This window comes from Acanthopagrus latus, chromosome 5 (genome assembly GCF_904848185.1).
Source record: "Acanthopagrus latus isolate v.2019 chromosome 5, fAcaLat1.1, whole genome shotgun sequence".
Lineage (NCBI taxonomy): Eukaryota > Metazoa > Chordata > Actinopteri > Spariformes > Sparidae > Acanthopagrus > Acanthopagrus latus.
Genome location: NC_051043.1, coordinates 18,220,656 through 18,364,834, shown reverse-complemented (window position 1 = coordinate 18,364,834; position 144,179 = coordinate 18,220,656). Strand labels below are relative to the sequence as shown.

Below are 144,179 nucleotides of genomic sequence, written 5' to 3'. Positions count from 1 at the left end.
GCATCATCTGCCATGTGGCAGTTTGCAACAGTGTTGCACAAAACTCAGAGCAGTAACAGCACATCAAACTAAGTAACTGGAACCAGAAATGGATAATACCTTGCCACAACGTAAATGGGCTGACTTGGGTTATTATCAAAAATCAGCAAGTTGACACATTTTCTAACACAGTTAAACATCAAGGAAGAGCAACAAATCAAAACATACAATTTAGCAAGCCAGCTTATAGAGCAATAGTGAAAGATCCAGCACAGCATCTGCTTTTTGTTTAATCAAGCCTGAACAATTGATTAAAAAACCAGCCTGAAGTTTACTCTTGCCTCTGGCTTGGTATCTTTTACTCTTCTTATACCTTGATTTTTTTTGTTGGTTTTTTAACCTATGAAGCGTGATGCTGTTTTGCTCCCGTCCTCTGTTAGAAGGTAAGATGATAAGAAGGCCAGGGAGTTGACTTGTTTTGTAGTTTGTATGTTTTGAATATGTTTATTGTTCAGATTTCTGTTTATTTTGGCCTTCGGCCTGAAAAACTCCACCTCCCTGTGATCCAAAGCTCCTGTGACAGCGGTGAAAACACCAATCTAACACAAATCTTAAGTAATTGCACTTTAAATGATTAAAAATGCTCAGCCAGTCTCTTGTCAGCTTGATAGAAAAACTAAGTAGTGGAACGTTTCCCTAAACGAGGGTTCGATTAGTGATCAATAGGAAGCCACATTAAAGATTCTAAAGCTTAAAGGTGTGAGATTTACTGTTGAGGATGCAGGAAGTGATCCATCTATTCATGAGGGCGGATGGTGACATTAAGAATCAGACATACGTGGGAGTTCTTGCGAGGCTTTGAATTCAGACATAAAAGAGAAAAGTTGATGTAAGAAATACTGAAGAAGGAGTTGTTTGATCCTGTGATTTATTCACCCTGGTCGTGAATTATTTTGGGAAATTAAAGTGCATTCTTCGTATCAAGGTTCTGTTCCTGGTGAGATATACTCGCATTTTGGGTCTTTAAGTTAAGAAACTGACTCACTCCATGAGACACGTGAGCAGAGTGGATGATGTCGCTCTACACCCACCCCCCCAACCCACCAACTTGGTGGGAATCTTTCCTGGTCCAAGTAAGAAATCCCTCCTCATGTGCACCCACGGATGTATGTTAGATAATCAGTCTGTGCACTCAAAAAAAGTTTCTGTGTATGTGGGTGTTTTCCTGCACGGCCCACTGCAGTTAAACCAGCAATAGACTGCACCCAGAGGAAGGAATTAAGTGCCATGGCTGGTGGCTGCCACTAACACCTTAAATGCGTGCTGTTTTATAAAGGTACAGCGGGTTGGAACGGCGGATGACTCCCATTAAACAGAACTCCTATAAACCGAGCCTCGCGTTTGAATGTTTATGACATCGGGAGATTGAGAAAGGATACGAGGAGCTTGTCGGGCCGTGCCCCCTCGGATGCCCTTAACTGAAACCTCTTTGGCAAATAGTTTTATGGATGAACGCTTATCCATATTCCAGTGAGGTAAGTGATGCGATTTCACTGTTGATTACCTCTGCTGATCGGTGTGATTGGTTTAGTGTTAGGCAAACATAGGAGACTTCTGAATGGAATGATAAATACATAGGGACCTCTGCACCGTATCAAAGGCAAACAATGCATGGATTATGACGGCAAGAATCTCACGGATAGCTAATGAAGAGGCTGACTTTAGTCATCCTGATGAGCCTGCAAACAACTTTTGCGTTAGTTCCCCCGCAAGGTCAGCGGGCGACATTAATTGAAGCAACTCTCAAGGTGGTTCGGGATAAAGTCTGACCTCAGCCGACGGCTCACTCAGAGCATGTAATCTTGCAGGATTAACATGATACCAATCTCCTGCCTTTAATCTCCCAGTAATTCAAACCCAAAATTGATCCACATGCCTAAATGGACACATTTTTAAAAATCTGCAGCGTATCAGATGTATTACCTCAGCGAGGCGGTTCATCAGAAAAGATCAGAGTCAAAGTGACATTTTCGGGCAGCATTGCATTTCTGGGCCAGCCCTTGAAAGCCTCTCTTCCTTCTCAGTGTTTCAGGAGCACTGACAGGGCAACCCTTCTCCGGCAAGGCTAGCGGGCAGGCAGCCTAGGCCGTGATACATAAAGAATCGGATTGCACATGAGCACCAATCCAAACAACTTGTCATAGAGAGATATTTACTCCGCAGTTCAGACATTATTCACACACAACTATGCCCTTGGTGGATAAGGAGCCGTCTAGGGCTGAAAGAAGAGTAGTCCTATTCACCTCATCTGTCCTGTGGAGAAGGAGAGACAGACAAAGGTGGGTAAGAGAGAGAGGCGAGTGAAGAGAGAGTATGGCGATGAAGTGGAGAGAGAGGGAAGATATGCTGAAGGCCTTATGTAGAGGCGGGGATGGGAAAAAAAAAAAAAGTAATTTGCATGACAGTAAAGGCTTTCTATTTCTGAATATAAGGACACACATGGAGGACAACCTGATGAAGACACAATAAAGGGAAATTCTGGTTCATATAACCTGGTTATTTTTGTACTTTTGGGCATATTTTCTTTCTGTTTACATATGATTACACTGTACTCACCAAAATGATACCTGAGACATGTTGAACATACCAATGTTGTCGAAGCCCAGTGAAGCAAACAAAACAAGCAGCCAGACAATCAGAGAGGCTATAATCAAACCATACAAGAGGTGCTTTATTTAAAAGGTACCATGTGGAGTGGTCTGTTTACATTATTACAGTATTTTTTTTATATATATATAAACATATTTTTTGACTGATGCTCCTAGTGGTCAAAGTGTCTCTATAAAGTACTTGTACATCCACACTAAAGGCATTTTTTTGTATTGATTTTATATTTTGTATATATCAGGTTAAGTTTTAGCATCTTTTAGTTCACTGTTTTGGGTCTCTCTCACCAAAACACAACTCATCAGACTTGTGTCTGCAGTAGGCAGCTGTTTCTTGTCAAAAAAAAAAAAGAAAAAGAAAAAATACAATTTAGCAACCAACTAGTTGACGTAATGGGACGTTTAGCTGATTGTGTGAGGACCAAACCAGAGCTAAAAGAAGAGTAAATATTGTACTTTAATTCGTCAGATGAACAGAAACATGAACCCAGAACACTGTTTCTGCTGGATGTGTAAATAGCTGCTAATGTTAATGTTCAAAGCAACATTCTGAAACTTTTTTTTTTACCTTATAATAACAGCTTCAGATAATTTTGATGGCACAGTATCTTGTATAGGGTGAATGGTATCTCTTTGTCAGCCTCTGACAAAAATGCAGCCAGTTATACAGTGAGACTTAGAGTAGGTTATAGCCAACCGATAATGTAGGAGAGACCATCATGTGCTAAAACCCCTTTTAATGCTCAACCAACCACTGAACAGTGGTCAGTTCACTTTCAGACTCTCATCATGGATTCTGGTGAGAGCTTAGGATTCCTGACTGTGCGACTCGGTCTGTGCGTGTGTGTCCACCACCTACTGTATGCCCTCCATCTGTGTGTCTGTGACAGTGGCTCCGCGGTAAGACGTATGTTTCCTCCCAGCTGACTGTCCACTCCTGCTGGCGTAAATCGTCTCACGAATCATGTCACTCACCAGCAATCCTCTATGCAGAGCCTCATTAGACTAACCACACAAGAGCTCCCTCTCCCATGCATCCAGGCATCTCAGCTTTCTGCGGTGCACAAATCCCAGCAGATGCGTCTGGTTTTGCCCCCACATCGACAAATTTACACACTCCGAACTCAGGCACTTAGGCAAGCTGTTTCAGACACATAGTGCTATGTAGAGTAATCCACAAATGTGCCTGTGGGGACGAGAACTAAACTAACATATGAACATAGATGTGAGACCACTGAGGTGCAGCCGCATACCCGACCTCACTTTGGACTTCCGGGTAAGAACCACTGTGAAAAGCTCTCTCAAGCCAAGTCCAATACTGGACGGCCTCACCTAATGCACATGTAATTGGACCCATTAGAGGGCCATAAACACAAGCTGGTATGTGGAAAAAGAGTTCAGTGGAATTACTGTTTGTGGAGCTCAAAGGAAGAGGCATCCTTTATGAGTCAATCAGCTGTCTGGCCCTCCAGATAATGTTATCCAGCTTCAAGTCAAACACCTGCAGTACTGGGCCCTAATCTCAGTGCAAAGGGGTCGTAGGTCTTTTTGTTTTCGTTTCACATACACTCACAGACTTAATGCTGTAAGTGGATGGGGAAAGAGCAGAGCGCTTGCGAGCCTTGGAATCCACCCAGAAAGCTTCAGAGGTCAAATTCCGGCCTTACTTTCTTTCATCAACTAGATAATTGCCAAGGCCAAAGACAACGTTTGGAAGTGATTTGCTGCATGGTTTTGGTCATGAGGCTGAAAATAATATAGCTGAGAGAGCCAAGACAGACCTTCTGCTATGAGACTCATCTCAGGGACTGGTGGGCACAGGAAGGGAAAGGACACCCAAAATACACACAAGAAAAAAGTGTCTTGCCGTGCTTCTTCCACAGCCTCAAGAAATCTGCTCTCAACATGGGCTGCAGATGGAGGTTTGAGTGTAATCTAAGTAAAAATCAACACCTTAATTGAAATTTGGGTGTCATATTTGCAGCTGTGAGGATCACATCTGAGCATCTGTGGGTGTATGTGTCAAAATGTGGCCACATTTGGAATCATTAGCTTGGATTTGTGAGTGTATGCCTGCCTTCCTGCCTGCCTGCCTGCCTGCCTGCCTGCCTGCTTGTGTGTACTTTCCTACATCTGCCTCCAGCCATGCAGCAAAGCTTGGGGAAACTCCCATCTCACCAGCTCTGCTATTCCCCGCAGCCTTCGCTCGGTACAACAGACAATATGAGGAAGAGACGTGACTCATCCCTCCTGTTTTCCCATTCCTTCCTTCCTTCATTCTCTCTCTCTCTCTCTCTCTCTCCCCCTCTCCCTCTGTATACCAGTTATCTGTTTGTGTGCCTGGTTTTCCAGCCCTGACTGGCTGACTTGAGAGTCACAGTGGCACCGTTGCCCCCAGGCCAAAACAAGGCTTGATGAGCAAAGGCGCACTTTTCTCCCCCTTTCCCCTCCCAGATGGGTACCACCTCCCTGTGTGTGGTCATATCCATGCCTACCTATCACTGAAGATACTGATTGTGTGTCCGCAGAGGATTGTTTACACAGGTAAATCATGCAGAGATACCTTTGCAAACTGCCTCAGATTCTTCTCGAGCCTGGGGACACACCTGAGATTTCCCGTCTCATTTGATGGATGCTTGAAGTCTGAGATGCTCTTGCACTGTGAAACAAAAGGCTCAGGGGTTGTAATTTAATTTACACTCCTTGTTATGCACACTTTTCTTCAACCCACTTCATCTATAGTACTTAGTGATTTTTCACCATTTCCCAGGATGCTGTCAAACAGACCCGAGAGATTCTTCATGGTGTCTCCACTACGGACTTGAGACCTTGAGCTTAAATCAGATTTAAGTTGCAGACATGACTTTATTGACTTAGCTTTGACTGCTTTGACTGTTGACTTCCTTGGCGATTGGCTCTGTAAAGACTTACACATTTAATTTGATACATGTCTGGAAATGTCTGGAATACTTAAATAATAATAATAATAAATAAAATACAGATTTTTAACTAGAGAGTCTACAGCCAGAAAATGTCTCTTAAATTTGGCCAGTTACCCATATAAACCACACTGCAACAATAACCGAACATGATATGAGCTTTACCGATAGCAGATACTTCACCTCAGCCCAATTGTCAGTGTAAAATAATGGCATTTTACACTTCTGCAAGCTGCATGTGCCTATCAATACATCATTAAATCAACATTTCCTCCATTGGTGTCATTAGACCAACTGCAAACAGAAAGATTCTGTTCTTAGGATGATCCAGATCCAGTTCTTAGGATGGGTGTTGATGTAGTGTGGTATGTGCATTTTCATTGAAATTAGCTATACTCTCTCTATACAGCACATCAGTGGCATACTGTGTGTTGTATGTGAAACTGCATCAGCCTTATTCAGTGAAATTATTCCTATTATACATATTGAATACATTGTAAATGTCTACATACAACAACTAGATTTAGCATAGAGTAGGGGTTCTACACTAGGTTCACTTCTCCACATGAGAGCTTTGCAGCCTTGAGTTCAATATTAAAATTCAAACAGTCAATTCTGCGGGCACCTGTCAGTATTTTTTGAGTGGAGGAAACACTGCTTCTATTTCTAACCGTGTTCTGCCAGGAGGTAAGAGTAGGGTTTAAGCAAAGGACAAAACAAAAAAAAAAAAAAAAAAAAGAGGAGGAGAATGGAGAATCAGTTGAAACATCTCTGGCAGGGAGAATCACTGATGTAAAAGTCATGCGAAACATGTGTTATGACAAAGCCGCAATTAAACATATGAGGACGTGGCAATGCGAGAGATCTAACATCTACAGCACTTATAGTGTAAAACCTGGAGGAGGGGCTTGAAAGGACAGCCATTACATGCCAATGGACTATGTAATGTCAGGCTAGTTAATTGGCCTTTGAGGACAGAGCATTGACAGTTTAATTGTTTAATGGTCGGTCAATGAGGCCTCGAACACGTTCGTATCTCACAGAGGACAATTCAGTCTATTACGCCACGACATGAGTGGCGAGATTGTTATCACGCCGGAGCTGCTGGTCACATAAAACATTCACCGTCTCCGCGTGCTGCAAAGGGCCTCATGCAGCACGCCGCTCTTCACCGCTAATTCTCTCCATTAAGAGCCTCCAGCACATTGCTGCTCTTTGTACACAAATCCCCTTTAATTATGGGATTTATACACCAGCAGAGTGCGAACATGAATAAATAAACCATAGCGCAGCAGAGGCAAACACAGTCGGTTAATACTTCCGTGGAGCATGAGATTTTCGCAAGGTCACCGCGGATAAGGTGCGCTGTTTATGACATGCATCTCAAGTAGTGCAAAATATTTCCTCCGAAGAGGCAGTTATGAGTGTCGAGAACCCTTCGCTGGGAAAACAGACAGCATAGACTCAAACCTACCTACTGTATGTGGTTCAGTCAAGGCTGAGAGATCTGAGTGGTGGTGCGAAGCGATACAGTATGAAGAACATAATGAATAACATAAATCGGTCTCATTGTTAGGTCCTATAACAGCAGCTTGATGTAATCAGACGATGAAGGACACTGGCTGTACTGTACTGTCTGTGAGCCACATAACTTGCCTCCCTGCCCATTGTGCCACTGGGGGAGACTATTTAAGATTCGAGCAGTGTGTTAGACAGAGAATAGGAAAAGCCTTTTTGTGTCCATGAATACCCAGGCAATCAAGGCATCAATTATTCAAGCCGCATGCAGAGAGAAAACCACTGCATGCTGTCCATCGGCGCTTCGTCCCAAGACTCCTAGTGTTGTTCAGACAGCAGCGGAACAATACAAATGCAACAGAGCTGTTTGAAACAAGGCAGTGCAAGAGGACTGCTGCAAAATTAGAGATAAGACGGCCCAAAACATGTTAATGAGCTAATCAATTATAGCTAGGTTTAATCACGGTGTGTAAACAAGTGGGCATTGAATAGACATGTTGAGGAAATTAATGTTATGTCAAGCTCATATGTAGCGAGCCCGTTACACTATGAGAAGCTACAGTGTTAGATGTGTAAATACGGTAGTTCTATTATATTGCCTCACTTTTCTCAACAAATATTAAAAAAAGACAGTGTCGGGTATGAAATAAACATTTCAAGTATGCGTTTCTTGAACATTATGCTGCTTTCTGATGTGTAGACACAAACTAGAGAGCTACTTTTGGACTTCTGCTTTTGAAAGCTGAAAACCGACGTCTCACTTATGTGATCTTTTCTAACATTAAGTGACAATGTGGCAGCAGATAGTAGAACTGAACATCTTGTTCTTGTCCCTCCCCAGAGGAGAGCGACAATTACTGGTGTGCCAATTTGTTAAGTGAAGCTTTCATACCCCGGTGAGTTTATATCCTGTAAATGCAGGGCCAAGACAGGGAAATCGATACAGTGTCAATATACAAATGAATGCCATTACCTGTACTTTGTTATTAAAGTCAGCAGGAATATAAATCTGCTAGGAGTCCAGCCAGAACACAGAGGTTTATTGTGTTTCCTAAACCCTATTTAATGGGTTTAGGGTGATGTAAATTTTTGTCATCTGTTCGTGTCAGTACAGACCCACTTGGACAAAGTGCAGACATTAATGTAGCACCCAAAATTGATGACAGAAGGGATTTCACATGCAGCCTGCTCAAATCAACAGGTGCAAACCATTGATGTTAATTTTATATATTTAACAGCACATAAAAGAGAACATTAAAAGGTGCTCTACACAACACTTGTGTCAATTAACATGTACTGATTACTTTTTTTACTGGCTGTGAGCTGATTGTAAAGTGACATAAAAATGAGACTGTCTCTCTGTTGCGTATAGAAGCCTGTGGGAGATTTGTTCAACTTGTTTAATTCTGAAAGACTGTTGATTTCTTTGTGAAGGTCAGAGCCAGAGTCCTGTACGGGTTCGGACACTTGATGGGTGACCCACACAATTTGGATGACGGGTGAAAAACAATGTACTGTGTCAGACACGGGTGTGGATCAGGTCTGACGCCAGTAGAGCGTGGGTCAGGTTTTGCAATTGCCATTTTCAAGGTGTTACGTACAAAAAAAAAAAAAGAAAAATCATTATTAATGACACATCTATAAAAATATGCCTGCATTTTAAAATGATAAGCATTTATATTTCATATGAGCTTATTCATGCATGCTCGCGCCCTCCCAGAACTCCCACTCCCCATGCTAGCTTACTTTCATTTAAAAATTGCATGTAGGCTATATAATGTGTCTAATTTTCCTTTGGTTGCGGGTTGGTCGTTGCTATCAATTTGTAGCTCGTCGGCTCAGTTGCAGAATGTATTTTGTGCTACTGATACTGTCGGAAAACAGCTCCAATGCAGTTTTAAGTATAGCGTGTACGGGCGGGTGCGGGTTTGCAAAATTAGACCCATGCAGGACTCTGGTCGGAACTAACAACCAGGGTCCACACAGAAACACATAAGTTCTACAGAGCCTCTTTATGAAAACCCCATGGATAAGAACAGGCCAAAAGCCTGGAGCCTTATTAAACATCTCCCCCAGTTCTGAATAGATCATCTTAACAAAAATAATTCTGATTTTGAAAACAAATATTTTAAAAAAATAAAGTCATCCTAAGCAATGCCACACAAATAAGAAAAAAAGAAGGTTACTATGACAGACCAGTAAATTCCAGAGTTTGAGTAAATGCATCAAAAGACAGGCATTTTCATGTCCGCTGTTTACCTTGCTGCTCTGTCTGTGTGTAGCCCCACCTCAGAGACACAGATCAAGAGCACTAGACTAAACTGAATTAGAATGCTTCGCTGATGTTTTTTAAACATTGTCAGGAACTGACCAGGGAGCTGATTAATCTTAATGGTCCTGCATATTTTAGAGAAAATTGTACCGCATGTCAGTATAATAGTAAATGTACGATTGCACTTGATGCTTTACCAACTGAACTGTGTGATGGTTAATTTCTGAGTGTCATTTTGTCTCGGACAGAGGGTATCGACAAAGTTCAAGAGAACATATTGTTCATCAGGATCAATAATCTACATGCACTCTTTTTCTTTACCTCTATTTCTTCAACTTTATAAAGTATGGTTTTCTTTTACAGTATATGCAGCTGGGGAGTTGAATCGTGAGGGAATTTTCTGATCCTTATGTTTCCTCTTCTGTTCTCTGTCTGGTTGTTCATATTCATCAGCAGTAGGGAAAGTCTGGTGTCGCAGCACACTGCAGAAGAACTGAGCACTGAACACTGAGCAAGAATGGAAATTTTGGATCAGTTCCCAGAGGATGCAAAGTGAATCTAACAAACACACTGGGTGACTGCGTTCTCACGGAAAGGGGCACACAAACAAAAACAGATAGGTGACAGACAGGTGTGGTTTTATGCAAACTACAAGTGAGAGGGGAGTATGAAAACTGCTCACAGACACACACTCGTGTACACACTCGTGCACACACACACACACACACAAACACTCAACCGAACTTTGTGATCTTTCCACTTGTAAAGTGTATCAGAACAGCAGTGGACATTGTGAACACAACGATCCCATCATGCATTCCAGTTTGTTTGGCTCCAGCCACTATAGTTTACTCAGAAACAACTGATAAATGTTTCATTGCCACACACTCACCCCATTGTGTAACCTTCAAACCAGAAGTACCTCTCAGAGCTGCACACGAAGGGTGACCTCCCAGCATGCTGCCCAAATAGTCCCTGTATTCCACTCGGCTGTACAGACTGTACTGTATCTGAACAAGCCAATTATTTATTTACAACGCTGCCTTTCTGTCACACTTTTTGGTGCTGCCTTCAGGAGACAAACAGCATGCTACACAGATCTCCAGGGATACGCACTCAGGCTCTACCCCCACCTCTTTCCGTGTGACATTAGGCTGCAAAAATGTCAACATGATTTCATACCCACGCCTTAAGGTTAATTCTCCTTTAACCGCCTGACGTCACATTTCGAATCCTCGCTGCCATGCGACAACTTTTCATATTTACAGCAAAGCTGAACCATAAAATTGAGCTATAAATGTCTAAAAGATGATTTGAATTGTACAGTCATTTATAGTACTCTGTGTCTCCACCTGGGGCCAAATAACCTGCCAGCTGGGAGTTCATTTGGCAAGCTGGCAAGATGATTAATGCAAACGGAGAACACATTTCTAATACTCCAGATAGTTGCTGTAGATTGTGACATGTGACATAGATTGTGAGTTGCCTTTTCTTGTGAGAAACACTTAAATAACTCCAAAGTTAACAAATCCGATGAGCGCTATTTTGTTATGTAGTACTCAGTGATCCCCATGATAAACAGCTATGTTTCTTTTACAGTGTTCGCGAGTTTAGTATGTTTGTAATGGAATTTCTGTCATCGTGTTTACACATATTCAGTGTTTAGAGTAATGGTTAGTTGTAATTCTTTTTAACAGCTATTCAGCTAGATGGCGCTGTGCAGGTGGCTGGTAGCTCATGGTGCTGAGAAAGGAGAGCAGGGGAGAGGAGAGAGAGCAGGGAATTAGATATGGCAAGGTAAGTTTATTTATATATTATAATTCATACACAGACATAGAAATGCATTAAAATTAGACATTAAAACATTAAGAAATTGTTAAAGTTGCAAAGACATTTTGGTAGAGTTGACTGTGCCGAGCTGGAGCCATGGCAACATTGTAAGTGCCAGAGCTGGAACAAAAGCCAATACATTTATTGTTGATCATGTCAAATCAATATCTATAAAACACTGAAACAAAATGAGTTTACTCAATCACAAAGGCAAAGGAAAAATAAGGTAACAGAACGCACAATAAGAATTGTGGGCATATGAAGAGTTCTAGATAAAACCCTCAAGCGATGTAAAAAGTAGAAAAACAACTGTTATGAAAGCCAATTTATTAGCAGCAATTCAAGATGGATCAAAATCCATGTTATACACAAGGTGCGGTTTGTTAAAAAACTTAATGGGCCACGGTGGGTGCTGTGACCTGTTTGGCTATTTCATAAAGCTATTAAAGTAACAGTTACAGAATAATAATGAACTACATGTTTATTAATTAAACTTTAATAAAATACAATTTAATAACTCCTGACAGCGTTACTGTTGTGCCGCTGATGACAGTAAAGCTCACCCGCGAGTGCACTACTGCTTAATTGTGTATAATCACTAAATGAGTGCATGTTAATAATGTATTTAATGGTTAAACCTCTATATTTAATAAAGACTGTTCAACATTAATGGCATTTTGTTCTGTTTTGAATTGCCCTCGGTTCACTTTTAGAAATACAGGTTTATCTCAACAAATCACTGTCATTTCTTCCACCATTTTATTGAAATATAAAATCTTTACCTCAAATATCCGTACTTTTCTTTCCTCTTCACTATAAATTAGAAAATATAACAACAAATGTACATTTGACTTCTATTTGGAAACTATCGGGGAGAGACTCCTGATTTTTTGAGTGAACATGAAGACGTATTGCCAAGTGTACAAAAGCGAATTGGAAAGTTTCTGGGAGCTAGACTCCATCATGATGAGGTAATTTTTGGGGAGGTGATGAAGCTGTGCAACTCTACAGTGGAGTCTAGACACTTGGGGTGGTGATGGAGCAGGAAAGATCCTGGAGATCTGACGACAAGGGGAGTTGATTCTGGTGAGTAGAACCTATTATTATGGCGGCTGACAGCAGACAGGAGAGCGGTTTGGAGGCAGAATTTGGTTGGTTAAATGGAGAGAAAGTACCTGAAGAAAAGCCGTGAGGTGAATGGAGGGAGCAGGGAGAGAGTAAATGAACAGACAGTCTTCCTGATTGAACTTACACTGAGCCTCTTGCCGTGACTTATAAATTAGCACTGTAATGGCCCTTATAAAGCATGGATGATGTGTCATTGTGACATCTGAAGTGGTACACATGCTGAATGAAAAGTGTTGCCTTTGTTCAGTCAGTGTGTTGCCTGTCTGCATCCTCATCCCTCATATACAGTATGAATGACATTTTTGGCAGTTTGCCCCAGTAAGTAAAAAAAAAAAAAAAAAGGCCCAAGTAATTTTCTCTTTTAAATTTATCTCTGCTGCTGTGATGCAGTAAGCTGAAGCTCTAACCTGATATCTCTGGTCAGCCTGATGTATATCCAACATGCAAACAAACCTGCAGAAATAAACATCCACAGGAGTCCACGACTATTTGAACAGACCGAAGAGAATTTTCAGGTGTGGCCTAAAATCACCTTCACCAACATCCATCACAAAGATGCAGACAAACAATTAGTTGAGCGATTAGTGATTAATAGTTATTATGATTACTATAGGCTTTGAATAGAAATAACATATATATATATTTTTTAATTTTCAATAGATTTCTTCAGGTTTGGATTAAGTCATATATACCTCAGTGACTTCAATAGTGAGTGAGCAGAGATGGAGCAATATCAGCAAGAGCAAACAAGTCAAAATGTCTTTTTCTGGTTATTTCAGTGGTTACGCTCTTAAGAACATGATAACCTTGCCTACAATGCTGCACAACTCACAACTCCAAATATTGTGAATGTCCTGCCTGCTTTGCCTCTTTGTCCTGTGTGTGTGTAGCACTACCTCGCCCTCAGTCAAACGGACACACAGATCGAGAGCAGATGATCAGTCTCACATCCTGCGTGCTGTTATCGCCTGGTGGCTACACATCACCACCCAAAGGGTGATGCCCAGAAATATCCTTAACTAAATACTCGAAAATACAGAAAGAAAATATAAGCCAAGACAGGATCTCTTCAGAAACAGACACCAGCAGTTGGTCATAAATAATGAGTGAGAGTGTTTATTACTTCAGAAGTGTATACATTACCTTTTTAGGAATATTATTATTATTATTATTATTATTTTTAACATTTTACAATATGAAATTAGTTAGTTTAGAGCTATGTTTTAATGGCTACATTTGTATTTTTGCTTGAGGTATGCTTGCTGTGGGTTACTATGAATATACAAATGTCTTTCTTAATATTTTGCTGAATAAAACTCTCCGAGCCTGACATGACTCTATGTTCGTGCCAATGTAATGCCCCTTCATTTAATTTTTTTTTTTGTACTCCATTGCAACAGCTGGACTAAGCTATTACAAGTTTGACGACTCTCAAATTACATTATATATTATATTCTCCTCCATTTCACAGCATTGTGCCGTGATGAACTTTTCCCAGGTGTAATAATCTGTCTTGATTAAAACAGCGGCGCTTTCAAAAGGTGGGGGCTCCGCCACGCATTGCTCTCACTTTGACGTGCTGCACCACTTCACTCTGATGAACAAGATGGAGTCTGGAGAAGCAAATTGGTTTCAAAATCGAATTTTTTTAACTGCCAGACTCTCGGAAAAAAAAAAAAAATAAGAAAAAAAAAAATGCCTGACAAATATCACTGAACCAATTAAAGTACACATCTGTTTCATTAGGGCGCCTCAAATCCATCCATCTTATCTGTCAATCTCATCTCTCAGCACCTCCGCGCACCTCATCAGATGTCTTCATGCGTGTGTGACCGTGGAGATTAATTGAGGCAATTTTGCTTCATTTCTTGGGGAAGAGAAAAACTTCATGCTCTGGATTTCTAATTTAATCTCAGTTTTATTACATCTTAAAGTCACATTTGCTGCACAAATCATATTCAATCATGATCGGGTGGAATAGGAAATAAAACTGGGGTGACAAAGTATACTGTGCAGCTATTTGCATCCACAGTGAAAGAATGACTGAATGGATGAATCAGTGTTATGCTACTCAGATTAAGTCTGAAAAGTCATAATGCTTCATCCATATACTAACACAATGATGCAGGCTATCATGAAAAAGATGTAAAGTAACTACCTTCATAGTGACAAAAACACTATTTGTTCTTTCTAGAGTATAATAAAGACTGATGTACACTGAGGGCAGATTCTAAACATGAACACAAAGTAGTCATTTCTCTCTGCTGACAGGGCTATGAGACTCAAAGCCACCTCATACGTCTATAAACATTTGTTTAAAATTGGATTCTTGAGACCCTCTTGGTCTAGAAGCTTACAAGAACAACATGTAAAGAGATTATTATCTGGGGATTGTTTCCATGTCTTTGTTAAGCCGGCTGACAGAGATGTCTGCAGTTGACTGTGACGGCTGTCAGTCTCAGGGAGCTGGGTTTTTGTTTTCTGGCTGCAGGTGTTTACTCATCCCTGCCTTATTTAATCGGCCCATTAAATCAGCTGTGCTAACAAAAAACAGATTCCCACTCAAAGCAGGTGCCTGCGATATTAATTGCTTGACTCCAAAGAGTAGTGAACAGCTGCACTGAGCCATTTTGTGGTAGTCGGGAAACATTATTCAGTTCCCATAAACAGATTTTTTTTTTTTTGCAGCTGATCAGGGCAATTGCACCATAGTATTTCATGTCTGAAGTTTAGTGTCCTGCCACCAGCGCACAGGAATCCTAAGCATACTGTTTGCACCATAAAATCACTTCTTTTGTCGAATAAAAAAACGACAGGCTATATTTTGCCTGAGCAAAGGTATGAAGTGAGAGCACCTGCTTAAAGTGCATCGAATGGATTTTTGTCGGTTTAAATGTAAGGTGACAGTGTTAGAGAGCTATATACTTTGGTCTCATTTTATCATGACATCATCCTTTCAAGTGTGCTCAGTTTGACAAAGGTCACAGAAGTTGCACTAATTTAGGATTTTCTGAAAAAAGTTTCTGCTGCTCAGAAAAAGTTCAGAGTTTCCCTTTTTTCACTTGAGGCTACTTTCATTGCAGGTTAGCTGATGTATACATCATCCTTTTGGCCAGTGGAGCTGAATAGCACCACTGGTGGCACTGATGGAGTAACATGCATACGCAGCGAAATAGCAGTCAGTGAAAACAGATGGTAGCTTTAGGGTGTTTAAATACAGGATAAAGGTACTTGCATTTTTTATTTCAACTTATTTGAATTGATTTTAGTTTTCTAATTACTCTGTTTAAAAATGTAGTGCTATTGTATTTATTCCTCTTATACAAAGGGCTTTGAATTTTCAAGGCTCTATACAAACAAAGCTGCCTCTGAAAGGTAATTTGCAGATCACAATCATTATTAAGTTTAGATTATTGGTGGCCCATACCGCTTTTGGGGGTCCAGCTTTCAGGGGGGGGGGGGTCAATGAAGGCCAACGGTAATCATGATCATCTTAAAATAAGCCATAACACTGTCATTGTTATTTTGAACCAAAATATTAACCAGTTCTTATAACAACAATGTAAACATTGATGTTACTTAAGTAAAGACTTTGGTAAAACCCCACCTCTTGAAAATTGGTATGAGTCATTCCTCTTTGGAGGCAACATTTAATGTTGAAGTGCACAGCAGGTGACTGTTCACCTGATCTTAGCAGTATACTGATCCAAACTAACAACTAATCAATATTGGACTAAATGTTCTTGCCAGACAAGAACCTGCACATAATCAGGATGCAATAAGAGGGAACTAGCAATAATTATATTATACTATATATATATTATACTATATATTATAATATAATGTTTAACAATTTGAATAAAAGATGTAGCTCTTTTCCTGTTCATGTACAAATCCTGTATAGTCATCCAGGTATCCAGACCACTCTGGCGATAACCCTGATTGATTGACATCAGTCTATCGCTGACAGTTTCATGGGGTGACATATTGTGTATGTGATCGCAGCAAAATGGTGTTCAAACTTGTAGTTTGAGTGGGGTGACTGAAATGAAAATCTACCTTGAACACAGTCACTCTTTTTAAAAATCAATTTCTATGCAAGAGATGTCAGTTTGTAATCGTCCCCTTCCTGCACAACAACCTCCTAATGGAGATGTGGCTGCCTGGATTGCCAATGCTCTTGCACCAACTCAGACACCCTGCTGCCATTTTTGTTTTCAAACAGCGTTTGAAACTGTGGACGTGTAAAAGGAGAAAATAGGTGGTGAAGTAATGGCATTGAGTGCAGTAAAAATACAGAGGGTGAGTGTATCCAAAGTGCCTTTCTCCTCTCTTGCATTTGTTTTGCAAGCAACAGTGAAGTGCTGGCAGATTATAACAACTGGTGTCATCGTCATGATTTTGTTTTATAAAACCTGCCAGTCCTCAGTCTGCTGTGTATTGAGCTTCACGATTCTCTGCAAAAAAAAAAAATATATATTTTAGGTGACTGTCAGCAGAAGTTTACTTTTATGGAGGCAGTTGTATACTGTTCTTTTGTGCTGTTTAACTTCACTTCCCAGTGAAACTCAAGGAGCCATGTAATAATCCTTAACTTCGGAGCAGCCTGTCTTCTGCAGCAAGAATTGTTCAAACTGATTACTAAAGGGAAGACAGAGAGATGACAACACCCTGGTTAGCCACATCTTCTGACATGTCTGTAGTGTATTGATCAGTGTTTGTGAGGACGTCCATGCATCCATTAACACAGCCTCGGTGCACTTTGAGTCATCATTCTTGTCATCATTAGAGAAAAACCATTGATTTGGTTAGATGAAAGGAACTTGCCAAGAAATGGATAGCCACCATCCTCTCTGAGAATCAAAGGCCAAGGACTTAGGAAATGGTCTATAGAGACACGCTGTGCTCTCTCAGTGGCGCATTCATTCATCTGCAATGCGTTGCATGTAGCACCATCACTTGCTCTCAATTATCTGAATTACACTGTATGCTGATACAGCGCTGCTTTGATGGGGGATCTAACAAATGAGCGTTTCTGCGATGTGTGTTTGCACTGCATGACCACAGCTGCGCATACTGCATGGCATGCTCTGCATCATAGGCCCAGTTTCTGCAATGAAATGATGATGACATTTTTTTTTTTTTATTCTGGCAGTGAATTGAAAAGATAAGTGTGCACCATCTTTGACACTGCTGATGTGTAAAAAATGGAGTGTGATGAAAGGCTAATCTGGTAAATATCACAGTTACTGTGAGAGATTTGACACCAGTCTTACTGATAAAACAACATTTTGAAACATTTAAAACATCATTATGTCGGGGGCTTTTTCTTTTTTTTTTTTTTTTTTTTACACTTCCAAACCAATTGATTGCCATGTCGATATGTTCAGACCCAAGAGTATGATGTTTTAAAGGTCCCATATTATGAAAAACACATTTTCTCTGGTCTCTACATATATAAACTGGTCCTCCCTGAGCCTGCCAATACCCAGAATGAGGAAAACGAGCGATTCCTGCATGGTCTCTGCAGCCCACCCACTGGTAAAATGGCGCTCCTACATGCTGTTCAGATTCAGCTCCTTTTGTTACATAAAGAAAGGAGTCATTTGCATAAACAGGCCTCCTCTGTACAGTGATAGGAGATATCCGAGAGGGGGGTGTTCATCCCCAATGTGAAGTTCGGTGTGTCCAGCGGGAAGATAGCAGTGTTTCACAATGTCGTCATTCAGAGCTATAGACACGCAAATTGCTCTGTTGTTGTTGTAAACGTCAACATAAGTGCCTATATTCTGTCTCAGCTACAGAAGAACAGAAGAGACAGTGGTTGCATTTCAATTTTTAACAACAACGTGCTGGCTGCAGTTTGTGTTAACTTGTATGTGTGTGCTAACCGCTTCACGTCGGACTGCTTTAGTAATGAGGGTCAGTACAAAGCTGGCTTTGCCTCGACACTGACGCTCATAAAAGGATCAGTCCCAACCATACGGGACCCAGCAACTGCACCCGAGCCACAGGTAAGTGTCGCCGCGGTTTTATAGTTTTATAGTATTTACAGTTGCCTACGAGTATGGTGAAGTCAGCTGGACATTGACTAACTAGTTAGCTCCGCTTCGGTCCGCTATGCAATGGCATTTGAAACAAGTTTAATGTTAATAATATTGCGATGGAGCTTGGTTGTCACAGTAAAAAGTCTGGAAATGTGCAGACAGAGACAATGCGAACAGTGTCCAAGAGAGACTGTGGAGACAAACACAGCTTTCACTAGCTGTTAGCTGTAACAACACATACGAACAAACTTCAGAATGGTTAGTGTGTCCGAATAATGTTAATGTCCAACTGCAGCTGCAGAGTCTGTACTTCTTCAGGAGCCTCTCCTTCTGGGTCCAATTCTGGGTCAAAATGGTATGGTTGAACAACAGCATTCACAAAAAATTGGCCGCTGGTATAACATGGAAAAGCTAAAAATAGTTACGGTGATTTCATCTCCTTCATGTTTTGATTATTTTATCAGGACATTACTCATGGTACACGTAAACGTACTAACACATCTCTATGTATGGATTTAAAAGAAATGAATGCCATGGAATTTTTTTATTTGTCTTGAACATGGATCAGATCAAGTTTAAGCATGCTGTATGGTTCAAATGAGTTCCACATTTGATTGTGTATCATGTAATGTGGGACTTGCACTGGTCTTGGTCTTGACTCAGTCTTTTCCTGCCCTGGTTTTGGCGTTGACTTGTTCTTAACCCCTCAATGTCATGGTCTTGTCTCAGTCTTGGTACAGTCTGATCTTGGTCATGGCTTGATCTTGACTTAAATGGTCTTGACTACAACACCACCTATCAGATGTGATGGACAGAATACATACCGCACAGCACAGACAACATAAACTTGGTTGTTCTAAGTGAGTGGAGTACACACATAGAATGCTAAATGCTATTTATAGAAGGTGTCTGTCATTTTGTTGTTCCCTGGAATGGAAAAAAAAATAAGACATAAAAAATGACATTTAAATTGACAGGCTGTATTTAAATTCCAGACGCAGCAGTATACTTTGGTATTCAAGAATTACATGAATCATTTCTCTAAAGTCTAAATTTGCTTTTAATGGGTTTGATCCCTTCATTGACCTGAGCTCCAGTTTTAAAGTGTCCAGCAGGATGAGCGAGTCTAATGCAGCTGTGTGACTGTTATTCACATTGAGTCAACCTTGTGCTAAAGGGTAAGACCCTCTTTGGGAAAACCCATTACGGTGCAGTCCAATGGTATCTGTTTCTCCACACTGGGACAGTACTGGTGTCTTCTCTCATTCTATCATTGACGTCTTCTCGAGGAGGTAACCCAAGAATGTTGAATTCAAAGACATCTCACTGGAGTCTTTTTTCAGCAGATAAATTACAGAAAAAAAGTCGCCTAGTGAGTTAAAATTCCTGGATTCCAAATTTAGCTAAGTTATGACTGGAAGGAAGATACATTCGTCTTTTATTATTATGACAATTTCTGGTCATAAAAGAATTCACCAGATAAATCACCTTTTTCAAGTTTTGTCATTTTTTATTGATAAAAAAGCCAAGTGTAACATCACACATTCAAAGAAAATATTGCCTATTGTTCAAAAAAGACTGCACTCAAATACAGACTTTAAACAATACATATACTATTCTCAACAGTCGTGGAAACAAAGTCAAGATTAAACTTTCATATTAAAACAACATTTGAATTAGGGTAAAGGTATTCAACAAACTTTGTTGTGTTTAAAAGCAGCCTGTGCCGGCTACTGTAAATTAATAACTTTTTCTATCTTTAGTGTGTGTCATTAGACTTTTTGCTGTTGTGGATTGACGCTGCATGATGCAAACATGCAAGTCATGAGAATTAACAGTCTGTAATTTGGCAGAACAGAGAAAAAAATAACACAGACTTGGGGGAGCTGGTGACCACATGTGGTATTTACACTGCAGCGCCAATAAATCAAACTAACGCTGAGAAAACAGAGCAAACATTTTCTTGCCGGGCCTCAGCGCTTAGCGGACAGTTACAAAGTGGGCAGTGTGTTTTTAATCGCTTCATGCCACACTCCTCCCTTTGGAGGCGGAGAACAAGCTTGTCGATCTGTTCCAGTGAACATCAGGGGAGAACACCTTGAAGCCCGGAGCCGCTATCTGCCATGGTGCAGTGGTGGTAATGATTAAGTATCAGTCCAGCACCCTCCTCTCATTTCCAAACTATCAGTTTCACCTTCTCCACTACATCACATTTGTGGAGCAGAAGGTAATGATCCAGCTGGGTGACTGCCAAGTCATTTTCTTTGCGTTGCTCCCCTCACTCCTCATTTCACTCTCTCTGTGTCTGCTTCTGTCTCTCACTCTCTCTCCTCCGCCGACTCCCTTCTCATCCTCAGTCTTTAGATTTGGTTTTCGTCTCTCAAGGTTGCCTGTGGAGATAAAACGGCCGTGCCCACTAGGTGAGAGAGTCAGCCCCGTGAACTGTCTCCGGCAGGAGGTCACCGGGACTGGCAGTTATTTTACGGACTCCTTTATGGCTGTCGCGGAGCATCCAAAAGAGGCTGAAAGGTGAGAAAGGTTGTGCATGCTGCGATTATTGGCTCTGCACTTTAGCCCGCTGTTTAACTTTGGGTATCAATCAATTCCACAGGGAGAGGGAAAGGGTCTGCTTGAAGCAGTGGGCTGTAAAACAGATTATATTAAGATGCTGTACCAACAGTAGGTTTGTAAGTGTGATTGATTTACAAATAGGACTGACAGGGACTGTCGAGAGTGACTGAAAGATAAACTCATTTTTTCCCACTTACAGGTGATGTTGCTGTCTGCACATCGAAGCCAGGAGGGGAAACTCGGGTGAAGCGTTGTTTCAGTCTGTTAATCTGTCTGTCATGCATGATATTTCCCAGAGGCAATATCTTATGTAACACTGTTACATGGATGGATGATGCATTTTGGGCCTACTGTATGTTCTGGATTAAAAACAATAACAAAACACATTCAGCAATGTTGAATCTGCACATACAAACCTAATACTTAGCTTTCATGAGAGCGCAGCATTACAAATTGCTGGTAGACGCTGTCCTGGAGGCGAACAGGGCTTAAGATGCCAGCAATGTAGTCGCAACGTTATCCACCATATTTCCTCCTTCATCTCCTGTCAGCTCTCTGCTGTTTCCGATCTGACAAAGGCTGACGTGCCAGCTGCTGCAGACACCGTTGAGAGGATGAAATGCATTAACATTTATTCATCTGGCGAAATAAATTTCAGGAAGTCCAATTCAGTTCGATGAATACCCTTTTTTTCGAGTTTGAGGCAAATACCAAACCACTACAATATATAACATTAATAGATGAGTTTTCATTACTGAGCAAACTTTTCACATTTGTTTTCAGCCCAGTCTTCAGAATGAAATGTTGGCATTTTCTGCAGACCACATATGTTAAAATGTGGACATATCATATGTACCATATTGACATTTCTAAAACTTGAGTCATATCAAATCTCTACATGATCTGCATATGAGATGACTCTCATGGGGTGACTGCCTAGATCGCGTTTCACCATTTGTATGTGTGAAACCACTGAACATCCTTGACAAGACATCTCTGATTTCACCTGTATCATAGGTGGAAGATGACATGTCTGTCCACTCAGTGCCTTGAAAAAAAAAAATGGAAAAATCCAATGCTGATCATACATCAGTATTTATTTCCATGCGCGCTGATATCCCGCTTATTATTCACCAATGCTGACCTCCTTGAGGAAAAGTTCAAGCAATTCCTCTCTGGAAATAAAAAGACCTGTAGGCTTCAAACAGGGTCAAAGGAGCAGACTTATTCGAGTACATCCTGCATCGTCTCCACAGAGACGCCTCTCCGGAGTGGAAATCCTGAGTGAAGCTCCCAGAGTATGTGGTGTGAATTTAAAAATGATCTGATGATCTGATGTGCTTACATGAGCGAAAACCTGCACCGCTGCAGAAACTGGATCTGTGCCCCGAGAGTCACGTATACAAGACGGCGAGGGGGATACTAGCACCCAAGTTAAAGGTCCAGTATGTAACAATTACCAACTTGTCAGATACTGACGCTTTGGGATTGCGGCCAGTCCAGCCCTACGATCCCAGAGCATCAGTATTACACATGGGGAATGAGACTCAAAAATTGTCTTTCTTCAAAAAAGGACCTTTGACTTGTGAGCCTCGAAAATCTTAATGGCACATTCTTAGAATGCACATCAGAAGGGAGGAGCAATCGAGGATATCACATTTTTAAGAAAGGACAACCTGGCAAACCCAGTGCAAGTACAAACCCTTTCCAAGGTCAGCCCATGTGTTCCAATTAAAAATGACGAGATGATTTTACAATCATGAGGAAAATATGCTTTTAAATGACAGGTGTTAAAGTACACTAATTGAAAACTTTTAGTGTCGCTTCAGATAGGCCTCACCTCATCCCTCCCATCTATCTTCTCAGTACTAATAATCCTCTTAATATGGTAATATATGAAACACCTTTCCAGGATGTCTTTGAGTCATCTGTCCTATGTTCCTTGTACTGCGGCTCAGATTCATTTTCCTTTACATAGAAATTGAAGAGAGATTTAAAATAGGATTTGGGATTTCCTTTGATGGCCCTCATCTCGTTGACATTTAGTTGGACAGTGGCGCTGAATTACAGCAGCGCCACGTTTCTCGCAATTATTACACAAGGATTTGTCGACACCCTGGCTATTTTTCCGTGTGCATCATTTGATGCATCCAGGCCCCAAAACACCAGAGAACTGAGGAGAATCATAAACAGGTCGGTTAATGAGACTGAGATTATTATCCTGGAGCTACAGTACAGTATGTAACCCGATCATGCTCCTCTGTGCAATCACTCCATTTAAGGCCCATTAACACCAAACGTCCCCAACATTGCTGTAGTAATTGTTGATTTGATTGCATTCTTTATTAACCAGAGTGTATCCGTGACCTCTTCTAATTACTAAATCAAATAGGGTGCATAATTCCATTATGGGTTAGACAGGAACAGGAGGGTTTGCTGAGGATAATTGTTGCCCATTTCACTTCACTTTGGGCGATTATCCCTGATGTTTTTTTCCAGAGTGCAGTGTCCAGCCTCCTTTGTTTTTTTTTCTTTTTTCTCCCACTGCTTCGGTTTCCACACTCAAATTAACTAATTACACGGCTCTAATAACCTTCCATCGGTGTCTCTTAAGGCTACAAAGACCACCTGTGACTGAATGGGACACCAACAAAGAAGTATTGATGTTTCACGGTTGAGGTTGCGACAATTTCCACCTGTGAAATGCAAATGTGACCAGGGCAGGGTCCAACATGGTCAGCATGCAAATTAGCACATCGAATGGCCACGGGGCGTGTAGCACTTCTGACCCGCTGCTGCTGCCACATCCATAGTGTTGCCGTGCTGCTTTCTTCCCCCGGCTTGTGGGCTCGGGGATGTTCAGCAGTGAGTAGGAGGGGGAATTCAAAGAGAAAGCCTTGAAATCGCCTCTTGTGAAAACAGCTGCATGTTCGGCAGGAGGCAGTTGAATAGTGAGACACCGTTTTCAGCTTTCACATTTCAGGTAACATGAAGGTTAGTGGTGTATTATTATTGTTATTATTATTGTTATTTTACTGCATTACAACAAGAAAATACTGCTTTTACTGCAAAATTGCTCAATATTTTCGTTATATATTTGTAAAAAATGTTGACAAATCATCCTTTTCACTTCGCCAAATAAACATTTCTGTGCAGCTGTCTAACGAAAGCAGTGAAGCAAGGCAGAGTTTAAATATTATTCATTGGTTCGAGAGCCTCTCTGGCCCATAAAGCAAGATTTTAGGCTGTAGAGGGTGGGAGGGGAACCTTACATAGATCAGGGCCATGACAGCTAACCATAAAGCTATTCTGGGAATCAAGCGAGATAGACAATAAATTATATACATGACATTATTTTTACAGTATATTTAGAACACAGTTACTCCTCTTCCTCCTCTTTGTGATCACTCCAACTCCTACTGTATCTGCTTATCTGTCTATAATGGCGGATACTAGGCTTTAATACATGAAAACAATAATGGTCAATACTTGATGTGTAAATTATTATTTTCTTGTTTTAAATTCTCCTAGTTTGGCTTGACCGGTAAACATTTGTCCTGTTACATTATCTGTTAGTATGAGTATCTTGCTTTTTCTCCATCAAAGCACTTTCTAATTGTGTTTTTAAAGGTGCTCTACTAAATAAAGTTTGTATTATCATAATATTTCATATAATGGCCCAATTAACAGTGTGACTCCCCTCATCTTTTGGCCTTACAGGGATGTAACAAGACTTATATAATACTAAATGGCTACTGACGTGATAAAAGACAGTTAAAGCTACACGTCTCAGGCAAAATGTTGGCACCCTCAGCAGTTGATGTTACACTGTTATTTCACCTACCCCAAGGTGGGTCCCACGGTCAATAGTTAACTCTCAGCTGTTTATATTTGAGATGCTATTGGATGAAAAGAGAGTGACAAATCTTCAAGTAAAGACTATTTTACTACTTTTTGGGATTAGTCTATGACTACTAAAATGCAGCAGTCATGAAGGGCTTGTTAAATAGATATTTAACCCATGTCTTATGCTTACAAAGCTTCACAGGCCACCCTTAGTTGTGTGGGCTAGTTAATAATGTCTTTCTGTCCTTTTGAGCTACTTTCTAACTCATCCTTCAGACTTCTTTCATCCACGTCTTTCATGTCATCAGTTATCGTAATTATCTGTTCTCGCAGGATGAATGAAGACGACTCAGCATCAACAATGGCTCCAAATTTCCTCACCTTCCCTTCAAAGCAATTACTATGTCAGAGTAGTTGTGGACATTTTTTGAGTGGTGATTTTCTTCAGGTTGGAATTTAACTTCTTGATTAGCCTCAAGTCGCTTCAGTGCAACATCCAGCTTGATTGACAAAGTGGAAAGAGCCTTGTTTGCTTATCATCGTGTTCACTGAGTTCAACTGAAATATCTGTTTGATTCCAGCTGCCACCTTGACTCTATTTACCATCTTAACAATAATAAGATAATGCTCATCTTACTATCTTATTATTTTATGTATGTGTAATTTTAAATACAGCAGTAACAATCAAATGGCTGTCATAACTTTGCAAAGGTTCTGTTTGCAGTGGTGACTCACAGTAAATCACTGGAGGAAGCGTCAAGAGTCAAATAAACAACACAGTACTAACTTTTCATATTTCTGTCTCAACAGGCTCGCATACCTCTTTTGAAAGTCTTGACAGTATAAATCAGAATACTTCAGAATAGCAAAATTGCCCTCACGACTGCTTCTTACTTTAAACTCTGTGTCAATCCGCTCCATTTCAAAACTAAAGTCCTGACTGAAGCTTCAGAGCGGCAGTGAATTGACGCACGTCGCAGATTGTTTTGATCTGAGCTTCCCCACCATTCGCTGCACTCTGGAGATGGTATCGACCAGTGTGAGCTGTGGCCTCTGATTTCTTTGCTCTTGATGCTGCTGGCTGAACCAAAATGACAATTAGATACAACTGTCTAAAACTGCCCGAACTTCAATATCCACAAATCCTTTAGCGATTAGATGGCAGTCGACTGTATGGTCCACCACACACTTTAGTGTACCGATGTGGCTGATGTGAGGATGCTTGATATCAAAAGGACACTCAAAGATCTTCAAGAAGTGGGAAAACCCTGATGTCTTTTGCGAGCTTCCCTGAATGCTGCGTAAAAGAAAGTTAAGAAAGTTTTGTAACTGCAAGTTTCAATGAGTTGTTTTTTTTTTTCCAAAGGTTTTGGTGGCTAAAGTTAATCCATTGTGTCTAAAAATGGAATTAGGAGGATTCCGCAGCTCCAGGCTTGTTTGCTCGAGGCTAATAAGATGCATGCATTTTTAGACAAAGCGACGCCTTGGGCCAGAGGTCCATTGGCCGCAGCTGTATTGGAAGTAAGAAAACATATTTCCCGAGTGTATGTTTGGTCTCAGAGTGAGGCACTGGAGCACTCAATGAATAGAGATATACAGCGTGTTGAATAATGACAGACGCATCCAGGACCAGGTCAGGGATACATGTGTGGGTTTGCCTACCCTGTCACGGCAGTCTCCTGATAGACTGCAGAAAAAACAAATGCAGATTCTTAAATTCACATAGATTTATGTTGGACCCCTCAAATGAAGTCTCGATGTGGGAATATCTGAAGCCAATGCTGTCTGGTAAATGTGCAGAATATCCAATACACTGTCTGGTGTTGATTTAATCCCCCCCCCCCAAAAAAAAAGGAAAAATCAACATCCAATATATTCTGTCCACATTCCAGGTGCTCTGTTTTGCAAACCGGAGCATGTTTACTGTGATATAGTGCAGCAGTCAGCAACTTCCAGATGTCTGAAAAACAAGAAGAGTGCTTCTGGACTCGGGGTTCAGACAGGTCTCACGCAGTTTTACACATCTCATGTATTATTAATATGTCTGTGCCAGAGAAACTTTTGGATCCATTTTATTAACAGTTACTGAATGCATGTTGCACCTGGTGAGCTCCAGAAATCTAGTTCACAAAATCATTGGAGCTGGCTTAGACGCATAAAAAATTCAGTTAGGTAGCCTTGATCGGGGGCATATTTGGAGGCAGCGGGCACAGTAAGAACCAGGGTCTCAAGCCAAAAATTCTCCACTTTTAAAGTGGCCCACCTCACCAACCTCTGGAAATCTCTTATGACTGCAGGAGTTCGGATTCACAGAAATCTTCTGCTGCCACGCCAGATTTGTTTGCAAGTTGACAGTGGTACATTACCCAGTTTATGGTGCAGGTCATTGCATCCACCAGCCAGTGCCATCGTGGAGCTTTGTCTTATCAAACATTCATGCTCTATTTTCCTAACCAAGCTCCCCGAGCGCATGTGTCTAGACAACACGCTTTGTCTGGAGCACTGCCATGTGATTAATTATTAGCTCGATTTTAAGAGTGCTCTGCTTTGCTTCTGTCACACCGCATTCTTCAACGTTTGTCATTTCTTATCGTTAAAAATGTCTTTGTAATTTATCAGACCCACAAAACTGTTCGTTCATTCCATGCGTGGCTTTACGTTTTATTTGCCCATCCACAAAAATGCTGACACCTCATTTAGTGTATAGGATAGCTCTACCACAGTCAGTCTTTTCCTTTGTGTTGATTGAAAAAAAAACAAAAAAAAAAACTGCCTTTCAATACGTATATAGTCCAATCCAATCAACGTCAGCTACAGGTCTCTCTCAAGGAAGGCGACATTCTATTTTCTTCAAGGGGCGGGAGAGTGCTTCAGTTTGAAAGAAGTTGTTATTTGCCCTCCAACAGTGTGTCGTCCTTGAACCAAAACATCATCCCTCAAAAGCCGTTTACCTACGTGGGCCATTACCTTCTTTCTCATACCTCCCTGTGTTTCATTAACCTTTATAACCACATTCTGCTCGAACAACTACAGGCATCGCTGGAGGTGCTCGGACTGTTTGAATCCAGGTTTGAGAGTTACAGTGTACTGCGTATGCTTCTCAGAAAGAAACCCAAAAATTTGACATCTGGATGAATAAGGGGCATAGCAGGATCACAAACAGGAAGACCTCACTGATGTGTACCAGTACATTTTTTTATTTCTTTTTGTGATTTCCTCACTGTTTGTGCACGACCAGAAAGAAACCAAAAAAAAAACAAGTCAACCGCCAGAGACAGATATATAAATGAATCGACGGACAGACAGACAGACTCTTTCTTGGCCTATTATTAACCTCCTCCTTTTCAACCGCGAACATTTGCAGGTAAATGAGCTAATATCTCTTCAATCACCGAACGTCCCTCTTTCCATCAGTGGGTTTTCACTTCAAGTGGAGCAAATTACTTGAAAAAATGTGAAGATAAAAGTCAACGAGCTTGAAGGACCACCTGAATATAATGATTTGTGTCAAGGGGAACATATTGTCTCACGGCGGTCTTGGAAAACGACTTTGCTCATCAGGTAGGCAGGAGCAAACTGATAAAAGAACAAAAAGTGCTTTGCAGCGGTGCTCATCTGTGAAGAATCTCATTAATACCGTCGGACGCCTCCTGCACTGTGTCTTCCCAGCCTTAGGCACAACTCTTAATCGAAATTCATCAGTAAATATTCATGACAGCATGAGCAAACATAAGGTCTTGATTACCCCAACATGAGAGTGACCTCCATCAAAATGTGAATCATTTAAACGGGTGGCATTCGCAGCGGTGTGGTATCGGGACTTGTGCGACGTTCTGGCCCGCAGACGGGGGCAATCCTGTTTGGCGAGGCCTTGAGTCCCCTCTGTCTCTCTCTCTCTGTCTCCCTCACCACAACAAGCCCTCTCAGCCAGAGTGCCTTGCATTATTTACATGTTTATGATTAGTTAAGCCTCACATGGAGCCGCCATCTGCCGGAAAGTGGCATGCAGAATTGGAGTGCCATTAGGCCTATTTATTTTTTACCGAAGCAACGAGGAAAATAAGCAGAAATAGCCGCGTGGCCTCCAACACACACTCTCACTGACGTCCATTGCCACGCGTACCCTAAAGTCATAAAATGTGGTATTTACGCCCCATTAAGTGTTCTACTGCTCAACATCACTGTTTAAAAATTAACCCCCAAACTAGAATAAACTGTACAGATGGTGCTTAACAACCATTGCACCGTCTGATGAGCACCTACACAGCACTGCTTTGCCTACCTGAAAACATGTGTTTGGATTTGAAATGTATAAATATTTAGCACAGTATGCATGCTTTAAAATGAGCAGGTGTTTAAAGCAACAAGGGACCATATTAGGGGATGCAAATTTTGGCTCCTTGACTACAATTTACTTATACTGTACTTTTTTTAATTAATGCAGATTTGTAGAGAACTTGTTTCCATTTACTAAATGAATGAGTAGAGAGCTAATAGTCTTTTGCTTGCTGTTTTTTTTTTTTCTCATTATTATTAACATTATTATTACAATAGTTTTCGTCATTTGTTGGGTGGTAATGCAGTTTAAAAGCAGACCGACCTGTAAAGTCTCAGAGGGGTTAAAGTGCATTAAAAGTCATGAATTACACAGGCATATTGTTACAAAACGCAAACTCTGAGCAGTTGATGAAGACAGTTCATCACATTCAATTCCCTATTTCTTTTGTTTCTTTTGTATTTCAGTTTATAGCAATATGTCTATAATACCGTACTCCAAAGGACTTCATCGTACTGTGGCAACAACTAGCTGTAGTTGCTGCTAACAGACAAACTCATAAACACATGGATACTTTGCATTTTGCGAAACGTGCTCAGTTTCATTTGAGCAGGAGACCACAGCTGAGGAACAGAGAGCCACGGCTTAAGGCTGCTGTTGATAGTGCTGCTAAACAGCTAGCGTTTAAGCTGCTCAGGTATAGCAGCCAGTCTGCATTGGCAGCGGCCTGCCTGGCTGCCTGGCAGCTACAGCTAAGCTGACAGGAGCTGAAAGGTACTGGTAGCGCCTGTGTCCAGTTGACCACCATTGACAGCTCAAAGCAAATGATTTATGCAGCCTACCTGGATTTCCTTTTTTGACTTTTTTTTTTTTTTGTACTCTCTTGTCCCCCAACAGGGTGCTGTGTGCGTGGCAATGATGGGCTCTAAAACTTTTGAGTGACCCACTTTTTAAAAACAAACGTATTCTTTTACTGAATTCTGATGACTCATGATTTTATGCAGCTTACACCTTCATGTAAATTAATTCTAAAGCTGCACTACTCATTGTAAACTGGGAAGAGACAATAGAGCCTCTTGGCACATTTCATCTCATTGCTTACATTTTAAACCCCTCCTGTTTTGGTTCAGTCTGATTTCCTGGCACAGCAGGCAGTTGGTTTCCATAAAATGATCTGGTAAACCCGACAGACAGCCAAAGTTAGCAGCTAGTCGCTGAACACAGCAGACATTCGGTTGCTAGAAAGCTGGATATTTCCCTCTGGAGCTGGTGAAAACCAATCTGGAGCTAATAAGACTTTAAGTATATGGACAATTTATTGGTAAGAAATATGACCCCAAATTGATAATAATGGCACTGGGTGCTGGGGGATTAATCTGTTTTGTTTTGGTTCTGAGGGTTTATTATGGTGGAGTAATATTTACAATCAGTGCAATTTCTGTAGGTTTGATGTTTCACAATTCCTCTTTGGGCTTAATCAAAGGGAAGGGCTAAGTCGTGCACATGTGGGGCCAGATGTGAAGGGGATCGAGGGCTGTGGCTTCAATTTTTTATTGCAGCTCTTGTTGTTCATAATATAAAAGCCTTTAGAATATGCAACAACACTGATCATGCGAGATTACTGTATTTCACACTGACAGATATGGTACCAATAAATTCTGAGGCACAATCTGTGTCAGACTGTATAGCATCAATCTGAGGCATTTCAGATTGTGGAATCAATGTGTGGTGAATCATAGTACTAAATAGAGAAAAAGGATATGAGAACAGAGCTCAGCTCATCCCTCTTATATTCTGAATATGCAGCCTCAGTTGTTTGAGTTTGTGTGTTTAAAGCACTGACTATTAAATCTGGCTTGAGGTTTCAGGTAGAACATATTAGGCCAGAACTGAAGTGTCTTAAATTTGCATTCTTTCTAATGGCCAGCAGAGGGCCACTTCCCTGGATTCAAAAAGAAGTCAAATTGTATAAGCTTATGAGAAAATGATTCAACTTCTTACTTGATTTACTACCTGAGAAAACAATTTCTCAATGACTTTATGGTCTCAATTGCTTCTTTAAAGTCTTAACACATTCTGATGTTCATAATGTAAATCATGGTCCCATTTAGAGTGAAAATGGACAACGCTTTAGGGCGTGGCTACCTTGTGATTGACAAGTCAGTTCCACAGCGTGTCCTTGGATTCAGCGTTGTCCCCACTTCCAACCTCTTGTCCTGATATGGTCACTTCTGGATGCCAAAAAACCAAAATGCTGATGGCTGTTATGCCGAAGTTGAGGCTCCAGATCTGCATACAAATGTAACCATCTCAATTACTTTGCAGTGCCAAGCACTTGCGTTTAGTTAACACATCACAGTTCCTCTGACTGAAGTCACAGTGGGTGGCCACAGTGGGTTTAAAAGTTTGTTTTTTTCCCTTAACTTCCAAAAAGCACTTTCAAAATGTTGCACCATCCAGTGCATCCTGTGTCATGTCATGTCACTTTCTTACTGCTTGGTTTGTAGACTTGTTTGTCTAGGTCGGTTGGAGCAGCAGTCACACTGTGAGAGCCTGGTCCTATGTCAGGCTGCCATTAGTTGGGAAATCGGCTACACTCTCAGTGTGATCCTGGACCTGTGTTTTGGTCACATTTACTAACTTTTGTCTTTGACAGTGTGAAGGCTCCTAAAGTCATTAGCAGTCACTGCTGATTTTAGGTCAAACACTGAGGCCTGTGTGTCCTGAAAGCAAATATCTTGTCCTTGATTGCACTTCAGGGGGCGGACAGAAACAGTGACAGACACAAAGGCATCCTGACCGCTCCCTGAGTGTTTTTTCTTAGTTGCTGTCAGTCTGCAACATACTCCACTGAAAGCAGTTGTCACGAGATTGTGATGGCGGCGTGCCTCCCGTAAGTGAATCAGATCGGATTGTTCCAGCACTCTGTCTTTTCCTTGCAGGAGGTGGAGCTCCTCCTGTCAGAAACAGGTGCGCTAACAGAATGATGTAATCAGCTGTAGACGCTACGCTTCACTCACCCACTGAGGCAGATAACCCCAATAATACATTTGTTCATTCCTTGTGTTTTTGACAAGAGGGAGTAATACAGCCAAAACGAACGAGTTGACGGGAGCCCAGAGAAGACAGATTGCACATCTACACTATCTCTGAGAAGGATGTGTTCTCTTGTCAAGTGTTGTTCTTCACGCACAGCAGGCAAAAGTGAAAACAGTGGGATAGATGTGTCTGTATCTTATTGTGAACCAAACCCGCAGGAAGTGTTTTTTAAGCAAAATAACATCTGAAGAGTCCATATTTCAGTGCCTTCAAAATTCAATGAGAAGTTTTATTTGTGGTTTTGATTTTAATCCTTTCAGACACAGGCCAAAAATTGCACCACATCCATTTATCTGTTTTCAAAGTCTCTACGTTTTTGTTTTTGTTTTTTTAAATGAAGGAACAATTGAAATAGTTGCCTTGAAGATATCTGATACATAAAAAATACATAGTTTAGGCTTACATGGGAAAATAGTTACAAAATAATGTATCCTACATTATTGGCAGAAACTATGGGCTTGCAACAGTACCATGACCAAAAAATAACAAAGCGTGATAAAGTACCACAACTAGTAGAGAACCAAAGAAGGAAAAAACCACAAACTTTTTACCCCCACTATCCCTGTTTGAATGCTCTCAGGTTGTACCTACTATGGTCACTCACAGCCAATCCATTAAAAGGCAACCATTCACTCAACCTCTCAGGGAAGACCATTTCCTCCAGAAAAGCCCTGTAATGTGACACAACCTCAACACAGCTCCTTTAGGTGTCATCAGGGAGCTGTTCACATTGATTAGTAATTGTCCTTCCTTTTTCTTTCCTGAGAGGCTGTTTGTCCCACAGGGAGGCAGCCATTACACCACAGCTGGCCACAGGGACCATTCAAGGGCAATCACAGCAAAAAAGACTCAGGATAACCACTTAGAGGGGAGTGCATTGGTCTGGATTGGCAACAACGAGTAAAACGCAAGTAAGTCTGGAGACAGAACTCGACTGAGTGGGTTCACTGTGAGAGTGTCACAGTGAGCGGCAGTGGTGCTGCATTGAAGGGCTTTTTAAAAGCTCCCCGGGAGGTCACAGGTTTGGGCTGCCTTTACGTTGGGAGGATCAGAGCACAGTGGCTATGGTGGTTCAAGCCTCTGACCCATCATCCTCTTTGGCTAAAGTGACTTTCAGGGAAGACACCACCAAGTATTGTCTGTATGGCCAAAGTCTGATACATCTTATCTCTCTGTGCCACAGACCTTAGGTGAGCCACACATTGGACAGTGTTGCTCACGAAGCTACCAATGGATCTTTCTGCCATAGTAAAAAAGGCTTTAGGAGGTCAGGTGATATTGTATGAAAAGCAACAAAGTCTGCTTAGACTCAGATGACACTACAGGGTCTTAGTCCTGACTGTCAAGTGGTTGACAGTTTTTAGAGAGTGTGGACAAAAAGAGCCAAAGATCACAGGCAAATCGGTGCTCCCATTTTCAATAGTCGCTATGTGTGAACTGTTGAAGGACTGCATTCTGCATTACAACAGAGAAAGTTGTGGAGTGTGAACAGCACAGTAATCTGTCAATTTTGAAAGTAGTGTAGTCCGACAAAGGCATTAGCGTGCATGTTGTGATGGCTGAGGGGGTCCAACATGGGACTTTGACCCAGGAGACAAGGCTTCTTGTTCCAGTGGAACATTTTGTTATATAGTTGCCTCACCATCCATGTGTGCAGGAATTGACCACTCAGCCTTGGCAGGCCCTGCCCAAAGCCTATAGACAGCTTGGCCCTTCATGGAATAGCAAAACCAATAGGGAAAAGCAATAAGGAAAAAAACAGGGATCAAATTAAGTACATGAAAAGCGGAATATTGAAAAAACTTTTTTATGCAAATAATGCAAAAATATACACAGAAATAAATAAACAGCAGTATGAAAATGAAAGACTATTCTTGTGATTATTCTTTAATTTTGTTATTTGTTTCCTTTTATTTATTTCCCTTTATAGTCCCACATTACGTAATTATTCTTTTAATTATTCAACTTTATTTTCACCTTTGTTTTCGCACTATTTTACAGAATTACTTTTTAATGGCACTTTGAGGACTCCATATTAAAGATTTACGTTTTAAGTAGGAATGAATGAGCTCAGGGCTGACTTCCACAGGCAAGCAGGGGGGAAGCTGGAAAGGTAACAAACACATTTTTTTATTTTGTTAGGGTTACTGTAGATGAACCTGACAGACATTTTCATGCCGTCTTTGTGAGTGAACACGATAAAAGTTGTTGAGCAACATCTTCAGTGGCTATGACTCGTTTGTCTGAAACTCATTTTATGTGCTCTAAAAATGGTTCTCATTCATCAGTCAATTAGCATAGGGTTCAAAGTTGATGGTAATAGTGTTTGGTTGTGCTGAAACACTGTGTTGGTAATGTATTAACAAAGTAATACGACAGTGCCCCAAAAAATATCTTATTTATTCATTTAATTTGTGTTTTTCTGGTTTTCCCATAACATGTGTTGATATTTAACATGTACAGTACTTTGTACAATAACCTACTATTAAAACAATTTATTGTTGATTTGATTGTATTGTATTGGACATGTTGCCACTTTTGGTTACTTTACATAGTGCTAAATGGTTGATTGTGGTCTGCTGAGGTCAATGTGGCTTTATAAGTGAAGCATTGTACTGGCTGGTTCACAGTTTTGTTACACTTGCAGTGCCCACTAAAAAGAGAAGCAACAGTAGGCGAGACAAAGAGAGCTGAGGGAGCAAATTTAAAGAAGAAACTTCTCTGTGAAGCTGTTCGAAGCCACAACGAGCTGACAGCTTAATTATTAAGACTGCAGTATACAAGGGTGTAGGTTTGATGTTGACATTGGTGGGGACATAGTCAGTCACATGTTCTCGCTCCAGACTCAAATACAGCAGCTTTTGTTTGGACCCTTAACCCTTAAGTTCGAGCAATTGCCTTTCGGTCTAACTCTACAATATTTCACCTTGTTATACCTCTTTATAAGACAAACTACAGTTCCATATGTCTGTGATGACAGAGGCCCTTCATAATTCACAACTAATGATCGATGAGTTAAGCTTATGATTTAGGGTGAACCATATCTTTCCACCATGCTCCTGTTTTGAAAAAAAAAAAAAAAAAGAACAATTAAATGCATTGTTAAGAAAGTGATGGATTGTGAACTATCTGGCCTGCATTTTAATAGCTGTAGCATTTCTGGTTGTTGATATATGAGCCCCACAGCACTAGAGTTTTTAATGAATGCCTTTTGTTTCCACCTAGCAAATAGAGGACCTCATGGTACCTAACTCAAATCCTTAGGTGAAACGGCAAAACAAAGCACACGTAATGTATTTTTTGCAAAGTGCCTCAGACACCAATAAGGAAAGCAATATATTAAAAACCTGAAGGCCATTATATGTCCATGGGAAATACATCACATGTCAAAGTCATTTCTACAGCAATCAAGTAAAGTGAATTAATAACATTGGGAGGAAGTTAACAGTAAATAGTATCAGTTTGTCTGTGTATGTCTTATCATCCAACAGTATCATCCAGCAACTGATGGCAGTGGTTGGATGATAATGTTCTGCAGGCCACCTGCTGTAGGTGATCTAATCCCTTTTAGGTGGCAATGACCTGTAAACTTACTAACACAATGAATCAAGTATCACTAACAGTATCATTAACAGGGTTAGGACTAGATGCATACAGGGTTGGGTACCAGACTATTGAGGGTACTGATCAAATAACGTTGTTACTACCAAGCGCCAATCTGGGTGAGAGAGAAGGGTATAGAGAGAGTGAGACTACATCACTCCTGCAGCTTGTTCAAATTGCACTGAGTCATGCAGGGCAATAGTGGTGGCAAGTGTGGTCGCACAGCTGGCAAAGGCAACATGTCATAAAAACATATCTAAAAGCTGAAGCGTGCACAGTGTTTGACTGCTTGACTGCCAACTTTCCTGCACAGCTAACATAAACACGGCTGCAGCCAGAGCTGGAGAAGGTGAACCCTTGATGCATGATAAAACTTTAAGTGATGCATTGACGATGTCACTGACATCCTCAGGTAAATAATTGGCTGCTGGATAAGTTGTTGGAAATGACTGGACTGTCTTAGCCATGTTAGCCAATACTCACCTACTGGCTGTTTACACAAAGTACTGACTTATTTTTTTATAGCTTCGAATACATTTTTATTAAAACAAAAGTACGAAAAAGGTATCATACCAGACTGCAGGAGTTTTAGGAGTTTTTATCCGTCCTAGATTTGTCGCTCCCAACAGTCTGGTCTGGTACCCTCATTCGATCTGTTCATGAGAGGTATGTACAGATCCAGTCATAAACCTGCTGAACTGCATGCAGAATCATCTGGACTTCCTGTCCAGATGTGATATTTACAAAACAGAATCAGGATGACCTTGCCAATACTTTCCAAGCAGCACCACAACAGTCAATGAGAGCGATATCCCGCAGCAGCTGAATGCATTTCCAAGCTACATTTAACATTCTGGCCCTTGAGGCCAGCTAGCATATTACTGTTGATGAGTATTAAAACTGACAGATAAAGTCTCACCTCCAAGTTCTCGCTGAAGAATAGTCATCCCCTGTCGACCGCCTCTCCGGAACTATTCTCTCAGCCAGGTTCATTTAGCATTCTGGTTTGCATTTCCTCACTGCAAAGCATTACTACATCAGTCTCCACTTTGTTTTCACCATCCTCCCCACGAGATCACGTGAGCTAATCCTGATAATATCCTGCGGCGTGTGATGTGCCATTATTTTCGAACCTTGCAGTGCGTGTGCATTTATGAGATTAGAGGGAACATCTGTGAAAATGTCTCCTTATGTGCATGATGCAACCTGATTTCAAGATCTGATGAGATTTTAAAACTTCTGTAGTCTGAGCCCGGCTTTAGTCCTCTCGAAAGACTCTCCATGTGCTTACTTTGGTTCTTTCTTCGCACTTCCCACACATTCACTCACTTATGCCAGTCCTTCCCAGAAATTTTAGTTTGATCAGCATTTCAATTTCCTCAACTCTGTTTCATTGCTATGGACAGCGACGCATCTACACACATACAGACACACACCTTAAATTTAGTTTCTCATTTCTACATTTCACAGCGCTGGTAGGGCTCACACACTGAAACCACCTGCTAGCACTGCTCATGTGACGGGCACAAAACTCACAGCTCCAGGTGTCATTTGCGGAACTGACCCCTCTCTCTCTCTTTCCAGAAAAAACAAAAAATGTTCCTTTAAATGCATCCAAAGTGACAAACAGGCTATTTATGAGTTACTTGAAGGGGGAATAAAAGAAGAAAGTGGAAGTATTAGGTGTGTATTGTTTTACTGGCAAAAGTGAAAAAAAAAAGCCTTTATACTCATTGTTTTCTCAAGTATTTACAGTATATATGTCTTAAAACTATCTATTTGAAATAACCGGTTTGTTTTCTTACCAAGTTGGTTCTTGTCAAGGTCGGAGGGCCTATTTTGAATTGGGTTGCAGTGGTTTGTCATTTTTTTTGCAGTATAATTTATGTTTTTGTAAAGAAGTCACTTAATGAAGCGCCTTTCTGGTGTCTCCCTCTTTATTTCCCACGTCACTGTCCCAATTACTCATTATTACGCTGCCTTCTGAAACCACACTGCAGGCAGCTAATTTCTGCTGCGGAAGGAGAATCTCAGAAGTCTTGTCGTGACTCAGACTGAAAAATGTTGAAAAAACTGCAACAACACTGTAGAGCCGTGGGAAGAGTGAAAGCAGGCCTGCTCGAGCAGTATATTGATCATCTTTTCTGCAAAGTGTTGACACACTGTGTAACTCCGCAGAGCGGGATCACCTGCTCTGCACCAAACCAAATCATCGGAGACTATTCATGTTTACTGCCCCTCGGCAACAAAACAATGAGACAAAAAACACAACAAAACAGCAGCCACGTCGGAGGAGAGACGGGAGATGGTTCATGTGTGGGAACGTTGCGAGGGTTTTATTTTAAATGAAGTACAATGGCTTAATTTCCCTTCACTCGGCGCCTGGAAAACTGACACATCGAGCCCTTAAGATTTTTCGTCTCTGTGCCGTTGCAGATGAAAGCGGGGCAGGAATCGCGCAGCTTCAACATTCTCACTTGCAAATTCAGGGATGACAGGGTTCCTCCGCCAGCTTCAATTATGAATGACAGCCTTTTATCTCCTGCCTGCTAATTAGGTGATACAATGCTATAGGCTCACACCACCATTCTCTCCCACCCTTTCTTTTTTTTTGTTCTCTAGGATACCTGAATCCGGCCTATTCTAGTGAAACACATATCGTGCCGGGGAGAAATGGGTCAGGGAAGAATTATCTTGGAGTTCAAAAGAGTGATGTTTAAAGTCCTCCAGTGGATGAACCTCAAGAAGAAAAACAGTAAGCTCACTGTATATGAAAGAGAGTGAATTATTATTTTTTTTTGTGCCTATGGAAAGTTGGCAGCTGCTGGAACATCCAAAGGGAAGTTGATCGCAGCATTTTAATAATTTGGCCTTGTGGTGAATATATTAATATGAAGCAGTAGTCGGGGTATCCTTGATCCCCTCGCTCACCATCTTTTTTTTGTGGACACTTAGCTGCGGGGACATTCTCATCCAACGTCACAGAGGCTGGTTCGGAAACCGGTGCCCACAACTTTAACAAGTCGTTTTTGTAGTGTAATACGGAAGCGCGGCATTTAAGTACATGTCAAAGGGGCTACTCGGAGGGATTAGGTCACAGTTGAGATGGGGAAAGGATTCTGGGGTCAATCCGACTGGATCCAATTAGTTGCCTCTGACGGGAGGCCGTGACAAGCCTAACACCGCAACGACGTCTTATTCTCTGAGCCGGGGTCCTCTCTCGCGGAGGGGATGGAGGGATAGAGGACTCAGGGAATAATAGAAGAACAAACAAGTCACGACTCCGGGAGAACACCCACCAGATACTCATTAGAAGAGAATCTCTGGCTCTTCCACTCCCCCTTCCTCTGCTCACAGCCCCCTCCCTCCCTCAGCCTTTCCTCTCTCCTCTTCACCACTTTGCAGAATATACAGTGAGCAGTATTGACAGTACTTTTGATAGCATTCAATTAAAGTTTTTTTTCTTTTTTTTTCTTTTTTTTTTTTTTTAAATCTGCCCGAGGTAACAGCATTTCTTTTTTCAAAGGGGAGCTATCAGACTTTTTTTTTGTGCTCTAAATGAATCACTTCCATGGAGTTTTTCTGCTTTTCTCTCTCTCTCTCTCTCTCTCTCTCTCTCTCTTCTTTTTTTTTTTTTTTACTTAAAGTGATGTCAATTATGCACTTTAAAAAATGTCCATTTGATGTGGGTCATTAAAACGGAAAACAGTGTGAATGTTTAATGAGTGGTGTGGGCAAAGAGCTTTGCAGATTACAAAACTTAGTGAGACGCAGAATTCTAAACAGGCTCACCTCCAATACCAGCAAAAGTTTGTGTTATTTTATTGCATCCAGACCTCCCTTTTCACATCATCCTATATTAATAAATAATAAGCAGTTGCTTAATGAAGTGTTGTTTGCCCATAACAGCAAATAGTAATCCACGGACCCCTAAAGACCTAAACAGTTCATTTCCAATGCATGAATTTAAACCTCTGAGAGAAGGAAGGTGATCAAAATGCAATCTATTCAATATGGCATGTTCATTATTGAGCGGGAAAAAAAAGGGAAACCATTTGCAACAGATAAAAGTAATTACTCACACAGAAACAGCGCTCCCAGGGACTAAACTCTTTTTAGTTGTCAAGACAGTAAACAAGTGGTGGAAATGGGGCTGGGGGGGATCAGTGGTCCTTTGAAGTCTTCTCTCCTTGTTTAAAATAAGCACAGTAGCTTGCCTATTCCCTCTCCACGGCCAACGAGAGAATCAGCAGCTCAGACAGGAAGCTCTGTGGCCTTGGCACCCCATTTCAGGGACCCTGGACAGCAGCCTTGATGCAGGAAGCACAGGGTGATGGACTAATCGTATTCAGGTCCCTGAACAAGTGCCTTCTAGGCCGACTACCGCACAGCTGTGTGCGCCTCTGAACCATCACCAGCTGGGCCGAACAGGCCATCCAGCTAAGGTTATACAAAGGGCATGAGAGGAGCAGCAAAGGCTCGGTTGTAGAGTCAAGGTTTGATGAACAATAACCATCAAATTCCCGGTGAAAATCCATGTGTGATCAATGAAGGTTGGCCATATGGCAGTCGCTCTAAACATAAAGCATCCACTTCTTTTATGTTCAAGTCATTCACATGTGCATCGGTTAAGTAGACAAGGTTATACAAAGTCAGACTGCTGCCCCCACATATAACATCCTACATGTACAGAGGTAATATTCTGTACAGACTGCGAGCAACAGGCGGACTTAGTGCGGAGGCGCATCCTTGTTCTTGTGAGTGTTTGCAAGGGCTGTTTGTTTGTGCATTTCTCCGAAGGAAGTTTCCCAGCGAATAAAACTAAAAATGCTATCCTTTTAAATTAAGCAAGTGAAGCACTAAAATGCTCGAGCGCAGTCTGAAAGCTACGCGGCGAAACTGAGCCTTGGTGTGAGAGTAATCAAATAACACACACACACTAAATAAAATGGCAGATTAGCAGCCAAATGCTGTTTTGCTCTGGCTGTTGAGCAACCACTGTTAGCACTGAGGATAGCTGTCTTTATTATCCTCAGATGCTGCTGCTCGAGAATTCATTTCGCCTCACAAGGTCTTCAGCTTCACCAAAACAAATGGTCTCCGATGAAAAGCACTCAGGGTCATAGGGAAGAACTGCAGAAAGCAAAGTTGGCTAATATCTTTTTTTCTTTTTTTTTTAACAACAACACAATGAAATTTATCATCGAGATCCATAACATTTTTTTTTTCTTTTATGGAGATAACTCTACATTTGTATAACCAACCTCATTTGTGATTTCAGTTCCAAGTCATAAATCATATTTAGGATTCAGCTGGCAGCTTTTCGGCCCATTCTGAACTTCTCCCGAAATGTGTGCATCACGTATTTCTGTGCAAACATTTTTTTGCAGCACACCTTTACTTGGAGGAGCCTCAGAATTGAATTAGCAATCAATTCAAATTGTTAACTTAATGAACACTAGTGATCCACTGAATAATCCTGTCTCCTGTGTTCTTCTGTGTATACTTCTAATTTGTTTTCCAAGTTGTGATTGCTTTTTTGCGAGTGAATGAAAAGCCCATGGTGTAAGTCCATGAGCTAAACTTTTTTTTTTTCTTGTTTGCCAAGTCATTTAATTTGTATCATACCAAGCCTAAAATCTTTCTCTGAGTACTTCCTTCGAAATAAGTTTACTGTTCCAATTCTAAACATAATTTTCAGCAGAAACAGTTAAACAGTTGGCACTATCTCAGTCTAATATGTTCAAAACTTACAACTGCCTAATACTTAATTATATCCTGCTTAGGTTATTTAGGTTCCACTTGAAGCAATTCTTCATGGAGAATACACACCCAGTCTATTTTTTAGGACGGAAGACAACATAAATCAACCACATTCTAACTAATGTTGCTGTCTGATGTGATAGCCTACTGCTCTGAATCAATGCAATTATGAAAGGCGTAAACTATCATACAGCATTCAAGTTTCCCATTTTGAGCATGTTGCAGTGGTACTTTTCTATACCATGTTAAGTTTAAGTCAGTAGTACCACTTACACAGACATACAAGCCAAAGGAATCTGTACCTGAAACCATAATTACACACTTAATGAGACAAACTCCAGAATAACAGTCAGAAGCTGTGATACTTACATGAAAAGAATGAGGGGAAAGCGCTGAGAATTTGAAGTGAGTTATAACCCGCTTAGCTACCAGTGACAGCAGAGCTTCTCCCCGTAACAAGGCTGGGGCTTGTTATGCTAATTGCAGTGTATATCCAAGTGAGGAACCGAGAGCTGGAGTCAAAGCCAAGACTGTGTCTGTGTAAAGTAGATTTAAATCTTCATTATACTCTTTGTCACATTTATTGAATTACAATGCTGTTCATCTGAATGGGACACTTTTCAATTCATTTTAAGATGAAGATTATTGCTGGAACTGGGAATACGACCAATTTATGGCTTTACAGGTCTGAAAAATCCAACTTTAATTTGGGGTGATGGCGTTGGTGGGGGAGGGTGGTAGTCACTGCTGATGGACACAATTTTCCGTGTCCACGCCAAGGACTGCCAAGCCTTCAGAGGAGGAGGAGATTGGAACAGTGTTCTCATCATCCCTGAGCTAGTGGGTCATGGTTTAAACACTAATCCTGAAGGATGAGTGAGGTGGAAACATCCACCACAGCATGCTCCAAAGATTGCACCCGGTCTGTCTGATCACATGCTTGTAAAAAAAACCAAAAAAAAAAAAAAACACACACTTATGGTAGGGAAAAGGGCAGCTGCAGCTGTCAGGCACCTCTGCTCTGCCATTCTCAGCGGGGGGCCAAACAGAACAGTTTATCTGACTGCTCTGACAAATATGTGACAGAGGTTGCAGGTGAGTGTTGGTTAAAGCTTGCAGAGCCGGGGCACGGCTTGATCTGACATTAAGTTGTGGAGCAAAACAAATTCCTCCACAATGTTCCATCACGGCGATCGATAACACAGTTGTAGACAAACCATGGGCGTTGGCTTGACATTCACCGAGCGGTAGTACTGAACGGCTCTTGGAAATGACACCCAACAGGTGTAGCTGTCAATAGGAAGTGAAAAGGCCTTACAACAAAAGGCTACCAGCAGCTCCGCCTGCCTGGAGGCATCACTGCCAGTTTAATTATTGTTTTGCTGTCACAGAGATAATTCATTGAAATTACAGTGCTGTTGTGATATTCGGAGGCCTACCGGCTTGTCTTGCTGGGCAGTACAAACAGGTACAGTGTGGCTCTGATTACAAAAAAGTGCACCCTGTTGTGGGCTGAATGGTTCCCTCTGTATCAGAGCCACTGTTATTACAGGGCTGAGTTGTACTTAATGGTTCAATTACGGAACAACCGCTGTCTTTGTATTTAATTGCAGAGGAATCAATTAAGGTCTATTTTCTCGCCCCCTCGCTAAAAAGAAAGATCCTTGATGAAAATGTGGCCAATCTAGGATTCAGTTACTGGAGTATCGAGCAGACAACCGCCATTAAACCTCAAGGCATGGATGCACCCTGAAAGAAAATTTCAACTAGGTTAGAAAAGCTCTGTGAGGCAATTATAGAGTCGAACCATGGAGAAAAGCAAACTCAATATCTTATTCTTGAAATGATTAAATAAATCTGTTTGGGGGTTATTGGGAATTCGATACAGAATTTTAAAGAGAGGGAGAAATGAAGAAGAGCATATTAGATGTTTTAGCCCATTATTGGATTGAACATTTAAATGTCAATACTCCCACATTTGTTTTTGTTTTTTGTGTAGTTTTCACTGGCACTAGAGTCGAGTGCTGGTTGTGGCACAGAAATGATCATCATGAAGCTCGGCTCCCTCATTCAGTGTAAATCCTCTTTTCCTCATGCAACATCCACCATCTTAATGTATACAGCAGAGAAAAAAGAGACCATAGAAACCGAATTGATCATTTTTTTTACCCCTCTCTCTGCGGCTGCGTGTGGACAAAAGGGCAGTTACATCACACAGCTGGGAGCATAACATCACTGTTGCATTGTGGGACATGTTCCCCTGCGCTGACGCACCTGAACCTGTGAGAAGGGCGTGAGTCACACACGGCGAGGCACACTGTCGCCTGTCCCTGGAGGACCAATTATTTGGTATGTTTGCCCTAAAGTGTCACCATTACACAGATAGCATGATTGAATGAAAAAAAAAAAAAAAAATCAGGTGAGGCAGAAAATATGGTTCACACTACTGATGGCCTTACAGTTGCATCAGCATCAGTTTGTTTACTGCAAACACATGCTAGGATGGGAATATTCTAGTAGAGAGTGAATGGATGAAACGCTGTCCGTTTAAAGGATGTGGCCAGAGATATATTATGTTCTTCGTACTATCAACAAATCCAGTGGAAAGACTAAAAGCAGTACCCTTTTAGACTTAAGGGCTGTCTACACCAAGAACGATCATGATTAGTACAACTATAACAGTGTGAGCGTCCACACTGAAAATGCATATAAACGGCCTGTTACTGTAGTGTGATAAACAAAGTAACAAAGACGTACACCCCCAGAAGGAACTGGTTTTACGGAATTTTTCAAAGACGAAAAGTTAAGAGAAATCTACACATTGTTACGAAAGTAGTCTTTTTGGCTGCGTCTGTTTTTTTCCTGGTGATTGTCAAAGGACATCAAGATGAACCTTAGCGACCCAATCAGCACTGTGTCTTAGGTAAAATTACTTTTTGTATTTGTATTTTGCTGCCTAGTGTAATCTTATCAGCATTTTGCACAAATAGTTGTTCAAGCAGTCATTGGAGTAGACCATTTTAAAAGTGTTTTCTAAATGCCACTAATTAGATTAGATAAAAGAAGTGGGCACACTTATGCACATTACTTGGTAAGAAAAAATCCCCCAACTCAAGCTAAGGTATGGGCCTGTAAATTCATCTGGATTTTGATTGGCTGTCAGTGTTTCTATGGTTCATCAAATCGCTCTGAAAGTGATCGCGATGCCATTGTCATTGATATTGCACTGCCTTGACACTAGCTAGCTAACATTAGCAACATTAGGTATAACACGCTGGCAACCACACAAGGGGTCAGATGATTCGAACAACTACGGTATTGTGACATGAATACAAATCCCCTTTCACTTTCCTTGTGTCTGAATGGTACAATATAAAACATTCACCTTTCCTTACAGCACAGAGCATACAGACACATTAAAAAAGACATCAGGCCAAATCCACAATAGGCCCAGATCAGATGTACCACCCATCCTCGACACCACTGGTCTTTCTCTCTGCATTTGGTAAATAATAACTTAAAGCATCATCAACACTATGGGAATTCAGAAACCTTTCATTTCTATGCAAATAATAATTTAAGACTGAAAGAACCCCAGGCCAAAATTTGAAAAACAATTTTTCTAGCCCACATATTCTGGCTCGCTCTGTGCATCTAGTTTACCCCGCGTGGACAGATGGCAAACAAACTCTAATTTCTATCGTGTGAAGGCAGGTGTGCATTTGCTCGGGGAAAAATGCCGTAGCAATCCTCGGGAGTCAAAGCTGTCCGGCCCTTGGCAACCTCCCTGCCTTGAAGGTCAGCTTCTCAAAGGCAACCCATACCCCTGACTGCAGCTCTTTTTGCTCTTCATCCATTTTGGCAAATGGCAAGACGGGGCTGATCAATCAAGTGCCGTCAAAAGGCCAAATAGAAAAAAAAGGCCAAACAGCAGCCCTGATCCTCTGTATCGACTGCTTGGATTAGAGAGGATCACCCTCCAGGCTCTCTACATGATTTGGCCATATAACTCCAATACTATCTTATGATGATAACTGCTAACTTCAGAAATCCAACAGTGTGCATCTGTCCTCCTGCTTGTCTGCCAATCTGTAAAAATGATCAGTGCACCTATGAGAAACATGCTGTTGGAAGTCATATCGTAGAGCGCAGTCGACGTATTCCAACATCCAACATGATATACAGTGTATTCAGAGATATTCCTCTGGCAGACAGAGCGATGGCAGAAGTACTTAAGCATGCATTCAATAATGGCTAATCTGTAACAGCTAAATTCTGAGATGAAGTAGCGTGCATCTGTTTCCTAATGTATTCATGCTTCTACCCCGAGTACCTCTTCAGGGATGTTGACACAGCAAACAGATGATCATGACATCAAACTTCCAGAATAAAAAAAACAAACGTCTTTGAGGGTTTGACAGGAGAGAGATGAACAACACTGAGTCAATGGTTTAACTACCAGGTGACAAAGTGAACACCTTCAAATCAATCTTAAAAACACCTCTAAAAGACTTGGCTTAAAGGTAACAGCGGTTTTTGACTTCTGGACAAACAAGGGCATGCATGCGCAAACCATTTAACTGAATCTGAATCCAGTGTTGAATCCTCCTGCTTAATCTGAGTTTTTTAGAATTCCCTTATAGAGTAAATTTCAGTTTAGCTTTTAAAAGGACAATTCATGATTATTTTGATCACCTTTTCCTTACGTGACATGAAAAACGAGACCTTCCCCATCTCTCTCAGTTGCCTAAACAAACCCGTGGTTTCAATAACATTAAGAAGTGTTGCCTTGCTTATACATCTAGTATTGATAACATATTGATGTGCTATTAAAAGATTTAGACTCTTCTCTATGTTCAATTGCCATTGTGTCTTGTGGAAGTACAAAATCCAACAGTTTCTTCTCAGTCACATGAGTGTTACGGAGTGATGTTTCTCATCTCACAGAAAAGGATCTTTGGCTGAAAAGACTGTGACTTGCAAAGAGCTTAACTGACATCAGCCAGATGTACAATCTCGTTGTACATGGAGTTTGTGTTATATGGGTTAACATCTACATGAGACACAGTGATCCAGCTAAAATAACTTTCTTGAGTACAGACAGTTTCATTTCACGAAATGCTGTCATTTTATGGGGGCTTTCTCCACAAAAAGGGCCATGCAGAAAGGGGTGGCCTGTGATATCTGTGGCACATACACAGCAGTTGCACTACTCACATAACAAGTGCAGCGAGTTTCATTGATTACAGTGGAAGCATTGTGTTGTAGCAGCCGCTTCATGCTCGTTTCACATGTACGTTGAGCGTGCAACGTAGTCAAAGTGTAAGCAACAAAACATTAAGTAGAAAAAAAAACAAGCTGTATGACATCTGAACAGTTCAACACGTGCATAAAAAAACACTTACCAATAGTGACAAAAGTCAGGAAAATAGGAATCTTAGTGGATTCAGATATGGAAAAAAAAAAAGATCTGTGCAAAAATCTGGAGGAATCACATGTTGTGTGTTTGTAAGGCCTGAGACAATGCACAGGGCACCTTTATTGTAGTTGAAATTAAAGTACATGATTATATATATATCATACAAACATTAATCTGTACATATGTCTGTGTACACATGTGCATCCCTACACCACTAACAAACACAGCCATACACTTACGTAAAACTAAGCATACATCGTAATGTGCCGTAAAATAACAACACACAACACAAATGCACTCAAAAGGAAGAAGCACACAGGCGGACAAGCATGAGCCCCAAAGACTCTATCCATCTTTTGTTCTTTTCAGTTATGCATTTTACAATCTGGCTTCTGCTGGCAGGGCCACTGCCTTCAGCTCGTTTGTTGTACGTTGGACGCATGTGAAATTGTTGTGGCTCTGTTTGTATTGTCTGCTCTTGTCAGTGGGAGCAAGTCGTGGAGTGTGTGTGTGTGTGTGTGTGTGTGTGTGTGTGTGTGTGTGTGTGTGTGTGTGTCATCTCTTTGACCAGCTGAATGGCTGCCTGTTCTCTTTGGCTCTCAAAGGATGGGAGTCGCGGCAGAGGGGCTGCAGCCTCTGAAGATGATCCTGAGGGCCATTTTGTATTTACAGAATCCATAGAGCTCGAAAGCCGGGGAGCTTGAAATGGATGATAGCCGCGTTTGAACAAAGGCTCGTATAGATTTGAAGTGGAAAATGCACAAATCGAGCAAACATGAGGGCTAATACACCAATTCAGGATAATGCCCCCCATTGTCCCACAAAGTGCTGCTTTTCTCTCTTTGTGGGCTCGAGTATCACTGCAGTTGCTTTTAGGTGTCCCTTGAAATTACAATAGACTGGCAGCAACTTGTCAGCAGAGAAGCAATTTCATCATCATCTGCATTAAGAATGCAGGGCCTGTTGAAGAAAAATACATAGAGGATTTCGGCAGTAGTTACCACTGTACGTCGACATTTTGGAAATATGCAAGATCAAACAATGTGCTAACTCTTCAGAGTGTCAGTCCTCTGTGGATCTTTGAGCCATGTCGTGTAAGAGCTTTGTGATCAATACAGTCAAGAATTCTCCTTGAAACAGAAAATTCTGTTTTAGCGAATAGACGTTTCACAAAATTACATCATGGATCAGACTATACACGTTGAGAGACATGTCGACTTCTCTCAGTAAATCACTGCGCTCGTTCTGAAGGCATTTAATACAGCTCATGCATTTTCCAATTACACTTCAGTGTCAGCCCGCCGAATTGTAAATGCATAGTTAGCAGTCATCCATTTTGTTTCTCGAAGGTTTAATGAAGTAATGAATCAACATAGGACTTCATTATTTCTCTGCCTACCGTAAATCCAGAAAGTGCTACATACTGGAAGCTTTTTGGCACAGGTTAAATTATTGAAGCTCACACAGCCAATGATTTTTATTCCATAACAATCCCTCCAGGGGCTACACAGATATGTGACGCTAATTAAAACAAATAAACGTGACAGTCTAACCTGAGATTTATCGCTTGGTAGAAAGACGTATGAACTGTAACAAGTGTAAAGCAAGTTAGAAAATTGACTTTTTTAAACATTTGATTAGTTAACACTTTAATGTTCTTTAATGTTAATAAGCCTTTCACAGAAAAAGCCAGCATCAGGGTAGCCAGTATGTTCCAGTGGGTTGGTTACAAAGAGTGCATTGTGGATTAGGCTTGTAGTCTCTTTGGGCAACTTAAGGCATACATGAAATATGAGGTGTTGTACCCGGACATGTACAGCACAAGAAATGTATGAATGTGCTTTCATGCATGTATTGATGGGAACATAAATAGCAACATACATAATATGCATGATGCCCAAAAGGCACTTGCTTCCCTATAGGAACTGGAGGCGTTCTTTAGGCTGTGCTGGTCTTCACATTAGTGCATTTCTTTAAAAAAGCCGGTGATTATTCCACTTATCAAACAGTTACCCGTGTTTACAAAAAGCACACATATTAAGACTTGAGTGCAGTGTGGACTCATGTACTTAAAAGTCAGAAGATGCTGCATTATTTATGCCGGCGCAAATTGTTAAGATATAAGCCTCGGTGCTTGTTTCAAAGACAGGGATATTTCATGAGAATGGGTCTGTGTTGCAGTATTGATCCAAATGTTGGTAACTGCCGGCAATTTGTGTAATGAAGAACTTCTCCTGCCATGATCCATGGTATTAAAATCACATCTCCGTTCACTGACATGCCATTTCCCTCCATCAACCGAACACTGCTCAGGTGCACTGATACACTAACCTATGCGAGGCTTTTGAGATTTCTTGGCATTTGCCAAGCTTTGGCCCTGCCTCGTCTCAGTAAATGCACAATCAATTTTACCTCCTTGTCTCCTGTTTCTAATCCCCAAACTACCTTCGTTGCCTGCTCAATAGAGTCCAGGGCTCCGTACGCTCACTCTGCTTGATGGTTTTTGCCCTATCAGGTGCGCTGGGGATCGAATGTCGGCACTGTCAGGCAGCTTGTCTCAGTGCCCGAAGATGAATACCAGACAGTTACTCCTCCTCTTCATCCTGTCTCTCATTATCCCTCACCTTGTCTCGCGTGTGGTGATTGCTGCCTTACCTTTATGCTGCGCTCTGAAATGAATTGAAATCAAAGCTTTTATGCACAAATCCATTTCCAAAGCCTTAATCATGCCTAAAAAGGTCCCATTACATTATTTTTTTATACTCATTATCAGTTGAATACAAAGGCATATTAGAAGCCTTAGCCCTTTTATGATTAATCAAATGCACTTGAGGGTGAAAGCTTTTTATCTGATACCTTTGAACAAATGCGTCCAATTTCACACAGCGATATTAATTTTGATGGCTTTGCGGTAGAAAAATCGTACTTGTTTCTTTTCTTAAGATTCTGCCACAAAGTCTCTTCCATATAGTTTACTGCTTCGGCACAGCCTGAGAGTCTCCTCCTGCTGTGATAAAGGCATTTCACAGCTGGGAGTCACGATCGGGGAAATCATGCCGTACAGTCTGAATAAATAAAGCCTCGTCAATCACCGGCAAGCTGACACGTTGTAAAACGCCTCATTAATAGCTTAATGAATCATAATATAAAGGTGTTGCCATCACCCCTGCCTGACTATGGCTATATACATGTGTGTCACTTTTATTGATCTGGCCTGCACGTGTTGATATATAGTATCAATCTAATTGCGCTCAGAGAAGGTTTTTATGGGCGTTTGCCGGGAAGGACATTTATACGGCGCTGCCTAAGCTCACCTCCTGTCACGTGACTTTGTGATCAGGTTTCCTGGGACAAAACTGCACCTCTGTCATTAAAAATAATCACTGCTTTGGGAGAGCACTGAAAAAAAGGGCGCTGTATGTTTTATTAATAAATCCTGCAACAATCACTCCGCAGCTGCAAGAGCGAACGAAAAAGAACCGCTTCAAAGCTGGAATACAGATGAGACAATTCATGACTTTGTACTGATAGTTTGCAGACAAAATCACTATCATTATGAGCGTGATATAAATTCTTTGTTGCTGAAAGGGCTAATTCATTTTTTTCCCTTTCTGAGTTTACAGTGCGTGGGTTTGCTGTAATGCAAAAAAAAAAAAAGAAAAAGAAAAAAAAAAGAAAAAAAAGATCAATACCTCATCCCACAGGGAAAATACCAAGAAAATTGATGTTACAATGTTCTGTATGTGAAATAGTCTTCTGGAGCAAACAGCTGGGGGAAAATTCAATCCCCGAAGTGGTGTTGACAAACCTTACCTTCCCAAGGTCATCCATAGAATGATCTTGTCCTCAGGGCCACAATGAAGATATCAGGTACAGTTGTTGTGAGTGAAATGACCTGCCGCACTCTTCCAGCCATTACTTCCCTGTCAGTCAGGCTCCCCGCAGAAATTCTAGATAATAATATAATAAGTTAATAATAACTTATCACTGATAACAGTTTTATTTCTCTAGACATGTATGTATTGACTTGCCTCCGGGAAAAAAGAGAAAGACAAAACAAAAACAAAGCACAAACAGGGAAACAAAATAACTTAAAAGAGATTTTCAGACAACATAGCATTCTATGGTAGACATAAGAGTATTATCAGCATTCCCTGCAGATACATTTTATCATCCCTAAGTTTCCAAAGCTTCCCCAAGTTCACAATTCTCCAAGAATGCCAGCGATGGACTGGAGACCTGGAGTAAATGAGCCAATTTCTTTTTCATTATATATGTAAATTTTTCGAAAGGCAAAGGCAAGCAGGCTGCTCTTTAAGCCAGCGACCAACAGAAGGGCTTTTTGCATTCTTCCAAAATGAGGGCTCAAGACAAAATTCTCGTACTTTCTTCTTTTTGCTGGAAAACGTACAGTCCTCTGGGTATAAATCAAAAATGCAAAGTTTAGGAGGATAGGATTTTCAAATTTTTCAGAACAGAATGCAAAAATAATGCAGACCAAATGCGCTCTTGTAGATTATTATCATTATTTTTTTTGATCACTTTGAATCCTATAAAAGTTTGGGTTGTTAAAAGTAAGGTTGGTAAAATGACAGTTCAGTTGCATAGATCTTTTAGAAGCACCAGGTTATCATCTGCATACATGACTATATGATGTTCGAAGTTCAGTATGTAGGGACATGACATTGAGGTGTGTTATCTCATTCAACAGCTCCATAAAGCCAAATCAAAGGGCTTTGGTGAGAGAGTACCCTGCTGGCTGACACCTCTGTGAAATAGCTGGGATAGCATGTTGAGTTAATAACTCCACTCAGCAATGGGCGATTTTTCACCAAACCATTCTGCCCTGGATTGATCACAGTCAGAAGCACCATTTCCAATCTTCCAGCTGTGACCTTACTGTTAATCTTCGCACTGATGTTAAGCAGTGAAATAGGTCTACGATGTACAATTGATAGGAGACTTATTGGGTTTGAAGTTAAGGGTTACCGGTGCAGTCCTTAGGGAAACCTGTGGAAAAAATAAACTGTTGAGCCAAGTTTTCATACATGGCTAAGAGAGGTTCAAGTGGTTTATCTTTCTGGGAGTCCATCAGAACCTGCAGCTTTACCTCCTGACATATTAATAAGGCACCAGCAATTTTCTTAAGCAACTCATTTCCCATCCATATGTGCTTGACAGTTCTTGACCTGCCAGTAACATTAATGTATTCAATTCTTCTTTACAATGCATATAGATAACAAGCAGAAGACATGTATTGCATTACTATGAAAGATGCTAATGTGCATGGAAGAGTGTAAAGGACGTTTAGGTGCCACAGTTTTGGGTATGAATAAGAGAATTATTATCAGTTTTCTAAGAATTAGCCCATAAAATATAATGGACAGTTTACCCTTTTCATTGCTTTTTAATTAGTCCGGGGAGATTCATTTTTTATGCATCAATTTGAAATGCCTATTTGACAGCCCCATTTATGTTCACCCTTTCACAGTGGAAAGCAAAAGAAAAGCACAGCTGATGTGTTAAAGTGATGCACTATATTTAGTAAAGTGCAGGCGGTAATTATTTTCAGGGAATTATAGTATAACCACCTAAACTTTAACAGAAGTTTCTAAAGGTTCTCAACTGGTAATTTCTTTGTTTCTGCTGTGGGAAGATTTACAGATATGGATGAAAGCTCAGATATCAGATATGTGTGTGTCCACGACTTTCATATGACAAAATCCAAAGACTGAAATATGAGATTTTTCTCTCTTCCAGTGACACAGATGTCCAAATCTAGCAGCCAGCAATGTTCGCCTGATGTTCATAAAAGCAGGACACGTGATTTAGGCCTCTCAATTGAAAATGATTGCATGCTCGTACACCTTTTAAACCCGGTTGTGTCCAGGGCAACATACACAGCAAGAGTTTTAAATTGAAATACCCTTTGCTGCTCTTCCATTTCTGCACTTTGATGTCAGTGCATCACACCTCCTGCAAAACGGAGGTCAGAATACACACATACACGCGCAAAACGCACACAGCAGCGAAGATTAATAGGTGTTAACAACATCTGATACTGACAACTTAACACTGATCCAGCTGAGTTTCTGTGAGGGTGACTAGACAGGTCACCGAGCCAGAACATCGGGACCATGGACGGTTACATCACCGTTAAAAGGTGGAAAAGAAACACTTAATCCTCGCCTTCTAACTGTCCAACACAGACAGAGACACACACAGTAACACATAAATCCCCCCTAATCGTGCCAAAGTTATGGGCAAAAATTGGTGGTTTTCAGAGCAACACAATCACTAGAATGATTGTAGTTTTTCTTTATGTTGCAACTATGCGTTTGTTTAGGTTGAATTTTCTTTTTCTCTTTTTCTTGTCACAACCCTGTGTTTGTGCCCTGACTGGATTCAATCACAAAACACCCTGTAAGAGCGAGGAAGAAAATTAAGGTTTGGCTTGAAATACCTGTTTTGTTTGCCACGATCACAGATGGAAATAGTCCAACTTCCTGTGAAAAATAGCTGGTTTTGTTTGCCATGAAAATGTCTGGAATCATCTCCAGGTATCCTTCAAAATATCCTATCATGGATGATAGGTTTCTGCAGCCTTGTTGACTTGTACAAACTACACAACCATCCCCTCCACCTCCTGATGTGAAAAGTGACTAATAAGCATTTAATGTTAACATGATATGTCGTGTTTTGTACTAATGTCATACTTGTAGACATATACTATACTTCGTTTGCAGAAATGTCAGCGTTAAGAAAAAAACACAGATTTTACCCTGAAATTATTTTTGTATTTAAACTATGTTTAAAATATGTGAAATTCATCATTGTTATTCATTCAAACTGATAAGACCTCGTCTTATCAGTTTGAATGAATAACAATGATGAATCTTGCTGACATGTCTTCTTTGTGTACTGGATGGTTACTGTTCTCAAGCTGGAATTGTAATTCAGTTTTTTCTTTACATTCACACTGGAATTATTATGTTGAAAAACAGCAATTTCTGTAAAAATGTGTGGCAAACTGTAGAATTGAGCAGATACGGTACAGATATTACCTGGTAGTTTCGCTTATATAGTGGTATTGATTTGCTCTCTTCTAGTATTAGGACAAAGCAGGGATCTTTAATAGGCCAAAACTGGAGACCAAATTTTAAAGGCCTAATCATGCAAGAGTAGTATTGATTTGACTTTTATCTTGCATCTATCATACCAGATTTAGTTGCCAGTTTAACCTTTTGCTACCCCATGTCTATTTCTTTAAGATATCATGTCACAAACCAGTGTTATTTCAATTAAATTAGCTCATTCATTTTCTAAATACTACAGCTGTGTATACATTTGGTCAGTGGCCAATGAACCATTGACTGATTCGGTAATCAGATCTCACACGGGAACTGTTGTAAAACTCATGCCATACATGGGTCTCTTCCAGTAATGTACATTCATCATGGTAGGAGGATATACAGTGCGCTTAAAATAGATCACAATATTATACCCCGTTTCAAGCATCCTCTCTGTCCGTATCTGCCCATCTCCTGGGATGAGTAGGAGGCTGCCTCTGCCCTACACTGAGCCAACACATAATGTACTCTTCCTAATGTCCTTCCACCATTGCATAACATGTTGGATGGCAAATACAGATCAGGTTACGCTGAGGAAGTGGACAAGTGGTTCATGCTGCTCCACCAGTCCTGTCAGAACTGAGGTCGCAGACATCTTAGCTCTGTGTTTAAATACAGCAGCCTCGAGTGTTGTGGATTGGGTATTAGACGGTTAACAAAGTCATACTGCTATACAATACAAGATGAATGGTACGACACTGTGAGCTTCATAAAAATGTCCCTGATGAGCAGCTGTCACTGTCTCAACTTCCCTGTTAGCGAAAAAATTGGCAGCAACTGCTTGATCGGAGGCTGTGAACGCACACAGCTTCTCTTCAAACACACATCTCCAACTGTCTTCATCCAGATCTACAAACATTTACTAATTTAGACAATGAAAATGGGTTCATTTGTTTTACTCAGGAACCATATGCCGTGTCTCACTACACTGGTGGTGAATATAGGCTGACCTGATTCAGTCATTATACGGTGGGCCTGGTACAGACTGTGTGCATATGACTCAGTGTGATGCAGATGCTGTAGCGCCCCACTGCTCGACTGCAGGGAAGTAGCCACTAGGCCCTAGTGACTAAGGCTTTGCACCGAAGAATACCTGACATCTGAAGCATTTAATTTTTCATTTTATAATTGGTTCTAGTGCAATACGTAAGTGTGACACAGATGATTGACTGGTTGAACTGACTAAATCTCACTGTGCACACTATGCATTAATGAAAAGATTACTTATTACCAAAGGAAGATAACAAACAGGTACAGAATACCAAAATACCTCTGGATAGAGTTGGAAAGACCACCAACCAATCAGAGCAATGTAGTGCGTAATGTAGCACAACGCTAGTTGACGTGACAGCAGCACAAAGTACACATGAAATGTAAGTTTAGTAGCTCCCATTAAATCATAGTTCACTACTAATGTTAAAAAAGACATATTCCGCTAATTTTCAGGTTCATAATTTTAATAATAATTTTGGGTCACTGCTAGGATAGATTTACATGTTTTAATCCTCAAAAACCCAAAAAAAAAAAAAAAAAAAAAAAAAAAAAAAATCAGTTTTCTCATATTGCCCAGTGCAGCAGCTCTGTATTCTCCCTGTATTCTGAAATGCTTTGGATTAGCTCCTGTCTCTTATGGGCCTCTGAAATACTCAGTCCGCTCTGATTGGTCAACTGAAACCTGCCTGACCCATTAACTGAGCAGCTGTGCTTAATCAATTATTGCGCGATATACTAGCCATTAAGCATTAATTATGTAAATGTGTGACATGGTGACGTAGTGTGATGTCACAATGTCACAGAATTAAAGGTGGCACTGTTGAAAAGGCGTTTCAGGAGCAGTGTTGGTGCAAACTTTTTCAAGATATTTCACATGCACAACAACCTAAACAAAACATTGAAGGAAAGGGGGGAAAAAGCCTCATAAGTCTCCTTTAGTACAAAGAGCAGTGGAAATTGCAGCCGTCTGCTTTGGTTGTATTGGCCTTCTTATAATGTCTAGTTAGTTAGCTACAGAGACAGGGCGGTGAAGGAGGTAAATAGTTAGAATGATCACTCACTAAACAGGAACACCAGTAGTGCATTAGAGCTATGGCCTTGAAAAAGTCAGAGAAAACTTTTAAATAAGGCTTTGCAGATCTGATATGAGTGCAGATTCAGCAACTGGGTTACTTATTTCTCACCTCAGATTTGTTCAGAACCTGATCTTGGTGGACTGACACACTGAAATAAATGAAAGTTTACTTACCGTTGGCCCACTTTAAGTCCCACTGGCTCATGGAACTGTGTATCCACACAAAGACCGTATATATTAAATAAATGGTCGTGATTGGCCTCAAGCAAACCGAGTCAGCCTGAAATCTGTCAGAATGGGATGAGGGCCAGACGCATCCGCCACAACGAAACATGAGCTTGCTGGGACGATTCCAGCTCTGCTACGATGCGCTAATAATGCACTCCCTCTCTCTCATAAAACACACAGCAGAGATTCAACAACGCCTGATGAATTGCAGAGGAAGTACACAACACATCAGTCGTGTCAGAGATGAGGTCGGCACTCAGACTGCACAAATAAACATGCCTCACTAATCAGGCCGCATACACTTTGAATAACCTTCCTCACTTTGATTAACCTTCCTCACTAATTTGATGAAAAAATAAATAAAACATCTGAAGTGAGTATCGGCTGCAGCAAACATCGCTCGGTGAAGGAATTCAGCTCACTTTAGATGGCTTCCAATCAGTCAAGGTGGTAATTGTGACAAGTGGGCATGTACACCCTGAGGCCGCTAACAAGGTGTTGGAGCTGTTCCTTTTGTCATTGAAACACGCACATGTCGGCATCTGATTAATTGGACGCACTGCTTGAGGACAGGAGCACACAAGTCTAAGCACCCGAGATCAGATGTTGCATCTTCTGATTATTTCATACACGTAAACAAAGTCCCCTTTTCACAATTTGATTCATTTTGTGATTTACGCCCGTGCTTCTTGCGTTTCCCATTTAAAATTACCCCCGCCGCTCTGCGAATAGCGCTATTATGTTTCACAAGCTCACCTTCTCGGGTTTGAATATTCTGACAAAACATCCCAAGTAAATCCCAAATGGGCTCCTGCTGTGCTAAATAAAACGGAGCACTTTTCAGAATTCTTTTGTCACATCTCTCGAGCGTGTTGGGGGGAACGATGTGTGAGTGTGGTTGTCACGTGTGCGCCACGATTTACAGGGGGCACAGAGAATGTGACAACATGACTCCTCGATCCCTCTGAGCGACATAAAGTTTTGGGGTTTTGTAATCCTTTAAAATAGCACACAGTGAAATGGCACATATCACTTTAATGAACTGACACATGAATCACTCACACAGCAACACTGCATAATGATGAACCCAGTAAAGTAGGCCTGAATTAATTGATACGGCTGGTAAAAAGGCCCCTAATTTGCTGAGAGTGGGATTTACACACATGTTTCTGAGAGGGCTGAGTTCAGGCCACTTCAGAATTTAAAATAATGATTTTTCTTACTCGAAGTCTCTTTGGATTTAAATAGTACATTGGATGAATAAACTGTACAGAGTTTGTCCAATTTAGTGGAGAAACATTACCAGCTTATTAGCAGACTTCCCAGCATGCACTGATCGAGAGTTAAAACTCTTCCGAGACCCTTTGTTTTCATACTTTGAGGAAAACATGTATGATGGAAACTTGCTGTGTCTTTATGCTACATCCAGAGATAAAACAATGGTGTTTACTTTTATAATGCACAACAAAGTTTAGTATTGAATTCAGCTATGAACCTCTCACTTCTTTCTGAAGATTGTACATGTGAGTTGTTTCATCTTTGTACTCGATTATCTCGAGGGATTTTTCAGGTCTCAGCTCATTAATGTTATGAGCAAGACCTGTGTTGACATGACTCAGAAAAATGTCCAAGATTGCTCAAATTGAATTTACTATTATTCCCAAACACTTTGGAACAATAAAAAAAAACAAACAAAAAAAACAAACAATGATAGCGTGCATAAACGCATATGTGAACAGCGATCTGAAGAAAGACTCACCTTAAAACGTTATCGCTGTTTTAAATTGCTACAACACTGGGTCCTTTTTGTTGTTTTGTCCTGCATTTTCCTGAACTGAATTAGGTGTCCCCAAAAATCATTGTTTCTGCAGCCATTAATACAAAAGGCTGCTCCTGAGAGAGTTTTCTTTTCTTTGTTTTTTTTTTTTCCTAGAAAAAATCTGCCCAGCCATGCTCAGAAAAAACAAATGCAGTAGCTTTTATCAATATAGAGCTGAATCATTTACAAACACGGCCACAGTTGCAACACGTTTATTTAAGTGGAACTGGAGGACACGAGGAACTGCAGAGAGATAGTTTATCAGGAAAAGTTATCAGCTAAAAGAGTTTTAGGTGGCGAGAAATAAATTAAATCCCACGTAACTATGGTGTTATGGAGCCTCACAGCTGATTAAATTACTAGTGAGATAACATCCTAATCAAAAACCTGTATCATCTGCAGGATATTCGACATGGGCCAGTTCCTTCAAGGCATAACTGGGAGCTTTAGGCGTTTAGCTGAGGATGGGCTTGGATATTGATTTTAATGCAACAGCTCACCGGGTCCGTCTCGAGTTCATGCCAACATAGATATATTACACCTCAAGTAATGATTCAGGCTACATTAAGGTGTGAATGAACCCCAAGGGGGAACATGCCTGGGACACCCAACTAGTACTGATAGAAGCCCCTTAGGTCGGTGATGAAACATCTTCAAGTCCAAACAGCAGCAGAGCATAATATTTAATAAAGCAAGTCTAAGGGCTGCTTATCTTGCATGACCTCTACAAAAACTGTTCGGACTTGCTTACTGTGGTCCTGATTGTGCATGACCACCCTCAAACTCCACCAGATCTGTGTTTGGTCCGTCTCCAGTCTGTCACTGTAGCAGTTTCACTCCAGTCTATGTGTACATCCACTGGCTCCGCCGCATTGCGTATCGATTCCGTCTCAGCTCTGGCAGTTCAGACCAAAAACACAGCGGAGCTGTTCTACGATGCTCATGCAGCTAGTGGAATTCTCTTTGGTGCAAAAATGATGAATGTATTTCTATGTATAGGAGGTGTAGCCCCTCACTGTTGTATGCCTCCATGCACCAGTCAACAACCACTTGTCCAGACTCATATAATGGAAGTAGGGATGACTTGAGAGAATTTAATGAAAGGTATTGAGCACATATGGTCACAGTCTCCGGTTCTCTTCCTGTGTTGGCATCGGATAATGGCTAGAAAATTGTTTTTGCTGAACATTATGATGCAATGGAACAGCTGAACTTTAGGACATAAAATGTCACCACCCCATCATTTTATCCTACTGGACATTTGTGTCAAATGATGTCAAAAGTAGTGACCTTGACCTTTGATCACTGAAGTCTGATCAGTTTGTGCTTGACTGCAGATGGACATTTGTGCCAAATTAGAAAGAATGCTCCTCAAAAAACAGATTGACATTAGGTTGCAGTGACCCTGACCTCGGTGACCAAAATCTTTTCAGTTCCTACTTGAGCCAAAATTGAAAATCCCTGAAGGTATTCTTGCGATATTCTGTTTATGAGAAAGGGATAGACAAATTGATGACAACCAAAAAAACATGATGCCTCCAGCCACAGCTGTCGCTGGTGCTGGGTTGTAACAAACAGAATCAAATGGAACCATGTCAATCCTGAAACCACTATCAGAACGAGCCTGACTCATGAGAACCAAATAAGGCTGCTGGCAATCAGCAGTGGCCAGTCAGAAGAAGGTTGATGAGAGGCAGCGGGTGTCGCTGATTAACTCGTCAGATAGGTGTGTGCGAACATGTCTCTGCAGATGAAATTGAATCGGGCACTCTCTATTTCATTTTTCCCCTTTCTCCTCCTTTTCATAGCCTGTAAATATTTCAAACCTGTTTTCTTTGCTTCTGAGAAGGATGTTTGATTCCTTTGATTCTAAATTCTGTACTTTTGGTCTTGAGCATGTTGTGAAAATCGCTCCCCAAAAGTAGTAATTGGCTTCCATGATCCATGAGGTATTTAAAGGAAAACAGCTAGTTCACTTGCTTTTCATCATCCCCTTCTAGATATCTTATTACACAAATGACTGGGAATAATTGTAGACTTTTTGTCACCTCGCAGTGGCAAGTTAAGCCTCATTTACTGCACACAGAGCATGTGCTTCTTTTCTATTCTTTTCTTTTCTTTTGCTAGTGCTCAGCACTAGTCATTAACTCTTTCTGGTGTAAACAATTACCTAACCAAAGTTGCTGCCTTCCAACTTCTATAAAGGGTCATTTTAGTCACACTTTTGAATGAGGTAACCAGCTTTTAATCACTTGATCTGATCGCCAACCTCCAGACGTGCTGCACACAACTAATTCCAATTCAAATCAGTTGAGGTGTGGTATTTATAGGCATGAGAAGTGTGAGTCACCATCCAACAGAGGCAGGGTCCAAGACACTGACTGGACTTTAGTTCTATATGACAACCCTGCTGCTGACAGTAATGATGTGTATTTATTCCGCCTCAGCGACTGCTGTTGTTAAAAAGATGAGATGGATGAGTTCAGTGTGAGGCCCAGCATTAAATGGCAACCGTGTCTGCCGGCCTGAAAATCAACACTGAGCTAAGACATGCTACAAAGAGGGATTCACATCAGAGATCACCTGATAAAAGATACACAAAAATAAGTGAAAAACAAAAAAAAACAAAACAAACATTTGTGTTAAATTTGTAGCTCAAATTCAGCAATGTGACTGTGCAACTTCCTTTGTTTTTTTTTTTGTTTTGTTTTTTACAGTTACAATCACAGGGCGACTGTGCCAAACGGCTACAAGTTAAAAGACTGCAAATAATCCAGTCGGCAGCTGCCTGCAGCTGTGATGCACTGCCATCATTTGTACTAACAGGTGTTCTCAATAGCAAATCAAGGGAACAGTGCAAATGACTTCTTACTGGCCGACAGCAATCAGCACACAAAACAGATAGTTGATAGTCAATAGGCGGGCAAATAATTATAGGAGCCAGGCTATCTATTTACATAAATAAGATGCACAGCCACAGAGTAATGTGAGGACACCCTGGTGTTTACAAAGGTGCATACTTTCCTATTATAGACAGCATGACACTTGTAAACCCTACAATTTAACATCAACAGTTACAACAATAGATCTAGAGATTCAAATGCTCTTTACCAGTGGCATTAAGGAATACAAAGAAAGCACTTTCTAATGCTTGTCTCTGTCAAACAAGGAGGAAATAAAGATGCAGTCTGCATGAGCAAAGAACTCCAGTAACTTGTGCATTAATATTCCTGGTCCAGGTCGATTGTGGTGTGTTGAAATGTATACAGTGTATCACGCAAATACAACCTCATTCTCTCCGAAAGAACCAATTGACTGGCTTAAGTTTCTTGATTGCTTTGCCATCCTCTGGTGTGAGACCTTTTCGCAGTGCTGCTCATTGCACTTTCCCTCCTTGTAGCTCATTGGATTAAAGACTGCTTTCCAAATGCTGTGAGGCTCCCACTAATGTAATGTCAAATTGATCTGTCAGCTAGCGGGCCCTGTGAATCTGGGACACTCCCCCCCAATCCCAATGGCACGATTAGCGACTAAAATGGCTGTGCTACATCCGTGGAGCAACTGGTGGCGGCTGCTGGTTGAAAAGCAACATTAGGCGTTCACTGGTCAGCGTGTGTCACCGCTAGAACTAGACGCTAGATCTAATTTTTTGTTTTCAGACAACCCAACACAGTAGCTGATCTGCATCCTTGAACTCAGCGTGACCCCGTTCATCTGTGTGCCAGCAGATGAGCTGTAAACCTCATCCTTAATTTCCAGGATAAGTACCGCCTTGCCCTTAAAACATATAACTCTGGCACTGTCTATGAATTCCAAATGATTCTCCCCCTGGCGATAACTGCACAGCATTTATCTTGTGTGAATGTTACCAGAAGATGAAGCGTGTTTATCATTTTGATGCAGTTACTTGACAGAGAAAAAAAAAGGTATTGTGGGCTAAAGTGTGCGGCGGTTGACACGCAGCCCCTGCAAGCACCCAGTATGACTGTCAGAGGTAACATAACAATGTTTGCAGGTCTGACAAAGACGTGAATCAACCGACGCCTTTGAGCGTGTCCCACGAGATTTCTCATACGCGGGCACAACCGCGTGTACTGCCAGCCACAAAGGCCAGAGGGAGAGGGAACTTTACGGAATGGAGAGGTGATCACTGGGAACATCAAGAGTGATGGATTCAGAGACATGCCCTGGCACATTTATGCGCTCAGGGAGAGTCGGCTAATGATGTGTGGCATATGGACAATTTCTCTTATGGCATTGATCATCTTCTAATCAGAATAGCGGGCCTTAAGGGCTGCAATTCTGGATGGATTTGGACTGCTTGCAGAGATGTCAAGTGTGATACTCACATGGAAACGAAAAAAAAAAAAAAATGCCAAAGATGGAGAGGTGAATATTGAGTCCCACAAGGTCATAGATCTTCTTGTTGCAGTTTTTTTTATTGGTAGATAATTGACAGTCACAGCAAAGTGTAGTCAAAATCAATGTGTGTCTAATTCTATTGTGTTTATATAAACAGCTAAGTCTTCATAAACCGCCGTGGATGATTTACACTCAGCGAGCGTCACACGCAACCAGCGAGCACATAAACACACCTTCCCGCAGCATGCTGTCATTCACATAATGTACTTTGTGCGCTCAAAGAACTATGGGTAAAAATGATCAATTAAAAGGAGACAAAACCATCATTTACCTCAATTATTGCAGAAATTTGTCAGTTTTCCTTCAAGGCAAAGACATTGTGGGATGATAAATCAGAGGCACACAAGGTAATCCGTGGGGAGAGCGCCACGCTTCCAATGGAGAATGGCTCTTCAGTGATATAAAGACATGCCTCCAGGAGGAACAACACACAGCTACTGTACACCTCTCCCACAAAAAGAGAATGGGATTTATATAACATTTATGTGAATATAAATAGATGTATGAAAAAGGTTTATAGTTTTATAGGCCTTTGTCACTGGGGTGCGCTCGTTTATCAGTAGAGCAGTGACAGTTGTGTTTACTGTGTTTTGAAAATCGACCCCTCCACATTACTGGACTTTAGTTTGCTTTCCTGTTAAGTCATACAGGGTGTCAGGCTCAGTATAATATGATACATTTAAACAATAACATTTTAAAAATTGCCATGGGATAGTGTTTATTAAAACAAAACACGTTTCTCATAAAGCTCTGAATGTAATCACAATCCAGGAGCTTTAGAAAAACAGCTGTATAGTGGCCTGCATTGGAAATGTGATTTTTAAGTTTTGACATACATGTCTCTATTTTCTCTGTGAATTTTCATTAGTTATCTAATGTTTGTCCTGCTTTTTTTAAAAAAAAAATACCTTAGTCTAAGATTGCTACATATTTGCTATGTATAGTTATCGTTTCATTTACGCAAATTTGAGTTGAACTAATTGCACAACTGTAATTAATTATAATACTGTAGCAGCCATTCTATATTTTGAAGTGATTTACTAGCTACCTTACTCACAACTAGCTTAGCATTAGCCTTGACTGCAGACAGCACTCCAGAAGTACAGCCAGAGTACCTCCTGAATGTAGGCTTGCCATGGGCTAATGTTAGCAAGCTAGCCAACCCCCAGATTTCCCCCAGGCCTGTGTGCACCACGTCACAGTTGCAATACGGGTTGCGGTGCTCTTCTTTCCACTGAGTCTAGTTTTGACGGAAGCAGACATGCAACCGTGCGAAGCTGCACAGAGTGACTCGTTGCAGACAGGAAGTTAGTGCATCTGGTCAATTTCAAAGGAAAAGTCCCTGGGTGGACTTTGGATCCATATCACATCAAAGTCAGAAATATTAACACTAAACAGACAATTTTAATTGTGATTACAGAAAAAAAAAAAAAAACATTGGTAAAATAATACAATAAATACAATCTGAGCAGGTTAAGTGTGACACTCCACTTCTGAAACACTCCCAGTGGGAAGGAGGAAGGAACAGAAACAGCGCTGTCCAAGCCGGGCGAGAGAGATGTGCCCAATGGAACTGAGGGTTCAGCCACACAACATGTGAATAAGACAGAAAGTTACTAGGAGTCACATTTCTCTTTTGGTCGAGCCTCCCTGTCAAGCTAGCCACTGTGCCAAGTGCACTGGACTGCTGAATGCTCCCTGCTGAATACACAGTGACCAAAACTGATCAACGGTCCATCAGACCCGGCGAACAGGCTGAGCCCCACATTGTCCCTGTAACCGAGCACTGCTGGGATGAATGTTAACTGCTGAATTTCAAAATTGTAATCCCTGCAAACTCATCATGCGCTGAAAATTAACCCACTGTCTTCCCCACACATCACATGAATTAAAATAAACTTACCCGCACCATCTTGGCTCGGGGTGACTTTACTCTGGGAGTAAATCACTTCATTAGGTGAATAGTAAATAAAAGAAAACAAAGTCTTGCATCAGGTTAAGCTTGCCTCTTTTGCACATTTGGTAAGCAGCTTATCTGCCTCGCAATTAAAGGGATTTTCTTTTTCATGGGCCACATTATTTAACACAGTTAATAAGCAACTTCGAAGCACCATCGGAGGAGTGATTTGGATTAATGAAAATTGATGAAAAGTCATACCATTGTGGTTGTGCGCTGCAGAAAGTACTGCAGTAGTGAGAAGGTGTGGGTGATTTGGCGGGATCTTATTTTCGAAAGTCTGTTTTAAGCACTTTAGTAGTTCGAATCAACCCATCTCCCAAATCTCACCACCCGCCTTAGATCAATATCAGTCTCATTCAACAAGTTAAAGCCCCTGTTAAAGGATTTAGTGGGGAGTGGGACTGGTAACTCCTGACAGCACCTCCTGTGTGTTGGCCTGCAGTGTAATGAATCCAGGGAATACAGCAGAAGGGCAAGGTATTTACCCTGGCTGCAAGGCAACTGCCGTCCATCCTGCAAACAGCTCCGCTGCCACACTGAAGCCCCAGTAATGAGCTGACAGGTGCAATGTTTACACCCCGATTGCCACTCAAGTTTCAGAGGCTGACTCTCGCCTTAGTCTCTTTTGGCATTAATGATGCCAGCCGAAATGGCCTGCCCTTCATTGATTGTCGCAAATTCTTGAAAAGGATCTTCACCCTCTGCATAGCTTATCTATGTAACCTTTGATGCCGATACAGAAAATCCAACTGATGCTGCATCTTCTTCGGGGTTTGTAAAGAGCATTTTAAACTCTGAGCTGGGGAAAGATTTGTGTTGGAATACGTCCGTCTTATCACTGTAAAATCTCACAGCAGTTCTGCAAAAATACTGTCCTTTCCCTCCGACTGAGGCCTTGTCGTTTATCATTATTTATACTTCTTTTGGGTATGTACTCTCCCCAGTGAAGAGAAAGTGACAATAAAACCTTATAGTTATGCCCAAACAGCAGAGTGTAAGGATTCTGTGATACCTTTTTTGATTTTTGACATAAACAAACATAAAATCTTGACATGGCAGTTTATGGTTGCTGTGTTACAAGATTTCCTGCATGTATAACACGCAGTATGAAATGTTTTGTCTTTAGAGGTCTTGATCAGCAAAGCAAAAATACAACATAAGGTGCATTAGATCATGGTGGTAGTTGGTGACACATCTACCTCTGTCATCTGTTCAATCTGCTTCCAACTCAACTATTTACATGGACATGACATTTGCAAAGATGGATTCATATAGTATTAGTCACATTTGACATTTTGATGCAGAATTGTTTCACATTATATCCTTAGAGCTCAACTTAACCATCAGATACTTGGACTCGTTATGCAGAGCTGTCGTTTGGCTTTTTTTTATTGGCTTTTTTTGGCTTTTGTTCCATGAGTTCTGGGTCATCTCAAAGGTAGGGCAGTTACGATGTAATAAAAGACTTCAATAGAATATTCATACTCAGTCATCCACCATGCTAACAGTTTCCATCATGGAAAGACTTGAGCCTGGAACAGAGTGTACATTAGGCTTTAAGAACCCTTCATTATTCTTTGTGTTGCCTTTTCTGAGGTCAGCTCAGACTATGGTTAACCCGCAGAAAGAGAACACCTGGAAAGCTCTCTTCCCCCTTCTTGCTTGTGTGCCACAAAATGGTTCTCAGCTCCTCTGTGGCTGGTGAGAGGGCTAATGCTCCTCATTAGGGAGGTGACCTTTCTGGAAATTGCCATTGTGCACTCCTCACCACCCTCTGATTACCTCAGTTACCATGGCTAAAATCAAATACCCTGGTCGTTCTCACAAGTCGGGGAAACACATTTCATTGATGCTTCTCTTGGCAGGGATTACTGGATGGAGGGGTGGGGATTTAGGAATGGACTGACCGTGATGGCTGAGACCATGTACTTTGAAAGAAGACTGTAATAGTGGGATATACAGTAAATGTGTAAAAGCAGGACTGCTCGGCAGTGTCCTTGGCTTTTCTCTGACTGTAACAGAAAATAATAGCTTTGCCCACTGCTTTCAAATGATTTTGTACGGTATAAAATAACAGACTCATATCATACATTCCTTTAAATCCTGTTTGTCTGTGATTTGGCATGAAATCTAAAAGAACATGCTCCGTGGACTGTCATCAAAGAAATCTGAAAAGTTTATTTGTGTTTACATTTCTGAACAGTACAGCTACTTTGTTATGTCTTGCCGCACTGACTTAAATGGATGAATTTCTGGCAAGCGTCATGTAATTTATTTTTTCTGATATCTTGTGTCAAATCTGGATCCACAGCGTTTTAATTTAACTTTTTCATGAAATAGAAGTGTGTGTCGATGGTCTTCATGAGCCACAGCTGAGTCTTGTTGGGTTCTCTTTAAAAGCTCACCACCACTTCCTCTCAGGAGGTTGCCTGTACCATTGCAGCGTGGTTACTTTTGTTTGCTAGAGACAAAGATACTCACCCACACATGCCCTCATTATTGATTAATGAGCAACATGTTTCTCCCATTCAAGAAAATAATCCCTTGACTTTATGTGTTTCAAGCACACATAACATTTCCATCTAATTCTATTACATAAGTCTTATGTAAAGCATATCATTTAATTAAATATTTCTATCATGTTGAGTTGATGTGAAAGGACTCTGAATAATAAGTGTTATGGTTAATTTAAAGGTACGTTGTTATGTTAAATTTCAAAAACAAACAGGGAGCAGCATATCTCCAGATTAACCGCTTACTGCTGTAAACGAGTGTTACCATTAGCTCTTTAGCACCGGTAGCCGTGCAACTAAAAAAGTCATTCTGTCTAAACGGGCAATTTGTGAGTATTCTACTTGAAAATATTAAGAAAAATTAACTAAACCCATCAACAGAGTGTGAGAAAAAAGAACAGTTTCAACCTTATGACCCCATGTATTTCATTGCAGAGATATCCACTAAAGATAGCATGCTAGCCAGTTAGCCCTGATCTAAAGCTCTTGTGCAACACTGCCCAGGTGCTTCCATCAATTTCAGACAATGATATAACATTTAATAATATATTTTGCGTATAAGTTAAATAATGGAATTAGATGGAAATTGTATGTGTGATTTAAAAACACATAGTCAATTTTTTCAGGAAGTAGTTTTTCATGTGTGTGTCTTTCAAACGTGTCTGTTCTCACATCTTTGTCGCAGTCTCACAGTCGGGCTGTGACACTGTAAGCCAAGAAACTGGAGCCTTAAGTTCTGCTGTTATGGTTTTTGGATAATATAAAAGTTGGATGAGTCTGGTTTATGTGACCTGCTGTACAAACTCTTTCTACTTTAGTTGAAGGGATCTGCTTTGCCTTCACCCACAGTAAATGTAGATCTTCAGCGATATTCATCAACAGTTAATACATACAGGCATGCGACATGACTAAAATCCAGATTTATTGACATCGTCACAGGGACGTCAATACCTTTGGCAGTTTAGTTGATAAGTGACCAACTGTTTTCCTCTGGAATGAAATCTGAAAACTGAACTGAACTATCTTTGGTTGGGCAGAAGAGCACAGGAGCGCACAGTGCTGCAGGACATCAGTGCGTGGCCTTTTGAAGAGCAGTTAAAGAGCAGAGTTTATCCTGATTCCTGCTGGAGAGAACCATCAAATATCAGGTTATTTGTTCCCTCTTCCTGCAGATTTAGGGAAGGTCATCCACACTCCCATCTCTCCCTCTTCAACCTTCGAAAAGCTCTCATTAATCCAGTCTCAGGCCTAGTCCATACATACATGGGTATTTTTATTGCATTTTTTTAATGTCTGTCTTTTTCCAAATGTTTAGACAATATGACTTCCATTCTGTAGACGTGCCAATTAAGATACTTCACAATATAATAAAACAGGCTCCGAGTTCACATGTTCCATCTGATGAGTACCGCTGAGGAAACGAACGTGGGTGTTTTCATCGTCGTCTCCAAAGTCTCTCTTTCTTCCTGTCCAAACACAAACTGTGAAAATTAGAGAGGAGTTTTCCAAAAGGTTTGTTTTCAGCAACTTAATCCTAGTTTACCTTTAGACAAAAGAAAGAATAGAAGAACTTTTGTTATAATAAATACCCTTGTATACATGGATAGAGCCTCAATAAGGAATAACAAGAGCTGGAATCACACAGCTTGTGTTTCAACTGCTGATGTGTGCTCTCACGTTTTAATAAATCATTGTTTGGTTAAATATTTACCAATTCACAGTATATCTTCCATTTTTTTTATTATGGTACTTCTTTCTTGCCTGTTAAAGCCTGTAGAATGTCCTCTGAATCATTGCTCATGAACAGCAGTAAGTGACAACATTATACATTGCTCTGTATAATTCTGTATAATTCTGTACATCAATCACTCAAAAGTTTTTTTTCCTAAAATTTCACGTATCCTTGGTGAAGTTAATGTATTGTGATTGTGAGCAAAACAAATTGAATTTCAAATTCCTTCGGTGACGCTCATCGTCTGTAAGCATCCTCAGTTTCCTGATCAAATCATTTCGGAAACTGTGCGGAAATGTAGGAAAATGTTAGATTTTTAAAACAGTCTGCTGTGTTAGAGAGTGCTGCAGGATAGGTTGGAGACAGTTCTTTTCAAAGTGGCATAAAATTAGGTTGCATAATAACATACTGAGGGGGATGGTGGCTGCAGTACCTGGCAGATTTCACAGATTTCTCCATAATCACACAAGGCTCCCTGTTCCAGGTGGCATTTCTGGCAACGCACCTTTGCATTCTTGGATGAGCCAAAACAAAGTGACGTTAAACACAATACTAAACTTCACATTCTGCACAAAAAGTGACTGTAAACCACATACCATCCTCTGTGAGCACAAAACATAAAGAAGCATACAGCTTTGTCTAATGTTTTGGGTAATGTCCCGATGCGATAGCAACTTATGAATTTTACCTGCGCCGAGCCACCGTCCCGACATCATCCTGCCTGTCATTCATCATCACCGGAGGAGGCTTTTCATCAGGCTCCCCCAAGAAAGTCGTTTGGGGCCTTCCAAATGCAGCTTCTCAAACACATCGAGGTAATCAGAATGCATTATAAATTCGGAACGTCTGCAGAAGTGGGAGATTGTGTGAAATGGTAACAACTAGTCGGGTATGGCAGAGTGTTCTAAAAGCAGCAGAGATGATATTAGTGCTAAGAGGAGCCCAGTCTGAATCTGTTATTCTGGTATGATGTGATGATGCATTTGAAAAAGCACTGAAGCTACATAATAGCATGTTTTTAAAGTTCCATTACACTTAAAAAAAAGACTGTGTAAATGCTGAACAGTTTGTTTTCTTTCCCTCTATCATTGATGTATATCTTGATGGAAAAAGAGATATGCTAAAATAGGATGTTTATGGTCCTTTCCCTGTTATGTTAAACTATTTCCAGAGCCATTTGGTGTCTCTCAGGTGCACATTAATTTTTATGTGCAATAAAAAAGTTACATTAAACTTGGTGTGGCATGGTAACAAAGAGTCTCAGGGACATTTGATGGCTTAAACACTGTTAAAAATCTCCACATGGCACAGAAAAATCTTATTTTACATGGCCTGAGCCTAGTAAAATACGATCTCTTAGCTACACATTTTTATGTTTTTTTTTTTTTTTTCAATGAAGCTGTGAAATATGTTACACCAACACCCTTATGCTTTGCCCATATGTCCAGGCGATAATGAGCATTCATGAATATCACCAATAATTCCATGAGGCGAGACAGAATGTGAAAAATCTGTTGTCATAAGAAAAAAGAAACCGGTGCAGACAAGTTCAGTAATCATTGACTGGACTTATGCACTGTTATGTAAAAGAGGCTGCATGCAGTGATGAGCCCACAGATGATTATGCCCAACTTTGTAACTCCAGTGAGTGTTTTTAGCGTTGAACGTAGCGGAGAGTTGACAAGACTGTACGGTAAGGGCCCACAAATTACCATAAATTCATGCATGACTTTGTCCATTAAAAAAAGCATGCATTCATTCATGCTGTGTGCCATGGCCTATCACGATGTACAAGAATTTACACTCTTACATCTCATGCATGATCGAATGCAAGACCGATATGCTAATTAATTAATTCATGCATTAAGTCATGATAATTCATGTACCTTGACCATAAAGTGTTACTGGAGAATCTGACAGCAGAGGAATGAGAATGTTTCACCCTGCAAAAGTGCTTAAGGAGTTAGGAACCAAGAACACGATTATGATTAAAGGTGTGATATGTAAGAAACAGCCACCTGTCAAATGTCCTCCAGCGTGAGGGCTTTGGACCAAGATGGGGCGGGGCGGCCTAGTTAGCATTCTAATTACTTCTGCGACACAACATGTGTGTTGTATGCATAAGTCTTGTCATCCTTGTAATGCCGATCACCGTTGTGCTGACATGTGGTGATATTTCAGCCTAAAGTGTGAAAACAGCAAAGCTCTTCCCTGTGAGTGGAGGCTCATCGCACTTTAATGTGTTCTATTCCAAGAACGGCTTGTGAGGGAAATGCCTCTCGGATGACCTTCCCCTGCCGACGAATTCCTCCGCAGGAACACCCAGCGGTGTTGCGACAGCACTCGGGGCGGTCGTACTGAGAAGTCATGTTTTGTCAGGTACAAATTATGCTGTCATCCATTTGGCTTTTATGAAAACAACCTCTCTGTCTTAGGGTTTAATATGAATCTCGAGCAGCGATACGATGCTTTCTCTCTCTGAAGAAGTGGATTGATGATTCCTTCCTGTTGAGCGTCAAGGGGGCCACGATTATTTACATTCACCCGAGCTTTACATAAAGCATGTCGGATTAAGCAAACACATAATGGACTCCTTACAGTGGATCAGGGATGCAGGCTTACTCGGATGTCTATGAAATGGAATTTTCCAGAGTCTGACACTCTGATTGACACACTACTGGAAGCTTTTGCAGGTGTACGTTCTGGAGTAAGTTAATGCACGGGGGGAGAAAAATGGAGCCGATCTGATAAAGCATGCATGGCGTTGATGTGGCACGTGCATCCAGATGGTTTGTTTTTATCAGTGTACTGAGGTAGTAGATGGAGCTTGGCAGTGTGTAATGGGACTCCCACTGTACCCCTCATCCCAGGGGTTGATATCTGTCTGTTACTATTAATAATGACATTCTGCTCTCTAGCCAATTAATTCACAGCTGCAACAGAAAATAGATGTACTTGAGTGAAAACATAGGAGGACGGGGAGAGGAGTTGCTTATTTTGCACAGTGTACTCATAGATTTCAATGTAGAACTGGCAGCACAGATGAGGAGGAGAAGTGGAGGCTGTATGGCCCTCAGAGCTCCTGCTGGAAAGGTACAACAAGGAGAAATTGAGACGCTGCTATGATGAAGAGCTGTTAGAAATGTGTATTCTGGAGTTTAACCATAGTTTCTTATAATGATGCAGTTGTGTGATAATACTGTTTACATTAGGGTCAGGGTTAGGGTTAGACTTTTAATTGTCTCTCCAACTACGGGTCCCATCACTTGACAGCTTTATTTCATTTAAGGCATTCATGGTTGTGATTATGGCCTATCCTCCAATGAGGAGAAGTGGTATAAAGAGTGAAGAGTCTGCATAGGGAGGAGATAAGCCTAACTGAGTAGTTTTGTCACACACACCTATGTTCTTTTCAACAAATGAAAATCAATTTAAAAGTAATATTTGATCAGCTAGCTGTGTATCATGTTGCTGCAGCTCAGAACTGATCTTAATTTGACCCACGTTTCATAGAAGAGTTAAGTTGCTCACCGGATTTGTAAAATAGGTCTTTACATGTTGACATTTAAAGATAAAAGTCACAGTCAATCTATCTATTCACCAGAATGACCCGTGCATTTTGGCAAAATGCTTCAATTACTGTCTCTTTTTAAAGTAAGAGATAGTTTCTCTTTCAAGTATCTTTGCCAATGTCAAAAACATAGCAGCTGTGGCCGCAGCTGTTTCTATGGTTACCACATGTGGAGCTCACGTCTCTCTCCTCACATGAGATGCAGTGAAAACACTCTTTTGACAGAACCTCGGATACAAAGTTTCCTGTAAGCAGTTTGTAATTGCTGGAATGTTTGTTTGGTAACTGAGATGCACGACTCGCCTAATTGCCGAGTGGAGTAGAGGTGATACGAGGAGGTTCGCAGAGTCTTTCACGTGAAGGATCCTTTTTTTATCTCACACCCCGGGTCTTTATTTCATGAACCAAATTTAAATCTATAACCAGGGACCATCTTGGGATGGGATCACAGCAGCCGCGACACCCGTTAACAGTGACGCTCTGATCCATGACGCTGTACTGCGCTGACATATCAACACCTGCCAAAACACCTTTTCGCTTTGGTTTTATCGGGTTAGTTCTCACTATAAGCGGCGTCTCCAGGACCACACTTTGCCAGTGTTGACGCACAAGGTGACAAAATTACCAGCAGATGTTGTTGCGGCCGTGAACAAATTCTTATTGTAGCACAAAGCACAGCTTAAATGAACATTAAGTACCGACCTTCTGTGCTGACCTTTTTGGCAACCAGCTGGATTTGCTATATCAATACAACTAATCTCCTCCTGCACGAGTCTCCAGTGCCGCAACCTCAGACCCGTCACATCCTCTCTGCATGTCCTGTAATGGCTTTAACAACAAACCGGCAGGAGAGAGGAAAACGTTGTACTACATTATGTTAAAAGGCTTAAGAATGAGGCTTTAAATGAAACGAGCAGTCAAAACTGTGTGGGTGGGTGTGTGTGTGTGTGTGGAGCGCATTGGAGAGAGTGTGTGTGTGTGTAGGGTGGGGGTCTAAGTGCCTTGAAATTCCACAGGGCACACACACTTTTTATTCTTGCTTTTGAAGGTCAGAAATCTCAACACGCCGTAATGGTTGAGTTCATTGGTATTGATCAACGGCCCCGTTAACGCCGTCGCCCCTTCAACATATATTAAAAACATTTGGTGCAATGGGGCAGTAAAAATCATACTTATCGCCTCTAAAAGGAGCTTCCAATTGCCGAAAAGGGGGACTTTTAGTGGCATCAAAGCTTACAAATCAAGAAACCTCCCCCGAAGAAAGGCTCTCTGCAAAAACTAAGACCTCAGTGGAAAGTTTGGTGAACTTACCGTGGCGTTCCTCGTGCGAACTGAAGTTTCTTGTCCTCAGAAGTCAACATCCTCTGTATGTTATCATTAGAGATGCCTTTTTTTGTTTTTGTTTTTTTTTTCTCCCCCCCCTGAAATCTGAGGTCACGTTGAGGATAAAGACGGCTGCGTGTTTCAGGTCCGGTCTTAGTATTTCCAGTATTTTGCTGTCAGCTACTGTCAGTAACATTTATGATGAAAAGGGAACATGACAGCTGTTCTTTTTTTCACTCTGGCCCCGGACGAACTATTCCATCATGCATATTGTTTGAGCAGGACTCAACGTGTTTAAACATCATGTCTGTCACGTATCAAGGCTCGAGCATTTTTTGGAAGGAATGTCGCTCAGTGCACACTTCTCCACTTGTATACAGAAATCCACTGATCTAATCTTGCCATGTTTTTATTTTTTTTGTCTTCTGTAGAACATTTCCAATATGAGTCTGGCTTATACTCCCTTAGCTGCCTGTGTGTAATAGCTCTGGCTCAAATAGGGGTAATGTATGCATGCCTCTGAAACAATCAGTCTTGTTTATCCAGAGCCCTTGAACCTCCAGGATCAGAAAGTTTCTGCAATGAATTCTGATTTGCTAAATCCCTGTCCAATTTATTGCCTCAGCTCTGCACAAACATCAAAACAAACTCTTTCCTTTTTTTGTGCCACCAGCTGTTAGATTTGGGTGAGAAGAAACAGAAAGAAAGGGGCTGGATGATAGAGACATGGAGGATTCACAATTTGTTTATTAATGTCTGTTTCCTCCTCGCCCTGTCTCGGGCTCCCCTCCCCCCTTTCATTCCCCTCTATCCTCAGAAATCTGCATCTGCACTGCGGCGCTCGCTAGCTGCGGGGGAACAGTAAAATTTTGATCGAGAGCTTCAAGGCTGCCTTAGCAGGTGGATTCATTTGAAGGTTTTCCTTGGTTGAGTCTCCTGCCACACTCGAGAGTTATATTTGGTGTTAGTGAAATTCTCTTTCCCCGAATGTCTATGTAGTTGTTATACCGAGATAGAGCAGTGTGGGTTGGGGAGCAGCGGATGCATAATTTGTATCTCAGGTGCTCATTGAAGTACGCTCTCTTGGCTGGAGTCACAGCTTTGACCAAAGTGTAAAAATCTCAGTGTATGGTGCATCTGTCCTTTTTTTTTCTGCCAGGGGGGGATCAGAAGAGTCAGAATTAACGCTCAGAACGTGATTAATTGCTCAAAGCCGCGGTTACTGTTTGGACATTTGCTTACTTGTTATTGTCTCTAATTAAAATAATGAACAATTAGTAATGCAAATCTGCATCCATTTGGATTTTGGGGGCGGGGGAGCAAAAAGTACATTTGCAGGACATGTGGCCTGATTGTGATCCGCATATATTGAAGAATAATGTTAATATCCTCCACACTGGGAATGTTATTTTTTATTTTTTATTTTTTACTGTCCTCTCTGTTTTTTGGTGTAATCCAGACGATGGGAGCTTCTGGAACTCCCACCCATCAACAGCATCAACATAACAGGGATTTCAACTGATTGTTATCATGCCATTGTTTAGAAAGCAGTGTCATTCTAGAAGCCGGTGTTACACTAAAGATCTAGCTGCTGCTGCTTCAATCATACATTTTCTTGGGAGATTCTAACCTGCTCCACTGAACCCCACACCACCAAATAAATAAATAAAAACCTTCAAAATCATATCATCGAAAGTATCTAAAAAGTTAATCCCAAAAAACATCTTTAAGTGCGAACACCAAGAAGATTTCAGTGCCAGATAGACCTTCAAAAAGAGATGGAAGGATAAAATGATGCTCGACTACAGTCTGCATAGTGAGGGCGAGAGGACGAGCAGGTGAGACAGGGGCCAAATGTCAATAAAGGGGAAGTTCTCGTACCAAATGGAGTCAATTTCTGGAAGTAAATTTCAACTTCTTGGGGCACGTTTAATCCATTTCCAACTCCAAACGGAGCAGAGCAGAGGGCTTGAGTGAGAGCAGAGACGGGCGACACACATCAGGCCAGGTCGTTTGCGTACGCTCACCTTTGCCTCTGGGCAGGGTTGCCAGGTACCCCGACACACATCTCAGAAGAAGCGTTTACACTCCCAATTGATTTGTAGGCTATGAAATTGGGAGATTAATGGGATAAATTACCAATCCAGAAAAAAAAAATAGAGTCACTCCAGTGAAAATCATGACTTTGGCAGGTATGTGATGGTCTTTGATTAAACTTTAAAGGGTCAACACGTAGTTTCAGAGAATAATTTCAAACTCAGACTTTTAATATTTACCATTTTAATGAAGCAATGATAAACTCAGAAATATCTTTTCATTGCTGAATAAACAAGCTGCTCTCAAAGGAAAAGAAGTTCCCCAGAACACTGTTTGAAGTTAGAAAGATTCTGTTTTACTTTTTGCCAGAGTCTGGCAAAAAGTAAAACAGCATGAAATTGTGTTGTCCTTTAAGTTCAGTGTGTTTATTCTGTCCTGAAAATTAAGAGTTTGTTTATTCAGTTGAAAGCATAAAAAAGTGCAATTTTAAAGGGATCATGTGATTCTTTCCAAAAGAAAAAGGAATGTCTCTGCCAAACTTCACAGTATTCCATCGAGTTGTCAAGACATTCATGTCACGATGAGAGCAGAGAAGGTGGAACCAAATGCAAAAGATGGCCAACAGAAATGTCAGTGGATGAAGCTGATTAGGGGCCAAGGGCTTGGGACAGGCAAACACGACAGGTTCAGGGAAACACAATAGCAGGAACGAGAGGGACCGGGAGACAACGGCAGATACGTGCAAACTAAACTAACAAGGCGATGAGGTGAAAATAACTAGAAACAGGGGAGGGACTGAAAGGCTGCAAAAACACTGGGAGGAGGGAAGGCTGATGAAGGAGATGCAGCGGGTGTGGAGGGAAAGATAACAGGGCCGGGCTAATTAAACAGATACAAGACAGGTGGGGAGGGAAAACCTGGTGAGGAGCACGAGAAAACAGAACGCTGAAAAAAGGACCACGGCTGTTTAAGATGCAAAGCAAACACTTTGACCTGTTGGCCGCGTTGGTCATCAGGATTCATCCATAGGGGAACGTGACTGTCTGTACTAAATGTACGGCAACCCTAACCCCTGATTGCTGTTGAGGTATTTCAGTCTGGACCACAGTGGTGGTGCTGACTGAACAACGGACCAAATTTCCAAACTTGAAATGCCCCTGGGTGAGGCAATTAAAGACCTTATGGCCTATAGGATTAAGAATAAAATGTTAATATTTAGCACAAAAGCTGTGATGTATTTTCTGCTAACGCTCTCTTTAACTTCAAATTACAGCCTCCCCCCCGCCTCTTGCAAGAACTTTCTAACAAGCTTCAATTCATTTGGCGCCTGGTTTGATCTTTTGCCAGGCCCTGCGTGTGTCAGATGTCTTGGATGAGATTCAACAACCTTTTTTTTTGATCTAAAGATGGTAATGGCTGTATATAGACCTAGAAAATTCAGGAGGAGCGTGTAATTATTCTTCTCCACACAAATTTCAGTGTTTCCCTTTAACATTCAGGAGCAACTTTGCATATTTCTCATTTCCCTTTTTCTTTTTCTTTTTTTTTTTTCTCCCCCACTAAGCCGTCTAGATACAACATTTGACACCCTAGTAGACCAGATAACCCTGAAGGAAAAAAAAAGAGGAGAAACTCCGGCTGTGAAGTGATATACGGCATATCAGTCTATACAAAGCTCTCAGATTACGCTTTTTAATCACATATCCACACCAGCGGGGCATTAGGTGGTGGATCTCATTGCAATGACGAAGCACTGCATTAGGACGTCGGCCGTGTGGGATACTCACCCTCATACATCACTAATTTTTTTTTTTTCCCCGGGTTGTCCACAAGCCCTCTCTGCTGCCGAGTTTATCATAACAGCTTGAGAGAAGATGACCCGCCAGATGTTTGTAATCTCACACCGGGAAGAGCTTGTGACTGGGGTCGCAATCAGATAAGGGAGCATAGGAAGGGGATTATAAATGGTGACGGTGGGGGAAAAAAAAGGCTATAGATTCCACCGTAATCGCTGATAGATGCCAAATGTCCTCTTTCACCCTCGTGACAGGCTACTTAGGAGATCTGCCGGCCTAATATCTGATCTATATGCCTGCAGCATAGCTTAAAAAAAAAAAAAAAACAACAACAAAAAAAGAACACCCCTCATCGTTATGTTGGTGCAGCTGCGAGCAAAGTGAGTGAATTTAGAGCTCACACACGAGGCGCGAGCTCATTTCTTTCTCACTAGTTTGGAAGGCCCCATTGAGAGTGTATGGTTGTGTGGGCAGGTTAATGATATCAGCCAGAGAGTAGTTTTTAATCACAAAGAGCCTAATGAGATAGGTTGGGCTGGAGTCACTCCAGCAGATAAACAGCATCACGAGTCCCCCCCCCGTCAGCCCCCCCCCGTCAGCCCCCTTTTTTCTATATTTCTCCTTTTTCCGCTTTTCTTCGCCGCCTAAACCCGAAGAATGAAGAGATTTAAAAAGAACCTGAGCGACGAGCGAGAACACAATGGCGCGGATTAATAGGAATCAGTCATATTTACAGGAGTGCACTGCGGGACAGATTCAGCCCGTGGCAGGCGCGGGCAGGTTATTGGCAGCGGAGGAGGAGGAGGAGGAATTGCGAGCCAGTCCAAGAATTACAAACATGTGTTGACTGCTATTTGACAGAAGGAGGTCTGTTTGTTTACACAGCTCGACAAATACATACATACATATTAATGATGGTATTAGCAGGATTTAAGAGTGGAAGCTCTGGTCAGTTGACTTTAAGGGAACATTGTCATTTATTCATAGAGTCATTCGTTGTAAATCAGTGGAAGAAAATAGATCCATTAGTGTTTTTCTACTGTTTTCTGAATCTCTGCCATGCTGTAGGGAACGGAAACTCCTTTTTTTTCTCCTCTCTTTTTTTTTCCCAAGCTCCCCAGTACTGAAACATGTTTCACTCCATTAGAGAGTGAAAATTGGACGCATGGAAGTGTAAAGAATTGGACATCAGTCCCCCTAAGCCCCTGAGGTACATCAAGAAATGTTGGCTCACCAGGCTCTCACAGTTAAGAGCATGTTCTGCCTGTGAAGATGGCTTCCCAGAAGAGAGTACATTAATGCAACATGTTACTCTGCACCAGCCGAGTCCTGCGTTATATTCAGTCTTGTATCTTTGAGAGGTGGCTGGTCCTGATGAAAGGATTCCCACTTTCTAATCCGGGAGGAGTCCTATTTAAAGAGGAGTAATCTGTGACATTTTCATATAAATAGATAATCTTTTTGCCACTCGCTGTGCCCTGCTGAGATAACGCTTTCAACCATGTCCATTTTACAGATGTTGCGTTTGCTATGTCAAGCATCCAGTGATGGAAGTATTCAGTTTAATTTACCTAAGTACAAATAACACAATGTTTTTATTTATTTATTTTTTTTTACAAAATACTCTGTTACAAGACCAACTCACAAAATCACAAAATCATACTTACTTAAAAGTATCAGAATAAAAATATACTCAAAGTACCAAGTAAAAGTTCCATTGGACCCATTTCAGAATAATGTATTTTATATTAATGGATTCTAATTATTGATGCATTCATATTTTCATTACTCTTTAATTACTTAAAAATACTTAGTTAGCTTAATCTATAATAACACATCCATGTTTTAGTTGAATTGTATTCTACATTAATAATATATATATTATTATAATATTAATAAAATACAAAGTAGCTAACAATTATAGTTTTTAGATAAATGTAGTGGAGTAGTAGCAGTATAAAGAAGCAGAAAATGGAAATACTAAAGTACTAAAGTACAAATACTTTATAATTGCAGTCTCAGTGTTGGGGGGGTTACTTCTTAAATTTAATTCTGAAGCAGCTTCTTGTTACCTTAAAAAATGTCAATTAGTAACTTAAATCCAAATATTACAGTATAACAATAAAGTGATTACTTTGTTACATTTGGATTACCTCAACACCATGTGTGAACATAAAGACTAAAAAAAGGAAATATTAATACGAAGACTCATATCTTATATCTTCATATACACCAAATATACACGTGTGTGTTCTGAAAGAATCCACACGTGTGTATTTGGTTTCACTTCTTGTTTGTTTTTAATTGTAATCTTGTTGGTAATCCCCCTCTCTTCACAAAATATCTCTGTTATATAATCACATCTTTTTTTTTCTGTATCTTTAACAGAACAGTTACCGTTTTTTGTATCCTAATTACATAATCCTGTTATATGTATCCCACTACTCCCCATGCATGCTTAGGACAACACTTCAGTAAATGTACTTACATCCCAGCACTGGTTGGTAGTCAGGAACAGACTATTTACTGTAAGCGGCAACAACAAAAATAAACAGAGGAACTGGGTTGCAGGCTTGAGCAGCGATGTGGCTGATTTATTCCTCTTCAGTGAAGCGCTCCTCTGACAGAGGCACAGAAATCAACATGAAGGAAAGCTTTGTACTTCATGAACTCTGTTCCCCTCACCTGTGTTCACCCCACTCACTAGTTTCATCGCTATTCTCTTTCTAAACATAGGAGGTATGTTTTGTTTTCTTCCTGACATCAACATGCAATTTTCAGACTGTAGTGGCAGTCTAATCTAAAGTTTGGGTAAATCAACTATTCATCATGTGCAGAGAAGACACCCGCAAGGTGATGGAAGTCTGATGCTGTCAATCACTTACCGTCCGTTTGAATCATTGACTTCTTCTCTCTGTCACTTCATGAAATGCTCCAAGTTGGGCACATGGCGCGATGCTCCTGAGGCTGCGTTCGCTGCAAATTATGTTAAGATATCCGTGTTTTTTGTCTGAATTAATATTCATTACACATCAGAGGTGGTTTTGTATCGTCATGGGGATTCTGTTCCCCAGCTCCTCCGTGTCGTAGGTGACTCTGCCCGACCTCCATGGTTTGATTTGCTGCACTGTTACAGTCAACAGGAAGTGGATATTTCAGTAATGTTAAGACGTGGGCCGCAGCTCCTGCCAGAAACAATTACTCTTTTTGTGTCCTGCTGCAAAAAACACGCCGCGTCATGGATTTACGTACTGAGCTCTGACTTTAATTCCCGATCAGACAAGGGAAGGAGCGCCGCTTCCAGGAACTGAGGCAGCTTCAGCGAACAATACGAGGAAAACAAATAACGCATCACACTGCTGGTCACACTGATTGAGGGACAAACACCCTCCCAGCTAGAACCGTTTAACACCAAAGATGTTGCATAAGGAAATGAATTTGAAAAAAAATAAAAAATAAAAATGATAATAATAATCTATACATAAGTACACGAATTTGCTCCTCACTTCATCGCTTTACATTCATCCCCGTCTGGTTTGTGTTTGTGCGTTACGTCACAGTGGATTAGCCGCTCTGAGTGCTGGTGGGTGTTTTTTTTTTTTTTTTTTTCCAGTAGGCGTGGTGTGAGTTCTGCTCTCAGATTGTCGACATTTGGTTCGGAGCAGATTATGTTACTCTGCGTGTGCTGTTGTGCCGTGAGGATAACCGCACATCAGCTGAAATTGCGGCACAAACTGGCATGTAACTGGGTGATGTGAGGGGGCTCCGGGTCATACAGTGTGTGTGAGAGGGACGGATGAACAGGGGAAAAAAGAGATGAAGCACATGCATATATGGTCGGCTTTATTCTTTTTAATCATATTAAGTTGGATCATTAGATGGACCCATTTACGCGGCCCTTCCACGAGGTGTAGAGTACCAAATCTCATTGGATATCAGCCTAATCTACAGCAAAAAGCTCTGCAGCCTCCAGTTTGCGGCTTTAGAGGGGGCTGTGTGTCCCTCGGTGCAGGCCTGGGTACGAACATACGTGCAGCATTAATTTGACCGAATTAGGATTGGGAACAAATTGCCACTCTTCATTCCCAAATCCAGACGTGATTGAGAAATAATGAGCAGCTCAGACAAACGTAAATGGTTCACAAGATTATCCCCCTCTGAATTATATAGCTCACCTCTGTCCTGGCCGAGAAGTCAGAGAGTTTCGTAAAAGAGAAAAAAAACACTGGATACATCAAGTCCAGAGAAAGCCCTGCTGTGGGACAGATAAGTTTGCCTCATCAAGCAAATGTCATCAGCAATGGTCTCAATATAACAATAATACGTCCGCTCTGATATTTCAGGGGGAATGTTATCCAACTGTGTGTCCAAAGCATCACATCCTGCATCATTTACATTGCAGTGCAATCACTGTGATAGCCCCGTGACTTTGACCTTCCCTGGACGGGGGAAGCATCGTTCTCAGTCCGCTCCCGTGGAAAAAAAAAAATGCTCAAAGATTATCCCCTGGCAGCATTTCACGCTATGATAGCACTAATGGCAAAAATAGAATCATGATCCTCATCGTTTAAAAGAGGATCAGGATGAAGGTCCTGCTGACATGACCTTTCGAGTGTGTTCTGGGGGATAAAGCCAATACAGTCGCAATTCCCCAGTTGGCTCACGAGACCACTGAAATTGGTGACGGCTGGTGGCAATGAAAGATTTTCAGCGCTTACGTTTATCATGGGCCTCACTGGAATGAGGTATGAAAATTCCAGTTCTGTCACTTTAGTGCACAAAGTACAGACTCCATGCTTCATACAGGTGTGTCAAGTCATCTGCTGTGTAATCTGCATTTTGCCCGGAATCTGAATAATCACAGTCCGGGCCATCACACAAAAACAATGAAATACACGACACAGTTGATGCGTATGTTACAGAATAAAGATTACATTTGTGCAGCCAGTACATGGACCGTGTCATTCAAGCACACCGGAGGTGAAATGTGAGCACTGTGGTACAACATGTACAAATGCCTTAATCAAAAACAAAACCAATTACATGGTATATTTGAATTACAACAAAAATTACCTGGACTAGTTTTGGCATAGTATTTAATGAGTTAAAGAATGTTTCAGCATTTTCAGAGATATCTTTACTCGCTTCCTGGCAGATCCTAAGAAGAGGAGATTGATATCGTATCCTTGAAACTCACAGTTTTACACTGGGTCAAGTGCCAGACTATTTCTTGGCCAGGCACAATAGCTTCCTGAAGTCTGCACAAAGCCAAGAAACAATCTTTTAGGTTTTTTTTTGTATGAATTGTGTTTTGTAAGCTTTGTGAGGTGGATTTTCTTCCTGTTTGGATGGAGCCAGAGTATCTGTTTTCCCCCCATTTTCCAGTCAATGCGCAAAGCTAACTGGCTGTGGCCTCACATTTAGACAGGCATGAGAATGGTATCAATCATCTCATCTATTCTCAGCCAGAAAGTAAATAAGCACAAAAATGTCAAACTTGTCCTCTAAAATCCCAGTTTGAGAGCAAATAGTGAAGCCATGACAACTTGAATTAGAAATTCAGAGACTAATTTAAGAAGCCCGACACTGTTTGATACAACTTTTTGTTTCTGATGAATGACTCAGTTCGCTTAAAAACACTCAACTTGTAGATGTTAATTATGCTTTTTTTTTTTTTTTCAATTCACCCGACCTCTGCTAATTTTCATGCGGTGTTTACAAACGCTGAAAAATGTTGAACAGCTTCAAAAACACATCAAACAGCTCGTCTGGGAGGCTGATCCTTACAGATATTATTCAAAGAGACTCTCCGAGCATGAATTATATAGCATGTGCGCCGGTTGAGAAAGGTGAGCGAGAGGATGAGCGGTAGAGAGTGGCAGAAATAAATAGGTGGAGATGGAGAGGGAACCGGAGTGAGATTTGATAGAAAGAGAGCGCGATAGCGTCGGAGGGCGTTTAGCATGCAGAGCGGAACGCAAACTCTTTTAGCCCTTCTGTCGAAGTCTGGGACTCCTCTGCAGTGAGCGGCCTCAACTTTCTCACATAAGCCTTCGCCTCGAGCCAAGAAATCAAATATTTCAGTCACATTTGCCGAAGCAAAGGAGAAAAAAAAAAGAAGAGCCTTATTACTTATGATCAAAGGTTGGTGTTTTCTGGAGGAGACATGGAGTGTCTGCTAGAATTTGCATTAGGAGTTGAAGGCGGGTCATTTTCAGTGAATAGAGAGACATCCAGAAGCGGGCGGGGATTCGTTGTTTTCTCATGCTTTTAAGCTCACTTCCTTTGAAGAAAGTTTACATGGGTAAACAGAGCTACACGCAATCCCGATTCGAGTATTAGGCATGAAAATGTTAAATCTGTATCTCCAGGTTAAGTCACACGAAAGCTGTCACCTGCGAGGGGGGAAGGTTCCTTGTTACATCTTCGACTGCCGCAGCTCGACGTTGTGTTCTGCAGGTTTTTCTGACATTACGAGAAAACATACCACAAGATGTACTCTGATTTAAGCTCAGCGTACAGAGGAGGGAGAGAGAGGGAGGAGGGATGTGAGTGTGGCACAGGAAAAAAAGGAAATACAAATAAAATATTAATAACAGCAATAATCATGCTGAAGAAAGGCAGTGAACTTGGATTCGGGCCCCACTGGGAAAGCACTCAGTCTGGTCAGGTGTTTGAGTCTGGCTCAGTCTACAATTTTCTTTGTAATTATTGTTTCCCTCTCATAGCATGACCCCTCTTCTCAAACCAATGTTTTTTTTTTTTCCCCTTTTCATTTACTCCCTTCACACGACTGTAAAGGGGAAACAAAACAAAAAAAACAGGCACTGGTCATTACAGAAAATGCCCCCAAACGGCATTTTCTTTTTAGAGTCAAGCAGCGAAGCCCTCTAGCATCTGTAGTAATTATGACTGTGGCCAGGGTCAGGTGACGTTTCTATAGAGTCAAAGTCTTCCTAGGGGGGAGGTGGGGGTAAACATGGGACTCAGGAGGCCACTGTTCATTTCCAATTTCCTACTGTCAGTGGAGGTTTCTATTGACAACAGTGGCGGTCGAGGTTTGGGTGGCGCTGTGGGCGAACATCACCTAACCCCAGCTCACTTACTGTGCTTCCCAAATCCTAACAAAATAACATCCTAACAAAGAATTGCTCAATTTTGGAAGACTTGTTACAGGAGGAAGCTGGCGCATCAGGCAAATCCGTCACAACTGCAACTCGTGCTGCACAGAAAGATGGAGGCACCACCAATCTAAGTGTGGGATTGTTAGGTGGTGCATTGTTATTTTATGGTGGCAACTGGGAAATTACACTTATTTTTTTGTAATTTTTCCAGAGTTTTGCCAACCATCTCCACCCCTTTGCCCCTCAGCCATTCACATGCCCCCTGCTGTTAGCTAGCTCATGGGTTTGCACGTTAAGGAAAGTCACTGCACGCTCTTTTAGCTCATCTTGTTGCAGTGAAGATGATAAAGAAATAGCATTTGAGTCCAATGTTAATAATTCATTGAATTTGTTTCATAATATGTCTGTGATTTTTTAAACGAGTTCCTGTATTAATACGATTATTCCATAATGTTTTATTTATGTATTTAATATCTGCTATTTGGAGAGTTAAGCAGCTGGGCTGTGCACTCGGTGTGTATTACTAGGTCCACATGGTTTCTGAGCAAATTACAACGGAAAGCTTACAACTGCTGTGGCGGGTTCACATCTCCTTGACTTTTCAGTTTAAATCAGTCAGTCAGTGTGTGACTCTAACACTCTCACATCTGCCTCTCCTCTGCTGAAAAAGCTTAGGGTAGAGTTGACTGAAGAGCTTTAGTGTGTCATTAGCTTCAACATTTTTAAAAGTTGTAGTCAGCAACAATTAAAATTTTGGGGGGGAACCCATATGCTATAATTTCCTGGCATTAAAATGATGCGTTGGATAATATTGAATGGCGTTCATTATTCACATTAAAATCCAAATCTGATAAGGCAGATTTAACTACAATTTTGGATGGAGACCTATCCCTGATATTATTAAAATATAACAAATGGCTGTTGGTGCATGTTGGAAGTATGATTACATGGGTGTCAGCCGCAGAATAACCGCTAAATGCAACATTTTCCTGTGCTGATTATTTTCCTTTACCAGGGTTTCTTCCACCGCCTGTAGTTATTTTTGATTCCCTGCCAAGATGCTAATGCATTTTGCATCCGGACCCTCGTTGCAGATGGAGGGCCCATAATTAGCTTCATTTCCCTTCATCATTGTAGAAAGGGGCTAAATCTGTTACCGAGACCAAGAAATACACCCCGACTGAGGGGTGGGTGTCAGTTGTTGCACTGTGATGAGAAAGTTCTTGACGTCCAGCAGGAGCCCGCAGGCTCAGGTCGTCGTGTTTCTAGGCACTGTTAAATGGAGCTGTGGCCCCGGCATGGCACTGCTGTCAGACCTCACAGCCTCCGCCGACAACTTAGGGGGCTTGTAAAGAGGCCAGGGCTGATGGGTTTTTAGTCTCCTTGGGTAGCCAGCTGGAAGAAAATTGGAATGATCCTGTGGCGTGTGTGTGTGTTACGGTTTCTGTGACAACAAGACACACTTTGAAGGTCCAGAAATAAGGCTGTGTGAGTGTGTAAAAAAGTGAAATAAAAACTTCCTTCTGGCTTGATTGAAAATACGAACTAACAGAATTTGGCAGCTTTTCACAGATGGGAAGCCAGTGAGAGATTACATCCATGTCATTGTTCTAGTGGGTCCAATTGATTGGTCAGAGCTCCTGAGGGGAGAGTGATCTGGGAGAATCCATGTGCAAAATTACAACAAAAAAAAAAAGGAAGAAAAAAAAAAAGCTGTGTAAGTGTGGGTGGTTGCTCCAGAGGATGAAATGCAATCTAGGAAGTCCAATTTGACTTACATCCCAGAGTTTCAAGGTCCATCACATGTAGGAACACCTCACTGCCTTTGTAAATACTATAAAGGAATATTACACCTTTGTAAAGTTAATACAGCAACAATCATTTTAAAATCCATTGTGTAAGCAAAACTAAAATAACACTGCTAATGTTACAAACGGTGTTTGTCCTTTGCATATACTTGCCTTGGCCCTACTTGGTTTGACTTGGCACGTCAACCTAACGTGGCGTGGATTTGCGTTTTCCTTTACAGCAAGGCTACCTGCTTGAGGGGCTTTAATTGATGACGTGCTTGGCTTGTGTAGTGGTCAACAGAGTCGCTGTAAACACTCTCCCTCCCAGCAGCTTTACAGGTGGTTGATGTGTCGATGAGGTGTGTCTCTAGGTGCTGTATCTTAGGCAACTGGACTTGTTTCAGTTTCTTGAAGACATTTCACCTCTCAGCCAAGAGGATACTTAATTTCTACCTAACAGGAGGAGTTGCAGGCTTTTAAACTCTGTGTGGGAATGTCCTTACAGAATCATTAAAGTGAAACTCTTGCCAAAAAGCAACCAAGGCTTTCTTTATGAATGTTTATGAGTCAAACCTTTGTGTAAAAGCATAATTACGATGAAAGAGGCACGGCGCGCTGCCGTCATGGCAAACAAAAAGTATTGATCTCCGAGTGCGACCTAACAGGAAGGCTTGAGGAGCGGTCCACCATCTCCTTCCTGTTAGGTCGCTCTCGGAATCGATACTTTTTGTCTGCCATGATGGCAGCTAAAGAAAGATACAGCTGCTAGTGTGAGTTGTTCAAAAACCTTATTTTTAGTAAACTCTGTGTACACAAACAATGTTTGCAATGCTTATGTTCATGTGTAGAGACCCTGGTGATACTACAAGCAAAGTTTCATGTTGTACCGAGCCTTATTAGTGTTTTAAAAATAGTGATTTTGATGCTAGCATAAGAGTGCCCATAGCACTCCACTGAAAATTAGTTTGCCCGAAAACAAAAATATGTTAAATATTTAAAGTGCCTCTTTTGCTTTAATTATGCTTTTACATGAAGGTTTGACTCACATAAGTTCACAAATAAAGCCTTGGTTGCTTTTTAGCGAGAGTATCACTTTGATGACGTGTCAGCTCCGAGTTTTAGAGTCATTAGGGCCACTTGTGGGTCGTTGACCAAACGGTGGGTTCATGTGGGTTGCTAGGGCTGGGAGAGCAGTTGATAGGCTGTTGGGGGGGAACTCAGTACTGCTTGTAGGTGGGTGATAAGTCACGTAGTAAGCCTCCTCCCCTGTTCAAAGACGACCATTCCAGTTCGACAGCTGGATTCCTTCACTCTTCCTTCAAACTATCTTTCAAACCACCTGTCTTCGCTGGCCAAGGTGTTTACATTGTAGGCCTCAAAGGAATAATTTTCTCCTTCAGATCTAAGTGGACAGCAGAGATCTGGAGAAATATCATTCCTTTGAGGACTACACTTGGGATATCTACATGGCTATCTACGTCTTTTATGGGTTGAATATACTCTAAAACATGAAAAGGGACTTGTTTATTGCACTGCTTTGATTATAGATCATCCCATATCTCACAAAATCTAGGCATATGGGCCACCGTAAACGAGAATTAACCTTCAAAAGAAGGGAGAAGAAGGCGGGAAAAAGTGCAATTTAACCACATACCAATTACCAAATGACCAACTGCCTAATTAATTTATATATATGTGTGTGTGTGTGTGTGTGTGTGTGTGTGTGTGTGTGTGTGTGTGTGTGTGTGTCTTGAAAGGATCAAATTAAACACGAGTTTGGGAGCCCTGAAAACCACAATATCACATCTGTTTGCCAGGAATGATTCTGTACATGAAGTCCTCTATACAATATGAACATATAGGCATTATTTGCATGTTTAATTTGATCCTTTCATTTTGAATTAAGTATCACCAAAATATTGAAGACAACTGAAATAAAAATCTGCTATAAATAATTGAACAGATAAGTGGAGGTATAGGCAGACCGTAACATCTCTTTGTGCAGTATGTGTGAATGTAGAGGTGAAACATATACTCCAATGTGTGAATGAGACATGATGTACTGATGAGGGCGGATCCTTGTGTCTCGCCAAATGTTCCAAATGTTATTCTGTAGCTTCCTCCCAGCGTGAGTCTCCTTTTCAAAGTCCCACATCCACAGGCCTTGTGTTTGCCAGCATGGAAATGCTTCTGATGATCAAGCTAATTTAAAAGTGTGCGCTTGAAGTTGAGACACTTGATGATATTTTTATTGGAGAAGTGCCTTTTAAGTTATAATCCAGGACAAGGACTTCTATTGCAGAACACAGTGGTGATTCCTCCCAGTGCATGTTTGCAAAAAGCATCAGCAGCAATTTCTGCTAAATGAGAAACAGCAGCAGCGATTTGTTTTTCAATAAAACGAAAGATATACATGGTAACTCGAACAGTGTCAGGCAGCATAGCTGAATCACTGAGAGTGGAAAAACATAGAGACAGAAACTAATACTCTCCAATCCACCTTTTCCCAAATGGTTTAGCACTTTCCTCCGAGACAGAAAAACAACATCTAGGAAAGGGGAGCTATAGTGTTCCAAATGTCAGGCATACCAAAACCTAGTATGTATGTATGTATGTATGTATGTATGTATGTATGTATGTATGTATGTATGTATGAAAATGAACACACGTCATGTTTATGTAATGGCAGGAAATGTTTAAATACACGCCATGACAGAACATTAAGAGACACATGTATAGATGTGGAAATCTGCTTGAATGTAGAGCCCCACAAAAATATTCATTTATTTGTTTGTTTTAACATCACAATTCCTAACGAATGTATTGATTTCATTTAAAAGGTGCAATATGTTAGAATTGGCCACCTGTCGAAATCACACTGAAAACAAGTAGGGGGCAGTGTATTGGCAGAATAACCACTAATTGTGTCTTCATGTACCTGCTGAAAGCTAGTTGGCTAGCGGTCCTGAACCTGAGCTCGGAGCACCGGGGTGTGTCGATGTTGATGCCACTGACACAGGAGCTTTGAAAAATAGGTGAACCTTGAGTTCAGGTTTTTTTGGCCAGCTCTCTCTTATTTGCCACAAAAATGGTTTATCAAAAATGACTATCAAAAACAACGACCAAAAAATGCTGGTAATTGCAGCGATGGTTGTGATGTTTTTGACATGCAAATGAGGACATTTTCCAAAAAATTGTGTGTTTGATGAATCTGATATTAAGATACTGCGTAACACAGTGAAAGTTGCGTTTTATTTGTCACAGAAATACCGCTGACAGATGAATAGGATCCAGAAAGTGAATGATTACTGGAGCAGATATACAGTAAAGGTTTGATTGAGTAAGACACACTCACTGGCATCCTCTCAGCCTGCAGCTGCAGCTGCAGCTGCGGAGGGTACAGTAGGACTGTTGGGGGAGCCTTGTTGATTTTCCCTGTTGATTCCATCTCAAGATCGATATCTTCTCGGGTCCTCTTCAGTCCTCTTACTTTCTGGGGTTAATCGACAACAATGGGAAGCTCCGGGGATTTGTGGGGACCCTGCCTTCTAATCCTTTCACTTGGTGTGAGATAAATTGAGGGCTGTTGACAAGATCTTGACTTAATTTGGAGCCGAATATACATTTCTACATTATCCTGGCCTGTGGTCCAGTCGGCGTGGACCCACCACAGGCAATTCACCCCTGCGGAACTAAATGACAAGGTGACGTCTCAAGGCTTAAATTAATTTGTATTCAAGTGTTTCACACTGTATTTTCCATGTCAGGGAAGCAGAGCCGCACTTTATATGATGCCTTGAGGGCCCTTCTGTTCTCAAAGTCATGGTTGTGATGTGAGCAGTCACTTTTTGAATATTCCCACAGAATTTTGTACACTGTTTAATAATTCACTCAAAATTATAAGAGATGTGGCAGGGTGAGTAATGTACATAACTACTTCTAATCATATGCTGAATTTCATTAAACCTGCCTGGGGCATTTCATTCAATATCATCACACTGCAGCACATACAGCAGTCACTTCAGACTTGTAATATATACAGTATGGATGGATGCTAATGTCGGATTGTGACCATGTTTTAAAATTCATATTAAAGCATAATTATTGATTTGTTTGATCCTTCCAAAAGCCTTAGGAGATTGTATCAAGAAAAGAAGTTGCAGCCAATGAAGATCAAACAGAGGGCTGCTATTTTTAATTCACAAGTTATTCTTAGACCAATGGTTTCATTGACCAGAGGATCAAAGTTAAAAAGGGGGTTACATCAGTTGGAGAGCAGAGGCGAAAAGTTCAAAAAATGCAGTGAAGGAGTAATTCATCTCATCCCTTTATTACTGCTCTTTATTTCCCTGAACTGGAGCAGACACTGCCGGTTTTCTCTGGGCTGTGTCGAGCGCTGCAATGCCAATGTCCTGAAGAGGCTGAGGAGAAAACAAACAAAATCTGGACGCCCGAGGTTTGGGAAGAGGCCAGATTTGACAGAGCAGTCAGTCATCACTCTCCCAACAATCCTGAAAACAATGAACACGCCACAGTGGGCCCGCCATCTGTTTGGGAGGAGGAATGTTGCTTGGCTCTCAATATGGTTAGTGAGACATAATGTGAGCTGCTGTTATTGCTACATTCAAAAGCATTTTGTAAATTCAGATGCATTTTGGTACTCATTTAGAGCAGTTTTGCTGACACAATCTCAGAAAACGGTTCCCCACTTATGTAGTTTTTTTTTTTTTTTTTCTTTTTCTCAGCTCATTAAAATGGCACACCAGCAATGGAGCACAATAAAATCCTCATGAGCTGCAACCATGAAGGAGAAAAGTCCAGTAATTAAAGTATAAACTGTATATCACTATAAAGTAAAGTATTTCTGCTGCATGGGCTACTGGGGGAGAAACAAATTATTTGTTTTAATTGCTGACTCCTCCTTTTGATTGCTTTTATGTGATTAATAACTAAATACCTTTACCTTATAGAAAGGTAGAAGTTGGCAGTAACCAAATGTATGCCTTAACTTTGCCAGTTCAAAAGCTATAAACAATTATCATTGTTTTATGTCAATTAAATATAAAAAAAACAAAAAAACATTTTTTAGTGTCAGTGTTTGTCCTTTTTGGATTAAAAGGTTGGGTTGTCTTCCTTCCAAGACTCAGTTTTTGACAAGTTGAGAGTTCTTACAAATCAGACCTTTAAGTGTCCTTTCACACTAGAACATACCACACAATATCACAGAAAATCTACGAAATAAGAACTTTTATTCATAATATATTCATACTTGTACACAAGTAAAATAAAATGCATATCTATGGTTCCATTGCAATCTCCATAAACAAATTGACAGCATTCTTTTGGTAAATGCTACCCATACACCCTTTCTGTCATGAAAATAGAACTAAAATCAGGGGAGGTAAAACATCTGTTTTTTATAAACATAAAAAAACAAAACAAAACATAACATTACCCAACAAATGCATCACTTTGAATAAATAATGGGGGGGAAATCGTTTATCTTCATTAAACGGACCCAACATTCTTTGTGTGCGCTCGGTCTCTGATTTCTTGTACTTGTTTTTTTCATTTTTGTCGTTTTTTTATTCTTCCGGTGGACTGTCTAAGCAGTAAAAGCTTTTGAGAGGGAAAAAGGGAGGAGTCTCCGAAGTGTAGCTTAGACACAGTACAGTTAAGTACATAGAGAACAAACAATTTTGGGCACCAATTCATTATATACATTAGATCTGTAGTGTTCTGTAAAGGCATCCATTTTGTTAAATGTACTCTAACATCCTCATCATTGTTTGTCCTCACCCGTGGTGGGTGAATGTGAATCCCTGCTTTTCAGTCACTGTCTGTTGTAGATGTCACTGCATCCTCGGTTATCATTGTCATGAGCATCAACAATCTTGAGTCCTGTGTTCAGAGTGATACCAGGAGTCCTAAGACATGGCTAGAGATATCCAGATCATGGGAATGAAGAGAATGCGCAGCACTTGCAAAGTAGATCCCCGACCTTTGATGCACTGGGTGTCAGATTTGGGCTTTTTGGAGCACTTCTTTTTCTTTTTGTTTGATGCTGTAGACGATTCCAGATTGTCTATAAGGTCCGGGTTTAGGTTTTCCAAAGTCTTGTCCAGGTTGTTGGACAAGGTTCCCAGTGGTCCATCGTTCTGCTTGTTCTGGGTCTCGTTTTTCGTTCGTTCCGGCTCCTTGAATTTAGTCTTGGACATGTTCTCCTTTTCCTTGAGAGGGTTGTTGGTGATTTGGCGGCTCTTGCCGGACAGGATGGACGACTTGTCATTATCTCCAAGACAACATCTTGGAATGGTGTCCTCAAGAGGATTTTCAGTGGAAGAGAATTTCCCAGACTGTGCCTTGGAGCTGAAGAGATTGGTCTGGATTTGAGGCGTTTCCACACACCCCTCCAAGTCTTCACTTTTCAGTCGTTTCAGGTCCTTTCCTGCCAGGAACTCGGGAACACTGCACTCCAACTCAGAGCTTGAACCTTTGAAACGTTTGAACCAGTCCCACAAGGTCCTCGCGCGGCAGTCACAGATCCACTGGTTACCATTTAAACGCAAATACTGGAGACCCACCAGTGGGTCCATGGTCTCCCCTGTCAAGACGGTGAGATTGTTGAAGAACAGGAACAGGGATTTCAGCTTACCAAGATCAGTAAAAGCCCTTGGTTGGACATAGATAACTCGGTTCTGGTGTAGCAGCAGCCGATCCAGATTAATTAGGCCTCGAAACATATTGTCCGTTACTATCTTGATTTTGTTATTGTGCAAGTAGAGATAGGTGAGGTTGGCAAGGTCCAGAAAAGTGTCATCATGCAGGGTAAGAATGTTATTGTCCTGCAGGTAAAGGTACTGTAGGGAGAACATTCCTCTGAAAACCCCAACGGGGAGCTCTGACAGGCCACACCTGTGCAGGTGGAGGGTGTGCAGCTTTGTTAAGCCTCGGAAGGCTGTAGGGCTGATGGTGCGGAGGTTGCTGTTGTCTCCGATGTCCAGTTCCTCGAGTTTTTCCAAGCCGTAGAAGGCTCCAGCCTCGATGTAACTAATGTTGTTGGAGTACAGCCAGAGAACAGTGAGATTGTGGCAAGAGCTGAAGCTGGTGGACCTTACCACCGTCAGCTTGTTGCTCTGGAGGAATATCCGCTGGCTCCGCACGGGGATCTCAGTAGGGATGGAAAACAGTCCTTGTTGTTGGCAGGCCACAGTGGGCCTGGGCTCACTGTAGCACACACACTTGGCAGGGCAGCTGTCAGTTTGAGGCACAAGGTTCAGCCACATCACCAGAAACAGGAGTCGCCCCCCTACAGAGACAGATAAAAAGAGAGATCAGTGGATTAGTAAATAATGTATGCAAATAATTAAAATCACAGTTCTAATATAGCTGCAGAAATCTGTAGAAATATATGAATCCAGGTCAGAATGTAATATTCTTAAACCTTTGAGAGAACACCCCGCAGTTTAATCAGAATGGAGATCATTGGAGAATCGGTCTGACATAGAGCATGAGGGTAGCTCTCTTTAACTGTCAATGAAAATCATTTTTAATGTTTTGCGTATTCATATGCCTGGAAATGACAACATTAAGGACGACAACAATTTAAGCCGACGACACTGCACAAACCATGAAACTACCTGGAAAAAAATGATTCCAAAACATTATTACGGGACAGAGAATCTTCCTCATAACATTGATTCAGCATGCACTTGAACAGTGCTGTTATTTGCATCTAGGGACACATTTCCTTCCTGCTGATGGGAAGACTTCGTTTAAAATTTTTTAAATGGCTTTTATGTGGAATTAGCATGCTGTAATAGGGCGAACATAACTAATGGTGTTTCAACGTTCCTGAGGTTGACATTTAGCCTGACGCTGGGAGATAAGCTTTCATGCCAGGCTAAGAGATTGATGCCTGGGGCCAAGGTAGCAAGAGGGCTACAGAGGCCCTGTTAGAGTTTCCACTGTGCAGCCATGACTGAAGCACTGCTTGTTTCTAAGTGCAGCATGAAGGTGAGATATGCAAGAGGTGTGGTAGCACTCAGAGCAAGGCTTGTCAAGATCCTTGTATGTGTTTGCCTCGCAGGCATCCGTGTTTAAAATAAGACACATTCTGCATTTGCTTACATTAATTATTTCTGCCTGTCCTCAGCCACGGTACATATCAGCTTGTTTCTCACGAGTACTGGAATAAGGCTGGATTACCACAAGTGAGTGATCACTTCTGACATTACACACTGTGGGTACAGCTGAGAAAAAAATAAAAAAATAAAAAATACAGTGCATCTCTTCGAGCTCAATCATTCCTTCATGTAGAGATAAGGGTGTCAAAGTGTCACTGCATATGATGGCAGGTACTCCTCCAGATCTCTGAATCCTCTTCAGAGCCTGTCCTGGCTGAGGATTTCCAATCTCTGCTCCCATGCACATGTGAGGAATCCCAGTCTCGCAGGCATGACAGGTAGTGAGGCTCAGGAAAAAAAAAAAAAAAACGCATGAGCCTTTGCTCAGCCCTCCCTCCATCCCCACTCTCCCTCTTCTCATTCCCCTGCAATGTGTTGCGGTGCAGCTCATCTCTGGACCTTGTTAAACGGAGCTCTGGTGTGGCCTGACAGCAGCCCTCTGCTGCACTTTCCTTCCAATCTCCCTGCTCAGCCGTCAGACTGCCACCGGAAAGCTGTCAAGACTTTCCGCTCTTTCTGCATCGCAGCACTTTTCCCTCAGCACTGCCTAACAATAGCAATATTTTATCACACAGCACGCTCCGTGTATCTCCTCTGCCATCTTCATTTTTTTTTTCCCCCCCGTGCTGTCTATTCATTAACAGGCTATTTCCACCCACGCGTTGCATGTCAAAGCCTGGTTTCCTCAGCTCTTGGCGTAATATGTCTTGTCTTTGTTAGCATCTGTTGAATGACAACATAAGCCCCTCAATGTCATCAACTCCGTCCCAATTATTTTTTTTCCCACCAACACACTGATTGCATTACCATGTGCTACGAATAGAAATCCCAAGTCACGGCTTGCTGACGTCTTTGTACAATTTCATTCTTCCATAACCCGAATTTTGAATAACCTCTGCCTGACTTCACAGACCTCTCACCATCCACTCCAGACACTTGTATGCCGTGTTCACACTATTGATCAGAAAACAACACCAGTCTTTGCCCTCTCCTCTACTGCGTTGTCTTCACTTCAAATCTAAATCGTAGCAAAGATTGCATAAATTGGCGCTAATGTTTAGCTGTTTGTCCCCACAGCTGCTGTTGACACAAACCCGGATATCGTAAAATGCAGCATCAAGGATTTTTGGGTGAAAAAAATGAATGACAAAAAACAATCCATTCCTTATCGTATTTTGCCAGCTTTGGTTTCAACTCTTAATCTTCCCCTATCTGCTGTGTCAAAACAATGCCCGGAGCACTGCCTTCCTGTTTCAGATCCTGCCAGTGGCCTCTCTTCTGAGAGCTATATTATTGTACAGCAGCAATCATCACTCTGTTTAAGAGCAGACAAGCTTCTTTGTTTCCTCCTGACTGACGTTTTTGCCCCTTCAGCTTTGAGTAGAGAACATCACTTCACCACCAAGACAGGCACTTCTATTTACAATAGGAGCCTGAAAACATAAGTGGGCAGGTCAAAGAAATGCGGCTGACCAGTGATACAGCTTCTCTGCTCGGCTAATTAGATTGTCCGTCAAAACAAATTCTCCACAATCCTGTCATGTTGCTGAGGACAGTCTGGTGATGACATTAACTTGGGCTGATATTGGTCTTGTGTCAAAAAATTGGATAACAGTCTCTTAGTGTCTTGGACTGTGACAAGCTTCAGGCATGACAATCTGAGAGACCTGCAATGAAACTTTCCTTGGCGTGCCTCAGCACCTCACCTGAAAGTATTTCATTAGTATGGATTCCAGGAGAGCTATGTCCTCTGGTCCAAAAGAAAAAAAAAAAAATACTGCTAGAGAAAAATAGCCTGTAGATGAATAATATCAGCTAACAGCAACTTCGAGTCCAAAAATATTGGTATCAGTTCCCTGCTCGAGGACACTACATTTCAGCAGCAGAATCGCAGAGATGCCCACAGGAGTGGTATAAGTGGGCACAGACAGCCTTGTTTGCTTATTGTATGAGTGTATCACTTAGCCAGACTCCTTGCTCATTTGCATGTGTCCCTGGCATGTTCGGAGCTCCAAACCTCTCGGCGCTCCTTTGTCTTGCTATGAAAAATACAACATGAATTTTAAACCCCTACACTTGCCCCGAAAACCCGCAGTGAACACAAGAGGGCATGTCGGGACAGCACATTGAGAGGGGCCCCACGATTCATCACGGTGGCTTTACTTTGAAGGGCCGGGGATTGAGCAGGGACGGCTAACATGACAGTCTTATCCCCCTGGCCCCGAGTGGAAGTGATGTCTCTGTCAGAGATGAATCACAGTCGTTCTCCAGAGGGACCTCCTGGCCTCTTTCTGAAATCATACATTATTGTGTTGCTCAGGGGCGGGTCTGCATTTAATATAGTCATGATCCTTCTCTCTAAGGTCATGTATCTTGTGTGAATCCGTCCATGCATACGTAAATTGTTAAAAGGGAATAACTTAGAGAAACTGTATAGGATGTGACAGCTGTATGAAGCCCAATTTTGGAACAGCCGAGGCATCTATAAATGACTTTGTGAGCTGGGAGTATGAAGGGCAATAACTCGGGTGCCCCGCAGATTTCCAAACACAAAGCTGTCATGAGGAGTGAACACAAAAATATGAAGATTATGGTCCTTCACTCAGAAACTATTATGCTCAGCTGTATTTTTTCTGAAAAAATTACTTCTTAATGTTGTTTCAAAATCTTTTTTGTACACAATTTCAAAACAAGTCAAGTCAATTTTATTCGAATCGAGGTGCTGATACTGCAATCCAGTGCGCGCTGGAAGTCAATATTTCAGTCCATATTCCCGACTTCTAGACTTCTATCAGGCATAAAACAACTCAGTGGAAACGACAAAAGCAACTATAAGGTTGGCACAGCAGGTTTCACAATGCAAACACTACATAAGAGAAAAAAAAGCAATCAAAAGATGAAAAGAAATCGTTCACCGTGTGTGCCGCCGTACTGCTGTGATGCCACGAACGTTCCAGTGCACTTCTTCGTGTAGGAGGTTGCAATTTCCAAGTGCAATGGATTGCAGCATAAGGACAGAGGATGTCACTCACTGTAACAGTTTGTCAAGCCCACTGAAGCACTTAGCCATCGATGTGAATAAAATTGACTTGACTTGTATGCCCTCATTTTCAAGGGTCAGAATGCTAGTTTTCACTTTTCTCAGTTTGGCATTTATACCTTAGTTAGGTGGCGGCTGTAGCTCAGCGGGTAGAGCAGGTTGACTAGTGATCGGAAGGTCACTGGTTCAAATCCCAGCTCCGAGCAGGGCTGAGCGGCATGTCGAAATGTCCTTGAGCGAGATACTGAACCCCACAGTGAGGGCCCTGCGATGAGCTGGCGACTTATCCAGGGAGTACCCTGCCCTCGCCCTGAGACAAGGCTGGGATTGGCTCCAGCAACCCCATGGAAAGGGATAAGCGGTTCGGACAATGACATGACCTTAGTTAGGCAGGTGACTGAGACTTTGGGACTCTGCTGTCTGAGCCAGGTGAAATCCATTTTCAAAGTTGAGGCCCACTCTTGCTATATTTTTACTGGAGTTTGAGTTATGCCATCCTCGATGTGAAGCAACTTACGACATGTACTCCTGTTCCTGTAAATGAATCCCTTTTGGTCTACTTAAACTTTTTTTTTTCTTAATTCTGAATCAGTGCTTCTACTTCTTTCTTTCATGTCAAGTTTTTTGATAAAGCACTACTTCTGGAGAGGCGAGAATTACAGAGTAGCCTACAGTTACACTGTCATGGCAGACCAGGAAGATATTCCATTTAGAGTTTGCTTTGAACCTCTTTTCCCTCATAAGCCTGTGAAAAAAAGTTTTTTGATAGAGAAGAAATGGTCTTCACTTTCAAGAGCTTTCCCTGAATTGCAGAGGGATTGGTTGGCAGGGCATATTCAAATGGAAAAAAGGTTGTGATCAGAAGGCCATAGTGGACCTTTTATGGCTGCCATATTTACCCTGTCGCTGGGAGTGCATCGTTCAAGAGAGCTACTTTCACTCAGTTTTCAACACAATTATTCTGACTTCTAGGTCAAGTATTATTTCCTCACTTTTATGTTCGCATTTTTTTTACCTTGATGCTGTCAAACTCACTACTTCTTGTTGCCTTAACCCTTACCATGTTACAGGTGACAAGATAAGTTGATTAAATAAAAATAATGTTATTTAAAAAAAAAATAAATAAAAAGTTGCTTTTTTTTTCTTTCTCTCAATCTAGACATAAATAACAATCAATCCACGACCCAGAAGGGCGTACAGGCACACACTTGCACAGACACACACATTGCAAACACAACGACAAGTGCACAGAGACAGATTTGTGCCTGCCTTTTCAACATTGATGAACCAGATGCCACGATCTTAAATAAAGATGCACACAGCCAATTAAACAGGTTATCTAGGACTTGATAGAGAGCCGAGCTGAAGTCCCCCGGCTAACCGTGGACTGCTGCGGGGGCATCGGCGGCGGCCGCGGCATGCAGACGAGGATACAATTAGAAGATGTACAGGGGGACAGATGAGGTCCTGTTTGACACACATCTGACACAGCACTTGCCCAAGCAGATGGCTCATGAATAACTGAGGGAACCGGAGGTCGGCGGCAGCAGGAAAAAACAGAGCCACAGTCTATGAGTGCGCGGGTGGGAGAAGAGGGTTGCCGTAGAGCTGCGTGCACGCGTGTGAACATACATGGAAATGTCTCCTCGTCTACAAGGAGGATGAAATCAACACCTATGCTCAGAAAACACCTCTTCCGCGGCGCAACTGCGGCAGGCAGATAGTTTGTCATGCGACGCTACTGAGAAGTGACAGCAGTAACAATGGGCAGTCAGCCCGCAATATCCTGACAATGAGAGAATGAGCTCGCAATCAAAGGGCTGTCGGATCGAATCCCCGCTCGCCTGGTGAACAATTGGAAGATAAAGTGGAAGTGAAGAGTTCTCCCTTTCAACAACAGCCATCAAATTACCATCGACCCTTGAGTGATGCACTGACCTCCCAGCTGCTCCAATCCTCATTCAGTGGGACCGCCGAGTGAGGTTCCGAGCCAAGTCAAGACTGAGCTCTGCCTGACATTTACAAACTGTAGCTGTGTACAGGGCCAGAGAGTAACTCTATAAGTGCAACTGCTCACGTAGTACAATGTATATTATTATTATCTTTATTATTACTGTATGCATCTTCACTTCACAACATTTCATAACCAAATATGTCCTTTTTATTCCGCTTCAACGGGTTTTAGTTAGATACTTATCATTTAAACACTAATTTTTGATGATTTTATTTTTGGTTACTACTAGAATATACACAGTGAAGGAAAGTGGAAACATAGCACGATAAGTCTCCTTTGAAGGTGCCGTTTGAGAGAAAAGTTGTTTTTTGAGTCTCATTCTCACTTTCAAATGTCAAAATCTTTGGGATTGAAGGATGGGTTGTTTTTTGACAAGCTGGGAATCATTATTAGATGAGTTGGGACTAAGACTCAAAAATCAGCAAATGACCTTCAAATATAAACTATTATCAGCTTATAGAATATGAACTATTGTTTACGGTTAAATTATCTTAAAGTATTGATGGAATCAGGAGGTGGCAGGATTCTTACTTGTAATGGAGTTTTTTACATTGTGGTATTTGATTAATATGTCCATGATTTATTGTTGCCTTACAATCAAGTTTGCAGTGGGGGACTTGTTATCCTTGCGAAAAGTGGTCAAAAATCGATGCAGCGGAGGAAGAGATATTCTGACTTTTAGTCCTTGGGTCAACAGCCAGAATAATTGATCCCACACCTGCTACAGCAAATCGATATCCGTTATTTGCCCTTCCTGCCAAGTAAATGATCATGTCATTCAAATCCCGTGGTTACTACTGAAGGCTACAGATTTGTAGTCAAGAAGTTAAGGTTGAGCTCTTCTAGAGACACAGAAAACATTCAACTGTTTTCACAGGCTCTGAGTCTGAGGTACTCCTCATGCCTATTAACTTGTTTACAGCATGTACAATCGCTGAAGTGCCCCTTTAAGTAAAGGATGGATACTTGCTACACCACTGAGTGTATATAGGGGCAGCACTCCTGCAACTATTAATCAACTTAGTTGCTGAAATGACAACGCTTTCTCTTCTAAGTTGCATTTAAAAATGGCTGAAATAGAGTTATGTATGCTTATATTGCCACTATAGTGGATTAATTGCAGTGTGGTGGCAGAGAGCCACTGGATTAGGGGGCAAAAATGGCACATTCCTCACAACTCTATTGTATAGTTGGCAGCAAACCAAGTCACCCTCAGCGGCGCTGCTGCTCACTGTGAAATGTTCCAAGGAAGGCATTGGGAGTCAAATCTACCCGTGAGGTTTTGCAGAATGGCTGAAATCCAGCTTTGTACCCGCCTCCACATGTCACAGACATGGGGAATTTCCACATGTGAAACCATGTACAATGCATAATTCAAGTAATGTAAGCTGAAGATAATGCAGGCATCCGCACGGGGGGGTCCAGATGCACTCTCCAAGCCACGGAAGGAGGAAAAATTCAGAATGCCCTACTTTGGGTTTTGTGCCATGCGGGCTTGCCAGTAGTGCAGCCAAGCATTTTTGCTTAACAGAGTGTATAAGGCTTTATCTTATCTACGCATGGCTGGAGAGAAAATAAATGAGGGTAGCTGCTCCAGTACATGCCCCGTGTGTCCCGGCGTTGCTTAGCTCACAGGCAGACACAGGTGTTAACAACATTTTAGGAGGCATCCTTTTTTTGTTTAAAGGAGCACGTGTCAACCCCCTCAAGTACTAAGAGGATTTGTGTCAAAATTCTAGCATATAAAGGAACACACAACAAAGAAGAAACAGCCTTGTGTCATTTCAGAATTAAACTCGTAGTATGTCGAGCAACTGAACTCTAAGCTACAATCGTTTGGTGCTACATGACATTATTCCTTATAGGTGTGTCATACAGTATGTCTAAAGGCTTTTCCTCATAGTGAACAGCATAATGGATGGATAGAGGAGAAGCAATATGAGAATGTAAGGACATTGTATGCCTGTGCACTGTCAAATAACTGATAGTTGAAAGTGATCGGAGCTCATTTTGACAGACTTAATTCATTTTGAGTTCTACCGTTCCCAAAAAAGCTTTGTGATACAAAGAAGAGGTATAACGCTGCTTTGTCCCCGCTGCATCTTTTACTATATGCATTATATTACTTTCACTGGAATTGTCAGCTGAGTTATAAATTGATTCAACATGTCTGCGCTCAGCCTCGTCTCCAAGAAATAACATTCCCGTACAAATTAGTATGCAAGAGTGGATACGTTGTAAGGGAAACAATGCTGACCCAATTACATTTTCTATTAACAAAAAGAGGAAAAATGCTTTGAACCAACGTACCTGAAAAGTCGCGACAACGTTAATAATGAATGCGTCAGTGAAATGTTCCCTGATTAAGTGTAGCATTTGTTTTCTGCCAGAATAAGCAATCTTGCAGCACACTATCCAATCACAAGAACTGTCGTGGTCTGTTTTATCAAGGAAAAAGTCCGCGCTGATGTGATGCATAACATTCAACCAAAATTGCAATCTTCCCACAACCTTAACCAAAGTGCTTTTGTTGCCTAAACTTAACTACCTACAGTAGCCTGGTTGCCAACCCTGTCTCTGCTGACATCATCCCGCACTTCCTGTGCCTGACATCCAAACACGGTCTCATAAGAAAGTCAGATATTATGTTGTCATCACATCACAAATAAAAAAACAAAAAAAACAAAAAACTATTTGGAAATAAACAAACATTATTTGCAGGAGACTGTTACCAGCACTGATATCACTGGATAAAAATTAATGATGTTGATTCCAGCAGTATGTGCATCGTGTGCACACGTTCCCCTCTGACTGAGTCATGACTCCGAGAATAAGGGGTGTATCATGTTTTGAGTGAGGTCCATACATTTCAGGTGCTGAATAAAAAATAAGTCATGATTCATTACTACCAAAACTGGTCTCTTACACATTCCTCGGGCTTCTGTGTCAACAATTTGAAAGTGGTGAGAACTGCGAGCCCCCTCACAGTAGAATGTACCACGCGGGGGGATTGAAAGCAAATGAGGCCAAATGAATCACTGTTGTATTATCTGAAAAGGATAACGGCCCCGGTAAATATCCGATGATGGCTTCAGATAATGCTAACACCTCCTCATGTGGAGAGTCATCTGGAGAGGGAAAGAGCAGTGACAGCGCCCACGGGCAGCCTCGTACGTTTGGGCGTGTGAAGATGAGAAATCGCATCGAGGTGGTCTGAGAGGAGAACATGCTGTAATAAGTGGTTACACAGTTTGACGCTAGTTTGATGTCATTTTATGCTACGCATAATTTGCTGTAGGCTAAAAAAGAATGGTCTATTCTTTTTTTTTTTTTTTCCAGGCCCAGGAGTGGAGCGGGTGCAAACATTATACACTCCACATCTTTCTGACAGCTTCATTACGACAAAATTCCTGTGTTTGGCAGCGGCCCCTCTTAGACTGGCACTTGTTGTGCTTGTCGAAGAGAGACTGGAGTGTTGTGTTTGTGTGGGTAACAATTGGCGGGGGGGAAAATTCATCAAACAAGCACTTAATCTTTGATCAGTCTAGACTAAACCGAAGTCATTTTCAGGTTAATCTATTTAGTTGGTTTGGAGAATTGCTGTGTGGTTAAGTATAGGCATGGGGGAAACCAAAGAGGATTTCTAAATTGGCAGCACCTCTGCTGCTTTGTTCTTGACATGGACTCTCTATTTAACCTTGCAAAGCCCTTGCGCCCAGGATAGAAACTATTGCGAGCGCACACATTAGTCATTCCAAGGTTATGCATAGGTGGACGTACTGTACGGTACGGAGTGGTATTTTGAGTAGGCAGATTTCTCATTCATGGTGAAAAACGTAATGTGTGATACAGATACAGTAGATCCACTGCCTGAGGCGAGAGGTGGTGAAAATGAGCCTGAGAATGCTTCATGAGACAAACCATTATTGACACCCTTTTTTACTGCCATAATGTGTCACCTAACCTCCTTCAGTATTCTCCAGTTTCGCAATATTGCACTCTGCTGAACTGGCCAGCTGACTATGCAGGGCTGGCTGCAAATGTGTCATATGCAATCACCTCAGACTGACAGAGGACTGGACAGGCCACAGAAGACATGCTCTGACCAGCGAGCGTGGCTTCAAAGAACCGCAGACTGAGTGACTTGGATACAATCCCATATGTCACGGCACGCGAAAACAGACACACACATACACAGATCCATATGGGTCAGAGGAGAAGAGCATGTGGTTGCATCTGCTGCACACATGCAATTCAGGATATGCTGTTCATGAGACATTAAAGCTGCTAGAATTTATATATATATATATATATATATATATATATATATATATATATATATATATATATATATATATATATATATATATATATAGTACTAACACAGATCAAATCACTGTTTGAGTGAATGAAAGGGGTTGCTTGGGAGGATAATCAACTGACTCAGCAGTCCCCCTAAACTCCAAGCATTTTAGCGACTTTCACCTTCTCAGCACTTGCAGTCCTCACACACTCAGTGCTGTTATTGGTTGGAAGCAACACACTCACTGCCCCAAGTTTGACCCCCAGAAATGTCCAAACATAGCAAAAATATTAACAATAAATAATAGACAGAGGGCCTCTGCAGATACAGAACGGCTCATTTTTGGATAAGTCTACAAGTTGTTTTGTGGGAAATAAATCCAATTACTCTGCCTTCAAGCAGCATTGGTTGGCCAACACATGGCAGATGTAACATGCTACAGTATTGAATTCATATATTGGTCTCTATCTGTTGCCACCCTTAATTAAAGGCCCAATTTGTAAGAAAAGTCTATTTTTGAGTCTCATTCCCAACTTGCATCAGTTTTTGACCAGTTGGGAGAGAGATTCCAAAAACAACTTTTCTGATAGGACCTTTAAGAGCTCATTGGTTGTATTTTTAAAGAATGTATCCACATCACTTTAGCAAGAGCACCACCACTAAAAATGTCCCCTGAAGAAGATTAATGTTGGCGTACTGCAAAAATGGTTGTGGAGTCAGACTTCTAAGTTTTCAAAATGTGTATACACCCATTACTTTGAGTTTATCAAAGAAAAGGACACAACCATGGTGGTCCAGAGTAATATGTAGTGGGAAGCCAAGGGATGAAGAAATACAACAAACAGTATCTTATAAAACAGCATAGCATTCATCATTTCATCAGTATGTCAGAGGTAATTTGTTTTTCGAAAAAAGGCTGAGGCGTGTGATTGTTCTATATCATCATCCTCACACTATATTATATACTGTGACTGGGCAACTTTAAGGCTTAGTGATAACCACTGAACGTGGACGAATGAACAGGCTCCATAGGAGAGCTTTAGGCGATGCAATATAAGTTTAGTGAGTGGTTTTTGATCTTGAGGCAGGCCAGAGGGGCTGATACATCATCTGGGTATAAAGAAAAATGCACATGGAGCCAGAAAGTGCCTCACTTTCTTTTCTGCTTTCATAAACATACGTTGTTACCTGCTACTGGATTTGTATTCAACTGCAAGAGCTTCTGTGCTTTGATAACCCGCAATGAAACAATTTTACCCCAATGCATTACTCTACATAGGAAAGCAACACTGTAAAGTAAAAACTTGTTTCTTTCAAATGTAAACAACTAATACTATGTAACACATTATATTTTAGAAGTAACTCGCTAAACTGCTGTAACACTGCCTTTAAAAGGTGTAGTGTGCTCGGTTAGCCAAGCAGCTAGCGGGCCTATTCAGAGCACATGGAAAGTGTTGGTGCTGTTTACCATCAAACTGTCACTTCTTAGGCTAAAAAGTGGCTGGGAGCAAGCTGGTTAGCATATCCCTGCAACAAAATACATGGACGTCTTTGACATAACATTGAAACTGTTATTCCTTTCAGTTTCTTGACCATTTCTGAATGTTTTAAACTGATACACTTTAAGGAACAAGAACATCACATATTGCTTTGGCACATGGTCTTCATAAGGGTGTATTTGAGGATGAATACATATTCAGCATTACATAATTGTTCTTAGTCATTTCGTAAAAGAGAATCCTTGTAGGTTTTTTGATATTTACTTAGATCTTTGAGCTCTCCTCTCCAGAAATCTGTGACTCTTCCGTGACTGTGTGGTAGTTTTGAACAATTACATAACATTTTGTAACGGCATTTCATTTTTCAATGTCGAAGCGGGCCATCTGTGGCTAGTCATCGTTGGATAACGGTTAAAGAAAATAAGAAATAAGAGTTATTTAAAACACCCTGTGCCAAAAGACGTCGGCTGAATCCTGTGCAAACTCCTCGCAGAGTTATTTCTCACATTGCAAAAATGCAGCCAGGCAGAGGGACATGGCTCACCGCGAGATGACATGTCACAGCGCTCATCAGGCTCTTCTTTGTGACGCTAGCCACAAAGCAGCTCAGCTACGCCCTGACATATGGGAGGGTGTTCATTTGAAAGAGATGAAAAGGGGGAATCACGTGGGATATACGGCCCGTGCCTTCTAGAAGACAGGGGTGTTTTAATGACGTGTGAATGGCAGAGAGAGAGAGAGAAAGTGGATTGATGGTTAAGAAGGGGAAGTAGATGAGCTCTCAGGAGGAAGGAGACGAATGGGGCGTGTAAGTGAGAAGAGGTGGGCAGGTTTGCTGTCTGTGGCCTGTTTGTCGTCGCGCGTGTGGTATTTACATGGCCTATTTCATCACATCGGAGCATGTTTAATCTCTTAACTCATATTTACAGCGCATGCGGCTACTCCCTCTCACACAACACATGCTCTCATCCACCGTCTCATAAGGCTCCCATTAGTTATCCATTATCTCAAACAATGACTATTTAATTCCCTTTTCGGCCCCTGTGCATGAGTCATCAGACACGCGGTGGAAGGAATAAAGGAGATGTGCCCACGAGCATCCGCAAGAAAAGCGCCAGAGGAAGAGAGACATCCTGAGACCAGCAGAAAATGAAAAAGAATCAAATAAATAAATAAATTAGGTAGATCATTGTGCGAGCATTAACTAATTCTGGCCAGCTTTTCTTGTAGATCCATCTATTTTGGATGGAGGCGCAGCCCTGGAGGCATGTTGACCTGGAAAAGACAAACCTCTCCCTTCCTTTCATCTTTCGAGTCGGTTCCTGCAAGCAAATGCATGAGGGCCAATAACTCGAGGCCTACTTCTGCTGCTGCTCTGCCCTGTAACAAGAGCACCGTTCTCAGCAGTGTTTTGCTCCCATCACATTAGATTTTTCTACCTGTCTTTCTTTCCGAAATGGTGCTGTCAACAGGATGTGTTGGCATCGGTTGCGCAACGAGAGAACTATTGAAAATGTGGTAAATATTCGTGGAGGCTGCAATACTGTCTGTGAGCTTATGTAGGTGGAATTCTGACATTAGTGAGGTATAGGATCTCATATCTTCCCCTGCCTCCGCACACATCTGATTCATTCTTTTTCCTGGACCTTCCACTTAAACCTGAAGCGAGTGAAAACTGCAGCTTTGAAACTGAATTTGGCCGCCTCTGTTGACTCAAACAGTATTGACTGTATATATTAAAGCGCAGCGGAGGATAGAGACCTTCAGGCGCACCATAAGGCCTCTATTCTCCGCTATGCTTTAAAGAGAGATGACAACTATTGCAGCGTTTTGACCGAAAAATTAAACAACACTGGTGTGGAGTTACGGAGCTGAGCGAAAACACGGGGGCGGATGACAAGAAACACTCCTCTTCCTTTGTAGAGCAAATGGAAAAAAAGAAGAAAAAAAAACACAGCAGATCAAAAAAAAAAAAAAAAATGAAGTAAAAAAGCTAATCCATGCTGATACACGAAAGAGGGAGGGAAAGCCAGAAGGGGACATTGCCGAAGTAAGTCTCAGCACTTTCATGTCAAGGTTACAGCCCTGCTTGTCAGGAAAGGTGAGCAAGCTTTGCAAAACTTGACTTTCATCAACCACTGCTTTGAATCCTGTCCAGAAGACGATGGCCATCTGCTCCGCTTTTTTTTTTCTTCTTTCTTTTTTTTTTTTTTTCAGATTCTTTTCTGTTGTAAATGTCATAAAATCCATAAGCAAGTTGGCAATCTTATCTTTCAGCGACGGATAAAGCACAACCCGACTGCAGGATCCCTGCAGTGCACCGCGGCGAAAGGCACACTTAGTGACTTTGGGAACTCTCTGCAGTTCCCATTTGGGTTTCCTCTTTTAGTCTCAACGGGCAAGGGAGTGAGATAATGGGTCCTGTTGGAGCAGATATTTTCTTATGGGACATTCTCCCTATTTTCTTCACCTTGCATCCCCCCCCCAAAAAAAAGAAAGGATCGGAAATAGCTGCAGCCTGGTTGGTTTAATAAGCCCACTTCAGAGAGGGTCTTGTAGCGAGTGCTCCCTCCTTTTGGAAGAATTGTGAATGACTTGTGCATTATTTACCACCCGCCTCGGTACCGCTGTGCCCCGTCCAGACAAAGCGGACTACTGCAGGAAAATGGATTTTTCTGCAGAGGAGCCCAGATAAGAAGGATAGAGGGAGGAGAGGATGGAGACAGAGGAGGAGGAGGGGGGTGAAGACAGAAAAGACATTAGGAACACACCCACCCAAGCCCAGAATCAGTTAAATTTCTCGGCCTAGGTCTGTCTGCTATCTCCTCGTCCCCCCTCTTCCTCCCCGTTGGCCTGATAAGGGCACTTCTTTACATCACAGGCCTCCACGGATCAGTCACCTTTTTTACTGGAAAGGTCGTGCGCCGGCCCAAAGCTCAGCTCAAGCTGAGAAGTCATCACTCCTGCTCTTTATCTCCCAGGTGAGGGATGATCCGAGGCTGAGTGCCATGCAAGTCTGCCCCCAATATGCCCTCTAACCCTTCCAACATCCCCCTCACACCTCCTCGGGCTGCATCCAGCGAGATAGGAGGAGACCCTGTGACGTGCGAGGACTGGTCTCACATCAGCTTGTGGCGGAGCAGCCATCAGATAAAACTGCGGTAAAGATTCAGTAGTGGCAAGTCTTCACTGTGGCGCGGCACTGTCTGAGCAATAGTCTGGTCGGGCTATCTCCTTGCTCCTGAACACGAGAGGAGGAGGGATAAACACGTCGGTGTGTGGCAGTCACCTGAGACTTTACCCGGCCTCCAAGAAAACAAAACAAAAAAAAAATCACCTTCCCTGGATTCCAGCACAGGTGTGCATGCTTGTTCATGTGGAGTTGTGTCCAAGTGCATGTGTGTTTCGCTGCCGTTGTCACAGTCCCAGAAGGAGCGCAGCGCTGTAAGCGATGCGCTGGCGCAATTTGCGTGTCACTGTACTGTGGGACGACCCAACTGACAAGACTTCCTGCTTTGCTGCCTGGGTAATGAGTCATTCCAGCCCTGGAGAAAAACAATCTGGTATTTTTAAACTGCATCCTTCAGCTGTTCCTTTCTCCCTGGAGCACCAGCTCATAAGCTCTTGGTGGATTGTAATACGAATGCATTTTCTAGTGCCGGTGCTAATGGGCCTGATATGTCTGAATAATACAATTGCATTCCAGTGACTTCAAAGGTTCTGTTGGTCCATGTCCTTCTGATTAAGACCTAATACTTTGCAGTGCAACCAAATAGCATATATGTCTTAATTAAAAAAAAAAAAAAAACAGTCGACTGGTGCTAATAGCGTGTTGTCAGGTAATAATGCTTAGGTGTTTTCAGTGCTGACAAAGAGGGAAACAAGCATTGCCCCAACTACCCAAGTGTCTCAATGTCAGATGCTAAGCTGTAAACAACAAGGATGTGAACATTGATTAAGAGAACAAATGTGGGCAAACAATTAAAAGACTTGAAGCTCAAGAGATTCTGTGTCTGATGGAATATTATACCAAACCTTTAAATGTAGCAGGACATCTGGAACAGCTAAACGACATCAGAGTCTTTACTAAAAGTTCTAGTATTGTCTTGTCCCTGCATAGTCTGAGAGGAAAATATTAAGATGGTATTAATATGTATTAACTGATTCACTCATAAACATTTTAAATTTAATATAAAGAAAAAAAAATACTGACCTCTTATTGGGTGACATGACTTTTCACCGCTGCACAGCACTAAAGCCTTAAACATATGGCCACCGCATTGCTGCGGCGCATCATATGACGTGTCAAGTGCCACCCCAGCACCTAAGGGAGGTGCTGTCCTGCAGCGTGTCAACAGGAGGACGACTACATACAGTCCAGGACAAGTCATATATCACATCATAGCATATCACGACCCTCGCCTTAACAACCATTATCTCCTCATCCAGACTTCTACACACGAGAGAGAGACAGCGTCAGCCAGTGGCGAGGAGAGGAGCTGGAGCTGCTACAGGAGCAGAGAAGAAGAAAAGCCCAGGATGTGTGAGCAGTGAGTGTAGTTTATTTATTTATTCATCATTTGTTCTATTTTGCCTTGTACATATGGGCACAAGTGAAATGGTTAAAACAACAGTGAAAAGGAACCAACTAATGAGTAAATGAAGTAGCTGGGCCAAGATTGTAAAGATAAAGATAAAATGGTGTCTGCTTTGATGTGCGCCATTCAGCGGCGGTGTGGCTCTGTGATAAACGAAGGGCTCAGTTGTGTTCTCCCGACTGTGCACGCATCCTTGTCTATGCTAATACCTCAAACATGCTCACTGGGCGAGGACACGTCCATGAGACTGGTTGTAAGGAGCCATTAAGAGCTTCATTTTAGTCCACGTTTATAATTAACATCCTTTTGATTGATTGTTTTTCTCAACGTATATGGCAGATTGTTTATCCCTGTAATGCATTTGTATTAGCCGGTGGTTTGTATGTGTGCCTCTTCATATCATGCGTTACGTTCGCTTGGCCCTGTGTGGCACCGTTTGCCGACAAGAAACAAGGAAGAGGCCGACAGCACAGAGCGAAATCTCTCACGATCGTATGAAAACCCCTAAAGTGTAGTCTTTTCTGGAGACAGAAAAGTCTTTTCTTTTCTGTCTCCATTCTGCTCGGAGAGGTGCCGCTGCATCACCTGAGCAGCCGTCAACTGACAGCGGGGATTTCAATCATTATGCCGAGCTCGTAACCCCGTCTCCACCGCCCGCCTCCCCCTTCGCTCACAACGCAGCCACCCGCCACTGTCATGCTAATTTATTAGCGCACGCTGATGTGAGCACTCAAGTTTTAGAGCTTTCTCATAGACCCCATCATGGGCTGGCAATTAAAGTTATGCATGATTTGGAACAGGAGCACCAAAGACAATAATTTTGCTCTCTCCCGGGGAAAATCCACTCAAAGGGCATACGACAATGGTGCGTGGTTATACACATGTTTCCCAAAGCTGAAACTAGCTCACGGGCAGATAACAACACAAAGCTACAGTATGTGTAACTTCACAGGTGCACCAGTGCATTTCTACAGGGCATCTAGAGAAAGCTGTGCAGCAACTGAAGTGGTTAACAATAGATTATGTTTGCTCTTCCACTTTTGTCTATGGTAAACCGCCTCCGGTAAAGTAGAGTAAACACGAAGAGGCTCTGCGTCTGCTCTGAGCAACAAATCATGCCCCCACAGATTATCATTAGTCTCACCAGCCAGCAGAAAGCAAGACAAGAGGCTTGTGCCGCAATGAATTGAACACAAATTTGGTCATAAAGAAGAGCAACAAATCACAGCATGTCTGTAATTACCTTTTCGCAGGAGTCCAAGTTCACCAACAGAACACTGTTCGTAGGCTAATCTTAATACGATATCCACAAGGCTCTGCATGGGATTTTGAAAACGAAGCACTTTGCATTTTCAGAGCTCATTGGGAGCTTATGGAGCTTCCACACTTTCTTATGAACATGACATGCCATTTATGATTAATGGTATTACCGGCTGGGCCAAGATAAGAGCTCAATTAGCTGTGTGGGCAAGGACCTTGACTCTATCTCCAATGACTAATCCCATGGCTTTTGTTATGATTAGCAGGAGCAGAGTTTTTAATCTTGGCTTCTGAGTGGCTGGCGTTTCCCCAAACACAACTGATTCATTAGCAGTTGAACAAAAAAAAAAAAAAAAAATGCACTTCTGCTTGTGAGTGGCACAATTCTGAGTGTGACTGCACGGATGTTCATATCGCCGTCAGACACGGGGAGGGTGCAGGGTGAGTGTTCGTCGGCTCTGGTGCCCCTGTTGTCAAAAATATGCCGCCTTGGACGCCCCTATGGTAGATAAAACATGACAGGGTGCCCTCCAGGGTGCCCTTCTGCTGGACAAAATGTTGTGAAGTGCTTTCTTTTTTCTAAAATACTAACTTGAATTGATATATCATGACTTTAGGCATTCTTGTGGTTCCCTTTTACTGCCTTCGCCCCTGCCCCTCATGTCCACCACTGACTCACATCCCCAGTTCTACCAATTTATGTGCCACGTCAATACAAGTGGCATTCACAACATTCATCAGCAGGAAATTAAATTAAGTCTTTTAAGTGAAATTAATTCAACCACCTTGTAAATATTTTAGCACGAGGAGCCTCTTGAGAGTTGCCAACCGTACAAGCCCACTCATCCTCCTGCAGCGGGGGGGAGTCCTGGCTACACGCTTGAACCGATGCTAGCTTCCTACAAATGAATTCCTAGCTACGGTGGCATTGCCCAGGGAGTTTCGCCGAAGCCCACAATCTCTCCAGAGCTCAGGATCCGTCTACTACTACACTACTGTTGATCGCGGCGTACTACAGAGCAAAGAGGACTCCCAACGAAGCTTTTAGTAATTCACTGGTTAACAATTGAAAACAGCCAAGGACAATCTTTTCAATCATGCAGCCTTAATTTGGTATGGAAACTTTTAGCGAGGCAAAATGAGGACCCTTGATGAAATATTTAGCAAAAAAAAAAAAAAAAAAAAAAAAACACAAGGAGAAACCTTTCCAAGAACAAGAGGGAATACAGGCAGGTGTTTGGGAAATCTGTGTATACAACATGACATATTAGCATTAATCTGGGGAAATAGAACGCACAAAGTCTGAGAGATCTACTGTGGTAGTCCTTTCTGCAGTAAAGCCCATCTTGCATGATGCGGCACTTTGTAGCACTCACGCTCTGCAGGGGGAAACGTAGCGCACCATCTGTTCACCGATCCCCAGCAACAAAAACAACAGACAGACCAACGCAGCAGACAGACCAGCAGACACAGGCGGGCACCACTCCCGCACCAGCAAAGAATTGTGGGAAGTGGGGAGGCTGCCGCGCAGACACGGGGCGGCTAAATGTGGGATGAAAGCAGTCATCAGCTGCTAGGATTTGATCAGGAGGCCTGAGCTGACACCGCACACCCATGGAACGATGCAAATTGAGGCAGACACTGCAAAGAAGCAGAGAGAGAGTCTCAGTGGTGAGGCGGCCAGAGAAAGGGAGACGGACGGAAAAGAGGGAAAAAGGGAGAACGTAGCCAGCGTGCAATGCAAGCCTCAACGCAGAGCATGAAAGCAGAAGAGATTAGAGAAGGAGAGAAAGGCTAGTGAATCTGAGGAGAGACAGCCCGCAACTACAGAGGCTCGACGGTGTGTGTTTGGGTTGCAGAGAGAGAGGAAGAAAGAAAGAAAGAAAGGCAGCAGGGACGGGAAGAGGGAGAGGGTGAGATTTGTGGGATGCAATCCATTTTTAATCCGAGATGCCAGAAGTCCGCACAACTTGCCTCAATCAGAATGGTAAATAGCCCGACGGATGTTGTTTTGGATTAAGATTAATATGGGTGGCTCACCACACACGAGCCCTCGCCCCAAACAAATACGAAAACAAACGTGTGAGTTCACAGTCTGTCACCTACTGCTGCGAAGCACGCACACAATCTAAGATGTTTAAGGATGGCAGAGGAGAGCAGATCTAATTGCCTAAATATGCCGTGGACATGTGAGGAAGGCTTAAGCTTGCCCCCTAGTGTTCATCCCGGTCCCTGATGGCATCAGAACAAAACCCTGCAAAGGAGGCTCCATCTTAACAAGGTATTATGCCCGTCACTAAATCTGAGGGGCACTATGTAGTAGACATTCAAACTCTTCATACTAATTAATGCTTACAATATTAATGAGGTAATCATACAATCTCAGAGATTTTCATCTTTTCCATAATATAAACAAAGTGAAACAGTGTGAAAATTGTGTTGTCTTTGAAGGTCGGTTTGTTTATTCAGTCATGGAAATGAAGGGCTTGTTTATTTGTTTAAGCATGTTTTTTTTTTTTTAAAGTCAGTGAAGATCTTTTATTCTTCTGATCAAAATTTCCTCCCCAGAGCTACACAGTTAACCTTTAATGCATCCACGAAAAAGTCCAAAGGGTTGTATCACACATTTACATTTAGGCAGATGCTTTTGTCCAAAGTGACTAAAAATAAGTGCATTAGTTGCAAGAAAGAAACGACAACATATCACACCTGTTTTCAACACATATTGTTACCTTTCACCAGTCTGTTCTTGCAGATAGTGATGCTCAGCATTTGCTGCATTGGGGTTGAGTAAAATCAGCCGTCCTTTTTAGGGGTTAAAATGCATCATCAGTGTCGGTATTTTCACTGCTTTGATAAAACAATTTGCATGTTCAGATCTTTGTATCTGCCAAAGCAGCGTTTGTCCTATTTTAATAATCATTGTATTTGGCACAATAATACATGATGGTTTTTTCACAATTTTGGCAGCCTAATTATAGATAGATAGATAGATAGATAGATAGATAGATAGATAGATACTGTACAAATATGTTTTTTCTAAAGGTGTTTACAAGTATGTTGATGAATAATATATCAGTCTGGCATCAAAGGCCATGAAGTATGTCCTACAGTGGGATAAAAAAAGGAAATCCAAAACAGTGAGAAGCAGACAGCTTCATAGCTAATGGTGTATAAGCCTGTGGATCAACATCAAAGTCAGCACCACATTAATAGAAAGATTCATTATTTTGGAGATAAAAAAGAATGCAATCCATTAACTAGACCTTCTTCCGCTCGGCTCTGGAAACTCTCCATTTTGTATCGCCAGCAGCAGATTTGATTTAATAACGTGCGATGATTCAACATCGAATTGCCAGCACCGGGGAATGCAAACGAAGAAAACACACAAAACTATTTACGTGCAACATGCCTGGACTGGGGGAAGTGAAATAAAATTATTCAGCGAAAATGGAATTGGACGGAGAGCTTAATATTACTCAACCACTCGAGTGATAAAGGTCATGAAAAACAGCCTAACAATAACAGCAGAAGACACAGAAGTTTAATTGAACAGAACCTGTGTCGTTTTACATTTATGCCAAACCAGGATCATCTCTCGCACAAAGAGGGCTCTCTGTCTTCGCTTCATTTCCATTTTTTGTTAACCTTTTCCAGCTGCCCAGGCGACATCGCTCTGTGTGTGAAGAGGCATATTCATGAGAAACATCGCTCTCGTCTCCGCCGCTGTACCAAAGCGATGTGGTAAAACTGAAACATTTTTGTCTTTTGCATCTCTTTATTTTCAGCTAAGTGCTGCAGTTTGACAGCTCAAATCCCAGTAGCCGGTGATATAAAAGCCAAATCACAGCACAGCGACTGTTGCAACTTATGCTGTCACCAGCTCGACGTGGTTATCAATAGTGTTTTTAAAAATATCCCTGAACAGTGTCAATAGCCCTAATCAAGGTAAATTCCTATTATCAGCACCTTGTGGAGAGAGGACTTGTCCTCCAGTTAGGCGGTTTTATTCACGGACGAGAGGACGGAACCCTGATCAATAGTCCATTTGTAAACAAAACGGTTGCTTGGAATAGTAAGCCAAGTCACGAGACGGCACGGATTCCATTCATTTTCCTAATGTGCAGCCTCACATGGAGGAAGCCTATTGCATTTAAAGGATGCACTGAAATGTAAGGGCCGCGTCTAAGTTCACATAAATCAATAAGAGCAAAAACACAAATGGCAGGAAATGTTTAAACTCAGGCTTCCTTCAAATGGATATTGAAGGAAAGGATAATGTCGGAAATGCAAAGGCATATTAAAGACACGATGCACGTGCAGTTTGGAGTATCAATATTTTCCTCAGATACACTCTAAAAATACAAACAAAAGACTTCACATGACTAAAATTACAATATATTAATTCAACATCTGTGGGGAAAAAAATGATATCATGCCTCTCCTAGAATGTCAGCAAACAACTCACAACTCAACAATGAATACCACAACACCTCCTTGTAAACAAGGTAAACACAACTCCATTTGAAGGCAGCATAAAAGTGTTTTCAACAGTCCAAAATCCAGGTTATGAATCATAAATGGCCGCACTTTCATCCACGGGGCTTTAAGAGTTGCCTGTCATTCAACCACTGAGACACACACACACACACACACACACACACACACACACACACACACACACACAACCATGGAAGCACGCTACCAAGTTTGCGAGGTACTGGGACTGCAACGCCAACCCTAGAGTGAGTCTTCGACTACCGGATCAAAGTCCTGGATCACAGTCGAGACAATGAGCAAAAGGACGAATCCTCACATTTGAGAAGCTGGAGCAAGAGATGGTTGATTCAAGCGATAAAGATCTATGCATCATAAAAAAAATCCACGAATGTCAACACCCTATGTCACAATGTCCAAAAAAGTGAGTAAAGATTCCTGATACTGCACCAAAAGTTAACAGGATCTGTTCGACATCCGTCCTCCATCTAACCAACAAACACGGGTGAAAACATTATTCCAATTATTGTTTTAGCACTAGACCAATGAACACCACAAGAGTAAAGTGTGCATTCAGAACACTATATTTGTAATATATATATTATTCAGCATTAACACATGTGCATTTGGGCCAGGTCTTATTACTCTCTTACACTGTGGTGTTGTTTTTCTGAGGCGTTGCAGTCTGGGAATCCTAACACTGGAAACCCTGACTGTCTACGACGTTGGCTCCGGTTCAGAACTCTCGCTTGTTCAGGGCCAATTTTCGGTTGGGGCAGGAAACGCCTACAAGCAGCAACAGTCTGTGTTAAAACAAGCTGCTTATTTTGGTTTGCACGATCTGGCAATTAAAATTCTGCCACTCAGTCGCGTCGACTAAATACCAGAATTGAAAAGATTTTTTCTTTTTATGAGAGAAGCTGTGTCGTAAAGACAGGAAGGAAAGTGACAGACGACCAAGGTCGCAGTGTGAAACAGACAGCCTCGTCGGAATAATGCAACTGAAGGCCGTGTCTCGGTGAAGCCTAATCAAAAAGTTACTTACAGATTTCTACCTTTTGACTTTTAGTCTCGTCGCTCGTCTTCTCATTATGATTTAACAGGGCATAGAAAAACAATGCTGACAACCCCCTGATACTTAGACCTATTATCTAAGCATTTCTGCTTCCCTTAGTGGAACAAATTGGTTGTCTTAACCACGACTCCCTTTACATAAGCGCAAGATACCAAAGGGGAAAGGGGGCACGGGGAGGAAAGCACGTGTTTCTCACAGAAGGGAGCCTCTTATTTAATTGATTTAACGCAGTACTTCCTCTCGTTATGTCAGAGCTTTTTCCACAGCCGGAGACGGATGGGCCGCACATGACCTGTACATGAAGGTTATGATCTCACGTCTCTACACCGGATCAGTCCGACCAAAGGATCCTATATGGACAAGATAAGCGCCTGCCTTTTATAAATGAAGTAGCCTATTACACAGGGTTGTACAATCTCCTCTGTGAGGGCTGCCCTCTGATACAGCCGGGCAGAGCTTAGGAGCGAAAATGCAAAGCCATCATCTTATTGCAAGTGAAGAGAGACTTTGTGGATTACAGTTTTTTTTTTTTTTTTTATATTCAATATTTATATATTTTTTTCCCCTAAAGTATCACAGCACAAAGCAGGGATAAGCAAACAAGAGCAGGAAAATCTGCTTGTACTTTTAAGTGTACTATCAGGCCCGTTTGTGTTCGAAATAGTTTGGTATTTCCATATTCCATGTGCATATGCAAGGGGATTAATTTGTGTTTTGAGAAGCCTGCAGGATTGCGAGGCACGCTGACCAGCTAGACGTTTGTTGGCAACGAGAATGGAGCCAGTAGCACGGGTGAAAAAAAGACCCTGGATCAAACGAAAACATCAATGGACTGTTGTCACCTTCGCTAATGCTATTATTTAAACCCCAGTATTTCCTGTTCTGTCAATAGAACCTGGCACAGAGCACTGATAGCCTGTTTTTTTTTTTTTTTTTTTGCCCTCTCCTCGAGACTAATATCCTACAAGGGGAACTTATCTGATCGGACCGTACACTTAAATCGACACTTTGAGGATCAGGGCTGAGGTCACCATTTGGAGTCTATTCCCTAAAAGAGCTTATACTTTTCTTGTGAGTGGTGAGACTAGACACACTCCCCAAAACGGAGTTGATAAAGTATCTGCTCATCAGGCAAGCGTGACAGCCTGAGAGATGAGACCACATCAATCATGTGGACTCCAATAGCCGCTCCGTGGCTCAGATAAAATAGGGAGCAGCAGACTGGCAGCTCCTTAAATAGGCACCAAAGGAGCCAACTGGAGACCTTCTTCATTTCTCTTATTTGGAGGGAGGTCAAGGGGTCATTATGCCCTCAAGAACTTTGTTTTTGTTTTTTTTTCACTGCTGTGTTGATTGAGAACCAAACACTTTCTGAATCCCAAAGCGAGCTCTCTTTCTTTCTTGATTTTTGTTTTTATCGCTCACGCTAAAGTCAAGCAGATTTTTCTGTGGTGATCCCAGCAAGATTTTCCCCATACCTTCAAGAGGGAAATCAAATGCCATGCACATTCTTGAATAAAAAGGGGGAGGATATTGAAAGACCTCTTTCACAACTTAACTTCGTCTTCCTCCCAGCCTTTTCATTGTTACGTTTCATTTTCTGCCATAACAAACTTTGCAGATGCGCAAAACGGGATACGTGATGAACCCAAACCAGCTCTGGCATCAGGCTCCCCGGGGCACCTTTGGAGCGAGCGAGTCACAGCAGCAGCAGCTGTTGTGTTCTGGCACCTGTTGACGACGGATGTCACCAGAAATCTGAACACGTGTCTGTGAGCTACTTAGCAGCACACTGCCTTTTTTTTTGCCGGGGAATCCTAGAACTTGTTTCGAGGCGTTGCGTCGGTGGTGTGAATGTAGTGTATTTAGACAGAGGTCCCACACCGACTTCTGACCTACTTTTCGCTCTCAGAACTGTATTTTGACATTTTCTGTCCAACAACGGACCCTGCAGTAAAACAATGCCATTTGGTATTTCACACAAGTCGAATCAGATCTGTTCATGCCGCGCATTTACTTAAAAAAATACCATCCGACGGTTGTCTTCTGCATTCCCTCCAGCTTGAAAGGAGCCAAAGGATTTTGTGAGGGAAAAACTGCTAAATGTAGGGAACAAAAGTGTCTGTTAACTCTGCGTGACTTCTTCTTTTCTGTACAACAGCGCTAAAGGAAGAAAAGTGAGTGTGTTTAGACTGAAACCCTCACTAATGTTACACATCAAGTTCAGTCTACATGCCACTAAGAATGAGCAAGTATAGTGTCACCTGAATCTGTTTGTGTTAAACCAACTGAATGATCTGTGTCCATAGCTGCACACGGAATAGGTGGGGCTTGAATCAAAAATAGGTGTGGCCTAAATCTAACATGGGTGGGACTAACCAAAGGTTGTTTATGCTATGTTTATTAATTTTTGGAAAAAAATGTTTGCAGAACAGCCTCAGAATTGAGCTTCGAATCAGTGTTGTTGATTAATTCAAATGTGTAAACCTTAGTGAGCCCACCCAATGAGAAATGGCCTTCATTACACTTTTACTCAAATGATACTGATACTCGTAATAAGTACATTACCTGTACTGGACTCTGATTTCCAGCTGAGTACTGGCTCAAACGTGCGTTGTGGAGTACTTTTCAGCCTATGAAAACAATTGAATAATGCTTTTCATGGCTCTGGAAGGAGTGCGACATGGTCCAAGAAAAAAACAAAAACCTGATGACGTAATTGTGATGTCATCAGGGTAATCTGGGCTTGGAGAGCATAGATTTATAACTGAGCAACAATGCCCTCTTTTGCTCTGGTGTTACAAGCCAGAGGTATGGATTTTAAAACAATTAGGAGGCAGAAAATATCCAAAAAGAGCTTCATGGTTGCATCATGTAGCCAGTATTAGCTTGACCTATACTAAATTTAAGTTTAAGTTTAATATTCAGCAGGTTTTAGCCTCTGCTGCACTAATTCTATGGGGGTGCAACTATAAATCACAGCAGTATCACAGAACTATGGTTTGATAATGAGTTGCACCATTAATTTATCAATTAGCAGATCAGCAATGATTTTGATTTATCATCCAAGTCCTTTTTCAAGAAAAAAAAGAGCCTCTCATTTATGAGGATTTTCTGCTTTTCAAAAAGTGTTAATCAGTTAATCGAGGAAAATGATCCGCTGATTAATCCCTTATAACAGTTACATGCAGCCCTGACTTGTTATAGCTTTGGTCTCTTCAATTTTTACTGTCAGTTCTTATTACTTATAAATCCAGCGCTCGCTGAGACAAACGAGACAAACAACATTCTCAACAAAACAAAAGTAACTCACCAAAGTTAATTGCCGAGCTCTGGGATCGTGGCCACATTGCTAAAACGAAAGCTCGACGGGGCACGAAAAATGAGCACTGAGCTGATCAGACAGGTTGTAAACAAGTCATCAGTTCATTTGGACGTGAAACTGAATGTGTGCACACGGGAGATGTCTATAATAATCCCTTGGTGCACCAGAGAAATGTGTGCAGGCATACAATTATGAGAGGGCTGGTTTGTAAGCTGTGATAGATGTCTGTGAGACATTTTGGTTAATCATTTCCACTGTGCACCTTCGTTTTTGCCTAGATTTTTAAAAATCTGTCCGACTGCTCGTGCTCCATCTGACTTCTTCGCTTAGTGGGTAGAATGCAAGTAAGATCGATGGGGCTAAAAACTGCACAAAATCAAACCTTTCCTTGCAGTGTATCTCAACACCTGACCGAGGCTATGTATGGCCATAAGGGCCTTTGGAAAAAAAACACCCCTTATATCTCTGCCCCTCCTCCGCGCCGAGCGAACACCGCATGAATCATTTTTATCTGCTTCCATCACCTCCTCTCACACAGATAACCCAATTGAGCACCTCCTCAGGTATTCACTGTGGTACGGTATGCAGCTAATGACACAAATATACTACAGACACGCCGCCATTTATCTTCTCACTACCATCATTTCTAAGTCAATTAGCCCCGTCAATATGCTGTGTCAGTTATTACCCACAATATAACAGAGGTAAATGACTTCTATGCAGTGTAGACGACTCTATGGGGCTGACACCAGGGTAAAGGCAGTTGGAGGAGATTCGGGAGGACTGACGGCACGGAACAGAAGCAAACTCGGCGCAGTGATTCACTAGTGCTGTATTGGGGACAACATATGGGAAAGAGGAGCATCGTGTAGGAGGGATCATTATGTGAAGATGGTGAATTCTAAAGTTGGAGACCCCCCTATGCAAAACAGTGAAAGACAGACAAGGATCCAGAGGGCGGCATTAGTATGCATGCTTCCCCTCTCCTTCTCTGCCTTTCTCTGTTCCCAGAGTTCTCTGCTGCAGTCTGATCTTCTGTGCCATCACCAGCCCTGCAACATCATCCTCCAAGATTCCTTTATTCCCAGTTTTATCTTAAACATGCTATGTCGGTGACAGCGACTTCGCATGGGAAAAAGAGCAGCGGCAATCTTCTTTTGGAGACGCTCAGGAAGCAGTTGTGACACTCGATCTCTTAACATTGCGCTGCCAAGCTTGGCTCCGCAGAGAAGCGAGAGAGGGATGTATACTCTAGCCGAGAGGACACGGTTAAAATGTACCGCAAGTTTTCAGAAACAAACACAAAAGGCGAGGAAAACTTTCAAAGAGACGCGAGGCCGATGAAATATATATGGAGCTGGGGTGACAGGGAGAATAGAGGTTTTGTCTCGCAGTCACACTGCTAGATGTATGTTTTGTTTGTGCCGTGGCAGTCAATACAGAACGGGCTATTCCCGTTTCCCCAGCCAGTCTGAACGGCCTATAGGAAGCACTGAGCCGACTCACACTTTTATTCAAAACCTCTGTTTGGTATTCTGAACAAGTTGCACGCAGCTTAATTCTTTTTAATTTCCACACCACATTTGTGCGGCAGCGTTGCCTCATCAGAAGCTCATTTTCTAACTGCACGGGGAACAGCTGCAAGTCTGGAGGTTTTTTGTTTTTTTTTTTTGTTGCCGACATGGAAAACAGTCATTAAAGCAGTTACTTGGAGTGTTTGCGGAGGCCGTCTTGCGTACCAATGAAATAGCACTGTCACCTGGGAATCCGGCAAATTTCACAAACCAGCTCACCCTGGTAAATATTGAAATTCAGTGTTATTAGAGTATTATTAGGATTACAGCTAGATGTCATTACCAAACATTTAAATATCGTTTTTCTTTTCCATAAACAGTGCAACTATGAAAAGCATGCAGCGCCCACGTCCCATTCAGTGTGGCTCAAACTCCACGTGGGTCTAATCTTATTATAGCTGAATGTTAATGAACCTGACAGCTGTCGGGATTGAATTATTAAACCTGGATGATTTCAAACTATCTTCTCCTCTCTGATCATTTGGGATTTACAAGGGTCCATTAGTTTTTAATAGTTGGACTATTGGATCATCTGCGCCCATGATTTGGTTTGTTGCAATAAAAATGTGGTCAGGACTAGAATGGATTATTGGAAATGAGACCCGAGATGGTGCAGTTAATAAGAGAGATGTTTTTCTTTCTTTCCGATCAATGCTTCCAACCTGTGTCTCTTCTTTGTTTTCTTCTACTTCCCTTCCTCCCCTCCTTCCTTTGTGTCTCTTATATTTTAGGTTCATTTCAGTTGTGTCGCATTTTTAATTTGGGCTGGCATCCTTGAAATTAAAGGAAGATAAAAGGGAAACTGGCGCTATGTTAATATCTCTTTGAAGATGGAGTCAATCTGGCAACAGAATGCCTAGCCCTTATTTTCCCCTTCCCTTTCCCCTCTTCCTGTATTCAGCACAGTGGATGAGAGATAACTGCAGACTCAGCTTAGCAACCTTAGGTGGAGGATCTCTTAAAGCCCTCTGCTTTCATCTTGCTCCTTGTGGCAGGAACCACACTTTGTTTTGTCTTCTTTATCTACATCTGGACACTGAATATTTATCTATGTAATTTCTGCTTATTCCTACATGCTTCCCTGCAGAGAGACTGGCTGGATTTTCTAGGATGCACACAGTAGTGGAAGAACTATTCTGTTTCTTCAGTAGGAATAACTCAAGGTAAAAATACTCGACGTTTAAAATCTCCTAAAGTAAAAGCGCAGTACTCGCAGCAAAAGGTGCTTTATATATCAAAATAATTATTTGTTATACATAATCAACATGTAATATATGTAATACATTATATAACAGGTGCATTACTGTCCATGCAGCATTTCAAGTTTCAGATGGTTACATTAATTTTGAGCTTACTTCTGTGGAGATGTGTGGTTTAGAGGTGCAATGTGTAAGAACTAGCCACCTGTCAAGTTCATGCTCAGAACAAATAAAGGGCAGCATACCACCAGAGTAACCGCTAAATGCTGCTAACTGTAGCAGACTCGTTAGCCTTGCAACAAGCGGTTTTGGACCGTGAGCTGTCAGGGCAGTGTGAGTGTTCACGCCGCCTGCACAGGATCGTTGGACCAGGACAGGCCCGAGCTAGCTGGTTAGCATGCTAACTTCAGTAGATATTTCTGCAACACAATACAAAGGCATTATAATGTCTTAATGTCCATCATCAATGATTTTGAAGCTGTAATTTTAAGATAACAAAGTTACACAGTGTTGCTGTAAGTAATGTCTCTTTCTGCCACCGGCTATAGAATAACTTTATGCACGTTTGGTGTGATGAAAGATGTGTGTATATCAAGTGAGGAATGTACACAACACTTTCCGCCTAACAGGCTGCAGGCTGTTCTCTTTCTGGAATAATGGCTGCGCAGTAATGGCGGCGACGTGTGTGCAGTCGACTCGCAGCCATTACGCAAGTCCTTCATGCATTTAACCTGCATAATCCTCCGTTAGAAGTGCAGATAATGAAAATGTGACAAAGCAGAAACAACTCGGTACATCGGGGTACAAAACTCAGCTAATCGCTGGACAATTTTATGTAAATTCCGATGATGTAACCTATAATTTCTCCCAAGGGTTGCTCTTGAGAATTGCTCCAAAGTGACTCAGAGTTTCAGCAAATCCTGCAATACAAAGGAGTGTCTGTAAAAGCAGCATATCTAGTTGTGATACTTGCAGCTCTTTCATCAGTCAAGCACATGATCATGAACTTGATGCAGCTTCTGCATTATATCTTAACTTCATTATCTTAAAAAATGTTTGGATGTTGATCCACCATTTAGAGTTCAGAGTTCAACTCATCTTATATTCTCATTAACAAATAATTTGATGCATTTCCTTTTTCATTACGGACATGTTTTTTTTTTTTTTGGTCCTTCCTTCCTCGGATCCTCGCCGAGAGCACTGGAGAAGTGTGAAGTGTGAGAAGCAATCTGCCAGAGTTTTGATGACACCCGTATCAAGACTCTGCACTCGGGCCTCCATCTTGTCTCGGCTGAGAGCTGGCGAACACGACACGCTGTGACTTTAATACCCAGTTAATTACTCTCATCTTGACCTGCCGGTAAAATGAGCCTGGCTGTCTCTGCCGCCCATGTTTCTGTTATCTGTGCAAAAATGCATTAGCGTGTGCCCCCCTTTAATGGCTTTAATTAGTCGTAAACGGAGCTGATTCTCCTGTTAAGTGGATGACGAGTCGATACTGTAATACAGTCCCAATATGCTGAGCTCCAACTCTATCTCATTGACAAGGTGGTGCACAGGAGGATAGTTTAGAATGGCAGAGGGCGGGTTGGTTCATTCTACTGAGTAATAAAGAAGGTATCACATACTCCAGAAGCATATCGGGCAGCACTCACTCTCTGCTCCGATATGAAAAGGACATAATTAGAGTGCTGCTGTATTGACAAAGAAATCCTCACAGAGGAGTTCTTTCAATGTCAGTTACATAATGTAGAATAAGTTTCCACTGGAGGAGACAAAATATCTGCCAGGCCTATTGTCAGAGGAGGGTAAGGGACTTTATTGTGACAACTTCCTGTCATAATAAAGTAAACATATCCTTGAGAGTGAGCGCAAAGAGAGAGAATATGGGCACAGCAAAAATGGGAAAAAAATAACAAGAAAGCCTTTCCGCCTTTCATGAGGGAAGGCTGTCTGAAATAATACTGCCATCACAGAGACATTGTTATCTCAGCTTTGGTGGACAATGTTTGCCCAATAAAGGCAAACCCAATAAAAATAAAAAAAAAACAAAACTGCAGATTCAGTAGGTGAGGCTACTATGAGGAAGAGAGATCCATAAAGTCCATGTCAGTAAACCGTATCTCCTTTCATCTGATCATCCGCAATAAAGTTTCCAGTCGCCAGTCCCTCCATTTGCTGAGTAATGCCTCGGCCAGGTCAGTGGTGAGGTGCAGTGCTCTCACACTGGAGGAAAGCTAATGGCTGTTTATGGTTTCTAATGCATGATGCTTTAGCTTTTAAAATAGCAGGTCTCTATTACGACGCTGTGTGCAGATTGAATCCATTGATGGGAAATACTGCGATACCCGGAGTGACCTCTTAGAATCTCTAAATGTACACGTCTCGACCTATTTAACCAGGCACTTTGAATGAAACAAGGCCTCTAGGTTCAATTTGGCGACCTGCACAAAGGGCTTATGAGGTGGAATAAGATCACAAAACACAGCTAAAAGTTGACATGTATTTGGTAACTAGTATAAAAAGATAACCTGCTCAGTGTTTCCCACACATATATTTTACTTGGGTGGCCTCCCAAGGAGATAATAATGGCCGACCAAGTATATTTGGCAAACTGTTCATTACCATCAGCATTTTTACAGAGCCTAATTTGGAGCTGACAGATGAGAATGCTCTGCTACACAGGTGTAAGTCATCCACTTCTCCCACAGAACATGCTCCCATAACAGTCCCTCGTATGGAATCGAAATATATATAATTCAAAAACACAGATACTGTATCAGCTGTTATGTAAAATAAACGTGAATACACAGCTTACCAGTACTATTGGTAAAAAATTAATAAATAAATAAAGATCTGAACCCATCAAGTGACAAGAAAATAGAACAATGGACCAAAATAGAAATAAGCAAACATAAAAGATTCAAACTATGTTTTATTTGTGAGGATGTGCTACCTCCAGAGGAAGAAAAGACTCCTGAATGAGGTCTTTGGATCATCCTGAGTTTCAGGAATACTGTCTCTGAAAGGGCGTGTTGGATTTTCAGATGTATTTTTTAGACTCTGTGAGCACCAAAACAAAATTCCATTCACCTCCGTTGTATCCGGGCGGAGCGCAGAAACCTAAACAGGCATCTCAGTGGAACTGCGTTATTGTATTCACTTTATATTGGTGTTTTTGTCTAAATTTTCTAACTCCCCCCCACGATTTCCTAATTACTTAATTTCCTCCTTTGGTTAAAGGGCAATTAAAGAAAACCACGGTTGCTTTTATTTTAAACTACTTATCTTTAAATGCTTAACAATGGATTTGTGTTTGTAACCTTGATTATAATGTATCCTTGTTCCCTCTGGTTGCTTATTATTCTATGTAAATGTATGTATCCATGTGTTTGCACTTTGTTCATTTTGTGATTCTTGTTATCTGCGGGGATGCTAGAATAACTTATGCAGACATATGGACGTTTGGGCCTTTTCTCGACCTCCCCATATAGCCAATTTACATATGTTCAGGTTGACTGCTCTGTGGTGGAACTCATTCGAAAAGATCCTCCGACAAACCGTAAACAGTAGCCTGTGTTTTTCTGATGAAGTAGAGTTTCATTTTGAACATAATGATTGCACCGGCAGGAAGACAGTAGCTGTTTTGTGTTCATTTATGTGAGTTTAAACCCCGAAAATCAATGATCTGAATAGACACTGCGTGACATTATTTGCTATCCCTCTTAGAAATGTATTTATTGTTACAGCTGGCTGCTGACAGTTAATCCAAACTCTGCTATTGACCTAGAGGAAAGAAAGTAGTCGAGCACTTTGATTTCCAGTAGTCGGCGTGAGTCTGAGCTGCTGATCTGATTCTGTAGAGTTTCCCAACTGTAATTTCAGTGTCATGGTGGAGTAAGCAAGAATAAACAGCGGAGGAAAACCAGGGTAGGCTCCGGTGTCTTTAACTTGGAGGGGAAGGTGTACCTATTTCATGGCTGTTTCACCGGCACCACTCACCCTTCCTGAAAATACGGTCCGCCTCCTAAACCTTGTGTGAGTCAGCAAGCAGCAGGGGGGCTCTAGCAAGCAGGTGTGTGTGTGTGTGTGTGTGTGTGGGGGGGGACTCATCTCGCTGAAGTGTGTATGAGCAGGAAGAAAAAAAGTGGAAGAAGAGTGTGCTCTCGCTCCTGTCTCATATTTCTCTGCGGTATAATGTGCCGCCTATTCATGCGATGCCTTTTAAAGGCATGGTGGGAATCGCTTCACAGTCGGGCATGAAACTCAATATGCTAATGCCTTCCAAGGGAGCGATGGAGGGGGTGAAAACATAACCTGTCAATTACCCACGGCAAAAACCGCTGAAAGATTTATTGAAATCCGCCAGAAAATTTCCACAAGAACAAAAGAGGCTGAAACACACGCGGTAGATCAAAACACAAGCCACCGGTTGTTTGACTAATTACGAACTTGTGTCAGTAAAATTAACCTCCACTGACTCAATGCCATCGAGATGAATTACATTACGTGTAAAGGGTTCACATGGAGATTGCTATCTCCATCAATTAATTCTTGAAGGCGCCAATTGGGAATTTTAAGCCTTGATTTGTGCGAACGGAGAAAAATCTGAATCCGTCAAAACTCATTATCCAAACAAGTGGAGCAGAGTCCACACCTCTGATGAGAGATGCGAAAACAAGGGGCCCAATACATCCAGATGCGGCGTACATCTGTAACAGCCAACTCGCTTGCCTCCAGTGGCGGCACAGTTTCACCCCTGTGAGTATCTGCTGACTGAGGACCCGGAGAAGGCGCAGCGGGACCATCAGAATTGGTTTCAGAATGATTTCGTTTCTCACACAGACATCATCAAGTCCCCCTCAGCATAATTTGTTTACAGCTCGGAGATGGAGTGTTGGCAGTGCTCATCTCCCTCACTGGAATAATTGCTGTGATGATAGGCTTTGCTGGGAACACGGACAGGCATGTGAAAACAAGCACCGTTCCTGATTAGAGGTTTTGGAATGCAAGCCAAGCCGACGTGCCCGCCACAGACACATATCCCCCGTACAATCTTTCCGCTTATCAGATCAATTCTTCCTTTGTGCTCTCCGATCTCGAACGTCGGGGGGATTCCACGTTTTTTTTCTTTTTTTTTCTTTGTTTTGTTTCTTTACAGAGGTCTCCCGCCCACTGTTGAGAGTCGTGTCAAAAGGCTGCACTGCAGGATCTAAACGCTCTTGTTTTGATGGTGCACACAGCACCCTGATAGGATCATCCACAATACAGTCAGATGAATACATTGCCACTCTGGGTCTTTATCGCCAGCTGATAACACATTAGGGAGAATGTCTACATTTGCACACTGAGAGTGGATTTTTGTTTTTTTCTTTTGGATGAATCGTCTGAGTAGCCAGGCATGATGCATTTTGCTATTCTAGCAGTAGGACTGGTTCCACTAAAGAACCAGGTAGTTATCATGATCACTGATGGCTACCACATCGCTGCACAGACAAGGAGCATCAAGCAATGCTGAAGCAGCACCGAAAAATACAAGGATGAAGACGTCAAAGCACCAGTGATGGGGCAGAAACACAGCGACAGGGGACGCTTAGCATTATTGCCTTCAGTGTAATGCAAATTCCTCGTTGGTGTAAAATCCTTCTCGGTAATACATCTGCTTCTGATTTCTGATAAAGCTGTAGTCAAAAAAGTCAAAAAGAAAATAAGCTGAGTTAAGGGGGGAAAAATCTGCTTTCCACTAAGTGGACATACTGTATACAATGGTTCATGACCTCATCTTTTCATGTTCCAGCCTCGAACTGGCACTGGGATTTAAACCCATGGGTGACATATGGTCTGTAGTCCACACAAACCTCATCAGTGGAGGGAAAAATCCATGTCCGCCACACTTCTGCCAGCTACCGGATTCATACTGAATGCCCCTCCACCATCATCCCTTTATCTTTCAAACCCCTCCCCACTGCTTCCCCTGAGCCCGGCAGATTACAGATATCATTATAATGGGCGTCCTGGCAGGCTAGCTGCGGTCACATTTAATTTGCCATGGCCTGATATCTACACAAGATAATCAGCATTTACACCTGAGAGTGAAGACAGGAAGATGAGCGACAGTGTGTGTGTGTGTGTGTGTGTGTGTGTGTGTGTGTGTGCGTGTGTGTGTGCGTGTGTGTGTGTGTGAGAGAGGCTGAGACAGTAATAGAATTAGAAAGAGAAGAATGACCGACTCAACGGGAGAAGAGTAAGGGAACGTGGGACTGAAGGCAGTATTGTAAAGAATCAGGAGGGAGGAGTACGCATTCGGCATAAAAATCCACAGGGACAAAAGCAGAGTAGCGATGAAGCGTCAGATTTGCATTTTAATAAGAATGACCTACTTCGGGCCCGTGAGATGACAGAGAGCGAGACCCGATTCAAACAAACGTCCCTGAACAGAGGCATTTACACCTCAGCTCGGAGGGAGTAACGTCTCCCTCATACTCGTATTTTGCTTCTGCGAGGGCAGCCCCGTCCAGTTACACGCAGATAAACAATAGTGTTGTGCTTTCAAAGTGAAGGTTATGGGGGCACTCTGATTGCAGCAGACGAGTGGGAACTTCATCGATTCAACTTTTGTGCTTCTGAGTATGTTCAGAAAGTCGCTCCTGCAGCAGTGGCAGGATTACACATCTCCTGCTTGACAAATGTCTTTACTCCCACCTGCCACTGATGCCATTGATTTGTGTATGAAAGAAAGTTACATCTGCTGCGTCAAAATTGCGGAATTCTTGTATGAAACCACCAGAACGGGTGTATATTATATATGTTTAGCGCCTGCGGAATGAGCTCTCACATCTATAACGGATCAATTTCCCCTGAGCCGAGAAGTGACGACCTATTTCCTTTGAAGGGCTCCCCATACATATTTCAGCTGTGAACGACTCACCGAGCTCACGGGGAGACGCATTACTGTTGTGGATGTATTGCAATGTGACTGTGTGAAAGAACAACCCATCACTGAGTTTCTGAAAGGCTTTGTTCTACCTCAAAAATCACAGCTTAAATAAAATCCAGCATTCTGTATATCTATTATCTATCTATCTATGCATCCATCCATCCATCCATCCATCCATCCATCCATCCATGTCGAGTAATTCCAAGGCACATTTCCTTCTTTAAAGTTCCGGTCCTTAAGATTTCTCTGGAATTGAACCCCATGTTTGAACACATCTATCTGACGTGTTAAGGACTATCACATCTGGATTTATGAAGATCAAAAGATCATTGGTTTTAGGCCCAGCTGCCCGAAGACTTACTGTCATTTACATTTTTCAAATCTCTCTTGAGAGAAAAGTGTTTTTTATTACACCTTGACTTACCAAGGCACCTCGGTGTGGTGCGGGTTAGATTTGAGCGAGTTCAAATAAAACTCAACAAAAAATAAAGATTCCAGAGCACAACACGAAACACCACCCTTTGAAGATTTAACAATAAACAAAAATTTGAAAAAAAAGTTTGGTTTCTCGAAATCTGTCCAGAGAAAACCCTCCTTTCATACAGATCAATAAAGGATGTTTGAAAATGGAAAGCTCAAGGCAAGGGTGGAGAGAAAAAAAAAACAAAACCTTGTAATAAGCTTGTTTCAATCGAAATTACAATTTAAAGAATCTAAATCATCACACCCCTAAGATTTAGCCATCCAATATGTTTTCATAAATCAACTCTCCGCATTAAAACTGCACTGATGAGTTGGTGAGTGAGCTGAGAGTCCACTACGACCACACTCGTGATTGTGAATCCGTGTGAATCCTGCCTACCCCAGCGTGACCGAATTGCGGGAATTCTTGGAAAAACGGGAGAATGGATGCAATCTAGCCAATTCGTTCTCCTAACAGCCTCACTGTTCACTCTTCACGCTGTATTGAGTCGTCGTACATCCTACCGCTGCTTCACATCGAAGGTGTTTAACATTTAATTGTGAAACAGCCACCCAAAATGCAAGCGTTTGCCCAAGCGGTTAGTGCTGACCATGATCGTGTACAGCTTATTAACTTCATGGCACCTTGCTGTTGTGAGGAAAACTGCCCGCTGCCTGTATCTGTCTGTCAGTCTGTATGTCTGTCTGTCTGTCTGTCTGTATATCTGTCTTATTAATTTATGGTATGTCTAGCCTCTCTGTCGGAAAAAGCTGCCCTCTCTGCCATTAAGTGGGCCTACGCTCCGTCATCTCAAGGTGCTTTTCTTCTTTCACCTGACACTGCTAGCAATATCTGAAAGCTCGCTAAAATATGCAGTCTCTCCATTCAGCAGCACACAGTACCTGTCCTTCACATAAAAAAAGAAAACAGCCATATATGCAGCTTTTCTTTATGCAAGGCACAGAGTCCTTCTGAAGAGGTCCTTTAGAACTTTGCCTTGAAAGAGGATAAATAAAGAAGAAAATGGGATCCAACAATGCTTACAGTAGGGCAAGGTGACCTCCTTGGCTTAAGCACCGCTGTGACGCCGTGCCGGGGACTGAGTGAGACGCAGGATCGAAATAAAAACACCAACTCCAATCTGTCAAGTTTGCAAATTAATCACAACAACAGGCAGACTCATTCAAGATGATCAGAAGGACTGCCAGGGACTCCATTTCGCATCACTGGCGCTAATAAAATCAACACGGCTAAAAATACCAGTGAATATTCGTCTGTCTATGGGGGACAGAAATCTGATGCTTCTTCCCCAGGGTATGTCCTCCCTCTAAAATATTTGCTTGAACATTTGATGGCCCTGCCTGCTGTTGAAAGCAGCCGATACTGACTGAGTGCTGACTTTAGATCAGGATCAGGACATTGGTCAGCAAAACCTGGCTTATTAAATCAAACTATGTTTACTGAAGCCAAGTGTTAATGGACCTGCCTCTTCCCTATCAGGGTCTCCAGTGCAGATCGAATGAGAAGTGAATTTTTGTCATATATACACATGTTGTACACCCACATTTTCGACATATCAACCTCACTTTACACAACATCTTTAAAGGAGGGACATTTACTGTGACATTTTTAAGGTCATCATTTACTACAAGGATATTTTGACGTGCTCAATAAACACACGCTTGTCTCTTTAAGGCCCCCCCTCCCTAATACCCAGTCTGCTCTGATTGGTCAGCTCACACATGCCTGAGCCAGCGCTGCTCGCTTTGTCTCTAGCTGTCAGCTTGCAGTTAGCTTCACTTCAGCTATGAATATAGGCATATATTGTGCAAATGTGTGACCTGGTGATGAAGTGTGAGGTCACAAGGTCATGGAATTAAAGGTGGGACCACTGACGAGGCATTTCAGGTCGATTTCAGGCTCCCGTTGAAACAGACTTTGTGCTTTTTAACTTTCAAGAACTTTTTTTTTTTTATTTCAAGAACCTGCATAACACATTAAAGCAAAGGGTAAAAGGAAAAAGCATAACAGGTCCCCTTTAAATTATTTAGTCATGTATCTATCTATGAGTCATCAGGGTTAGACAGATGGAGACACTACCCCTTGTTTTTTATACTCAAACCTCCATTTGAGCCAAAAGAAACATTTTTCAATGAAAAGCTAACAGGTTTGTTATTTTTATTTATTTATTTTATTTACACTGCACAAATTCAGTCTCCAATAAAGGAAAAACACTTGAGTTACCCACAGCATCTATCTATCTATGTATGAGTGGTGTGGCGTTAATCAGCTCCGCTAACCCTGCTCCTAACACTGTGATCAATGACATTGTACTTGTGCTCACGTCTTGGATCAGGCAGCCACTTTATCTATCTGAGTGGCACTGCAGCCTGCAAGAAGAGTAGCGGAGCAGGGTTGACTTATAAGGCTGACAACGGCTCCATTCATGCATCTAATTTAAGAGCGGCTTCTGCTCTGTCTAATTAACAATTTACTAGGCCATCAGTCTGCCTCCCCATTGTGGTGTAATCAGCGTCACCGACGTTCAGCCGGCTCAGTGCACACTTTTGGATCTGCAGCAGGATTAGAACAACCGTGCAACTTTCACCGATACGTGGACAGAAAAATGGGCATGCTGTGTTCCAAGGACGCGGCGAGAACAACTCTGAAACCTCAGACCGAAAGATGACACTGTTCGGCGGAGGGAGATGGGCAAGGTGTACGACAAATTAGCCAGCTCTTGTTTGTGCACGCTGGAAGCTGCAGCTTTATAACGTTACTGCCGTGTCAAAGGAATCAACGGAGGTCTGCATGTATCACGACTACAGTTTGAAACACAGCTGTTATGGTGCTGCATATTGTGTGCAAATTCCACTTGCGTATTATTTGAGGGGTTGGGCTTTGGGACACTGGAGGGTTTGATCTGCTCTGTCGTGCGTAGGCACCTTTAAAGGATTATAATAGAGTGTCAGAGTGGATTTTTGTTAAAAGACATAAATAAATCCCCCCATAAAGACCCAACTCGCCTCACCACCCCTAAATTGCATAACGCCAATTCTCCTGGCCGTCCCTCTTCTCTGACACCTTCCTCAAGACAAAAGCCAATGCTCATTGTTCGTCTTTATACTTCCATTTTAAGAGAGGCGTGCGGGGAGTGGGGGGGTTAGCGTCTACACTGTGTTTTCGGCTTGTTGTCCCTCCAAATTTTCTGACAGTAGAATAATAACCCTCAGAGAGGATTAAGGACTGGTAATCTGAGGGAATAGTGTATTCCATTTCTACCGCTTTCAGTGCATTTTCGCCCCTTAGCTTCCACTGAATAAACAAATGGAATTTCATTCGTTTATCCACTTAGTTCCTCTGTCTTACTGATTAGCAGCGAAGGGCTGGGAGGCTGGGGTAACCTAGAGCAGATAGTTCCAAGGATATCTGTGGCCGGCAAGCTCACGCGTGTGTATCAGTGGGAATCTGCGCGTGTGTGTGCGTGCGTGCGTGCACTGTATAAACAAATGCAGTGCTACTTGAAGGGCGCGGCCAATTAAAAGAAGCCCCTGAAGGAGCGTGCTCATCAGGATGCAGTGAACATAGCAGATCTGCTCTCAGATAGCCTGCTGCAGTCTGTCACTGTAACTAAGGCATTAATACCACCAAGGCTATGTGGCACAAAATATTGATATCTTCATCCTTTTAGACATCGAGCGATCGATATGAGATATGAAAATAATGGCTCGCGGGGGCACGCAAATGGACAGGAAATCCAAAAAATGTTTTAACATTTGAATCACATTTTCTTGCACCGATAGTATATAGTCCCATTTTAAACGGATGACAGTTGCAACACTGATGGTAATAGTCTTGCAATGTCGAGTCAAATGTTGGCAAATTGTCCACAAAGGGGTGGCAAGTCTGTAATAAATGATATTCGGTTGATGACGTGTAGTATTGCCACATAAGCTGTTGTGCATTACATAAAACTTCAAATAATGACATGTCATAATCTAGATGACCTTATTTAAATTCAAGCAGCACCTCTCCAGAGTTGTTATCCTATATTCCAGCACTGCATCACATAATTAGAACATTTTAGACATATCTGGAGGGAAGAAATCTCTTCTCAAATTCCATTATTAAAGGTGCACTTTTTAGTTTTGGGGAAGAAATGTTAATCAGAAGAGAAAGATCTTTATTGACTTTATTTTTTTATGCCTAGACAAACTAAATAAACTCTTTTTGTTTTCATGACTGATTAAACTGAATAAACACACTGACCTCCAATGGGCAATGCAATTTCTTGCTGTTCGACTTTGTTTATATGTATCGGACCCTGCCACCTTTCTAGCTTCAAACAGTGCTCTTGGGACTAATTTTCCTCCGGGAACAGCTTGTTTATTCAGTTACAGTGTTTGTATTATGACCTCCTTAATGTTACAACTATTAGCTTGATTCTTCTTCCAAAACTAGATAGCGCCCCTTTAAAGAGCCACTGTGCTAACTATTGCTACGACGGTAAAGTTACAAATATGGGTGAACAGGAGAAAAGGAAAAATACAAGTGCTGTGCAGATAAGACAGAGACAAGTGGAACCAGGCCTAGATGTCTGCATCAGAGCCAATTACCTTTAAAAAACTACCTCTCTGTATTTCCCGCTCATTGTCAACTGGGCCCAGCGGTAACCCAGGGGACAACACTGATGTGCTTTGAGGCAGAACACAATTGAATTGCCGAGCTCAAACCTTCCACTTACAGTCCTCCATATGATTCGGTCCTGGGTTGCAGCCAAACCCAAAGTTCTACTCACTACAGTTACGTTGCCTCCTATTGACCCCCCCATTACAGATCGTCACAAAAAGCGGGCGATTAACCAATCAGTGACCTTTATCGACCTCTATTGGTGACCAGGTGGAATTGCAACAACATTAGCCGGACTTATTATCTCCTCTTCTCGGAGGTGCTCAGAGTCTCTGGTAACAGGTAATGAGGCTTATTAGTCTTCATAGCTGGAAGGTCCTGCTCATGGCGCTATCCTCAATTGTTAAAGACTTGGAAAAGAGGGTGAATAAATGAGACCGTGGAGACTTAGAGAGTCTTGAAAATCTGGATGAAAAACCTAGAAATGAAAGCCAGAAATCTCAGCCCCTGGCAGAGTAATCAATAAGCACACAGCATTGATCAGCTACCTGCCCCGGCTACAGATGTATTATGGTCATTTTGTACTGTGGGGAATTGGAAAAAAAAAATAATAATAAAAAAATAACACATCCTACATAGTTCCTCTTAAAGGCCCTCAAGAAAAGAGTGGTTGTTGAAACTCATCGCCAGCCTCGGCCAATTAAAAGAAGCAAAAAAAGTCTTCTTCTGTCATTTAGCTGCATCACACATGCAGCCGACGTGTTGATGAACACTTCAACCGGATACCACACGGTGACGAGCAGCATCGCACTCACACTTCTCCGTCTCATATGCATCCTCTCTCTTCCTCTCTGTCTGTCTCCCCCCCCCGCACACATACACACACACACACACACACACACACACACACACACACACACAAACATTATCCCCCCCCACCGCTGGTATATAAACCACATACGAAACACACAGAGGTGGATCAATTTCACATTCTCTTTCAGGATGCGGAAGACGTCGTCTCATTGTTGGTTTTTGGCACAATGTTTGATCCTGCCTAATGCAGGTATGCAAATTGGCCACTGTTATTCTTTTTTTTCGGATGCCATCTTTTATATTTTCATGGCTCGATACGTTCTGAACCACCTCGCCACCTCAGACGCTGTGTCTTGTGGCCTATTTTTTTTTTTTCTTTTAAATAGGGCAAGAGTTTTTTTTTGTTTTTTTTGTTTTTTTTTTGTTTTTTGGCAAGGCACTGGGCAAAACAATAACAAACTTAACTAATGGGGGGGAAAATGCCCTCATTGTGCAGTGGTTTAAAACTCCTGAAGAGAAAAGCTTTCAGTTCCACCATAATGGTTTTATCCATTCATTTGGGCTTTATTGGCTTTGCTTGGCAGTAGACAGGGAGCAACGGCACCCCCGAGCAACAGCTTTCCCACAGAGTCATTTGATCATATGCTGACTGGCTGGGAAAGAGAGCAAATTAAAGTCCCTCCTCACTCTGACACCTTAAACACAAGACACGACAGGCCATATATTCTCCGGCAAATCAGCAGCCTGAAAGATGGATACCAGTTATAATTGAAGCAGGGGGAAAGAAAAAAAAAAATAATCAGACATAGGTGTGTGTCAGGAGCCCGGTGCTAAATCACAGCAGCAGCTGGATGATGAAAACCTGCCTGACGGGTCTGAGGGACCCAGAGCCATTCTGTGCCAATGAAGGGGGGGGGGGGGGGGGGGGGGGGGGGGACTTGAATTTGCATCACCCTGTGACATATCAAAGAGAATGCACAAGTAGATGAGCCTCTTTGATTTTGCTAGTTGTGAATGCAAAGTTACTCCGTAGGCCCACAATAATCTGCAGCTTTCTTACCATAATCCTGCAGTTTCAGCCAAGTAATGAACAACGTGAGGGAAGAGGGGAGTGTGTACGGGGTGTTGCATAAGCTCTCTCTCTCTCTCTCTCTCTCTCTCTCTCTCTCTCTGTGTGTGTGTGTGTGTGTGTGTGTGTGTGTGTGTGTGCCGAGGCAGTGTGTGTGTGTGTGTGCAGGGGTGGGGCAGGGTGGAGATGAGGCTTTTTTTTTGTTTTGTTTTTTTTCCCACCAGCTCCTGACGGAACAAACCGGGGACGTTGCACAGTTTCTACATGCACTTATCTAATCGCGGCGCTGCTCATCAGACATCACACGCCACGTGAGTGTGTTATACACTCCGCACTGCATTGAACGTAGTTACGCGAGGCAGGCAGGGAACACACACACACACACACACACACGAGCGCACTGACATGCCAGGTGTTTCCTCCCTCCCGCTCTCTCTCCCCCCACCTTGCTGCGCGCACACGCATGCGAACAAACACACAACCTATGGCACGCTCATGCCAGTATACGAAATTCTCGGCCATTTCCGGCGGGAATGTAAGCGCATTCCTCTCCAGTAGAATTCAAACATTTTAGAAAGAGGAGGAGGGTGCAATTTCCTGTCTTTTTGGCGGCACCCTGAGTGGGACGATGCCACAGAAACACCAGTTATAAGCCAAAGGATCTGGATCAGGACGCGGTTTTTATTGGGCAGCCAAGCGGACCATCTGCAGACTTCATCAAAAAAAAAAAAAAAAAAGCTCTGCCCACAGCGTCCAGACGGGCTGATCGGATGCCCGGGTTAAGTTGCGATATCATGCAGAGCATATTGACCGCCACAAACACTACACGGCACCTCAAGCTCACACACACACACACACACACACACACACACACACACACACACACACACACACACACACACGCACGCACGCACGTACGCACGCACAGAGAGATAAAGAAAGATCCACGCCTGAGATCTGCTCTGAATTATGACTCAATTAAGAGCCACTGAGTCAAGGTCGTTTACAGCCGCAATATCCATAACTGACACAGACGCTGCTTGTTAGTCCGCTCCCGAAAACTGAACAATCATTTAGTGACTGTGGAGATCCCAAGTGTGTGTGTGTGTGTGTGTGTGTGTGTTTTTTTTTTCTTTTTGCGCATTTCTCAGGCATGTACCAGTTTAACCAACCCTCCCTCCTCCCCTCCCGCCCCAGGAGGAGCCAGCTGAGTAAACTCCAATTAGGACATGTGATGTATCTGTGTCTATTTCTGACTGCCCGATGTTAGGTTTTGTGTTTTTGTTTTGTTTTTTGGTTTGTTTGTTTTGGGTTTTTTTTTTTGTATCATTGCGCAGTCACCCAGTCAGTCTTTTATGTGTAAAAACTTTACAAGAGACCGTCCTATTGTCTAACGTGCGGCTTTTACTCACCATCAATGATAACGGTCTTCATGATTCGGACGGGGCTGAAATCCAGAAGCTGTATAAATCCAAGTCGAATGAATCCCCAGCGTGTGCGCGGACAGATTAGAAGTATCCGCTGTTTATTGCAATGTAATGGGCTTGATTGCAAAAAATAAAAAATAAAATAAAATAAAAGAAGAAGAACAAAAAAGAAAAGAAATCCAGCACACGGAGTCGGGGTGGTGGTGGTGGTGGTGGTGTTGGCGGGTGGGTGGGGGGTCGGGGTGGGGGGAGAGGGAGACGGACAGCCTAAAAGACACCCCTGCACCCTTCAAACTTTAGCCGTAGGTCTTCCCGAGTGGGGAGCCGCGTCTCCGGCTGCACCCGAGCTCAGTCATTTTAGGCGAGTGGGGTTAGAAAAAAATAGTCAGCAGATAAACATCCAAACTGGGATCAGCAGACTCGACAGCACCAGTCGACACCTCCCTACAAAACAAGAACAACAAGAACAACAAAAAAACAAATATCAGACGAAGAAGGAGAAGAAGAAGGAGCTCAACGAAGTGGTGCACGCACAAGTGGGAAGAGAATCAACGAGGATTCGGGCGAAAAAATCAGTATTGGATCCATGTTTTTGTTTTTGAGAAGCAGCACATATCCCAGTCCGAGAGATCACCTGCCCCGCTGTGTATTTCCCAAGTCTACGGAGAGAGAAAGAGAGAGAGAGAGAGAGAGGGGAAAAAAGTGTGGCGGATGCGCACGGATGTCGGCCGCACTGGTGAGCGTCAGTGTGCGTTTACCGCGGGGAGGTGCGGGAGGGAGGAGGGAGGGAGGGAGGGCGGGGCAGCGAGGTGCGTTTCAGTCAGGCTGAAAGAGAGAGAGAGAGAGAGAGAGAGAGAGAGAGAGAGAGAGAGAATCCGGAGATGAATGTTTTATGGGCATCACGCTGCAAAAAATATTCCTCTCCAGGCTCAAAGTGTGATTCTCACATCAATCAAGGTGAACGCGAGACGTGCGCGCTGATATTTATTCCATTTCCCTGTGTTCTCTGCCTGGTTTCACTACAGTTATTTATAGAAGAAGAAGAAGAAAAAAAAGCCCTCACACAAACCAAACCGGGGCTGGAGACAGAAGTTATTTTACGTAATCGACGGGGCTTTGAAGGGTTTTCGAGAAGTGAATCCGGGGGACTTAATGACTTATTCAGACGGACATTTCTTGCAGTGCGGGCCTGCGCTCTAATGAATGTTTTATGCGCAAGGGGTTGGGGGTGGTGGTGGCGGTGGTGATGATGGTGATGATGGGTGGGTGGGTGGGTTGGAGAGGTGACGTGAGGCGAATCTATTTGGATCGGACACGGCCAGGCACGGACATGCATACCAAAAATATCCCCCAAAAGGAAGGCGAGGAGCCAGGGCCCTGCTGGTGGGACCCGCGCCTCCTGCTCCTCCTCCTCCTCCACCACCTCCTCCTCCCCCCCGGGGACTGGACAGTCTGGCTGTTCGGGTGTCGCTTGCGGAGTTGTTTAAAGAAAAAGGACAACAAACAGACGTCAGTTCTGCTTGGCTGACCGGGATGACAGTGAAACATTTGAATTCCTCAAACTTAACCTGAGACCTGGGGGCGCAACAATAAATGTCCCCCTGATTTATTTTGAAAAGCTGAATATCTCCCCGTTTTGCCCACGTATCTGCTCTTATTTTGAAATTATGTAGAAACTGCTTTTTTGACATTCTCCTCATTCTAATTATTCTTATTCTTAGTATTATTATTATTGTTAACTGTCAACCCATGCTGACAGTTGCTGTCCACTGTATTTCTCCATCTTGGGAAGTCAAAGTACCTCCAAGCATAACACGTCCTTGCAGAGCTCCCCACATGACACATTCCCTTTCCACGCATCTGGTGTGATAACGGACGCCTTTACAAAGTGATTAGACTGTTGAGCAGCGCAGACACACTCTTGAATGGACCGAGGGACACAGCTCGCAGTCGCACCGGTCCGCAGCTAGGCTCGGTTTGCTGACAGTCAGGAGGACTGTGGAGCAGCAGCAGCAGCAGCAGCAGCAGCTCTATTATCTTTGGGTAGCACACGCCCCCTACCGGCCAACGCTCACACAGACGTTCAGCCCCATGGACAGAGACAGAGAGGGGCCTCATCTGTGGGAGATGATCCCCCTGTTCGGCCCTGAGAGACAGCGAGGAAGCACACTGCATGTGTCCGCAAAGCTCCGGCAGATAAATGACTCAGTGTGTGTGTGTGTGTGTGTGTGTGTGTGTGTGTGTGTGTGTGTGTGTTATTATATTTCCTATACGGCCATCTGTGATATTTTCATCTTCTGGCATTTACATTCATAATAAAAGAAATCAATTTTAAAAAAAAAACATGGGGGAACTTTTCCAAAATCGCACACTCAATCATTCACTTTGAACGACTGCTCAGTTGTTTAACTGTGACGCATGCAGAAAAAGAAAAAGAAAGAAAAAAGAAAGGGGGGAAAAAAAGCCTGTTTGTATTAGGGGGATAACACTGGCACAGGATGAAATGCATGCGTTCATTATACTATAGTGCGTAGATAGACAGAGACACGGGAGCAGCCGGCAGATTACCTCAGGGAGCGGGTGAATGGAAGCCGCAGCCAGGTGGGTGGTGTATAGTCGAGTGATACGGGGCCTATGTGTAGCAGGCTAATCCCGAGCTTACAGCCACCACCAGTATTGAATCACACCATCAGAATATGTCAGTGAGCCGCTCGCCTGCCTGCTATTTGCTCACAGCGGAGAGCGGCAGGGCCAGATGGCCAGCAGAGACACAGTCCAGAGCCGCCGCGGCGACCCGCTGAGATCGAGGTCACCCCGCGAGAAAAGGAAATGTTGTCACCTCTCACAGTTGTCTGTGTGTCTCTCCTGCTTTATCTGGATGCATCCGTGTGGGCAAACACGTGTGTGTGCATAATCCGGTCGTGCATTTTGCATGCCGTGTGTTGGCTTGTGCCTGGCCCTGTACGGGGAGATTTCTTGTGCTGTTTATTTAATTATTTATTTATTTATTTTTTAAATAAAAAGGAGAAAAATAAATACTAATGACCTCAATACACGTTAGAATACTCCATGTCATTAACCAACATTCACTGAAGTCTTAAGGGGCAAGGGAAGATGTACTTCTTTTTTTTTTTTTTCTCTTCTTCTTCTTTTTTCCGGGTTATCCATTTTCTGAGTCTAATCCAAAACGCTTTCTCTCCTGTGATTATGTCTTGATAACTGTGGGGGGGGGGGAAGGATTGCTCGGATAATCTTTTCTGAGTTACTTGATTTCCTCTCTTTTTTTCATTTCGAACAGAAGAAAATTGTCTTTTCTTTCATGAAAGAGAAAAAAAATCATGAGAAAAACTAAAATTTGACTCGGTTTCACTCATGAAAAATTATTTTCTTTATCCACCTGAGTTTCTCTCATTCAGTTTCGCACAAAATAGTCTTTTCACTTGGTTTCCACTTTAATATTTTTCCCCATCCATCCATTCATTCCTTGTCTTCAACTTATCCGGGGTCTGTGATTTTCTTTTTCTTGTTCTCTTCTTTTTTTCTTTTTTTTTTTCTATTTTTAAATAAGGAACTTAGAAAGATTATCCACTCAAAACTTTCCTTTCCAACAGTTCTCATGTCATAAACACAGGAGAGAGAGCAGTTTAGATCAAACTTCGAAAAATGGATCACCAGAAAAAAAAATAAAAATACTTCACTTGCTCCTCAGGGCTTCCGGAAACATTCATATACAGCCTATAGGAAAATATATTCTGCAGCAGCCCAGATATGGAGGGATGTTTACATGCTTGCGGTGAAAAAAATACTTTTTTTCCTCCTGTATATGGTAAGTAACTCCAAGTATTTAAACAGAAGTATCATTAAAAAGTCAAGCGCATGAGTTGCATTTAGAAAGAGAAGCTTAATTAAGTCTATACAGCATTGACATGATCACAAAAAATTGGCCGCAACAAGACATTCCCGGAGTATAACTCTGCCTAAATATATCCTCAGTGAGGAAAACACTCATTTGTCTCACTGTTGAAGATGCCTCCTCTTGCCAGGAAGTGAAAGGTATACTGTAACTGATTACTATACCTCCCCCGGCTCTTTATACAACATGCCCACTCACTCCTGATTCATTATAGTATATCACAATGATATGCACCAGCAAGTGAATAGGACGCAGGTAAATTGTCGTGGGAGCCTTTGAGGCTGGAGGCCTTGCACGACGAGTGACTGTAAATTAACTCGGGGTGGATCATTGCCATGCGAATGGGAAAAAAAAAGGAGATTGGGGATCTTTAATTCATGATAGTAATGAAATGAGTCAAGCTGTTGAGTCTCAAAGGCGGCGGATCCCTAGGCTGAGGCGCCACTACTCTTTTCATCACGAGTCTGATGGATCAAAAGGAGAACAGGGCCATAAATGACTTGCTTTGGTAATGGGAAAAGTCGGTTGTGTCCCACTGTCACAGGACCAGGACCAGTATTAATTACAGCAGGTGAATGAAAGCTAAAACCCAACGCTTGTCCTCGCTGTACATTACCAAACGAGTAGCTCGAACGGGATATCGATGGGTCATGTTAGGTGTGTGTCAGAGGTCATCCATCCATGAAACAAGCGGCATGTTTATTTTTGACCCTCGACTGAGCATTTCCCCACGATATTCAAGGAAAGGAACGAGAGTTGAAGGCGCTCGGCCCTCGCAGCACACTCGCCGCTGCATTTGGCCAACCGCTCAGTCAGAACCGAGCTAGAATAGTACATTTTTCACTTTAAGCAGTGCCACTTTTTTACAACTAAAGCCCCGAAAAAGCATGGGGTGAGTAGGATAGACAAAAAAAAAGATGCTTGAATTCAATAAAAGGAGCAAAATAGAGGAAACCTGTGTAAAGAAAAGGAGAGGAAAAATGCAAATGGTCCTCAGGGAGGGAATCCCTGCTGGCTGAGTTTCACAGTGTGTGTGTGTGTGTGTGTGTGTGTGTGTGTGTGTGTGTGTGTGTGTGTGTGTGTGTGTGTGTGTGTGTGTGTGTGTGTTGGTGAAATGTGATAGTACCTATCATTTCAGAGCACTGCTGTTATTTTCCTTAACTAATAATTGCTGGACTATGTGACCAAAAGCACAGGTCATTTACAGTGACGTGTCTGACGTGGGACTGTGGCTGTGAATGCTTGCGTGTCAGTGTTGAATCCTGCTTGTCAGGTGATTGTCACTGAATTAATGTCCTTATTTTTCTATTAACATCTCTCTGAGAGTTTTCACTGAACAGAGGTTTTGATGTTTTTTTCCTTGCCGTTGAAAAAAGAAGAAGAAGAAAACCGCCCTCTTTGGTCAATCTATTCAAGTAGGAAAGGAAACTTGGAAAGAGGACAGAGGTGTGACTGTTTACTCATCTTTATGGGTCAGAGCGGATGTTGTTGTGAAATTATGAAAATCTAATTTAATTCAATATTTGGGTCAATTTTCAGCTGGGTTCTGTTTTGTATTACAGCAGATAAAGAAACATGTCACGTTTCATATGTAACGCCGAGATGAACAACTGAAAAAGAGTACAGTATGCTATCTCGCAAAGTCATTTTTTTTTTTCTATTGAGACGGAGGCCTAATTTCCTGTCAGACCTCTTTATGCAACACCAGTAATAGAAATCCAGATTTATCCGGAATAGGGAGGGTTAGTCTGCTGTCAACAACAACCGCAGATGTGCTGCATACGAAATCCATGGTCACAGTGTTCCTCAGCGGGGATCTGTAGGACCCTAAACAGATGTAGCGCATCGTTATATTTAACAGATTGCTGGATCATGCCAGTTTAAGATCA

At 42.0% G+C, this 144,179-nt stretch overlaps 1 protein-coding gene and 2 long non-coding RNA genes across 3 annotated transcripts; 1 reads left to right on the top strand and 2 right to left on the bottom strand.

The window, feature by feature from the left end:
- The first annotated feature begins 18,294 nt into the window (after positions 1-18,294).
- On the top strand, positions 18,295-21,315 carry LOC119019668. Its single transcript, XR_005075118.1, has 3 exons — positions 18,295-18,346; positions 20,737-20,908; positions 21,150-21,315. It is a non-coding gene; the product is annotated as an uncharacterized LOC119019668 (long non-coding RNA).
- On the bottom strand, positions 20,768-21,537 carry LOC119019669. The gene is made up of 3 exons (XR_005075119.1): positions 21,401-21,537; positions 21,148-21,309; positions 20,768-20,901 (listed from the first exon to the last, which is right to left on the bottom strand). It is a non-coding gene; the product is annotated as an uncharacterized LOC119019669 (long non-coding RNA).
- Positions 21,538-91,699: 70,162 nt separating this feature from the next.
- Positions 91,700-139,113, bottom strand: rtn4r (reticulon 4 receptor). The gene is made up of 2 exons (XM_037096878.1): positions 138,363-139,113; positions 91,700-93,778 (listed from the first exon to the last, which is right to left on the bottom strand). The coding sequence occupies exons 1-2, from the start codon at positions 138,382-138,384 to the stop codon at positions 92,397-92,399; spliced, it is 1,404 nt and encodes a 467-aa protein (XP_036952773.1). The 5' UTR covers positions 138,385-139,113; the 3' UTR covers positions 91,700-92,396.
- Positions 139,114-144,179: the final 5,066 nt, after the last annotated feature.

What these genes read in the sequence shown, in the direction of transcription:
- rtn4r (XM_037096878.1), bottom strand. Translation starts at nt 138,384, where the DNA reads ATGAAGACCGTTATCATTGATG. An exon ending in GAAGACCGTTATCATTGATG is followed by an intron (nt 93,779 to 138,362) that starts GTGAGTAAAAGC and finishes CTGTCTCTGTAG; the next exon opens with GGGGGCGACTCCTGTTTCTG.